The sequence below is a fragment of the Nicotiana tabacum genome, chromosome 22 (genome assembly GCF_000715075.1).
Source record: "Nicotiana tabacum cultivar K326 chromosome 22, ASM71507v2, whole genome shotgun sequence".
NCBI lineage: Eukaryota > Viridiplantae > Streptophyta > Magnoliopsida > Solanales > Solanaceae > Nicotiana > Nicotiana tabacum.
Genome location: NC_134101.1, coordinates 105,455,792 through 105,599,970, shown reverse-complemented (window position 1 = coordinate 105,599,970; position 144,179 = coordinate 105,455,792).

Genomic DNA, 144,179 nt, shown 5'->3' with positions numbered 1-144,179 from the left:
TCATAATATAGCCGTAGAACACAAAAGAAGTAGGAAACGGTGGAATAGAGCTATAACTCTTGAAACGACCGACTCATTACAAACGGCCACCGAATTTCTTCCATAAAAACATCAAAGGCCCAGATCAACGACCCAGATCTCTTCCCCTAAGCTTAACCTAGAGACGGCCTCCCAACCCCCCTACCCTAAATTCATTTCCCACTCACATAGCCGCCCCTTTTTCCCTTTCATTCTCTCTTTTCTCAACCTCCCAAGAACATCAATCACCAGACCTTGCACAAATTCATGTAATGTCATGAGATTTCCTAGTAAATCATCTCTCATGCCTCCCTATCCATGAATCCCATCACTATTTCCTCTTTCACTCATCAAATTTGAACCTCTAGAATCTGAACCCTAGGCTCAAAACATCACTCACCCGATTTCATCATTGTTCTTCAAATTGAACCTACACAATCACTCGCTTTCTCCCTAGGCTATGAAGCCGATTGTTTTCTTTCCATTTCACCGATGGAATTTTAAGACTCCCAAATTCAAAAACCTAAATCAAACAATGCAAGGTAAAATCCCCAGAAATATTTTATGTTCTGTTAAATCGGTGGCATGCATGGCCATTTTACGATGTTATCATACTTATTCTTTGTCCAGAGGTCAAGCAAAGCTACATATGGACATTGAGGCTTTTAGCCGATGGAATTTTCCTTCAATAGTGACTTTCCACTTCTCAGTTAAAATCACTATTGATTTCCCTCTGTTTTCTAAGATTTTCGCTTGATTATGCTCCCATCACTACCCTATTGTCCCTCTCCACTACTGAATTTTAATTTTGTTAAGCCTAAGGCATTGAATGCCACTATAAATAGTAGCCTTAACTATTCTCACATAACATACCAATGATATCTAAAAATCTGAAAGACTTAATAGCAAAAACAGTAGTGTTTAGAATTTTTATGATTGAAGCTAAGTGTTTGCTTGATTTCTGCTTCCTCTCTTTTCTTGGTTCTGAGTTACTGACTGGAGTATGAGTCTTGAACTTCTAAACAGCTAAACTAAGCTCTTTGTTTTGTTTGCTGCCCAAAAGGAGGTTAGTAAAACTTCAACCCTACCCTTCTTTATGTTGTTTGATTTACTAAGCATGACCTGTTCTGTTACTTCACTAAGTGATGTGTTACACCCCATGTTTTTGTACGTGAAAGTGCTCCATAAATAAATTAATGGAAGTTCGGTAATGAGATTATAAGTACTATGCTATTTGAAACAAGTGATGAGTAAATTCATGAAGGTGAGAGGGTAAGCAAATCGAAGAAAATTAATTTCGTCAAAGTTTGACATTTTGGGATAAAATATGGCCCGAGCTAAAATATCCGGTATTTATGGACTAGTACCATACAAGATACCACATGGCCATGATAGTAAGATGTACAAAGGTTATTAAAAGTGAGTAGTATTTTAAGTAGTTTGAGATAATTCCTAATTATGTGGGTAATTGGTTAATTATCGGGTAATGAGATATTACCTAATTAATTAATAAAATTATAAGATAAGATTAACCCCCCCCTCCCCCCAAAAAAAAAAGTGTGGCAACAAGTGTGGAAGGGATCAAAGCCCAATTATGTGACTCTTGAATCATTTTAATAGGTGGCATTAAGAGAGCCTTTTTGTGGCTTAGTCATAATATAAGTGGGTCCCACAAACCCACAAATATAAGACTTGATCTTCTTACCTCATTAAGAGCTGGTTTTATGTTATATGATGGAGCCTATTTCTAATTCACAAAATGGAAACTCCAACTGTACGGTAAAGCTGCAACAAAGTCATACAAGACTTTGATTAAATTCACAAAGAGAGATATTATATGGAGTTGAATGGCAACATGATTTGCTTAGAAAAATTCATACGAATTTATACTGCATAATAGCAATAGGATTTTGTGATTCTAAGACAGTACGGTGCAATCTTTCTCAAGAATATTATACGGATTTTCTCCTACTTCGATCCGTCGTTACATGTTTTCACAAAAGACGTATGTTATAGGAAATGTCAAGAGAATCGGTTCAGGTATGTTAATGCTATCCCTTCTTTCTTTTTGGCATGATCTATACAACATGAACTAAATGAGAAAATGCACAACTTCCATAAATGATTCTATTCATAGAAATACTAGAGATGCTTACGTTCTTGATTCCCCATGCGTCATATTATTCTATGATCTATTCATAGGTCTCAAAAATACATAAGCTGGTAATGTTTATTTCATGATATTAATCAGAGGTATAATGGTCTTATGACGTACCAAGAGATTTTATTAACGTATTTTATATGCATTTCATGTATTTATACACGCACATTAACCCATGACTAGATGGTATTACATATGCGTATATATATGTATATGGGATATGGGAAAGGTATGGCGTTATATACACACCACCACCTGATTAGCTGGTATACATTGACGATTTTGCCCACAGTAGTCGAGATGATATGATGGGATGCCCTCAAAGGCTTGATGATGTTATGAACACATGTACCTATGCACGACATGACATTCATATGCATATGCATGACACTACAAGTATTTCATGATTTACAGAGTTATCCAGACTTACAGGTTGAGTCATTTACTCAGTATTTCTTCTATGTCTTTTATGTACTTATTTATATGCCTTACATACTCGGTACATTATTCGTACTCACGTCCCTTTTGCCTGGGGTGTTGCGTTTCATTCCCCCAGGTCCCAATAGACATGTTGAGAGTCCTCTGAGTAGGCTATCAGCTCAGCGGAAGATGTTGGTGCGCTCCATTTGCTCCGAAGTTTCTTGTTTGGTTAGTATGATTTAGACATGTATTGTTTGGTATAGCGGGACTCTATCTCGACCTTCATAAAAATTATGTATTCTTAGAGGCTTGTAGACAGATGTCATGTACGTAAAAGATTGTATGGCCTTGTCGGCCTATGTTCAGTGTACGAGTGGTTATTTTGGTCTTATAGGCCTGTATGTCTTATGTATAAGTTGGTATCACAGGTTGTATTCTACTTATCTCATAGCGACCTTCCTGGTCAGTTATCTATAATAGTATGACATGAAAAGATACATTATGTTGGTACTCGGTTGAGTAAGGTACCGGGTGCCCGTCCTGGTCCACCAGGTTTGGGTCGTGACAAAAGTGGTATTAGAGTAGTTCTATCCCAGGGAGCCTACAAGCCATGTCTAGTAGACTCTTATTTATGGGTGTGTCGTGCACCACACTTATAAGCAGGAGGCTACAACGAATTTAGGACTGTCACTCTTTCTCCTTACTTTAGATCGTGTCATAGAACTCAATTTCCTAACTCTATCTTATTCATAATATGACGATGCCTACATCCAGAAAGATGGTTGGTAAGAGATATAGTTGTGGAAGAGTTGAGTCTGAGGCACTCAATTTTTGTATCATGCTTATGATGGATAAATTTGAGGTATTTAGCAGATCATGTGTGTACTAAGATGTGTAAGTTTCTTGATAAGTATCCCTAAGGCAAGAATGTCTATACACTCTTACGGTAAAAAACGAATAAGAGAATCAGAAGGTAGTCACAAGTTTCAGCAAGCAAAAGAAGCAAGGTGAAGAAGGGTACAAGATACCAGTTAATGAAGATTAACAGTATTTACAATTCAAGCAGAGAAATATAAGCATTTTGAGTTACCTTCAGTAGTAACAGAGGTATGTATAATTGGTCACACCCATTCTAGTTATGCCCTATGGGGGTTAACAGAAGTAGTATAAGAGGAGGATGGGATATCAGGATCTGACTGGGGTTAGAGTAACCCAAAATGATGGATGAATTGTTAGCGTCAGTTGACATTTCCGATGAATATTGCACATGTGCTAATACATCTCCTCATGAGACACCCAGATGGTACACTCCAAAGTAGTACAACTAGATATGAGTACTATAAAGATAGGCACTGGAAGCCTTGAAAAGATAAATGATACCTTAGTATGGATCTCGTCCCTAGTAAAGAAAGAATGTTAGGCAACTCGAAGAGCTAGTAGATAGAGCAAGGGGAGCTAAAAGCAAAAGAATGTCCAGTTGAAATTTTCAAAATAAAGTGCTAGATAGAAATGTTAGCAGGAAATGAGAAGAGAGTTAATAAAGCATTATGAGTAAGATATGATGCATGGAGTTTGGTCGCCTGTCCAAGTATGTCATTCACATGTTGCCCACAATGGAGGCCAGGGTGCGCCGGTTCGTTCAGGGTCTTAATCCTTTGACTATTAATGAGACTTCTATAGCTACTTTGAATTCTGACATGAATTATGGGAAGATGGTAGCATTTGCTCATGCCACAGAGAACCGTAAACTGAAGAACAGAATGGAGAGAGAGGGTAACAGCAAGGCCCGGTCTACGGGCAACATGGGAGAGTCACTAGGTGGGAGAAGATCAGCTTTCAGGGGAGGATCATCAGGGCTGTCCTAGTCTGTTGCATAGTCTTCAGCCAGTGCACCACTATCAAGGCCCAACCAGCAGTAGTAGTGGAGTCATTTCAGGACCAGTCAGGGCAACAGGGGATCCCACCAGCGGGGTCGGTTGGGATATAGATCCCAACAGCAGCAGAGGCCCTCGTGCCCCAAGTGCGGGAAGATGCACTCAGGGATTTGCTATCTGGAGCTACTCGTATGCTATGGATATGGGATGAGGGGTCATATTCAGAGGCATTGTCGTGTATCCCGCTAGGGAGCGGGTAGGGGCACAGCACAGCCAGCCAGTCCAGCAGCTACTACATCTTCAGCCCCCTCTCCAACTCAAGGTACCCTAGCACCCACATGGCATGAAGCAACTAGGGGTGGTGCGCAGAGTTTAGGAGGACCCAGTCGGTTCTATGCTATGAGTGGTTTACGGACCACAGAGGCTTCTCCAAATGTTGTTACAGGTATACTGACTGTCCAATCTCATTATGTGTATGCACTTATTGACCCCAGTTCCACCTTTTTCGATGTTACCCCTTTTGTTGCTATGGATTTGGGATAGAACCGGATCAGCTTCATGAGCCATTTTTGGTGTCTACTGCGGTTAATGAGTTAATTACGGCTGCTTGAGTTTATAGAGGTTGTGTTGTCATGGTGCGTGGTAGGGATACCATGGCCGATCATGTTGAATGGTTGAATTTGATGTAATAATGGGAATGTATTGGCTTTATTCATGCTTTGCCAAACTTGATTGTCGGACTAGAACTATGAGGCTTAAATTTGCTAATAAGCTCGTTGTTGAATGTAAGGGAGATAATGTAGTGCCTAAAGGCCGGTTTATTTCTTACCTTAAGGCCGCAAAGATGATCAAGAAGGGGTGTATCTATCATTTAGTTTGGGTTACAGACACCATTGCTGAGGCACCTAACCTTGAGTCTGTGCCAGTTGTGAATGAATTTCCGAATGTCTTTCTAGATGAGCTTCCTGGGATCCCACTAGATAGGGAGATTGGTTTTGGGGTCGATGTGATACCAGGCACGCAGCCTATTTCAATTCCACCTTACAGAATGGCACCGACAGAATTGAAAGAGCTAAAGGAACAACTGAAGGATTTGCTAGAAAAGGGTTTCATCCGGCTGAGTGTGTCACCGTGGGGTGTACGGGTCTTGTTTGTAAGGAAGAAAGATGGGTTGCTACGGATGTGTATTGACTGCCGGCAACTCAACAAGGTCATAATCAAGAATATATATCCTCTACCAAGAATAGATGACTTGTTTGATCAATTGCAAGGTGCTACGTGTTTCTCATAAATTGACTTCCGGTCTGGGTATCATCAATTGAAGATAAGGGAGCAGGATATTCTAAAAATAGCTTTCAGGACTCGGTATGAGCACTTTGAATTTCTGGTGATGTCTTTTGGGCTAACAAATGCCCCGGCAGCTTTCATGGATCTTATGAATCGAGTCTTCAAGCCTTTTCTAGACTCCTTTGTGATAGTGTTCATTGACGATATTCTTGTGTACTCCCGAAGTCGGGAGGACCATGCTGACCATCTTAGGGCAGTTCTGTATACACTTCAGCAACATCGATAGTATGCAAAATTTTCAAAATATGAGTTTTGGCTTGAATCTGTAGCGTTCTTTGGTCATGTCTCAAAAGATTGCAGTAGTGAAGAATTGGCCTATACCTACCACTCCAATAGAGATTCACAGTTTCTTAGGTTTGGTTGGGTACTACATGAGATTTGTTTAGGGGTTTTCTACTCTTGCCTTTCCATTGACTAAATTGACGCAGAAAGCAGTTAAATTCCAATGGTCCGATGCTTGTGAAAGGAGTTTCCAAGAATTGAAATCAAGATTGACTACAACACCAGTATTAGCCCTTCTAGAGGGTACAGAGGGATTTGTGGTATATTGCGATGCTTCAAGGATCAGGCTTGGGTGTGTTAATACAACACGACAAGGTTATAGCCTACACTTCTAGGCAACTCAAGAATCATGAAAAGAACTATCCAACCCATGACTTAGAGCTTGCGGCAGTGGTGTTTGCGCTAAAGATCTGGCGACATTATTTGTATGGGGTCCATATGGATGTATTTACGGATCACAAGAGCCTTCAATATATTTTCAAGCAGAAGGAGTTGAATCTGAGACAAAGAAGATGGCTAGAGTTACTCAAGGACTATGACATTGATATTCTCTATTACCCGGGGAAGGCTAATGTTGTGGCGGATGCTCTTAGTCGAAAATCCATGGGAAGTTTGTCTCATTTGGAGGCATATCAGAGGCCCTTAGCCCGGGAGGTTCACCACTTGGCTAGCTTGGGAGTTCGCCTCGCAGACTCTATTGAAGGAGGAGTGATTGTGCATAATAGGGATGAATCATCGCTTGTAGCAGAGGTGAAGGAGAAGCAATTCAACGATCCATTGTTAGCACGACTAGAAGAGGGGATTCATAAACACAAGACCACAACTTTTTCCTTTGGCATGGATGATGGTACCCTACAGTACCAAGGCCGTCTATGTGTTCCGGATATTGACAGTCTTCGGGAAAGGATCATGGCAGAAGCTCACACTTCCAGGTATTCTGTGCACCCAGGTTCTACGAAAATATATCATGATATCAAGGAAGTTTATTGGTGTAATAACATGAAAAAGGATGTGGCGAACTTTGGGGCAAAATGTCCGAAATGTCAGCAAGTGAAGGCCGAACATCAAAGACCTAGTGGATTGGCTCAAAGAATAGAAATTCCAATGTGGAAATGGGAGATGATCAACATGGATTTTGTGGTAGGGTTACCGCGCACTCCACACAAGTTAGACTCAATTTGGGTGAACGTGGATGGGCTCACCAAATAAGCGCACTTCTTACCAGTTAAATCTACCGACACAGCGGAACAATATGCTCAGTTATATATCAAAGAAATAGTCAAATTACATGGCACTCTAGTCTCAACCATTTTGGATTGAGGGGCTCAGTTCAAAGACAACTTTTGGAAGAAATTTCAGCAAGGTTTGGGTACGCAGGTAAATCTTAGCACAACTTTTCATCCTCAAACTGACGGGCAAGTAGAGTGGACTATTCAGACGCTTGAGGACATGTTGCGTGCTTGTACTCTTGATTTTAAAGGTAGCTGGGATGACCATTTGCCACTCATAGAATTTTCTTATAACAATAGCTTCCATGCTAGTATCCAGATGACACCGTTCAAGGTATTGTATGTAGGAGATGTAGGTTTCCCATTGGGCGGTTCGAGGTTGGAGAAGCGGAATTGATAGGGTCGGACCTTGTGCATCAGGCCATGGAGAAAGTCAAAATGATTAAGGAGAAGTTAAAAGCTGCTCAAAGTCGCCAAAAGTCGTATTCAGACGTTTGTCATAGAGATTTGGAGTTCAAAGAATATGATTGGGTATTTTTGAAGGTTTCCCCCATAAAGGGTATCATGCGGTTTGGAAAGAAAGGAAAATTGAGTCCGAGGTATGTTGGACCATACAAAATCATTCAGAGGATTGGTCAGGTGGCATACAAGCTCGAGCTGCCACCTGAGATGTTATTGGTACACCCAGTCTTCCATGTGTCTATATTGAAGAAGGTAGTGGGAGATCTATCCACTATTGTGCCAGTTGAAACTATCGAGGTTAATGAGGAACTGTCATATGAAGAAGTTCCAGTTGCCATTCTTGACAGGCAAGTCCGAAAATTGAAAAATAAGGAAATTGCCTCCGTAAAAGTGTTATGGCGGAACTAACAGGTTGAGAAATCCACTTGGGAAGCCGAGGAAGAAATGAGAAAGAAGTACCCACATCTCTTTGTATATCCATGTAATAGCTTTTTATGCATTTGGTCCCTATGAACTCTTATCTTTTGATTTGATCTATGTAAAACTATTCTGTCTTGGTTATATGTTGCCTATACGGCCTTGGTTAGTGTTGTAAAAGTTATGTCTATGGAACATGTATATGCTGTTAGGATATGTTTCTAGGGCCCTCTGACAAGTGGATAGGCCTAGTTACAAAGGAAACTCTGGCAAAATTTTTGGAAGATTTAGGGAGTTAGCCAAATTTGGGGATTGTTAATATGTTTCATGTTATGAAAGGCAGAGGTTGCATAAAATATTGATAATAAGTGAACCTTGATCCTCATTCAAGGATGAAGGATCTTAAGTGGGGGAGGATGTAAGGCCCCGTGAAAATTTCTAATCAAAAACCCGAATTCTCGTAGTGCCAAGTTAGGATGTTCGGACCCTTCGGATTGATCTGTGCATTAAAAGTTAAGGAATAATGCTTTCTAGAAAATTGCGTTTCTGCGAGCCATTATGCGATCGCATAATAGCTATGCGGACCGCATAATCGATGCAGAGTCAGACAGTTTGATGGTTAATTTGAGGTCAACTATGAGGTCAATTATGCGATCGCATAATCAATATGCGGGTTGCATAGTCATCGCATAATCCCCTTGGAATTTTTGTGAGAAGCAGTTCTGCGGTGCATTATGTCACCGCAGAATAGGCATGCGGACCACATTTTTGTCGCATACCCAGATAGTTTGTTCAGGTTTTGGGACCATTTTTGCGGTCTATTTTGCGGGCCGCTTGTCTATTATGCGATCGCAGATTGTGTCGGGGCTCCTATTTTCAAACTTTTAAACCCGACCCCATCCCATTAAAAACACCCATTATACCTCTTTTATGTTATTTTTACTGCAAATAGAGTGAGGGAGGGAGCTCTAGAGGGAGAAACTAACTCTCAAACCTTGCCAAATCTTTGAAGACTTTCAAGAAAAATTTGCTAGGCTTTCACCCCAAGAGGTAAGAACTTGAGCCCTAATCTCTGGTTTCGAAATTCCCATTAGAATGAGTAATTAGCTTGGGGGTTCATGGGTATAAGAATGAATTTTCTTGCATGCATAAAAGATAATAGGGTATGGGGAGGTTGTGAACTAAAAAGATAGCAATTGGGGTTTAAAATGGTAGAAATCTCTCACAAAAGGGGTCCTAAAATCATAGTGCACACTTAGTGCTTGTTAATTTACTTAAATGAGCTAGAATCTTAATCATGTCTCTAATTCTTGGTTCGATTGGTAATTTTTATAAAATAAATTGAAGTTGCTAAGGGTCCCGAAATGTTGTAAGAATTTAAAGAAAGCTCTATTGAGGTATGTATGGCTAAAACCCCCTCTTATTAGAAATTGAGCCTTGTTGGTATATATGCAAATGTTGTAAGACTGAAATTGGATTGATGAATTGATTGTTATTTCACATGAACTGGGTTTGCAACTGTATATACATGATAAGGGTGCCTCAATATGCTTAATATACTATTCTTTGCTAATTTAAAGATGTGTGAAGAATATAAACCATGTGTTGGAATGCCTAGACCTCAATGCCAGGATTTAAACTGAGATTGTCATGCCAACTATGTGAAATCTTGTCAATGTTTGCACTTGATTTGCTCTTGTTTGTGCTTGTTATCCTAAATTGCAATATTGGTATTGAAAGTGGATATGATGTGAAAATTTCGGCCCTAAGTGCCAATGAATTGACATGATATATGTGAAATAAAGATTCAAATGAGATGATTAATAAGAAAGGAACAACGCCTAAGCAAGGTGTCCTAGCCGATCGGGCAGTGATCGGACACCATGCTGCACACATGGTGGTAATGTGCTGATATTGAATTCCGGAAAGAGAAAATGAGATGGTGATTGAGGTATATGTCTCAAATGAGGCAACCTAGCCGGTCGGGTCATGATCGGACTCCGCTCAAGATAGTGGTGGTATTGTGAACAATGATGAACATATGAAATGCCCCAAACTAAAGTTATGGAAATCATGTGAAAGTGGTATGATTCTTTATTTGATTATATGGTGTTCGGTTAAATCTTTGATTGTCTCTTGTGATTTCCTTGTTCTTGTATAATAGTTCTTTCTAATAAGACAGTGTTTAGTTATACATACTAGTACTATTACATGCACTAACGCCCCTTTTACTGGGGGCGCTACATTTTTAAATGAATGTAGGTGGCTCCATAGCGGACAGTGCCGATCGCGTGTAGCATAGTATCCTCCTCTCATAGTCTTGGTGAGCCCCTTTTTCCTTCAAGGGGTTATGTTGCACATCCTTTGTTGTAAATTTCCACTTTTGAGGTATAGTCGGGGCCTTACTGCCGGCATTGTCATACTTGTCTTTTGTATCCTTAGAGGCTCTGTAGATGTTTGTGTGGATTATGTATGGTGTTGGATGGGTCTATGAACCAGGTTGTAATCTTAAACTCTTGTTTATCTAAATTGTAAATGTATGGAATCTTGGAACTTAACTACGGTTTAAGGTTGTGATATAGAATGAACTATCAATGATGCAGCCTCTCCTATTGTCTAAATAAGCGAAAGCATGTTTCCCCTAATCATATTAAGTTAAGTAGAAGGTGTTAACAAGGCTTGCTCAGTTGGGATCACTCGATTGAGCACCGGTCACGCCTCTCGGGGTTAGGGCATGACAAACTTGGTATCATAGATTAAGGTTTTAAAGTGTCCTAGGATGTCTCAAAGTCGTGCCTAGTAGAGTCCTTCTTATCGGTGTGTAGTCGACCACATCTATAAGTTGGAGGCTACTTGGGCATTTAGGAATAACACCCTTCGTTGATATTCTGGATCGTGCGGCAAAACTTGTTATGAAACAATTCCCCCTCTAACTAGTGCATTGTTCTATCTTTCAGTAGATGGCACCTAAGAAGAAAGCGAGAATTGGCCAAGAAGCCAATGCCATCTCAGGAGTGGCTGATGATTCACTACTTGATACTGCTGGTTGTTGATACCCAAAATTTCCCTATATATTTTCAATATGCAAAATACCTTCAAAATAGCATATGTATGTATATATATGCATTTCCAAGGGTTTTGTTATTTTTCCATATTTTTAAAGGTTTTTTAATTGATTTATTTCCCCCTTTTTATCCATAAAATCCCAATAATTATTTCCAAATTATTATTTTGATAATTCATCTATTGAATTTTTTTAATTATGCCAAAATATGACTAAATTAATTTTTACATTTTTTTAAAATTTCATTTAGTATTTTTAAATCTAAATTGCACATAATTGCAATATTAGCCATTTTAAGGTTTAATTATGTTTTATATTGATAAAATTGAGTCTTGTATTTTTATATTATTAATTATGTATTATAAATCATTTTATTACTTTGAATTTATATTCAGAAAAATATTTGCTATTTTTTATAATTTAAAAAGGGAAAAGTGGCTATTTAACTCGTAGCCACATTTGGCTTTCAATTATAACCAAATCAAGCCCCAATTCCCCAGACCAATTTCTAATTATAACCCGCCCCTGACCTAGTTAAATCTTACCCGACCCAGACCCCTTCTCATCCGGGCCATTGATCACATAGATCAAGGCCACCGTTCACCCTTACCTTTTTTAACCCAAACGACCACCCTAACCTAAATCGTTCTCACCAACCCGCCGCCCTTGATTTCCCTTCCTCTCCAATTCTCTCTGCAACTTCATCAAACCCTAGCCGCTGCCACCCAAATCCACCCTAATCCCCTTCAACCCCCACCTATTTCATGGATTCCCATGGCTGTTTGAGACGTGTACTTGTCTCCTACATCCCCCGGTGGCCCTCTTGTGTGATTTCATGGGCATATCTCGTAGATTTCTCGTCCAGTCCTTGCCCAACTTCTATCTATGGTCTTTTTCCAGCCATCCATGGTTGTTCGAGTCAGATCCACGGCTTTTACGGCTAAAACCGGTAACGATCTAATGTTTCTCGTCCTCTCTGGGTTCTCTGAAACTCTAGCTCTTGAGATCTTTTACTTTTTTTAAGATCTGTCTTAGATCTAGATGAATCCATGGGGTTTAACCGATCTTTTCTTCGTCTCTTTTATTTCTTTGAAAAAAAACTAGCTAAAATCCTCCGATCTTTTTAGATTTGTGATGGATTTATGGGATTCTTAAGGTTTTCACTTGTTTTCCTAAAAATATTTCTCCGATTTTGAACAGTTCCTTATTTTTTCAAACTAGGGTTTCAAAACCCTTTTTTGCAAAAAAAAAGTGATTTTTTTCTGATTACTGTGATTTTAGTATGTTTAAACGTTACATGAGTCTTTCCTTTTGGCTCGATTCATTTTTTGTCAAGAAACCCCAAAACTTCTGGGTTCGATTTGAAGTTTGAATTTGTTTGCAGTGTGTTTGCATGATTATTATGAACCTTTTGGGCTTTATGTGTGCTCTATATGCTCTTGTGCTTCTCGTTTTTATTTGTTCTTAAGGTTTCTTTGATTTTGTCCGAAACCGTGTTATTTATAGGTCCGACCATTTGTTTTACTGATTGCTCACACAATTTATGGTGATTCTATATGATCTCCTTATGTCTACACCTTTGATTCTATGTATTTTCCTTGTAACTCTATACTGATTTTCGAAAATTGCTTCCTTACTTCTGTGATACTTTCCTTGGATAGTACTAATTCCCTGTGATTTTTAATCTCCTCTGTGATTCTTTGAACTAATTTTCAAAATCAATTTGTAATCTACCTGTTTATGTGCCCAATATACTGTTATTATACTTTCCTTACTTGAAAATATTATGTACTTAGTCCCTATTACATGCACCATGCTTTTACTATTCCTATTATGGCAAAATCAGTCTTGCAAACAATTATTTTCCTTATTTGATGCAACTTGTACCCGCTTGAACTATGACTCCCTAATTAAAGGTAGTCCGGGCCTTTAAGTGATTCTAGTTTGTATTATTTCTATAATTATGATCAGTCAATACTTGTTTTCCACTTACTTTCAAAGCTATAAATACCCTAATGCTTTCATTAACAAGACATGAACAACTGAGTTCAAAAACACACACTTACACATTCCAACTCTCTTTCTTTCTCTACTACTTGTGCTACTTCCTTGTCTAGCCGGCTAAAAGCCAAGGCTGGACTTTGGAATTCTGATTACTTTATTTTCTCTGCACTTTGCTCCTTTAACTGGTATGTTCTTAATTTAAATTATGAAACTCAATTCTATGTGTTCCCTTGTTTGTCAATCTTTATCTCTTTCTACACTAACTTAATGGCTTATGATATTGAGTTGTATTGTTTGTTTATTGCTTTTCTCAGCGTGCTTAAAATTTTGTCCTCCTTTGTTCAAAATGTGATCAGCATATTTACTTGTTCCTATTTATGTCCTTCAACTAGCATGTCTATAATGTACCTAATTCATGACCAATTGTGTGTTTCTGATTTGGGTCCTCCATGTCCCCAACCCCTACTCCCCTGTTTGTAATTGCTGAAGCATGTAATTCTCGCTGAACTTGTTCCGTATGTGTTGTTGTTGCTCCTACCCCCTTTCCCTTTCAAAAACTATTTTATTAGGCAATTCTTCTGATGTTTTACAAACTCACTTCAAACATGTTGTTTCTAAAACTATTTTCCAACTCAACTCCTTTGAGTCTATGTCCAACACTCTCACATGCACTCTTAGATCATTAGGTTCTGCCCCTCTTGTGTGACCCTTGATTTGGGATCCTTGAGCTCCCTCTGAACCTGGACACATAAGAGCTGGCCCTTCCACACTGCACCTATTCTTGGTTATGCAATTTGGGATTGAGCGCTGCCCGGGATCCCTTGAGGTCCTTAAGGAACTCTGACACACCCAGACATGAGAAAGGCTTTGGAACAATATTGGATTTTGAGGTGGTTTACCAAATAACTCAGAGACGAAGTCAGGATCAGGCTTCCTATATTTGTAACTTCTTATTTTTGCATTTTCTTATGTAATTCCATCACATGGTCTGAAGAATTTGTAAACAAATATTGGGGTGGTTAGTGAAAAGGGATGGGGAACTATGCATGCTATAGTTAAAGGGTAGAAAACATGTTATTAGGTTTATATTCCAAGTTGTGCAATAGAAATCATGTTCATGACTCATACATTGCATTAGAAATCATGTTCTTAGGATTAATATTTCCTACTTCAGCATCCCATTCATTAATCCATGCTTCGTGTCCAATATTTAGAAATCCTACTTCTAGGACGAATAAATAAAAACTATTACTCATGAAGTCGTTTCTTAATAATTCTGCAACTCTTTCGCATATTTAGAAATCATGCCTTAGGAATTCTGCCATCTGCATGTGCATATTAGATATCATGTTCTAGGATCCTTTTTGCATATTGTTTAAAAAGCCTAGTTAATTATTGATTCATGAAAAGGTAGTAAGGTAATAGTTTTCACATTGTGAAGTTTCTGAATAACTGGTAAAAATCTCTGCAACTAGAACAACATATCTTAGGTAATAATAAGCTCCAAACTATCTTAGCAATTCTGAATAACTACTGAATACTGCTTACGCCTAGGCAAGCCTTAGGTAATGACTCAAATAAAACTGGAACTGCCTTTCTTTAATTATTGACTGTCACAACCAACAGGCAGGCCTGATTCGGACTTCTTTTCTGAGTCATGTGATAAATCTGGTTCTGACTTAAACACCCTGCTTTAGGATTCTAAATTCAGACCTTAATTGTGTATAAGTCGTGTTGCCTATGTACACTGTTTGCGGAGGTATAATTGAGCCTTCTATTTGCTTATATGTTTCCCCATATTTGCAGTCTTACATGTTTTTGTATGTCGCTTTAGCATTTTTTCCTTTAAACCTGAGGGTCTACCTAGAACCTCCTTCTTATAGGAATAGGAGTCCTAAAATTCCTCCGGGACTGATAAGAAGGGATGGGTAATAACATGCAATAGTGGTCGATACCAACCCTCGCTTTAATTACCTTCACGGGGTGGGATGGGTAGATATGGATATGATGATCGGTGCGCTAATACCACGTGTATCCCCTCTTCTGAGGACTATCACACCGGGTATTGCATTGATGTGATCTATATTACAAACAAACCTAGGACCCCTTTACATTTATAAGCATGCTTAGATTATAACTCTTTTTTTTCAAAACCCTGCTTTTATTAATTTTTTTCAGATGCATGTGCACTTAAATCCCCCATTATTTGAGCCCTACTTGCCTACTTGCTAATTACACAAATTTACAAAAAACTGTCTGGTCGGGAACCACACTAGTGGATCCTGAGGGGTGCCAAACACCTTCCCTTTAGGATAATTTCAAGCCCTTACCCTACCTCTGGTTATCAGATATAATTGTAGTTGAACCCTGTAGATGCCCTAACGCACCTTAAAAATCGTTAGGTGGCGACTCTTCAAAAACAAAATACCTAATTCCCCAAAGGAAATGAGTCATTACACCCCCATGAATGTCGAAACCCGGACTCCCTTCCGTGGAGGGAAAAAAGGGGGCGCGACAGCATGGCGACTCTGCTAGGGATATTTAGGCTTCTACCATTTCAGATTGTTCTAGTGAATTTGTACCCCTCCCTTATGTGCAATTACTTTTTTAATTCCTTTAATCGTTTAATTTCTTTTTCAAAAGAGAACAGACATATCTTCTTTGTTTCCTTCCTTTATTACTGCTTTAAATTATAAAACTGTTGTATTTATCCCTTTCTTAACGTGCAAATACATGTCAACATGTCTTTAATTATTGGATAATCATGCTCAACATCATACTCCACTCGTGCCAAACAAATACTAGACCAACACTTGATGAGTGGTAGCGCTCTTCCTATATCATTACCCCTAAATTCGAAAAGGCATATTTGTGCTAAAACTAGTCGATCAGCAGTGCAGTCGACAGTTCCGTGCCTTTCCTCTTGAGTTGTCCACTCAAGGGTACCAGTCTAAAACCCATAGAAACCTTACTCTGTTTATAATTGTGCATGCATCATGGTCAAACCTAGTCGGATAAGTTATGTTGTCCACGTAATGATCCTTTAAGAGAGCCTTGTCCAAAAGTCCACTGGGTTTCCTTAAACCCAAACGGGCATCATCACGTTCTGTGCATTTACTTGGAGAACTAAATGCTTCATGCTAATTGTTAATGATAAATAGTTGAGTCTGGTGGGGGTAGGGTCTAACCCTTTTGTTTTTCAGAAAAAAGAGGCACGAGGTCCCCGGTTTCGGTATGGTTAGCACGCCCCCACTCTTGTTGGACTAGTGGAGGAGTCTTCCATCAAATGACCAAATCAATGAATGAAAAGAGAGGGCCGCCAAAGCTAGCGAAAAGTTGGAATATCTGGAGTATAGTCTGATGTAATTGGAAGGAGAAGTGAGGAAGAGAGTCACCGACTGCTAGAAAGCCGAGGGAAACGAAAGAGAACACCTGGCAAAGGCATTTTTACTGGTGAACCTATGCAAACTAGAGGATTTGATCAACGAGAGCATTCAACCTGAGGAAGGTCCTTCTAGGACCAAATAGATAGGAATTTGCTTTTTCACTTTATGAATGTAATAAGGCCAATGGCCATTAGTGACTTTTATTTGTTGCTTATTTAGTGTCGTTTTTGGATTCGTCTATTTTTATCAATAAAATGAGAAATTTAGCATTCTAAGTTCTCTGAATCAATTTGTCGCTAGGCCTACCTCGGGCACAAATGAGGTTCCCAAATTAGGACGCGCTTTAAATTCCCGCACTATGTGTTTAAATATTGCAATACTTTTTATAATTCTCACTGACTTGATTACCTTTTTGTTTTTATTTTTGTTTTTATTTTAATATTCCCCTCCCCAAAGGTTATTTCGTGTACTATGGCATCATCATCTTATTTCACAAGATCTAGGGGCCCTCCACCCACTCCTTCTCTTAGTCCCATCAAAGGCAAGAACAAATGCAAAATGGAAGATTTGAACAACATTAGGAAGGAGAACACTGTTGAACGGGTTGAGGCCACTAATAGCCAGGGTATTCGGGTTCCTAACAAGAATGTGTCACAACTTGAACAAAAACTGATGAAATTCTAGGAAGAGCTCGATCAGGTTCGGAATCTGGCAAACCTGTCATTTGCCCTCAGCACCCCAGATATCAACTTCACCAACACTCAAAACCCTACACCTACTCAAAATATTCCAAAACAACAGAATCACCCCACACCTCACCATCACGCAGCTCCACCAAAGAATCAATGTAACACATCCCATACCCCAAACAACACTCCACTACTCATCCCAGAACCTCAAAACTCCACTAACGACCATTTTAACACCCATACACCAGGCCGCCATAACAATCCCATCTACGTGGAGACCATGCCACACTCCACCCAACCTATCTCAGGCACATCAGAGTTTGACGAAAAGGATCTACTTATCAGGATCCTGGCCGAGGAGCTTAAGAAATTGACCATCCGAATCCAGGGCATTGAAAGAAGCAAGGGAATTGAGGGGCTGAACTATGAGGATCTTTCCATACAGCCTGATGTCGAACTGCCCGAGGGGTACAAACCTCCTATGTTTGAGATGTTTGATGGTACGGGTGATCCAAGGTTCCATCTAAGGACATACTGCGACAAGCTGGTTGGAGTAGGGAAGGATGAAAGGATCCGCATGAAGCTGTTCATGAGGAGTTTGAAAGGAGTTGCATTATCCTGGTACATTAGCCAAGATCCTAAGAAGTGGTCAAGCTGGGTAGGTATGGCGTCTAACTTTATGGATAGATTCAGGTTTAATACAGAGAATGTACCAGATGTGTTCTATATATAGAATTTGAAGAAGTAGCCCACAGAATCATTTTGCGAGTATGCTACTCGCTAGAGGTCCAAAGCTGCTAAGGTTTGACCTGCCTTAGAAAAGGAGCAAATTAACAAGTTCTTCGTCCGTGCTCAGGACCCACAGTACTATGAGTGACTAATGATGATTGAGAACCACAAGTTTTCTGATATTATCAAATTGGGTGAAAGGATTGAAGAAGGTATCAAAAGTGGTATGGTTACACACTTCGAGGCCTTCCAAGCTACAAATAAGGCTTTACATTCTGCTGGTGTGTCCAAGAAAAGGGACGTATGGGCCGTGATAGTCGCACAGAGGACCAAATCTCCCCTTAAATACAAAACTTACCCAATACCTCCACTCACATACCAGCCAACTCTATATTACGAAGCACCCTCAACTTCATACCAAGCTCCACTATCAACTTATCAGTAACCTCCACCCCCTACATGTCAACCTACTTCACCCAGATACTCCCAACCCGCTCATATCTACCAAACCTATAACGCTCAACCATCTATTATCAATCATCCCCTACACGCTAAAATTTCCCTAGACCTCGACCTAATTTTGATCGCAGACCTCCAAAACAATATACAACCATCGCTGAACCAATCGACCAGCTATATGAAAGACTCAAAGCTGCTGGTTATGTCACCCCCATCCCTTTAGTGGGATAACCCAAACAAGTCCTGTGCATACCACTCCGACATGAAAAGGCACACCATCGATGAAAGCCGCTCCTTGAAAGACAAGGTAGTCTTTGATTGATAACATGATCATTATGGCAAAAGAACCTACTCCAAACGTCAGCAAAAACCCTCTGCCAGACCATAAGGGTTGAGGTATCCACATGATTGGAGAAGATGACTAGGATCCCGAGGGATCAATCAGGTTGATCGCAGAAGATGATGACCCAAAGAAACCAACAATCACTCTCAATCTGATCATACTCCATATCTAACTGTCTGAGAACGCTGAGGTGAATATGTTTGTACCACTTGCGTTTGAAGCAGCACCATCCGCAGAGACACCGACACCAATTGAGGTTGAATTTGTGTCTCCAGCAAATGCACCCGCACCATTTGAGGTTGCAGTTTTGCCACCCAAGGCACGTGCTCCGTTCGGAGTAAGGATAGCCGCACCGATCCCAGTGGCGATGTCAACCATGACACCATTCTATACAAATGATGTACCTTGGGACTATATAGCCAAGGCAAGTAGGAAAGGAAAGGTCAGGGTTGAAGAAACCGTTATAGCACAGGGCATGACAAGAACTGGTAGAGTCTATACCCCTGAACATCTAGCTAAATCAAGAAAACAGGCCTCCAATCGGCCACCCCTCATTGAGATAGGTCCGAACGATCTTTGGATGAAGATACAGGCCAAGGAGTACTTGGTTATCGACCAGTTAAACAAGATGCCAGCACAAATATCCATTCTCTCCTTGCTGCAAATGCTTTGCTAAAGGTGATAAGTAAGGCATACGTACCAAGCAATATCACTGGTGGGGAAATGGCTAACATGGTAGGGAATGTTCTGGAAAGCCATAAGATCACCTTTTATGAGGACGAACTGCCACCTGAAGGGTTGGGGAACAACAAAGCATTACACATCACTGCGCAATGCGAAGATTATTTCATCACCAGAATCTTGATCGATGGAAGTTCCAGTGTTAACATCTATCCGTTGGTAACACTCAAGAAGTTGGGTAAAGGGATGCATGAGATAAAAGATGGAGCAATCAATGTGAAAGCCTTCGATGGTTCCCAAAGGTCCACCATTGGTGAGTTTATTCTATGCTTACAGATGAGACCAACCTGGTTCGAGGTCGATTTCTAGGTAATAAATGTACCAGCATTTTACAACTTGTTGTTGGGATGACCATGGATTCATGCTGATGGGGTCGTAGCATCAATGCTACATCAGGCGGTAAAGTTTGAATGGAATCACCAGGAAGTGATCATTTACGGCGATGGCAGCAACCCTATATACAGTCTCCAGACCATTCCGGTGATCGAAAGAAGAAGGAAGCTGGGTGGAGAAACTTACCACCACATCGAACGGGTCAATGCTATCGACAAAGACAAATGGTGGGATAACAAAATTGAGAGTATACTAGATTGGAGTGGGTACGAACCTGGAAAGGGGCTCGGCAAGAACCTTTAAGGAATCTCTAAGCCCATAAAACTCAAGAAACATGGCACTACCTTCGGTTTGGGATATGAATACACCTGCGAAGAATTCAACAACTGGTCGCCACCATGGCGCAGTCCTTACTATCCACATCAGCAACCAATACAACAACTGGAGTAGACCTTCCAATAGGCCAACATTATTTATGGGTCAAATGAAGAAGAAGCACTTGCAGCGGTAAAGAATTTGTTCCTATGGGACAATGATATAGATTGTTGTGTTATTCTCGAGGAGGAGGAGGGCCATATAGGATGTGAGCAGAGGGGCCCATCTTAAGAATTGGACCATCAGGACAACTAAAGCCCGACGTGCCTCGGGGTAGCAAGGCTAAAACAAGCATTATCTATTGTTTTTACTAAATGATTTGCTTTTCGCATTTTCAATTCCCGCAATAAGATCATCAATGTTCAAATCAGTTATGCAATTTATCAAAAGCATTTTGACTTTTCTTATGAATAAACACTTATTACTATTGTTTTCTCTCATTAATTTACTCATACAACATTACTATTACTTGTCTTGCTGAACCAATGACTATGACATGCAATGAAACAACGTAACAAACGGATATTGATTCAAAAGAAGATGACATCCCTGACGAAATTGTCAAAGAAGTTGAGAACTTTGAGAACAGACCTAAGTCCAACCTAGACAAGACCAAAATTGTCAACCTGGGAGATGCAGAAAATGTCAAGGAAACACGAATCAGCGTTCACCTATCGCCATCAGAAAAGAAAGAATACATAGAATTTCTAAAGTAATATGAGGACATATTCGCCTGGTCGTATGATGACATGGCTGGTCTGAGTACGTCTATTGTGGCTCACAAACTACCAACCGATCCAACGTGTCCACCGGTAAAGTAAAAGCTCAGAAAGTTCAAACTTGATATGAGTTTGAAAATCAAGGAAGAAGTCACCAAGCAGGTCAAAGCTAAGGTTCTCGGGGTAGTAGAATACCCGACATGGTTAGCCAACATTGTGCCAGTTCCAAAGAAGGATGGGAAGGTTAGAGTCTATGTCGACTACCGGGATCTCAACCAGGCTAATCCGAAAGACGACTTCCCTTTGCCGAATATACACATCCTGATTGACAATTGCGACAAGCATGAACTGTAGTCATTTGTAGATTTCTTCACTGGTTATCACCAGATCTGGATGGATGAACAAGATGCTGAGAAAATAGCTTTATTTACGCCGTGGGGAATGTACTATTACAAGATGATGTCGTTCGGCCTAGAGAATGTAGGGGCCACCTATATGAGGTCCATGACTACCATTTTTCATGATATGATACACAAGGAGATAGAGGTATATGTGGATGATGTTATTATCAAATCCAAGAAGGCCACTGACCATATGGAAGATCTGAGGAAGTTCTTCAATAGATTGTGAAGATACAACCTGAAACTAAACCCCGCAAAGTGCGTATTTCAGGGTTCCTGCCGGGAAATTGCTTGGGTTTATTGTAAGCCGCCGAGGAATAGAACTGGATCCATTGAAAGTCAAAGCCATTCAAGAACTACCACCGCCAAAGAGCAAGAAGGATATGATGTGTTTCTTGGGAAGGCTCAACTACATCAGTCAATTCATAGCATAGTTTATGGTTATTTGTGAGCCAATCTTTAAGATGTTGAAGAAGGACGCCGCTACCAAATGAACTGATGATTGCCAAAGGGCCTTCGACAGAATCAAGGAGTACCTGTCAATACCACCAGTCTTAGTCCCCCCCGAGCCAGGTAGACCCTTATTACTCTACTTTGTAGTGTTAGATGGAGATTACTACTGCGTTCTAGGGCAGCATGATGAAACAGGGAGGAAGGAGCAAGCCATTTATTATCTCAGTAAGAAGTTCACCCCGTATGAGGCCCGATATTCTCTATTGGAATGCACCTGTTGTGCTCTGACTTCGGAAGCTCAGAAGCTGAGACATTACTTCTGTGCCTATACTACGTATCTCATATCAAGGATGGATCCTTTGAAGTACATCTTTCAGAAGCCCATGCCCACCGGCAAGCTAGCCAAGTGGCAAATCCTGTTGAGTGAGTTCGACATTGTTTATATAACTCAGAAGGCGGTCAAGGTACAGGCACTGGCAGATCACCTTGCTGAAAACCCAGTGGATGGAGGATATAAACCCCTGAAAATGTATTCTCCTGATAAAGAGGTATCATTTATAGAAGAAGACATTGTAGAATCCTATGACGGTTGGAGAATGTTCTTCGACGGAGCAGCAAACTTCAAAGGAGTTGGCATAGGAGCAGTCCTAGTATCAGATACCGGTTAGCATTATCCGGTATCTGCCAAACTCAAGTTCCTGTGCACCAACAATATGGCCAAGTATGAAGCCTGCATCTTAGGGCTCAAAATGGTCATTGACATGAACGTTCAAGAGCTGCTAGTAATTGGAGATTCAGACTTACTTATACATCAGGTACGGGAAGAATTGGGAACCAAGAACTCCAAGATACTCACGTATCTACATCGCGTACAAGAATTAAGAAAAAGGTTCACGAAGATGGAATTCTAACATGTTCCTAGAGTCCAGAATGAGTTCGCCGATGCATTGGCTACCCTATCATCTATGATACATCATCCAGACAAGAATTTAATTGATCCCATTCCAGTGATAATCCATAATCAGCCAGCTTACTGTGCCCATGTCGAAGAGGAAGCAGACGGAAAGCCTTGGTTCCATGACATCAAAGAATATTTGGCAAAAGGAGAGTACCCGGAGCTTGCGAATCCTACTCAAAAACCACACTTAGGAGATTGTCCAACTTCTTTCATAGAGGAGGAATCCTGTATAGGAGAACCCCCGATTTAGGACTATCAAGGTGTGTTGACGCAAAGGAAGCATCCAAGCTGCTAGAGGAAATTCATGCTGGGACCTGCGATCCACATATGAATAGTTTTGTCTTAGCAAAGAAGATATTCCGGGCTGGTTACTTTTGGATGACTATGGAAACAGACTGCATCCAGTATGTCCGAAAATGCCACCGCTGTTAGATACATGCAGACATGATAAAGGTACCTCCAAACGAACATAACACAACAAGCTCACTGTGGCTGTTCGCCGCTTGGGGAATGGACGTTATTGGACCAATCAAGCCTGTTGCTTCAAACGGACACAAGTTTATCCTAGTAGCCATCAACTATTTTACCAAATGGGTTGAATCAGCATCATACAAAGTAGTGACTATGAAAATCATGGCAGATTTTGTCCGTGACCGCATTGTTTGTCGATTCGGAATTCCAGAGTCAATCATTACTGATAATAGATCCAATCTCAATAGTGACTTGATGAAATATATGTGTGAAACTTTCAAGATCAAACACAAGAATTCCACAGCCTATAGGCCTCAAATGAATGGCGTTGTAGAAGTCACCAACAAGAATATTAAGAATATATTAAGGAAAATGATAGAAAAGCATAAACAATGGCACGAGAAGTTATCATTTTCTCTATTGGCGTATCACACCACAGTCCGCACATCAACCGGGGCAACCCCTATATGTTGGTTTATGGTACAAACGATGTCATTCCCGCTGAAGTAGAAATTCCTTCCCTAAGGATCATACAGGAAGTTGAGCTCGACGACGCAGAGTGGGTGAAAAGTTGTTATGAGCAACTAGCTTTTATAAATGGAAAGAGAATGAACGCAGTTTGCCATGGTCAACTCTATCATAACAGAATATCCAGAGCCTTCAACAAGAGAGTCAAGCCAAGACAATTCACACCGGGGTAGCTGGTGTTAAAGAAAATTTTTCTACATCAAGATGAAGCCAAAGGGAAGTTCTCTCCCAACTGGTAGGGTCCATACATGGTTCACCGGGTTCTGACAGGAGGAGCCCTCATACTTGTAGAAATGGACGGAGAAGTCTGGCCAAAGCCGATCAATTCAGATGCAGTCAAATGCTACTATGTGTAATCTTTATGCTTTTCTTATATGATGTAAATTGACGCCTGACCTGATTCCCATTTAAGAGAGGATACGTAGGCAGCCCTATTGGTTCAGTCACAATTCAATAAAATTTTCATTTCTCCCCGCAATTGGAAACTGGGCAGAATTTTGAGGAGGACCCTCAAAATTCCGAAGTAATTTCAGCCAATCGCCGCACGAGCAACAGTCAGAATCGTCAACCCATTAAACTGGGGCAGAATTTTAAGGAGGACTCTCAAAATTTCGTAGCAAGAGAGGTTGCAACGTCCCGAACCACGTCACAGTCGTTGGTTCATATAAAAGTTATTTTTAATTTATGTCATACTTTTACAAAAGCATGCATGTTTATTATTGAAACTGCCTTGTTTAGCAATGCTACCCCAATGGTACAGACGATGTCACTAGATCAAAGCTGAACGAGTCAAGCAAAGCCAGCAGGGGATACGAATTAACCTCCCCCTTTACATAACTCACGATTTTTCTGTGGATGCAGGCACATGGAACAAATATTGTTCAAGAAAATGATTCTCAAAACTGTTGTACTTGCAAACATTTGCTATAAGCATACACCAGTGATGTCTCGTATGTCACAATGCTCCCAGTAATCACAACGCCACAATATGCTATCAGCTAAGGAAACTCTACTGTCATTTGTTATTTTATTTCTTGCATAAGACTATCATTCTGCCTTCTGAGACTAAACGCAATCTCCATCTTAATTTTTGCATAAGGCTACAATTCTGCCTTCCGAGACTAAATGCTGTCTCCATCTGCATTTTTTGCATAAGGCTACCATTCTGCCTTCCGAGACTAAATGTTGTCTCCATCTGCATCTACTTTGCATAAGGCTACTATTCTGCCTTTAAATCTGCATAAGGCTACCATTCTGCCTTCTGAGACTAAATGATGTCTCCATGTGCATCTACATTGCATAAGGCTACTATTCTGTCTTCAAATCTGTATAAGGTTACCATTCTACGTTCCGAGACTAAACGATGTCTCCATCTGCATTTCTGCACCGCATAAGGCTACCATTCTGCCTTCCGAGGTTAAGCTATACCTCCATCTGTATTCACATCTTTGCATAAGGCTATCATTCTGCCTTCCAAGGCTAAGTTTTGCCTCTAGTTTACTTCGAAATTAAGTGCCATCTCAAGCACCATTTATTTATCTTTCTTACGGGCTAAGCTCTGCCCTTCAAATTGCAAGACTTTCTCTGTCTTGTCCACATCATACTAATACATCTTTCATGGGCTGAAATATTGCCAATTCATCCAAAGGCTTCATCGTTCAGAGGCACCATCTTCATAGCCCGAGAACACCATGTCATGGCCTGAGGATCTCTTTTAATCTTTTGCATATCATTATTCGAAGGCACCATCCTCAAAGATCGAGAGCATCATTTCATGGCCTACGAATCCTTTATCATACGCTTCATGGCCCAGGACATCATGGTCTAAAGATGTCAACCTAACCGTCCAAAGACAACTTTCATGGTCTGACAGGATTTTGCATCATGTTTAAATTTTTGCACATTATACGCTTGTATTGTTTCTAATTGTAGGTAAACCAGCAAGCAACTGACATCTCGGCAGGAGCGGTCCCACTCCGGTTCCCCCAAGCCATGTCAAACCTAACCACTCCTTTAAACCGTTTACTCACCTAGCCCTACATATTGCGTCTGTTCTTGAAAGGTCTTCAATGGTATACTCCGCTGATGGATCCTGAACTACATACGACCTGATTCATATAAAACCATGGATATATAGGCAGCTCAGAAGCCAGGGCATGGCCTAACCTCTTCAAACCATTTCTCTCGGTCAAAATTGGCCATCATTTCTTTACCTGAAAACTCTTTCATCCTTCCTGGGTAAAGAGGGGAAGCTGTTGATACCAAATTTTTCCCTATATATTTTCAATATGCAAAATACCTTCAAAATAGCATATATGCATATATAAGCATGTCCAAGGGTTTTATTATTTTTCCATATTTTAAAGGGTTTTTAATTGATTTATTTCCCCCTTTTTATCCATAAAATCCCAATAATGATTTCTTAAATTATTATTTTTATAATTCATCTATTGGATTTTTATATTTATGCCAAAATATGGCTAAAATAAGTTTTACATTTTTTACAATTTCATTTATTTTTTTAAAGCTAAATTGTACATAATTGCAATATTAGCCATTTTAAGGTTTAATTATGTTTTATATTCATAAAATTGAGTCTTGTATTTTTATATCTAGATGAATCCATGGGTTTTAGTCCCTATTCGAGTCAGATCCACGGCTTTTCGAGCTAAAACCGGTAACGATCTAATGTTTCTCGTCCTCTCTGGGTTCTCTGAAACTCTAGCTCTTGAGATCTTTTACTTTTTTTTAAGATCTGTCTTAGATCTAGATGAATCCATGGGTTTTAACCAATCTTTTCTTCGTCTCTTTTATGTCTTTGAAACTAAAATCCTCCGATCTTTTTAGATCTGTGATGGATCTATGGGATTCTTAAGGTTTTCACTTGTTTTCCTAAAAATGTTTCTACGATTTCAAACATTTCTCTATTTTATTTCAAACTAGGGTTTCAAAACCCTTTTTTTTCAAAAAAAAAAAACGATTTCTTTCTGATTACTGTGATTTTAGTATGTTTAAACATTACCTGAGTCTTTTCTTTTGGCTCAATTCATTTTTTGTCAAGAAACCCCGCTACTTCTGGGTTCGATTCGAAGTTTGAATTTGTTTGCAGTGTGTTTGCATGATTATTATGAACCTTCTGGGCTTTTTGTGTATTCTATATGCTCTTGTGCTTCTCGTTTTGATTTGTTCTTAAGATTTCTTTGATTTTGTCCGAAACAGTGTTATTTATAGGTCTGACCATTTGTTTCACTACTTGCTCAGACAATTTATGGTGATTCTATATGATCTCCTTATGTCTACACCTTTGATTCTATGTATTTTCCTGGTAACTCTATACTGATTTTTGAAAATTGCTTCCTTACTTCTGTGATACTTTCCTTGGATAGTACTGATTCCCTGTGATATTCAATCTCCTCCGTGATTCTTTGAACTATTTTTCAAAATCAATTTGTAATCTACCTGTTTATGTGCCCAATATACTGTTATTATACTTTCCTTACTTGAAAATATTCTGTACTTAGTCCCTATTACATGCACCATGCTTTTACTATTCCTATTATGGCAAAATCAGTCTTGCAAACAATTATTTTCCTTATTTGATGCAACTTGTACCCGCTTGAACTATGACTCCCTAATTAAAGGTAGTCCGGGTCTTTAAGTGATTCTAGTTTGTATTATTTCTATAATTATGATCAGTCAATACTTGTTTTCCACTTACTTTCAAAGCTATAAATACCGTAATGCTTTCATTAACAAGACACGAATAACTGATTTAAAAAACACACACTTACACATTCAAACTCTCTTTCTTTCTCTTCTACTTGTGCTACTGCCTTGTCTAGCCGTCTGAAAGCCAAGGACGAACTTTGGAATTCTGATTACTTTACTTTTTATGCACTTTGCTCCTTCAACTGGTATGTTCTTAATTTAAATTTTGAAACCCAACTCTATGTGTTCCCTTGTTTGTCAATCCTTATCTCTTTCTGCACTAACTTAATGACACATGCTGTTGAGTTGTATTGTTTGTTTATTGCTTTACTCAGAATGCTTAAAATTCTGCCCTCCTTTGTTCAAAATGTCATCGGCATATTTACTTGTTCCTGTTTATGTCCTTCAACTAGCATGTCTATAATGTACCTAATTCATGACTAATTGTGTGTTTCTGATTTGGGTCCTCCATGTCCCCAACCCCTACTCCCTTGTTTGTAATTGCTGAAGCATGTAATTCTCTCTGAACGCCTAGGCAAGCCTTAGGTAATGACTCAAATAAAATTAGAACTACCTTTGTTTAATTATCGGCTGTCACAACCAACAGGCAGGCCTGATTCAGACTTCTTTTCTGAGTCATGTGATAAATCTGTTTCTTACTTAAACACCCTGCTTTAGGATTCTAAATTCAGACCTTAACTTTGTATAAGTCGTGTTGCCTATGTGCACTGTTTGCGGAGGTATAACTGAGCCTTCTATTTGCTTATATGTTTCCCCCTAATTGTAGTCTTACATGTTTTTGTATGCCGCTTTAGCATTTTTGCCATTAAAGATGAGGGTTTGCCTAGAACCTCCTTCTTATAGGGATAGGAGTCCTAAAATTCCTCTAGTCCTACTTGTTGATTGTACAAATTCACAAAAAACTGTCTGGCCGGAAACCACACTAGTGGATCCTGAGGGGTGCGTAACACCTTCCCTTAAGATAATTTCAAGCCCTTACCCTACCTCTGGTTATTAGATATAGTTGTAGTTGAACCCTGTAGGTGCCCTAATGCACCTTAAATATTTTTAGGTGGTGACTCTTCAAAAACAAAATACCTAATTCCTAAAAGGAAATGAGTCATTACACCCCCATGAATGTCGAAACCCGGACTCCCTTCTGCGGAGGGAAAAGGGGGCGCGACATAGGCGAGGGTAGTCACCCTGCTATCACCCTGCTTGGTTCTTCTATTCTAGGGCAGACTACCCCAGTTCCTACACCAACGGAGGGTACCACGATCACTCCCATTGATACTCCTATTCCGCCTATGGCCCAGCTTTCGGTTCTAGTATTTCTGATGGGATCTTATGGGACCTATTCAGATGTTGACACAGCTAGTGGACTCTCAGTCCCAGAGGTCCAATATTGTGCCCAGTTCATCCAATCAACAAGGGGATTCCACCAGTTCCAGGGTGAATAGATTTCTTTAGTTAGACCCTCCAGTGTTTACGGGTGCCAATCCAGAAGACCCTCAGGATTTTATTGATGAGATGCACAAGACCCACAAAATTATGTGTGCAACTGAGACAGAGGGGGTAGAGTTAGCTGCCTATCGCCTAAAAGGGGTGGCCTATTCGTGGTTTGAGTTGTGGGAAGATTCTCGTGAGAAGGGAAGCCCTCTGGCGAGGTGGAGCGAGTTTGCCGATGCCTTTATAGACCATTTCCTGCCTGCTGAGACAAGGGCAGCCTGTGCAGTAGAGTTTGAGAATCTGAAGCAAGGTAGCAAAAGTGTGTAGGAGTACCACATGGAGTTTGCTCGCATGTCCAAGTACGTCATTCATATGTTGCCCATAATGGATGCCAGGGTGTGCCGGTTCATTTAGGGTATTAATCCTTTGACTATTAATGAGGCTTCTACAACTGCCTTGAATTCTGACATGAATTATGGAAATATGGTAGCATTTTCTCAGGCCATAGAGAACCGTAAACTGAAGAACAAAATAGAGAGAGGGGGTAACAGCAAGTCCCGGTCTACGGGCAACATGAGAGAGTCACTAGGTGGGGGAAGATCAGCTTTCAGGGGAGGATCATCAGGGCCGTCCCAGTATGTTGCATAGTCTTCAGCTAGTGCACCGCTATCAGGACCCAGCCAGCAGTAGTAGTGGATTTGTTTCAGGCCCGGTCAGGGTAACAGGGGATCTCACTAGTGGGGTCGGTCGGGAGATAGATCCCAGCAGTAGCAGAGGCCCCCGTGCCCTAGGTGTGGGAAGATACACTCAGGGATTTGCTATTTGGAGTTAGTCGTATGCTATGGATATAGGATGAGGGGTCATATTTAGAGGCATTGTCATGTATCCCGCCATGGAGTGGGTAGGGGCACAGCACAGCCATCCAGCCCAGCAACTGCTACATCTTCAACCCCCTCTCCAGCTCTAGGTACCCCAGCACTCGCAGGGCATGGACTAGCTAGGGGTGGTGTGCACAGTTTAGAAGGACCCAGTCGGTTCTATGCTATGAGTGGTCGCCAGACCGCAGAGGCTTATCTAAATGTTGTTACAGGTATTCTGACTGTCCAATCTCATGATGTGTATGCACTTATTGACCCCGGCTCCATCTTGTCCTATGTTACCCCTTTTGTTGCTATGGAATTTGGCATAGAATCGGATCAGCTTTATGAGCCATTTTCGGTGTCTACTACGGTTGGTGAGTCAATTACGACTGCTCGAGTTTATAGAGGTTATGTTGTCATGGTGCGTGGTAGGGATACCATGGCCGATCTTGTTGAATTAGGGATGGTTGATTTTGATGTAATAATGGGAAAGGATTGGCTTTATTCATGCTTTGCCAAACTTGATTGTCGGACTAGAACTATAAGGCTTGAATTTCCTGATAAGCCCATTGTTGAATGGAAGGGAGATAATGTAGTGCCTAAAGGTCTGTTTATTTCTTACCTTAAGGCTGCAAAGATGATCAAGAAGGGGTGTCTCTATCATTTAGTCCGGGTTACGGACACCAATGCTGAGGCGCCTAGCTTTGAGTCCGTGCCAGTTGTGAATGAATTTCCGGATGCCTTTCCAGATGAGCTCCCTGGGATCCCACTAGACAAGGAGATTGATTTTGGGATCGATGTGATGCCAGGCACGCAGCCTATATCAATTCCACCTTACAAAATGGCACCGTCAGAATTAAAAGAGATAAAGGAACAACTTAAGGATTTGCTAGAAAAGGGTTTCTTCCGGCCGAGTGTGTCACCGTGGGGCAGACCGGTCTTGTTTGTAAGGAAGAAAGATGTTTCGCTACGGATGTATATTGACTACCGGCTACTTAACAAGGTCACAATCAAGAATAAATATCCTCTACCAAGAATAGATGACTTGTTTGATCAATTGCAAGGTGATATGTGTTTCTCAAAAATTGACTTGCAGTTCGGGTATCACCAATTGAAGATAAGGGAGCAGGATATTCCAAAATAGCTTTTAGGACTCGATATGTGCACTTTGAATTTCTGGTGATGTCTTTTGGGATAACAAATGCCCTGGAAGCTTTCATGGATCTTATGAATCGAGTCTTCAAGCCTTTTCTAGACTCCTTTGTGATAGTGTTCATTGACGATAATCTTGTGTACTCCCAAAGTCGAGAAGACCATGCTGACCATCTCAGGGCAGTTTTGCAAACTCTTCAGCAACATCAATTGTATGTAGAATTTTCAAAATGTGAATTTTGGCTTGAATCTGTTGCGTTCTTGGGTCATGTCGTCTCCAGTGAAGGAATTATGGTTGATCCTCAAAAGATTGCAACAGTGAAGAATTGGACTAGACCTACCACTCCAACATAGATTCGCAGTTTCTTAAGTTTGGCTGGGTACTACAAGTGATTTGTGGAGGGTTTTCTAACTCTTGCCTCTCCATTGACTAAATTGACGCAGAAAGCAGTTAAATTCCAATGGTCCGATGTTTGTGAAAGGAGTTTCCAAGAATTGAAATCAAGATTGACTACAACACCGGTATTAGCCCTACGAAAGGGTACAGAGGGATTTTTGGTGTATTATGATGCTTCAAGGATCAGGCTTGGGTGTGTTACTGCAACACGACAAGGTTATAGGCTACGCTTCTAGGCAACTCAAGAATCATGAAAAGAACTATCCAACCCATGACTTAGAGATTGTGGCAGTGGTGTTTGCGCTAAAGATCTGGCGACATTATTTGTATAGGGTCCATGTGGATGTATTTATGGATCACAAGATCCTTAAATTTATTTTCAAGCAGAAGGAGTTGAATCTAAGCCAAAGAAGAAGGCTAGAGTTACTCAAGGACTATGACATTTATATTCTCTATCACCCGAAATAGGCTAATGTTGTGGCGGATGCTCTTAGTCAAAAATCTATGGGAAGTTTCGCTCATTTGGAGGCATATCAAAGGCCCTTGGCCCGGGAGGTTCATCACTTGGCTAGCTTGGGAGTTCGCCTCGCGGACTCTAACTAAGGAGGAGTGATTGTGTAGAATAGGGCTGAATCATCGCTTGTAGCGGAGGTGAAGGAGAAGCAATTCAACGATCCATTGTTAGCACAACTAAAAGAGGGGATTCATAAACACAAGACCACAGTTTTTTCCTTTGGCATAGATGATGGTATCCTACGGTACCAAGGCTGCCTATATGTTCCGGATATTGACGGTCTTCTAGAAAGGATCATGGTAAAAGCTCACACTTCCAGGTATCCCGTGCACCCAGGTTCTACAAAAATGTATCATGATCTCAAGGAAGTTTATTGGTGGAATAACATGAAAAAGGATGTGGCGGACTTTGTGGCAAAATGTCCGAACTATCAGCAAATGAGGGTCGAACATCAAAGACCCGATGGATTGGCTCAAAGCATAGAAATTCCAATGTGGAAATAGGATATGATCAACATGGATTTTGTGGTAGGGTTACCGCGCACTCTGCACAAGTTTGACTCAATTTGGGTGATCGTGGATCGACTCACGAAATCAGCGCATGTCTTTCCAGTTAAATCTATCAACACAGCAGAATAATATGCTCAGTTGTATATCAAAGAAATAGTCAGATTGCATGGCACTCCTGTCTCAATAATTTCGGATCGAGGGGCTCAGTTCAAAGCCAACTTTTGGAAGAAATTTCAGCAAGGTTTGGGTACGCAGGTAAATCTTAGCACAGCTTTTCATCCTCAAACCGACGGGCAAGCAGAGCGGACTATTCAGACGCTTGAGGACATGTTGCATGCTTGTACTCTTGATTTCAAAGGTAGCTGGGATGACCATTTGCCACTCATAGAATTTGCTTTTAACAATTGCTTCCATGCTAGTATCCAGATGGCACTGTTCGAGGGATTGTGTTGTAGGAGATGTAGGTCTCCCACTGGGTGGTTCGAGGTTAGAGAAGCGGAATTGATAGGGCCGTACCTTGTTCATCAGGCCATAGAGAAAGTCAAAATGATTAAGCAGAAGTTGAAAAGTGCTCAAAGTCGCCAAAAGTCGTATTAGGATGTTCGTCACAAAGATTTGGAGTTTAAAAAAGATGATTGGGTATTTTTGAAGGTTTCCTCCATGAAGGGTATCATGCGGTTTGGAAAGAAAGGGAAATTGAGTCCGAGGTATGTTGGACCGTACAGAATCATTCAGAAGATTGGTCAGGTGGCATTCAAGCTCGAGCTGCCACTCGAGATGTCATTGGTACACCCAGTATTCCGTGTGTCTATATTGAAGAAGGTAGTGGGAAATCCGTCCACTATTGTGCCAGTTGAATTTGTCGAGGTTAATGAGGAATTGTCATATTAAGAAGTTCCAGTTGCCATTCTTGACAGGCAAGTCCGGAAATTGAGAAATAAGGAAATTGCCTCCGTAAAAGTGTTACAGAACTAGCAGGTTGAGGAAGCCACTTGGGAAGCCGAGGAAGAAATGAGAAAGAAGTACCCACATCTGTTTGTATAGCCATGTAATATCTTTTTATGATTTGGTCACTATGAACTCTTATCTTTTGATTTGATCTATGTAAAACTATTCTGTCTTGGTTATATGTTGCCTATGCGGCCTTGGTTAGTGTACAAGTTATATTTTGTCTATGAAACGTGTATATGCTGTTAGGATATGTTTTTGGGGCCCTCTGACAGGTGGATAGGCCTAGTTATAAAGGAAACTCTGACGAAAGTTTTGGAAAATTTAGGGAGTTAGCCAAATTTGGGGACTGTTAATATGCTTCAGGTTGTGAAAGGTAGAGGTTGCATAAAAGATTGCTAATAAGTGAACCTTGATCCTCATTTGAGGACAAATGATCTTAAGTGGGGGAGGATGTAAGTCCCCATGAAAATTTCTACTCAAAACGCCGAAATCTCGTAGTGCCAAGTTAGGATCTTCGGACCCTTTGGATTGATCTGCGCATTAAAAGTTAAGGAATAATGCTTTCCAGAAAAGTGCGTTTCTGTGGGCCATTATGCGATCACATAATAGCTATGCGGACCGCATAATTGCCGCAGAGTCAGACAGTTTGAATGTTAATTTGAGGTCAACTATGCGGCCAATTATGCGATCGCATAATAAATATGTCGGCCGCATAGTCATTGCATAATCCCCTTGGAATTTTTGTGAGAAGCAGTTCGGTGGTGCATTATGCGACAGCAGAACAGGTATGCAGACCGCATTTCTGTCGCATACCCAGATAGTTTTTTCAGGTTTTGGGACCATTTTTGCGGTCCATTTTGCGGGCCGCATGTCCATTATGCGATCTCATATTATGTCGGGGCTCCTATTTTCTAACTTTTAAAACCCGACCCCATCCCATTAAAACCACCCATTAGACCTCTTTTATGTTATTTTTACTACAAATAGAGTGAGAGAGGGAGCTCTAGAGGGAGAAACTAACTCTCAAACCTTGCCAAATCTTTGAAGACTTTCAAGCAAAATTTTCTAGGCTTTCACCCCAAGAGGTAAGAACTTGAGCCCTAATCTTTGGTTTCGAAATTCTCATTAGAATGAGTAATTAGCTTGGGGTTCATGGGTATAAGAATGGATTTTCTTGCATGCATAAAAGATTATAGGGTATAGGGAGGTTGTGAACTAAAAAGATAGCAATTGGGGTATAAAATGGTAGAAATCTCTCACAAAAAGGGTCCTAAAATCACAATGCACACTTAGTGCTTATTAATTTACTTAAATGAGCTAGAATTTTAATCATGTCTCTAATTCTTGGTTCGATTGGTAATTTTTATAAAATAGATTGAAGTTGCTAAGGGTCCCAGAATTTTGTAAGAATTTAAAGAAAGCTCTATTGAGGTATGTATGGCTAAAACCCCCTCTTATTAGAAATTGAGCTTCGTTGGTATATACGCAAATGTGGTAAGACTGAAATTGGATTGATGAATTGATTGTTATTTCACATAAATTGGTTTTGCAACTGTATATACGTGATAGGGGTGCCTCAATATGCTTAATATACTATTCTTGCTAATTTAAAGATGTGTGAAGAATATAAACCATGTGTTGGAATGCCTAGACCTCAATGCCAGGATTTAAACTGAGATTGTCATGCCAACTATATGAAATCTTGTCTATGTTTGCACTTGATTTGCTCTTGTTTGTGCCTGTTATCCTAAATCGCAATATTGGTATTGAAAGTGGACATGATGTGAAAATTTTGACCCTAAGTGTCAATGATTTGACATGATATATGTGAAATAAAGATTCAAATGAGATGATTAATGAGAAAGGAACAACGCCTAGGTAAGGCGGCCTAGCCGATCGGGCCGTGATCGGACACCATGCTGCACACATGATGGTAATGTGATGATATTGAATTCCGAAAAAGGAAAATGAGATGGTGATTGATGTATATGTCTCAAATGAGGCAACCTAGCCGATCGGGTCGTGATCGTACTTCGCTCAAGACAGCGATGGTATTGTGAACAATGATGAACATATGAAATGCCCCAAACTAAAGTTATGGAAATCATGTGAAAGTGGTGTGATTCTTATTTGATTATATGGTGTTCTGTTAAAGCTTTGATTGTCTCTTGTGATTTCCTTGTTCTTGTATAATAGTTCTTTCTAATAAGATAGTTTTTAGTTATACATACTAGTACTATTCCATGGTACAAATGCCTCTTTTGCCGGGGGCGCTACATTTTTAAATAAATGTAGGTGGCTCCATAGCGGACAGTGCCGATGCGTGTAGCGGAGTATCCTCCTCTCATAGTCTTGTTGATCCCCTTTTCCTTCAAGTGGTTATGTTGCACATACTTTGTTGTAGATTTCCACTTTTGAGGTATAGCCTGAGCCTTGTTGCCGGCGTTGCCATACTTGTCTTTTGTATCCTTAAACGCTCTGTAGGCATTTGTGTGGATTATGTACGGGTGTTGGATGGGTCTATGAACCAGGTTGTAATCTTAAACTCTTGTTTCTCTAAATTGTAACTGTATGGAATCTTGGAACTTAACTACGATTTAAGGTTGTGATATAGAATGAACTATCAATGTTGAATGTTCAACCTCTCCTATTGTCTAAATAAGCGAAAGCACGTTTCCCCTAATCATATTGGGTTGAGTAGAAAGTGTTAACAAGGCTTGCTCAGTTGGGAGCACTTGATTGAGCGCCGGTCGAGCCTCCTGAGTATGGGCCGTGACAAGAATAATAGGAATCAATATGGAATGGTGTGGTATTAAGTCAGAATTAAGGGGTTCTAGTAATTATGGAATGGTAAAGGAAGAATGTGACAAAAAAATGAAAAAGGGACGAGACTGCACTTATTCAAAGCCTACAGATATTCTGCGATTCCATAACATTATGCAAACACGACGTCAAGGAAAGAAAGGAAGGGTCCCTGCCCCAGATGTTATTGATAGATAAGGAGTCAGTGCGAGACGAAGTTAAGACAAAGGAAAGAACCCAAGAAAGATTACGCGGAATATTTATATGAGAATGAGCCAACAAGTAGTCAGTAGTCAATAATTGACTTAGGAAGAGCCTAGTTATGGCTAAATAGGAAGTTACAAACGCGTTAGCAGATCGTGCAAGATAAACATAGTCAAACCCAATATGTGAATTCAGTCTTACAGATATGACATCGTGATCCTTGAGAAATATTCAGATAGGAGTTGGGATAGTAAAAGGTACCATATGAGTATTACAGAAATAAAAGAGAATGTCACTAGGAAGACAACCGAATTATTAGTTCAGAAACAACCCTACAATCACAAAGGCGTGGAGGTAAGTAACTACGGATAATTACAGGCAAGGAAGAACGTCAAAAATTCCATTGGGTATACAATGTAATAAGCTCGTATCTTTATAAGAGTCAGAGGGTCCTCCTTAAGTACTACAATGGGAGACTATCTGAGGAAATAATGAAGAAGGCTTCAACCTAAATATAGTAACTCGAAGGAGAAATGGTCATGTAAAAGCAGTCTCACAACAAATCGAAGGTAATATTCGAGACCATATGAGTTGAACAAAATTTTCGGCATGCGTGGGAACTAGGATAAGTTAAGTACGCACGCAACAAGGGGGCAGAAAGACCAGAAAAAGTAATGCATACGTTTAAAGAAAGATGAGATGGAAAGAAAGGAATTATTCGACCAATGATCCAGAGTTAGTACGTGATGGATATACTCAAGATTTTTGATTATTATCCATGCAACATATATATTGACAATCATACAGCCGTACAAGACTCTGGTATAAGTTAAAAGAAAGAATTGAGCCCAGGGCATAGACAAAGGATCAAGTTGTTAGAAGATTGTATCATGGATATTCTCTAACGCCCATGAAAAGATAAGGTAATGACTTATACCAGGAGCCGCAGATCGGAAGATAGCTTAAGCCTATATAAAGATTGATCAGAAGGAAGAGAAAGCTAAAGAGTTATACCAAATAAGTAAACCAAGAGTCTGATTATTGGACCCAGAAAATTATAGACTTCATGATTAAGAACATGGTAGAATCTCTCTTAATATCAGAGGTACAAGAGAGATAGTACAGTAGCTATATTCTATAACGACTCTATGATAGAGCCAGTTAGAAGAAGTACTAGCCTCATAAGAAGTCAGTATGAAGCTCCCACCGAATTGTGTATGCCCTAGAGGTGCAAGTATTATGATAGAGCTTCAAGTTGTGAACGTGAATTATACCTATGTGGAAGGGAGGTCAGGAAAGAGATAAAAGATATGATGCGAAATTTTAAGGTAAGTAAGGTAAAGGTGAACAATGTACGAGATACTCAAATGCATAAAGTTGTGAATAGTCCATACTTCAGATAAAAGTCTATAAGCACGGATATCCAATAACCGAGAATGATAGCGACGTCGTCGGTGGCATATCTTCCAGCCTATGGTTTCTAAGTACTGGGAGATCTAGTCAAGAGAGTAAAGAAGAGTTATAGACGATGTGATGTCTCGCTTGATGTTCCAAAATAACACAAGAAAATCTATGGTGCAAGCTAGTTGAAGGAAGGCTATGAATAGTATAAATAGATATGTATAGGTCCCAAGCTAAAGTATAGTAAAGCAACAAAGTTTTATGACATGTGTAAGAACGATAAAGGGCGAGTGAGAAGGTGACGAGAATGGATAAGTCCACGGGATTAAGCCCATGAAAACAAGAGAGCTAATGGTTTCTCTATGTTATAGAAAGTTCAGTATAGCCTGAATGAACTCAAAGGAGTCTAAGACTAATAATATCTAGAAAAAGATGGAATGATGCCCTAGTAGTGGAATGAGGGTGTGATTGTGGTAGATAAAGGATGACGTTTGGGCCTTCGACTAAGTAATGATTTGAAGAGGATTTCATGGATTGTACGGAATTTAAAAACGTAAGGTGAATCACATTAGGATGCTATAAAATACGATTATTGAAGTACAGTATCGCCCCTAAGTGGATAAGGAAAATTACTTCAAATATTCCTCGATACAGCATAAGCCCTAGTGGCAATGTATTATGTAAGAAGTTTCAAGTTATCAATGGAAGATTGTAGATCAACATAGAGGTGAATCGACAATGGATGGATAAAAGATACAAAGTACAAAATGATATTAGACCATCATTCTTAAGATGAACAGCAATGAAGAAGCGTTAAAAGACATAGCTTTATGCATATAGGATAAGCAACAAGAGTAACCTGGAGTTTGGTCACAGACCTCAGTAACAATGAATCAAAGTAAGAGTTATGGCATAGTATATGTATGCGGCAAAATCAGAGGGCTTAATTTCTTGCTATCAAAGTCGCTTCAAAAGAATATCTCGAGACCCCGAGGGCGTGGAGTTGCGACCGAGTCCCCTCCCTCGAGGCTCGTCGAGGCCCGACTCAAAGAAGACAAAGATTGAGGATGGAACAAAAAAGGGAATTCCCAAGGCACGCGGATAAGTATGACAGAACCGGCCTACCCAGAGCCTGTGTCGAGGCATCACGTCTAACCGTCCCATCTCCATGCTTTTACAATTAATGTATGTTGTACTATAACCAGATTCCCCTCCTATATAAAGGCAATTTACACCACTTTGTAAGGGGCTGCTGTTACTCCAACTATTCTACACAAGATCAATAATATCTCTCTCTCTCTTTTCTCTCTAACTCATCTACTCGAGGCTACTTTCTCCATTTCTTGCTTCCATACTTGTTCTTAATTTATTTCTCAATATTGGCCACTAGGAGCCTTGTTCAATTATTTTCTAACTATTATTCCCTTCCCAATTACCCCCGATAGCGTGAGCTCGAGCCATATATTAACCCCGAGGTCCCTCATCGACCAGTACGAAGCCCGGGCAGCAAGCCCCTCGGTTTGATTACTACCTCGTTTTAGCTTGTACCTCATCGTTGAACTTCATACTCCTAGCATCAACTGCTCTAACAACTAGCATAAAAAAAGATCACATATTTTTAGAGTCTCATTTACAAATTTAATTGTTGTTACCATTTTCACGGTAAACAGATTGGTGCCCACCGTGGGGCTAAAAATAATAGTGATTATTTTCTTGTTGGTTTCATAGCACAAACACAAGTTATCTTTCACACTTTTTCTTGTCCAAGATCTCTTGATTTCATGTCAAAATGTCTGGCTCGGTAAACGGGGTTAAGAACGACTACCTCAAAAATCACGGCGAAAATAGTGTGGTTGTTCAGTCACAGGCGCGCCACCGTAGAACCCTGATAATGCACTTGGACTGATCCCAGCAGACGCGAGTTCATAAGACGCACAACAGGTCGAAGAAACCTCACACACCACCAGGAGCATACGGCATGGCGACCGACGGGAAGGTCAAAAAGCCCCAGCCTTTTAGTCTTCATGTTATTTTTGAAATGTTGCAGGCACAACAGTTGGCCATTGCTCAGTTACAAAGCCATCAGAAGGCTCCCGGTACAGCAGCACCGGAAACAGCTCCCCCTGCCAAACATGTACCTGAGAGATCAAGCAATAATGGATCGATAGCCGATCCCGCCATTGTGAAAATTCTAGAGGACCTCACCAAAAGAATCGAGTCAGGCGAGAAAATGAGATCGGCCAATGATAAGAAGGTTGAATTCTACAACTCTAGGGTCGACCAGATCCCGGGTGCACCCTCGGTCCTCAAGGGTGTGGATTCGAAGAAATTCATACAAAGGTCGTTCCCCGAGGAAGCGGCCCCAAAGCCCATTCCGAAGAAGTTCAGAATGCCGAAAATCCCTAAGTACAATGGGATCACCAACCCTAATAAACACGTTACTGCCTACACCTGTGTGGTAAAAGGCAACGATATAAAGAATGATGAGATCGAGTCCGTATTGCTGAAAAAATTCGGGGAAACACTCTCGAAGGGGGCCATGATGTGGTATCACAACTTGGCTCCTAATTCCATAGATCCATTCGCTATGCTAGCAGACTCCTTCATAAAGGCTCATGCCGGAGCCATCAAGGTAGCGACAAGGAAGTCAGACATTTTCAAAATAAAGCAAGAGAGAACGAGATGCTGCGGGAATTCATCTTGCTTTCAAATGGAACTGATGGAGCTACTGCCATTCTCTGATAACTGGGAAATGCAGGCCTTCACCCAAGGCCTAAATGAATGAAGCTCAATGGCTTTGAAATAGCTGAAATAGAACCTGATTGAGTATCCAGTCGTGACCTAGTTGGATGTCCACAACTGGTACCAGTCAAAGATCAGGGCCGAGGATGACTAGTTGGGAGCCCCTTCGGGCTTAGTATACCCAAACAAGCTCCTGGAAAAGGAGTCAAAACCAAACAAAGAAAGGTATCAGCCATACCTCGAGGATAGGAGAAACGCCCCGAGGCACAACCTACCTCACAATGATCGGAGAATGGATTGAGGACAGGACCCTCAAGGGCTCATCAACCGAACCAGGTTGGATCGAAACATAGTGCCATCGGGTGCACCCCACCTATCAGAATACAACTTCAATGTCGATGTGTTAGACATCGTGTTTGCCATCAGTAAAATCAGAGACGCCAAGTGGCCTAAACTTATACAGCCAGATCCTTCGCAAAGGAATTATAACTTAGTATGCGAGTTTCACAACATGCACGGCCACAAGACCGAGGATTGTCATCAGCTACGGGAAGAGGTAGCTCAGCTGCTTAACAAAGGACATCTTCAGGAATTCCTCGGTGATCGAGCCAAAAATCAGTTTTGAGAAAGGGAGGCAACCAAGAAGAACGAGGCAAACGAGCCGCAACAAGTCATCCATATGATCATGGGGGGGCGACGATGCCCCGCAGGAACCCGTAATGAGAAGAACAAAAATATCCATCACCAGAGAAAAGCGAACTGGGGGATATATCCCTGAAGACGCCCTCACGTTCAGCGAAGAGGACACTGAGACCCTATCTCAACCCCACAACGACGCACTGGTAATCTCCTTCCTTGTAAATTCTTTTCAAATAAAACATGTACTTGTGGATCCAGGTAGCTCAGCTAATATTGTCAGGTTGAGGGTGATAGAGCAGCTCGAATTTCTCAACCAAATCATACCCGCCACTCGGGTCCTCAACGGATTCAACATGGAAAGCGAAACAACGAAAGGAGAAATCATCCTCCCGGTTACCGTGGCCGGTATGACCCAAGACACCAAATTCCATGTCATCGAAGGAGACATGAGGTATAACACCTTATTCGGGCGACCGTGGATACACTACATGAGATCAATACCATCCACCCTTCACTAGATGATAAAATTTCCAACAAAGGATGGGATTAAAACCGTCTATGGGAAACAGCATGTGGCGAGGGAAATGTTTGCAATACACGATGTGGTACCAACGTTCGTGCCTCTTCCCCCGAATAAACCAAAGGGCGAATCGGGCCTCACCCTCGGTCAAACCTGACAAAACAAAGTAAAGAACCATACATCATCTCTGCCTCAGGCAATTGAAACAAATCAGCCCTCACGATTGTAACAAATCAATTCTGAGGCATCGCCAGCATATCTCACTTCAAGGTACGACCATCTCCCTTTTTGTTTCGAATTTAGGACTAACCTTTGTGCAGGCACTCGACCGGAGCAGTCAGAATGCTAACACTGCCCGAAGACCTTGAGGCTCTAAAAACACATCTTTTGCACTCTTTTCCTTCGGCCGAGTTTTTGTCCCAAAAAGAAGGGTTTTACCGGCAAGATTTTTAACGAGGCAACGTCTGCGAGCTGCCTAAGGAAAACTCCGCAAATGCTTGAAACTTCTTTCTCAAACAACTTTGGACGATGAGGAGCATTCCCTCATATAGCTACCCCCTTGAAAAGTTCTTGAAACACCAAATGGGGTTCTTATGGGAAAGTAATATACCGGGCCAAACGGTCGAACAAACCATGTCCATATAGCCAGGCTCACGTCGGCAAACACGTGTACTATTGTACCGAGCAATCAAAGAATACCTTTTGTCAAATACACCTTCACAAAAGTAAGGTATGCCGAAAACGTCCCGAACACTCGGGGAATGATGCCAGCGATTCAACACTCAGTCGGCCTCTGGGTCAAAACTCTGAAATCACAAAACCTTCAGTTAAGGCAACGCGGAAATCGCCAAGCGTAACCAACGTCAAGAGTACCTTGAGTACTAGGAGACTATCGCCAGTCACCACGCACTTAATAACCCGAGGATGTAAGACCCGGAGCGAGCAAACTCGGTCTAGCAAAGGTCTATTCAACACAACAATGCGTATTCACGTCAAGTAATCAAAGAGTATCTTTCACCAAAAGCATCTCGTACGCCAAAAGAAAGTTCAGCATGCTCACGTCGGGGATCCCTCCACCAAGTACGTCCTGAAATACTCAGAGACTTAGCGTCAATAATTTGGCACCTGCACGACCTCAGGGTCAGAACTCCGAACTCATAAGGCTCCAACAAGGCAATTCTGAGCTCATGAGTAATGGCCTTCGAGCCTAATCAAACTCGATGACTTAGAAATTGCCATCAATCGGCATACACTGGAAAACCCGAGGTCGTAAGACCCCGAGCGGGAAGACTCGATTTAGCCAAATCTATTTTACATAGCAACAAAAACTGTAAGACCTCAACAAGCATGAAAATTTTGTAAGACCTTACTACAGGCATAAAACTCAATCCCGAAGTTTAGGCTATCTGTCGCATTTGTAAGACTCCCGAAAGGGTATACTCTCGATGTAGACGCCTAAAATATCATTCGGGATCAAAAATGGCTCCAGCCAAACACATATGACTATGATCAAAATGGCTGCACCAGCCAAATTAATGCGACTCGGGGATGCCTGACCATTGCTAACAAAATCATAGGCCATTACTTCGAATCTACTTCGAAAAGAACCGGTTAAAACAGACTACCTTCAACAGGCAAACAAGCTTCGACCATGTCAGCTCCAAATCACAAGGCTTTGAGCTACTCAGCCTACGAGCTAAACCTTCCGAGGTGCTCGAACATCACCGCTAATGATTTGAAATCGAGGTTCTTCCCGAACTGACGAGGGGTCGGGCAAAATTATTTCAGAAAGACCTTAACGAGAGGAAAACAAAGCCTACAATATGTCCACGGGCAAAAGCGTAAGGGCCATTGTTGCCAGCCAAACGAGCCTCAGGGCCGCACACCAAAAGGTCTCAACGACCAAAAGTGTAAGAGCCACTGCTGCCAGCTAATGAAAATTGAAAACTTGAGGATTAAAATGAGCTCGAGTCATAACCCGATCCGCAGACCGGATCCAAAATAGTTAACTATACATGCCCAAGGGCACAGCATAAGAGCCACCGTCGCCAACTTCACGAGCCTCAAGGCCGCATACCTAAAAAGGTCTCTTCGACCCAAGGCATATATAAGCCATTTTCGTCTGCCCGTGCGGGCACAAAAAACATTAGGGTCAATTAAGCTTGAGTCGCAACATGACTCGGTGACTAAACCCAAAATAGTTAAAATGCAAATGCCCAAGGGCAAGGCGTAAGAACAGTTATCGTCCTCCTATGCAGGCACAGGATATTGAAGGTCAAGTAATCTTAAGTCAAAGCCTGACTCGGAGACTAAACCCAAAACAGCTGGGCAAAGTACAAAAGCTCTAATGCCTACTCGTGCTAAAAATCGCACTTGACCGAGCATGAAAGAGCCTTCGAACCTGTCTAATGAGCTTCGGATCTGTAGGGCTCCCATCAAACACCCAAACCAGCCCGCCTGGCTGAAAGAAATGCAGAAAGTGATACAAAAGAGATAAAGCTTCAAGTTTTCTTTTATTCACATAAGCAAAAGTTGTGTTAGCTCCTTTTATTCAAGTTTTCACTACGAATGCAAATCCCATTTATCACCATCCTCCCTTAGCTCGGAGGCCGATGGCTCCTCCCCCTATCCGGAGGAACACAGCCTCGCCCCAAGGAACTGCTCGATGCCTGTAACGGCAAAGCCAGTACAAAAGAAAGAGGGAAATGTCATCTTAAACACACAACGACCATGTAAAAGCAGCATACCTGTATAACTTAGTGTTTCGTTTCCTACCTGCCCCGGGACACAGCTCGCCACCTACGCTCGTCGCATGTCGAATGGGTCGCCAACCTCCAAACCCAGCCGGGCAAATCGAGAACATCACCCAGTGTCCATGAAGCTGCTGTGGAAAAGGAGGAAACACAATTACTCAACTGGTTTTCGCTATAAGCAAGTCTAAGAAGGAACGGCACACTTCACTCACGTGCGTAATTCCATCTCTCAGGAAATGGCATGAGCCCCACAAGGATAATATCGGCCATCCGAACCCAGACGAATCGACTGACCCACTCTTAATCCTCATCTTCATCATCATCAACAACGAAGGGCATGGGCAAACGACACTGCAGGGTTAGTAGGCCTCGATGGTGGAAGGGCCGGTACAGCCTGACGAGGTGACTAAGCGTGAATTTAAGCCCAGCCTTCTCCGCAAAGAACCTCATCATCAGCACCACTCGCCAAAATGATGGATGTATCTATACCAAAGTGACCCGATATATCAGGTAGAAGTCAAGCACGAACCTATCAAGGGGGCTTAGTGCGAAAGGGTATAAGTATACGTTCAGAAATCCATCAGCGGAGTTTGTAATACTCTCATCCGAGGAAAGCGCCTGCAGCACTACCCCCTCGCCCCATCCGCAGTATCTCCTCACCATCTCCAAATGTTCTTCTCTTATCAAAGACATAGTCTTTAGAGTAAACCCCCGCGAATCTTGAGCACTGGAAAAGGAACGCTCTCCTCCCCGCCGGGCCGGCCCTGAAGTGGATGCCATGGCTATGGTAGAATTGGCAGACCGAAGCAGGGGCGTACACCAACACTTTTTCACTTAAGGAAACGAAGGACCCGATGCCAAGGCAAAAGGATATCTATCTAAACAATGAGATCTTTCAAAGAAGCAAGAGTCACCCCACATATATGTGGGAAGCAACAACGATTCGCCTATCCAGGGTAAGCCCCAAGAGGCCAACAACCTCGTTATAGATCCCAGGGTGGCACTCGACCCTAGAGACCTCCATCGATAAGAAGTTAGGCTTCAAGGAGCTAACTGCATCATCTCTAGTCTCGAGGCGGTGCCCGACCTTGAGGACCTCCACCAAAAAGAAGTCAGGCTTTGGAAAGCTTTTAGCGCCATCGTAGAGCTCAAGGTGGTATCCGATCTCGTGGTTTTCCTTTCTAAAAAGAAAAATAAACACTTCAAGCTCTGCCCACGAGGGCTCGACCGTAGAAAATCGCCCAAATACGAATAGCCCCTTCCTTAGAAGCCTGCCTACAACACCTCAAAAGGTTATCTACGCCAAGCTCAAAGTAAATGCTCTGAGTGCCCGAAGTCAATTTTCGCTTCGGTGCTCTATCTCTATGGGGATCAAGGGCCCTGATGATCCAGGTTTATCAGACCACTTCGGGCTTGATTCTGGGAATGACGATGACTTGGAAAGGAGCCATTTCTATCGACCAAAGGCTAGAAAAATATCGGCAATCGTCAACAGAGGCATACATTCAAAATCTCCGTGAAACGCACAAGAGTATGCGAGAACACGACAAAAATCAAAGGCAGAAGCAAAGGAAAACATTCAAAAGCCTTGGAGCGCACAAGAACATACAATAATAGGGCATGTATCAAAAATAGGAATCAAGGAAGAATCTCTATATTCATGAATATTCATGTACAACGGCCCTCGAGGGGCCCTCTCATATGATTACAAAAGCCTACAGAGGATCTCTACACAAAAATGGAGAAGCAAAAGGATGTACATTTGATGAAAACCCAAGAACCTAGTCTATTCTCGAAGGCCCGTCTCTGGTATCAACATGCTCGAGCGCCCCCACCCCCTCAAGCTTGCATCCTCGGAGGGAATTCCTTCGGCCACCATCTCTTCTAGGTTCCCAACTCAATCCCGCGGAAGGTTCTCGTCGAGGGAAAAGATGAAGAAGAGGAAAAGGAGGGGATGCAGAGAAGGCAAAGAAAAGAGACATAGCCCACCGAAGCCAAAGGTTGAAGGTTCGGCAGGCCCCAGCCTCAATGACCGGTGGTGCCATTTTATCCCTTGGGAAAGGAAAAACCCAAGGGATGATGTGTCACACCAGGTCTGGGTAGGAGAATGAGCAGTGGTTCATAGTCCAAATAACTGTCTACAAAAGGGGAGAATTGATTCCCTGTCTATCATCGTATCGGGCCAATAGGGACAGCGACAGCAGACGCAATAATAACTGCAGCAACAATAGAACAGCATAGTCGAGCTCTAGCAAAGGGCCCCGACACGGCCTATCGAAACAATGCCAAACGACCTTGAGGTTGTAGACTCCGAACATGGTGATCAACAATAGAGGAATATGATAAGAAGAAATGGGCGAGTGAGTAGATGAAGGTACTTGGATAGAAAAACAACGCCAGAGCACCCCCATTTATAAGGGGTAACGACACAGTCATTGAGGCTTTGGAAGATTGATCGGCGGATGCAATTACTGCTTTCTTGAAGAACCGAATCGACGGCGGTACTTTCACATTGGAGAACAGGAATCAATAGTACATTGGATGATGTCAAATACACAAGTCCATGGGACAACCCGGTTGTCACAAAAACTCGCGCTATGGTTGCATCATCAATATGACGTCACCGCATGAAACTCGTAGAGTCAAGTGTCAGAATCATTTCCCATCGTTTCATTCTAGGAAACGCGGAGAATATCTATATGCAGTGAAAATAAAGGGCTTAATTTCTTGCTATCAAAGCCGCTTCGGAAGAATATCTCGAGACCCTGAGGGCGTGGAGTTGCGACCGAGACCCTTCCCTCGGGGCTCGTCGAGGCTCGACTCAAAGAAGACGAAGATCGAGGCTAGAACAAAATGGGGAATTCCCAAGGCACGTGGCTAAGTCTGACAGAGCTGGCCTACCCAGATCCTGTGTCGAGGCATCACATCTAGCCGTCCCATCTCCATGCTTTTACAATTAATGTATGTTATACTATAACCGGATTCCCCTCCTATATAAAGGGAATTTACACCATTTTGTAAGGGTCTACTGTTGCTCCAATTATTCTACACAATATCAATAATATCTCTCTCTCTCTCTCTCTTTTCTGTCTAACACATCTGCTCGAGGCTACTTTTTCCATTTCTTGCTTCCATACTTCTTCATTTATTGCTCAATATTGGTGTTGATACCCAATTTTTCCCTCTATATTTTTAATATTCAAAATAATCTTAAAATAGCATATAGGTTCATATATAAGTATGTACCAAGGTTTTATTATTTTTTCTCTTAATTTTTAAAGATTTTAAAATTAATTTATTGCCTTATTTTATCAAGAAAAACCCAGTAATTATCCCCAAAATTATCATTTTGGATGATTCATTTATTGTATTCTCACATTTATAGTAAAATATAGCTAGCATAATTTTTGTATATTTTTACAAATTTATTTAGTATTTTTAAAGCTAAATTGCATATAATTGCAATATTGGCCTCTTTCAAAATCTAAATGTAATTATATTTATAAAATCGACTTCAGTATTTTTAATTTGATAATTATGTATTATTAATCATTTTAGTACCTTTAATTTATTTCCAAAAATTATTTTAATATTTGTTATAAAATAAATGAGGAGAAATGGCTATTTAAATGATAGCCCATGTTCATTTCAATTGTAGCGTGATTTGGCACCCCAATTGAACCCAATTTTTAAAGCCAATCACCCTGACCTAATCCCTATTTGAACCGACCCAAACCCAACCCTGTTAAACTGCCCCACCTACCCGATTAATCCAGGTCGTTGATCAAAATGATCAACGGCCACCAAACACCCTTTCCTTTTTTAATCCCGACCTACCCCCTAACCCTAACCATTTCACAACCCCAACCGCCTCTGAATCCCTTTCTCTCTCAATTCTCTCTCAACCCCCTCTCAAACCCTAGCCGTCTCCCTTTGCTTCAACCCTAAAATCGCCGGAATCCATGGTTTCCAAATCCATTAAAGGTATGTACCTGACTCCTATGATTCCTGCATGCTCGACTACTATGGTTTCAAGGTCTGACCTTGGAAAAGCTTGGCCCAGACTTCGTTTCATTCGAGTTCTATGGCTGTCTCCGACCTTGCTCCGGCCAGCCATGGCTATTCAAGTCTGATCTTGATTTCTCCTGCTTAGATCAATGACTTTCCAAGCCTTTCTCACCATCTAGGTTCTTCTGAAACCCTAACCTTCGAGGTTCCTCTGATTCTTTTAGATCCGTTGTAGATTTGTGTTCACTCTGAGCTTTTTAACGTTTTCTCAAAGTTTCTTTCAAAACTTTACCTTCAAAACCTTTACCGTTTCCGACTTAGGGTTCTATTAAGTCATTTCAAAGCTTTCCTGATTTTTAACGTGTTTTACTATGTTTCTTATGTTGACCTTCTATTGTGTTTCTTATGTTGATTCTTCTACCAGGTTTCTTATGTTGTTCTTCTATTGTGTTTCTTATGTTGATTCTTCTATTGTGTTTCTTATGTTGTTATTCTACTGTGTTTCAGGCATCCTATTAGTCCTGGTTCTTTCTTAAGGTTTCTGATTTTATTTTTCTTTGTTGATATATTTTTTTTTGCTTGATTCTCTTGTCTTTCATCTCTATACTCGATTGATGATGAAAACCCTAAAATTTGGGGGTTCATTCGAGTTTTGAGATTATTTGCTATGTGATTTGTTTGTTCCTTATCTCTGAACTTGTTTGGTTTCAAAACCATAATCTCTTTGGACCTATTCGAGTTTCTGAAGTTGTTTCATCTACTGCTCAACTGAGTTTCGAAATCTTTGTTTCAACTTCTATTGCTTCATGTGATTTTGATCTCCTGCTATCATTGAAACTCGACTGTATTTTCAGAAAGGTCTTTCTACTAGACCCTTTTGCATATTTCTGATACTCTCCCTTTTCTCTATTAACCTATGTGACTGTCATATGATTATTCTCTTTGTCATGAGTTCAGCCTCATATGCCTAATGTTATGCACTCTTTTATATACTAAATTTCCCTCTCAAAATAACCCTTTTATTGTGGACTGATTTCAAACATCTTTGTGTAATTCTGATTGCACTATTGTAATTGATTCTTTCCTTGTTGTATCGATTTCCCTGTTTCTTGGACCTATTTGAATACTATCCTTTGAACTTTCGACCCCTACCTTTTCTACTCAATTTGATTAATCCCCTTACCTTAATTACATTGGTATTGGATTCTTACAGACCTTTCCTTGATTAGAGTCTGGTGAACCTAGCCTCTATTACCTACTGTGTACTTGAGATACTTCTTTATTGGTCAATATTCAACCCTATGTGATTTCTTTCCTTATTTAGCACTTGCATGTTACCATTTGATTTTAACTCCTTAATTAAAGGAAGTTCTTATACTGATTGATTTTAATTGGTACACAGTTCCATAATTATTTTCTTGCCTTATTTCCTGTCCGTTTTCACACTATAAATACCTGGCTTTTCATTAACATAACACATACAGACACTCTTAGTTTTCTGAACTCACACTCACCTTCAAAAAGCATTCTCTCTTATTACTTGTATTGTGGCCTGCTTTCAAGTCCGGCTACTGGCTTTTATTGTACTTTGCCTATTTGAAACTTGTATGTTCTGATTAAGATTTTCAGTAATCACAACAATGTGTTTACTTAACACTTTTACCCTCTTATTTGTCTACTGCTTATGTATGGTTCAATACTTACTTTAGCACGCTGTAATTTCCTTTTGCCTGTCTTGTTATGAACCCCAAACCCCTGCCCCAATGTGTTTGATACTATGGTTTGCTTGAGGCATGATAGTACTGAATATTACTATCCATGACTCAAGCTTGATCCCCTTGGGATCCTAACCCCTATGATTCTTTGTTGTTGTAAGTTCTGGTGGGCTTATAGGCATGCCAGCATCTCCATTCCTGGGCATGTCCAAAGCTTACCCTTGCCAAGTATGGGCTCCCTGCAATCAGTTCCCTATCCCCAACCCCCTTTTGTGCAAAGTTATCAATTCTATAGCTATTTCCCAGTACCCTTTTCCCTTTTCTTTACTTCCCTAGTTCTTAAAGTTCTGTTTCTACACTTGCACTCTCTCTTAGACTTTAAGTTCTGGCCCCCTCTTGTGCTCCTTGCCTTGGGACCCCTTGAGCTCCCTCTGAACTTGGACACTTGAGGGCTGGTCCTTCCGCACTACACATGTTCCCATTCTGGTGATACAATTTGGGTGTGAGCACTGCCCGGAGTCCCATCGAGGCTCTTAGGGAACTCTAACACACTCAAATTGGAAAAAGGATTTGGATCAATGGTCTTTGAGTTGGTCTATCTTGTAACTCAGAGAAGAAGTTAGAATCAGGCTTCCTCTAGTTGTACTTTCATTTGTATTTTTTATATAAATTTATTCATTCTGGCTTGTAATAAGTTGTAATAAACATTTGGGGCTGGCTAGTGAAAAGGGGTATGTACCTATGCATGCAAATGGTAAAAATCATGCTTATAGGTTGTCCTAATTCTGCATATTCAATTACCATGCCTATAGGTTGTTAAAATTCTGCATATTCAATTACATATAGAAACCATACCTATAGGTTGTTCTAATTCTGCATATTCAATCACATATAGAAACCATGCCTATAGGATTGTTCTGAATTCTGCATATTCAATTGCATTTAGATACCATGTCTATAGGTTTTAAATAGCTTATGCATTTAGATACCACGTCTATAGGTTTCAAATAGTTCTGCACTTAGGTACCCTGTCTATAAAGGTTTAAAATCTGTAACGCCTAGAAAGCATGCCTATTGGAGTTTCTAAATGAATCTGATTTGCTTCACTCAATGTCAGATCTAAAATCAGTAATAATGGTTGTCATCATTTGCAGAATTTGTAATCAATTCATTTAAATTCTGCCTCTCTTTAATAATCTGAGTCCCTCACTTAACTAGTTTAGCAAGAATGCATATAGGACTCTAAATAATTCATTCCAAGTTTTACTAGCCCGTCACCTTCTGAATTGAGTAGATATTATTCTTATAGGACCCCTGTCCAAAGACCTAGGCTAGCTTTTGAGTAATTAAAGTGAATTTGCTTCTGTTAATAATTACAACCAGCAGGAAGGCCTGATTCGGACTTCTTATCTGAGTTACGTGATAAACTGAAACTGTCTCAACAACCTCTTTTCACTCGTCTTAAATACCTTTTAAACCAGACCTAAACAATATGTGTAAGTCATGCTAATTATATGCTTTCTTTGTTTAAGGAGGTATATCTGAGTCCCTGTTTGTTTATATTCTTTCCCCCAAAATGTGCAATATGTGTTTTGTATGTCGCCCTAGAGTTTTTACCTTTGAAACTACAAAATAAGACTAATATCCCTCCCTTTTTAGGATTAGTAGTCCTAAGTGCCTTCGGGACTGATAGGATTGGGACGAGTAATAGCATGCAATAAGTAATCGAGACCAATCCGCGCTTTAAATACCTTAATGGGGTGGAAAGGGTAGATATGGATATGATGATCACACGATAATGTCACGCGTAGCCCCTCATTGAGGAGTGATTACCGGACATTGTGTGGGGTGATCCATATTTTAAATAAACCTAGGACACCTCTCTTTATTCTTTATTTCTTTTCTTTTAGCATTCCAACTCTTTCTTTTAAAATCAGCTTGTTCTTTCAAACTTTGTTCACTTTCAAACCATCATGTGAAATCCCTTCTTATCTAAGCCTTATTTGCTTATATGTTAATTGCACCCAAATTCACAATAATTGTCTGGCCGAGAACCACACTAGTGAATTTTGAGGGGTGCCTAACACCTTCCCCTTAGAATAATTTCAAGCCCTTACCCTATCTCTTTTGGTGTCCTAATGCACCTTAAATCATTAGTGACTCTTCAAATGCAAACCCAATTCCCAAAAGGAATGAGTTGTCCCTCCAAATGTCATAAACCCGATTTTGCTCTAGAAAAAGGGGGCGCGACAGCGTGGCGACTCTGCTGGGGAATTTTCAGGCTTTTACCATTTCAGACTATTATTGTAAATTTATGTTTCTTTATGCGCAATTATCTATTTATCTCTTTCAAGCATTTAATTTTCTTTTCGATTGCAAAACTGACTTGCCTTTTTGTTTCTTTCCTTTATTACTTTCCTTTACTGCTTTCCTTTACTACCGCTTTAAGTTATGAAAACTGTTATATTTACTGCTTTCCTAACGTGCAAATACGTGACAACCTGCTTTAATTGTTGCATAATCATGCTCAACATTATATTCCACTTGTGCCAAACAAAATACCATAGCAATGCTTATAATGAGTGGTTGCGCTCTTCCGATATTATCACCCCCTAAATTCGGAAAAGGCGTATTTGCAGTAAAACTAGTCGATCAACGGTGTAGTCGATGGTTCCGTGCCTTTCCCCCTTGAGTTGTCCGCTCAAGGGTACCAGTCTAAAACCCTATAAAAACCTTACTCTATTTAACTGTGCATGAATCATGGTCAAACCTTGTCGGGTCAGTTATGTGGTTCACATAATGATCCTTTAAGATTGCCTTGTCCAAAGTCCACCGGGTTTCCCTGAACCTAAACGAACATCATCACGTTCTGTGCATTTATTTGGAGAACTAGATGTGTTTATGCTAATTGTTGATATTAAATAGTCAAGTATGGTGGACGTAAGGGCCTAACCCTTTTGTCTTGCAGAAATATGAGGCACGAAGTCCTCAGATTCGGCATGGTCACCAACATCCACCCAAAATTGCTAATCTGGTGGGAGGATCTTCACTCTAGTGATCAAACCCTTGTCCGAAAATATCTGGGAAATCTACCATCCCTTCTGGAAATCCAATCGAATAACAAGATCATAGAAGCTGCCACTTTATACTGGGATTGTGAGAGGTCCGTGTTTCGCTTCGGGGACATTGAAATGACGCCCTTGCTAGAAGAAATAAGAGGATTAGCCAGCCGGTATACCATGGGAAACACTAGGATTGTTAATGCCTGAGAACCATAAGGGCAGGGGTTTTCTCAAAATGATGGGTCTGAAGAAGAATCCAGAACTGACATGTCTGAAGGAATCTTATATCCCCTTCGACTATTTGTATGGGAGGTACGGTCACAGCAAGTCCTACCGTACCTATCCCGACGAATTTGCCATCACATCATCAAGGCATATTCACCGAAGGGTCTTTCTATTTATGTTTTGTTTCCTGGGGTTGATAGCGTTTCCAATGAAGAATGCAAGGATCCATACCAGGCTGGCTATGGTAACTAAAATTCTGATGGAGGGAACTGGTGGGCAACCTTTCAGCATTGTGCCCATGATTATTGATGAGATATACCGAACCTTGGAAAAGTGTCAACGAGGATCCAAACACTTCGAGGGCTGCAATTTGCTACTTCACCTCTGGCTCATGGAGCATCTCCAAAGGGGTGAATACCGACAGGAAATTCAGCGAAGAGACTGGGATGATCATATCGCTTTCCATCATCTGAAGCGAAGGAACTATATGCCCAACATGTTCGCCCAGCCAGAAGATGCCAGAGGATGGGTAGAGTTATTTGATGACCTTACCGAGGACCGGGTACAATGGATGTTTGAATGGTTCCCTACTGGAGAGTTCATCGCCCGATCAAGGGATGCATCGTTTCTGATATTAATCGGTCTGAGAGGAATCTACCCTTATGTCCCTCTCCGAGTTATGAGACAGGCTGGTAAGAAGCAGGTTATACCAAGGGTCGACAAGATGAGTCACTTCCGGGCTGACTTCCAAGCTGATGACAGTCCTTATAAGTGCCAAGCTCAGCATATGTGGCATTGCAAGATCATCATGCGGAGAGATACTATCGAGCCAGACACATATCACACTGGTTGCGCTCCCTACTGTTCAGGCTGGTTAGAATCTAATCACGATGGTCTGGGTCAGCCGGGACTTGTTAGGTGCCACGGGATCATAGATAAGAGGGTCGAGGCACAGATCAAATACAATTAACTGCACAAGAGGATCTGTGAATGTGAAAGCGAGCACCATGAGACACAAGAAGCCAACCAAAAGCTGATTGAGGAGTGGAAGGACATGGCTGTCAGTGCCAACAAGCGACTGGGATACTTGGAGCGAGGCAAAGTGGAGCTAGAAAGGAAGTTTCTTAAGAGGGTCGAGGACTGCCAAAATGCTAAAGGAAATGAAGGCAGACATCTAGCCCCGAGCCTACCTATTGCTGGGACTTCCCAAGCTGGGAAAGCTGTTCGACGGAGCCAAGGATGCTGAGTCTGGGGAAGGTCCTTGTAGGACCAAAATAGATAGAAGTTTTCTTTTTGCTTTATGAAATGTAATAAGGCCAATGGCCACTAGTGACTTTTATTTCTTGTTATTTAGTGTTAATTTGGGATTCGTCTATCTTTATCAATAAAATGAGGCATTTAGCATCCTAAGTTCTCCAAATCAATTTGTCGCTAGGCCTACTTCGGGCACAAAGAGGTTCCAAATTAGGACACACTTTACATTCCGCACTATGTGTTTAAATACTGCAACACTTTTTATAATCCTCACTAACTTGGTTACCTTTTGTTTTTATTTTTGTTTTTGTTTCATTATTCCCCTCCCCAAGGGTTATTTCGTGCACTCTGGCAACATCATCTTATTCCACGAGATCCAGGGGCCCTCCACCCACTCCTCCTCTTAGTCCTGTCAAAAACAAGAACAAAAGAAAGATGGAAGATGTGAACAACTCTAGAAAGGAGAACTCAATTGAACGGGAAGAGGTCGCTCATGGTCATGGTACTCTGGTTCCTAAGGAAAGTGCATCCCAGCTTGAACAAAAGCTGCTGAAATTCCAAGAAGAACTTGATCACGTTTGGAATCTGGCGAATCTGTCATTTTCCCTCACCACTCCCGATGTCAATTTCCCAAATGCTCAGAACCTCACACCTCCACAAAATATCCCAAAGCCACAAAACAATCCCACTCCTCACCACCACTGCAAACCCTACCATACTTCCAACAATACTCCGTTGCTCGTCCCAGAACCCTTGAACTCCACAAATGACCACTTTCACACCCATCACAACACCCCCATCTATGTGGAGACCATGCCACACTCCACCCAACCCATCTTAAATACACCCGAGTCTGATGATAAGACTCGCTCATCAGGAACCTGGCTGAAGAACTTAAGAAACTAACTAGCTGAATTCAAGGCGTCGAAGGAAGCAAGGGAATTGAGGATTTAAACTATGAAGATCTCTGCATACAACCAGATGTTGAGCTGCCGAAGGGGTACAAACCTCCGAAGTTCGAGATGTTTGACGGTACAGGTGATCCGAGGGTCTATTTGAGAGCATATTGTGACAACTAGTCGGAGTAGGGAAAGATGAAAGGATCCGCATGAAGCTTTTCATGAGGAGTCTAAAAAGAGATGCTCTATCTTGGTACATTAGCCGAGACCCGAAGAAATGGCCAAGCTGGGTGAGTATGGCGTCCGATTTCATGGACATGTTCAGGCTCAACACATAAAATGCGCCAGATGTGTTCTACATTCAGAACCTAAAGAAGAAACCCACAGAAATATTCCGCAGTATGCTACTCGCTGGAGATCCAAAGCTGCTAAAGTCAGCCCTGCCTTAGAGGAAGAACAGATGAACAAATTCTTCGTCCGGGCTCAGGATCCGCAGTATTACGAGCGGCTAATGTTGATTAAAAGCCATAAATTTTCTGACATCATCAAGCTGGGTGAGAGGATCGAAGAAGGCATCAAAAGTGGTATGGCCACGAACTTTGATGCCTTCCAAGCTACAAACAAGGCCTTACAGTCTGGTGGTGCGCCCAAGAAAAAGGACGTAGGGGCCGTAATGGTTGCACAGAGAACCAAATTTCCCATCAAATACCAAACCTATCTGATGCCTCCACTCACATATCAGCCTACACCAAATTACCAAGCACCCTCACCCTCTTGCCAAACTCCACCACCCACTTATCAATCACCTCCAGCTCCTACATATCAGCCTACTTCACCCAGATTCTCCCAACTCGCACCTGTTTACCAAGCCTACAATGCTCAACCATCCCACTATTAATCAACCCCTATACGCCAAAACTTTCCTAGACCTCGACCAAAATTTGACCGCGGACCTCCTAAATAGTATACAGCCATTGCCGAACCCATTGACCAGTTATACGGGAGACTCAAAGCCACTGGTTATGTCACCCCTATCCCTGCCATAAACCCTGATAACCCTTCTCAATGGATTAATCCAAACAAATCATGTGCATACCATTTCGGCATGAAAGGACACACCATCGACGAATGTCGTTCTCTGAAAGACAAGATCCAGACTTTAATTGATAACAAGATTATTATGGCAAAGGAACCTGCTCCAAATGTCCGCAACAACCCTCTGCTAGACCATAAGGGTGGAGGCATCCACATGATTGAAATCGATGATGATTGGGATCTCGAGGGATCAATCGGGTTGATTCTAGAAGGTGATGACCCAAAGAAGCCAATAGTTACTCTTAATCCGATCGTGATCCAGATTCAGCCATCTGGAGACACTGAGGTAAATATGTCTGTGACATTTGAGTTTGAAGACACCTCATCTGCAAAGACACCAGCGCCAATTGAGGTTGAATTCGTGACTCCAGCAAATGCACCTCCACCATTTGAAGTTACAGTTTTACCTCCTAAAGCACATGCTCCGTTCGGAGTAAAGATGTCCACACCGATCCCAGTGGCGATGTCCACCATGACACCATTCCATACCAAGGCTATACCATGGGACTATATAGCCTAAGCAAGAAGAAAAGGCAAGGGTAGGACCGAGAAAACTGTTGTCGCACAGGGTATGACAAGAACTGCTAGAGTTTATACCCCTAAACATCTAGCCGACTCAAGCAAGCAGACCTCCAATCGGCCTTCCATCACTGAAATGGGTCCAGATGATCTTTGGAGAAAGATATAGGCCAAAAAATACTCGATCATCGACCATTTGAACAAAACACCAGTGCAAATCTCCATACTTGCTTTGCTACAAAACTCAGAGGCACACAAGAATGCTCTGTTGAAGGTGCTGAGTGAAGCCTACATACCTAGCAACATTACTGGTGGAGAAATGGCTTACATGGTCGGACAGGTGTTGGAGAGTCACAAAATTACTTTTCATGAGGATGAGCTACCGCCTGAAGGGTTGGGGAACAACAAAGCACTGCACATCACTGTGCAATGCGAGGATTACTTTATCACTAGGATCCTGATTGATGGGGGTTCCAGCCTCAATATTTGTCTGCTGGTAATGCTCAAGAAGTTGGGTAAGGGACTGCATGAGATAAAGGATGGAGCCATCAACGTGAAAGCCTTCGACGGTTCCCAGAGGTCCACTATTGGGGAAATTAGTCTGTGTTTGCAAATGGGGCCAACTTGGTTCGATGTCGATTTCTAAGTGATAGACGTGTCGGTATCTTACAATCTACTGTTGGGACGGCCATAGATCCATGTCGTTGGGGCTGTAGCATCAATACTGCATCATGCAGTAAAGTTTGAATAAGTTTGAATGGAACCACCAGGAAGTGATCATTCACGGCGACAGTAGCAACCCCATATACAGTCGCCAGACCATTCCGTCAATCAAAGGGAGAAAGAAGCTAGATGGAGAGACTTACCATCACATTGAATGAGTAAATGCTATTGACAAAGACAAATGGTAGGACAACAATATCGGGAGTATACTGACTTGGTGTGGGTACGGACCTAGCAAGGGGGCTTGGCAAGAACCTCCAAGGAGTCACTAAGCCCATAAAACTCAAGAAACATGGCAACACTTTCGATCTGGGATATGAGTACATCTGGGAAGAATTCAACAACTGATCTCCACCATGGCACGGTCCTTACTATCCATTGGAGCAGCCAATACCACATTTGGAGCAAACATTCCAACCGGCCGATGTTATCTATGGGCCAGAAGAAGAGGAAGCACTGGCAGCTATGAAAAACTTGTTCTTAAAGGACAATGACATGTATTGTTGCGTTGTTCTCGAGGAGGAGGGGGAGGAAGGCCCTTCCATACAGGTCGTAAGTAGAGGAGCACGCCTCAATAACTGGACCATCAGGACAACCAGGGCCCAACGAACCTCGGGGTAGCAAGGCTAAAATAAGCACTATTTTGATTTGCTAAAAGATTTTTTATTTTTCGCATGTTTTCAATTCCTGCAATAACATCTCCAATGTTCAAAACAATTATTATACAATTTTATCAAAGCATTTTGACTTTTCTTATAAATCGACACTTATTACTATTGTTTTCTCTCATTACTTTACTTGTGCAGCATTACTATTGCTTATCTTGATGAACCAATGACTGTGACATGCAATGCGACAATGCAACAAACAGACGTAGATTTAGAGGAAGATGACTTACCAGAAGAGATTGTTAAGGAAGTTGAGAATTTTGAGAACAGACCTAAGTCCAACCTAGACGAGACCGAAGTTGTCAACCTGGGAGATGCAGAGGACGTCAAGGAAACACGAATTAGTGTTCACCTGTCGCCATCAGAAAAGAAAAAATACACAGAATTCCAGAAAGAGTAGGAGGACATATTTGCCTGGTCGTATGATGACATGAATGGGCTGAGTACATCCATTTTGGCTCACAAACTGCCAACCGATCCAATATGTCCGCCGGTAAAGCAAAAGCTCAGGAAATTCAAGCATGATATGAGTCTGAAAATCAAGGAAGAGGCCACTAAGCAGGTCAAAGCTAAAGATCTCAGGGTAGTAGAATACCCGACATGGTTAGCCAACATCATGCCAGTACCAAAGAAGGACAGGAAGGTCAGAGTTTGCGTCGAATACCAGGATCTCAACCGCCCCAGTCCGAAAGATGACTTCCCCTTGCCAAACATACACATCCTGATTGACAATTGTGCCAAGCATGAGTAGCAATCATTTGTAGATTGTTTCGCTGGGTATCATCAGATCTGGATGGGTGAAGAAGATGCTGAGAAAAGGGCTTTCATTACGCCGTGGGGAATGTACTGTTACAAGATGATGTCGTTTAGGTTAAAGAATGGAGGGGCCACCTACATAAGGGCCATGACTACCATTTTCCATGATATGATACACAAGGAGATAGAGGTGTACGTAGATGATGTTATTATCAAGTCCAAGAAAGCCACTAATCACATGGAAGATTTGAGAAAGTTTTCCAATAAATTGCGAAGGTACAACCTGAAATTGAATCCCACAAAATGTGCATTTGGGGTTCCTGCAAGAAAACTACTTGGGTTTATTCTGAGTCACCGAGGTATAGAACTAGATCTATCAAAGGTCAAAGCTATTCAAGAATTGTCACGCCAAAAAATAAGAAGAAAGTGATGAGTTTCTTGGGGAGACTCAATTACATCAGTCGGTTCATAGCACAGTCTACATTTATCTGTGAGTCAATCTTTAAGATGTTAAAGAAAGACGCCGCTACCAAATGGACTGATGACTGCCAAAAAGCTTTCGACGGAATCAAGGAATACCTGTCAACACCACCATTCTTGGTCCCGCCCGAGCCAGGTAGACCTCTATTACTCTACCTTGCAGTATTGGATGGAGCTTTCGATTGCGCTTTGGGGCAGGATGATGAAACAGGGAGGAAGGAGCAGGCCATTTATTATCTCAATAAGAAGTTCACCCCATACGAGGCCTGGTATTCTCTATTAGAACGCACATGTTGTGCTTTGACTTGGGTAGCTCAGAAGATGAGGCACTACTTCTGTGTTTGCACTACATATCTCATATCAAGGATGGATCCTTTGAAGCACATATTTTAGAAGCCCACACCCACTGGCAAGCTAGCCAAGTGGCAAATCCTTGACATTGTCTACGTGACTCATAAGGCAATCAAGGGACAAGCACTAGCAGATCACCTTGCTGAAAATCCCATAGACAGAGAATACAAACCCCTGAAAATGTATTTTCCTGATGAGGAGGTATCGTTCATAGGAGAAGACATTGCAGAATCCTATGACGGTTCGAGAATGTTTTTCGATGGAGCATCAAATTTCAAAGGAGTTGGCATAGGAGCAGTCCTAGTATCGGAAACCGGTCAACATTACCCGGTGTCTGCCAAACTCAGATTCTTTTGCACTAACAACATGGCCGAATACGAAGCTTGCATCTTAGGGCTCAAGATGGCCATTGACATGAACATTCAAGAATTGCTAGTGATTGGAGATTCAGACATGCTTATACATCAGGTACGAGAAGAATGGGCAACCAAGAACTCCAAGATACTCCCGTATCTGCATCATGTATAGGAATTGAGAAAGAGGTTTATAAAGAAGGAATTCCAACATGTTCCTAGATTCTAGAATGAGTTCGTTGATGCATTGGCTACCCTATCAACCATGATACAACATCCAGACAAGAACTTCATTGATCCCATTCCAGTAAAGATCCATGATCAGCCAGCTTATTGTGCTCATGTTGAGGAAGAATCAGATGGAAAACATTGGTTTCATGATATCAAGGAATATTTGACGAAAGGAGAATACCCAGAACTTGCAAATCCTACTTAGAAACGCACCCTTTGGAGGCTGTCCAACAATTTCTTTCACAACGGAGGGATCCTGTATAGGAGGACTCCTGATTTGGGGTTACTAAGGTGTGTCGACACAAAGGAAGCATCCAGACTACTAGAGGAAATTCACGATGGGACATGTGGTCCACATATAAATGGCTTTGTCTTAGCAAAGAAGATACTCCGAGCTGGTTACTTTTAGATGACTATGGAAACGGACTGCATCCAGTATGTACGGAAATGCCACCACTGCCAAATACATGCAGACACGATAAAGGTACCTCCAAATGAGCTTAATGCATCAAGCTCACCATGGCCTTTCACCGCTTGGGGAATAGATGTCATCGGACCAATCGAATCTGCCGCCTCCAATGGGCACAGGTTTATCCTAGTAGCAATTGACTATTTCACCAAATGGGTCGAAGCAGCATCTTACAGAGTAGTAACTAAGAAAGTCGTGGAAGACTTTGTTCGCGACCGCATCGTTTGTCGATTCAAGATTCCGGAGTTAATCATCACTGATAATGGTTCCAACCTCAACAGTGACTTGATGAAGGCCATATGTGAAACCTTCAATATCAGACACAAGAATTCTACAGCCTACAGACCTTAGATGAACAGAGCAGTAGAAGCTGCCAATAAGAATATTAAGAAGATATTGAGGAAAACGATAGAGAAGCATAAACAGTGGCACGAGAAGTTATCGTTTGTTTTACTGGGATATCGCACAATAGTCAGGACATCAACCGTGGCAACCCCCTATATGTTGGTTTACGGTATAGAGGCAGTCATTCCCGCCGAAGTGGAAATTCCCTCCCTTAGGATCATACAGGAAGCTAAACTCGACGATGTAGAGTGGGTGAAAAGTCGTTACGAGTAGCAAGCTCTTATCGATGGAAAGAGAATGAATGCAGTTTTCCATGGTCAACTTTATCAGAACAGAATGTCCAGAGCCTTCAACAAAAGAGTCAAGCAGAGACAATTCACACTGGGCAGCTAGTGTTAATGAAAATTTTTCTGCATCAAGATGAAGCCAAGGGGAAATTTTCTCCCAAATGGCAGGGTCCACACATGGTTCACCGGGTTCTGACAGGAGGAGCCCTCATACTCGCAGAAATGGACAGAGAAGTCTGGCCGAAGCCGATCAATTCAGATGCAGTCAAGCATTACTATGTGTAATCTTTATACTTTCCTCATATGATGTAAGTTAAACTATGCCTGACCTGATTCCCGTTTAAGAGGGGATATGTAGGCACAATTCAATAAAACTTTTATTTACCCCCGCAATAGGAAACTGGGGCAGAATTTTGAGGAGGACCCTCAAACTTTGGAAGTTAATTTCAGCCAAACATCGCTAGCAGCAGTCGGAAGCATCAATCCATTAAACTGGGGCAGAATTTTGAGGAGGACCCTCAAAATTTTGTAACAATAAGGGTTGCAATGTCTTGAACCATGTCGTAGTCGTTGGTTCATCTAAAGAAAACTATTCTTAATTATGTATTTATGTATGCCTTTACTAAATCATGCATGTTTATTTCCAAAATTTCCTTGTTTAGCAACACTACCCCAATGATACGTACAGTATCACCAGATCAAAGCCGAGCAGGTCAAGCATAGCAGCGGGGATACGAACTAACCTCCCCCCTTTACAAAACTCACGATTTTTATTCGGATTCAAGCACTTGAGTTGCAAAAACATCAAATATACTATACACTCACGAGACTCACGTTGCTCAGAAATACAACTCTCAGAACCGTTGCACTTACTCACAACTTCTATCCGCACGCAGTGTCCCCAGCAGACACAGTATCCCCAGCAGTTGCAATATCGCAATCCGTTATCAACTAAGAAAATTATATTATCATTTGCCCTTTTACTTCTTGAATAAGGCTATCATTCTGCCTTCCGAGGTTAAGCTCTACCTCCACCTGCATTTCTGCATTGCATAAGGCTACAATTCTGCCTTCCGAGGTTAAGCTCTACCTCCATCCGCATTTCTTGCATAGCATAAGGCTACCATTCTGCCTTCCGAGGTTAAGCTCTACCTCCATCCGCATTTCTTGCATTGCATAAGGCTACCATTCTGCCTTCCGAGACTAAGCTCTGTCTCCAACTGCATTTTTGCATTGCATAAGGCTACCATTCTGCCTTTCGAGACTAAGCTCTATCTCCATCTGCATTCTTGCATTGCATAAGGCTACCATTCTGCCTTCCGAGACTAAGCTTTATCTCCATCTGCATTATTGCATTGCATAAGGCTACCATTCTGCCTTCCGAGGTTAAGCTCTACCTCCATTTGCATTCTTGCATTGCATAAGGCTACCATTCTGCCTTTCGAGGTTAAGCTCTACCTCCATATGCATTTCTTGCATTGCATAAGGCTATCATTCTGCCTTCCGAGGTTAAGCTCTACCTCTATTTGCATTGGCTGAAAGATCACCACCTTATTTACATTCGCGTCGGCTGAAAGATCGCCACCTTATTTACATTTGCATCGGCTAAAAGATCGCCACCATATTTACATTCGCATCGGCTGAAAGACCGCCACCTTATTTACATCTGCATGGCTGAAAAATCGCCACCTTATTAACATCTGCATGGTTGAAAGATCGCCACCTACTGCATTGCATAGGCTGAAAGATTGCCAGACACTGCATCTCATGGGCTGAAAGATCGCCAAATTATCTGAAGGCATCATTGTTCGGAGGCACCATTCTCATAGCCCGAGAACACCATTTCATGGCCTGAGGATCCCTTTATCTTTTGCATAACATTATTCAAAGGCATCATAGTTTGGATGTATCATTCTCATAGCCCGAGAGCATCATTTCATGGCCTGCGAATCCTTTATTATACGCTTCATGGCCGAGGACATCATGGTCTAAGGACATCATCCTACCCGTCCAAACACAACTTTCAAGGTCCAACGGGAATTTGCACCATGTTTAAATTTACACACAATATATGCTTGTATCGCTTACTTGTAGGAAAACCAGCGGCCAATGGTCACCTCGTCAAGAGCGATCCCGCAGCCCTGTCGGGTTCCAAACCATTCACCCCAACCTGAATATTGCGTCCGTTCTTGAAAAGTCTCTGTCGGCATATTCCGCCGACGGATCTCGAACTACATACGGCCTGATTCCTGTAAAACCAGGGATATGTAACCAGATCAGATACCAGATTACAACCTAAGTCTCATCGAACCATTTCGTTTGGTCAAAATTGGCCATCATATCTTTACCCGACAACTCTTTCATCCTTCCCGGGTAAAGATGGGCAGTTGTTGATACCCAATTTTTCCTTGTATATTTTTAATATGCAAAATATTCTCAAAATAGCATGTAGGTGAATATATAAGTATGTCCCAAGGTTTTATTATTTTTTCTCTTAATTTTTAAAAAATTTTAAATCAATTTATTGCCTTATTTTATCAAGAAAACCCCAGTAATTATCCCCAAAATTATCATTTTGGATGATTCATTTATTGTATTCTTACATTTATATTAAAATATATCTTGCATAAGTTTTGCATATTTTTAGAAATTTATTTAGTATTTTTAAAGCTAAATTGCATATAATTGCAATATTGGCCTCTTTCAAAATCTAATTGTAATTATATTTATAAAATCGACTCCAATATTTTTAATTTAATAATTATGTATTATTAATCATTTTAGTACCTTTAATTTATTTCCAAAAATTATTTTAATATTGTTTATAAAAAAAATGAAGGAAAAATGGCTATTTAAATGATAGCCCATGTTTATTTCAATTGTAGCCTGCTTTGGCACCCTAATTGAACCCAATTTTAAACCCAATTACCCTGACCCAATCTCTATTTGAACCGACCCAAACCCAACCATGTTAAACCGCCCCACTTACTCAATTAATCTAGGTCGTTGATCAAAATGATCAACGACCACCAAATACCCTTTCCTTTTTAATCCTGACCTACCCCCTAACCCTAACCATTTCACAACCCCAGCCGCCTCTGAATCCCTATCTCTCTCAATTCTCTCTCAACCCCCTCTCAAACCCGAGCCGCCTCCTTTCGCTTCCACCCTAAAATCGCCGGAATCCATGGTTGCCAAAGCTATTAAAGGCATGTACCTACCTCCTACGACTCTTACATGCTCAACTACTATGGTTACAATGTCATACCTTGAAGAAGCTTGGCCCAGACTTCGTTTCATTCGAGTTCTATGGTTGTCTCCGACCTTGTTCCGGCCAGCCATGGCTATTCAAGCCTGATCTTGACTTCTCCTACTTAGATCAATGACTTTCCAAGCCTTTCTCACTATCTGGGTTCTTCCGAAACCCTAACCTTCGAGGTTCCTCTGATTCTTTTAGATCTGTTATAGATTTGTGTTCTCTCTGAGCTTTTAAATGTTTTCTCAAAGTTTCTTTCAAAACTTTACCTTCAAAACCTTTACCGTTTCCGACTTAGGGTTCTGTTAAGTCATTTCAAAGCTTTTCTAATTTTTAACGTGTTCTACTATGTTTCTTATCTTGACCTTCTACTGTATATCTTATATTGATTCTTCTACCGGGTTTCTTATGTTGTTCTTCTACTGTGTTTCTTATGTTGATTCTTCTACTGTGTTTCTTTATGTTAAAAGTCTTGGTTCTTTCTTAACAACAACAACAACCCAGTATAATCCCACAAGTGGGGTCTGGGGAGGGTAATATGTACGCATACCTTACCCCTACCTCGAGGGGTAGAGAGGCTATTTCCAGGAGACCCTCGGCTCAACACAGCGACAAGAGACGATATATTAGTACTATCAATAGACTCATAATAAAATAACATAAAATAACATAGCATAACATAAAATAAAAATACCAGCAATATAAGAAATATAGGAAGTACGAAAAAGATGGAAGATATAATAATATCCAGCAGATAAAGCCCTGCATCAGTAGCAGACCAATGGCATCCTAAGACTAACTCCTAACTGGCTAGTCTCACTCTAGTGCGCTGTAGAAATACTCACAACTTCCCCCTAGCTTACAACCTTAATGCTCGACCTCCACAATTCCCTGTCAAGGGCCATGTCCTCAGTAATCCTAAGTTGCGCCATGTCCTGCCTGATCACCTCTCCCCAATACTTCTTAGGTTTCCCTATACCTCTCCCCGTGCCCACCACAGCCAGTCGTTCACACCTCCTCACCGGTGTCTCAGTGCTCTTCCTCTGAATGTGCCCGAACCATCTGAGTCTTGCTTCCCGCATCTTATCCTCCAAGGGGGCCACGCCCACCTTTTCTCGAATATCTTTATTCCTAATCTTATCCATCCTTCTATGCCCACGCATCCACCTCAACATCCTCATCTTTTCTACTTTCATCTTTTGGATGTGTGATTTCTTAACCGGCCAACACTCGTCCCATACAACATGGCAGGCCTAACCACTGCTCTATAAAACTTACCTTTTAGTAACGTTGGCACTTTCTTGTCACACAGGACTCCCGACGCTAACCTCCACTTCATCCACCCCACCCCTATACGGTGTGTGACATCCTCGTCGATCTCCCCGATCCCCTGAATAACTGACCCAAGGTACTTGAAACTACTCCTCTTAGGAATGACTTAAGAGTCAAGCCTCACTTCCACTCCCGTCTCCATCGGCTCGGCCCCAAATTTGCACTCGAGGTATTCCGTCTTCGTCCTGCTCAACCTGAAGCCTTTAGACTCAAGGGATTGTCTCCCAACCTCTAGCCTCTCGTTGATGCCGCCTTGTGTCTCATCAATTAGAACTATGTCATCAACAAATAGCATGCACTATGGCACATCTCCTTGAATATGATTAGTTAATGCATCCATCACCAGGGCAAATAGGAAAGGGCTGAACGCAGACCCTTGGTGTAACCTCGTAACAACCGGAAAGTGCTCGGAGTCGCCTTCTACTGTCCTAACCCGAGTCTTAGACCCATCATACAAGTCTTTAATCACCCTAATGTAGGTTGTCGGGACCCCTTTAACCTCTAAGCAGCTCTATAAGACCTCCTTAGGAACTCTGTCGTACGCTTTCTCTAGATTAATAAACATCATGTGGAGATCCTTCTTCTTATCCCTGTATTGTTCTACTATCCTCCTAATAAGGTGGATAGCTTCTGTGGTAGATCACCCCGGCATGAACCCGAACTGGTTGTCTGAAATAGACACTGTCTTTCGCACTCTCATTTCTACCACTCTCTCCCAGACTTTCATGGTATGACTCAATAATTTGATACCCCTATAGTTGTTCCAGCTCTGGATATCACCTTTGTTTTTATACAATGGAGCCATTGTACTCCACCTCCACTCTTCAGGCATCCTATTAGTCCTGGTTCTTTCTTAAGGTTTCTGATTTTATTTTTCTTTGTTGATATATTTTTTTTTGCTTGATTCTCTTGTCTTTCATCTCTATACTCGATTGATGATGAAAACCCTAAAATTTGGGGTTCATTCGAGTTTTGAGACTATTTGCTATGTGATTTGTTTGTTCCTCATCTCTGAACATGTTTGGTTTCAAAACCCTAATCTCTTTGGATATATTCGAGTTTCTGAAGTTGTTTCATCTACTGCTCGACTGAGTTTCGAAATCTTTTTTTCAACTTCTGTTGCTTCATGTGATTTTGATCTCCTGCTATCATTGAAACTCGACTGTATTTTCAGAAAGGTCTTTCTACTGGACCCTTTTGCGTGTTTCTAATACTCTCTGTTTTCTCCATTAACCTATGTGACTGTCATGTGATTATTCTCTTTGTCATGAGTTCAGCCTCGCATGCCTAATGTTATGCACTGTTTTATATGCTAAATTTCCCTCTCAAAATAACCCTTTAATTGTGGACTGATTTCAAACATCTTTGTGTAATTCTGATTGCACTCTTGTAATTGATTCTTTCCTTCTTGTATCGATTTCCCTATTTCTTGGACCTATTTGAATACTTTCCTTTGAACTTTCGACCCCTACCTTTTCTACTCAATTTGATTAATCCCCTTACGTTGATTACATTGGTATTGGATTCTTACAGACCTTTCCATGATTAGAATCTGGTGAACCTAGCCTTTAGTACCTACTGTGTACTTAAGATACTTCCTTATTGGTCAATATTTAGCCCTATGTGATTTCTTTCCTTATTTAGCACTTGCAAGTTACAGTTTGATTTTAACTCTTTAATTAAAGGAAGTTCTTATACTGATTGATTTTAATTGGTATACAGTTCCATAATTATTTTCTTGCCTTATTTTTCTACCTATTTTCACACTATAATACCTGGATTTTCATTAACACAACACACACAGACACTCTTAATTTTCTGAACCCACACACACCTTCAAAAAGCATTCTCTCTTGTTACTTGTATTGTGGCCTGCTTTCAAGTCCGGCTACTGGCTTTTATTGTACTTTGCCACTTTGAAACTGGTATGTTCTAATTAAGATTTTCAGCAATCACAACAATGTGTTTACTTAACACTTTTACCCTCTTGTCTGTCTACTGCTTATGTATGGTTCAAAACTTACTTTAGCACACTGTAATTTCCTTTTGCCTGTCCTATTATGAACTCCAAACCCCTGCCCTAATGTGTTTGATACTATGGTTTGCTTGAGGCATGACAGTACTGAATATTACTATCCATGACTCAAGCTTGATCCCCCTGGGATCCTAACCCCTATGATTCTTTGTTGTTGTATGTTTTGGTAGGCTTATAGGCATGCCAGCATCTCCATTGTTGTGCATGCCCAAAGCTTACCCTTTCCAAGCATGGGCTCTCTGCAATCAGTTCCCAATCTCCGACCCCCTTTTGTGCAAAGTTATCAATTCTATAGTTATTTCCTAGTACCATTTTCCCTTTTCTTTACTTCCCTAGTTCTTAAAGTTCTGTTTCTACACTTACACTCTCTCTTAGACTTTAAGTTCTGCCCCTCTCTTGTGATCCTTGCCTTGGGACCCCTTGAGCTCCCTCTGAACTTGGACACTTGAGGGCTGGCCCTTCCACACTGCACGTGTTCCCATTCTGGTGATACAATTTGGGTGTGAGCACTGCCCGAAGTCCCATTGCGGCTCTTAGGGAACTCTGACACACTCAAATTGGAAAAAGGCTTTGGATCAATGGTCTTTGAGTTGGTCTATCTTGTAACTCAGAGAGGAAGAAAGAATCAGGCTTCTTCTAGTTGTACTTTCATTTGTATTTTTGAAGTAATTTTATTCATTCTGGCTTGTAATAAGTTGTAATAAACATTTGGGGCTGCCTAGTGAAAAGGGGTGGATAAATATGCATGCAAAGGGTAGAAATCAAGCCTATAGGTTGTTCTAATTCTGCATATTCAATTACCATGCCTATAGGTTGTTATAATTCTGCATATTCAATTACATATAGAAACTATGCCTATAGGTTGTTCTAAATTCAATCACATATAGAACTACGCCTATAGGATCGTTCTAAATTTTGCATATTCAACTGTATTTAGATACCATGTCTATAGGTTTTAAACAGCTTTTGCATTTAGATACCATGTCTATAGGTTTCAAACAGTTTTGCACTTAGGTACCCCGTCTATAAAGGTTTAAAATTTGTAACACCTAGAAAGCATGCCTATAGGAGTTTCTAAATGAATCTGATTCACTTCACTTAATGTCAGATCTAAAATCAGTAATACTGTCATCATTTGCAGAACTTGTAATCAATTCGTTTAAATTATGCCTCTCTTTAATAATCTGAGTCCCTCACTTAACTAGTTTAGCAAGTATGCATATAAGACTCTAAATAATTCATTCCAAGTTTTACTAGCTCGTCACCTTCTAAATTCAGTAGATATCATGCCTATAGGACCCCTGTCCAAACACCTAGGCAAGCTTTAGAGTAATTAAACTAAATCTGCTTCTGTTAATAATTACAACCAGCAGGCATGCCTGATTTGGACTTCTTATTTGAGTTACGTGATAAACTAAAACTGTCTCAACAACCTCTTTTCAGTCGTCTTTAATACCTTTTAAATCAGACCTAAATAGTATGTGTAAGTCATGCTAATTGTATGTTTTCTTTGTTTAAGGAGGTATATCGGAGTCCCTGTTTGTTTATATGCTTTCCCCCAAAAAGTGCAATATGTGTTTTGTATGTCGCCCTAGAGTTTTTACCTTTGAAACTACAAAATAAGCCTAATATCCCTCACTTTTTTAGGATTAGTAGTCCTAAGTGCCTTCGGGACTGATAGGATTGGGATGGGTAATAGCATGCAATAAGTAATCGAGACTAATCCGCGCTTTAAATACCTTAACGGGGTGGGAAGGGTAGATATGGATATGATGACCACGCCATAATGTCACGTGTAGCCCCTCATTGAGGAGTGATTAACGGACATTGTGTGGGGTGATCCATATTTTTAATAAACCTAGGACCCCTCTCTTTATTCTTTATTTCTTTTCTTTTAACATTCCAACTCTTTCTTTTAAAATCAGCTTGTTCTTTCAAACTTTGTTCACTTTCAAACCATCATGTGAAATCCCCTCTTATCTGAGCCTTATTTTCTTATATGTTAATTGCACCCAAATTCACAATAATTGTCTGGCCGGGAACCACACTAGTGGATTTTGAGGGGTGACTAACACCTTCCCCTTAGAATAATTTCAAGCCCTTACCCTATCTCTGGTTATTAAAATCAATCTCTTTTGGTGTCTTAATGCACCTTAAATCATTAGGTGGCGACTCTTCAAATGCAAACCCAATTCCCAAAAGGAATGAGTTGTCCTTCCAAATGTCATAAACCCGATTTCGCTCTAGAAAAAGGGGGCGCGACAATTGGCCACTAAGAGCCTTGTTCAATTATTTTCTAACTATTATCCCCTTCCTAATTACCCTGATAGCTTGAGCTTGAGCTGGATATTGACTCTCCCCTCGGTTTGATTACTACCTCGTTTTAGCTTGTATCTCATCCTTGAACTTTATACTCCTAGCATCAACTACTCTAACAACTAGAATAAAAATAGAACACATATTTTTAGAGTCTCATTTACAAATTTAATTGTTGTTACTACTTCCACTATAAACAGTATGGCCTACTTAGATGTAGTAAAGCTAATGACGCCCAGAGGAACAACTTGACATAATATTTAATATATTCATAAAGTGAGGCCTAGAGATTGGCTAAGAGATGGAGGAAAGGGGAGAGAAGCATCGCATAGGCCCACATACAAAATTAGAATTATACAGACTGCATGATAGAAGGTAGCAACAGTTACGAGATTAAAAGGATTTCGATTACAAGTCGTGGTGCGAGAAAGAGGCTTAAAGGGGGACTGCCCTGGCCTTTGGATTTATTGAAAGAATAGTTGTCTGAATGGAAAGGAGAATATTAGAGTATTCGCAAGAGCTATGGGTTATGAGAACGAATGTTCCAAAGGGGGCAATGATGTTACACCCCATGTTTTCATACGTGAAAGTGCACTATAAATAAATTAATAGAAGTTAGGGAATGAGATTATTGTAAGATTATAAGTATTATGCTATTTCAAACAAGTGATGAGTAAATTCGTGAGGGTGAGAGGGTAAGCAAATCGAAGAAAATGAATTTCATCGAAGTTTACATTTTGGGATAAAATATGGCCCGAGCTAAAATACCTGGTATTTATGGACTAGTACCATACAAGGTACCACATGACCATGATAGTAAGGTGTACAAAGGGTATTAAAAGTGAGTAGTATTTTATGTAGTTTGAGATAATTCTTAATTATGTGGGTAATTGGTTAATTATCGGGTAACGGAATATTACATAATTAATTAATAAAATTATAAGAAAAGATTAAACCCCTCCCCCCCTTCCCAAAAAAACGTGGCAGCAAGTGTGGAAGGGCTCAAAGCCCAATTATATGACTCTGAATCATTTTAAAAGGTGGCATTAAGAGAGCCTTTTTGTGGCTTAGTCATAATATAAGTGGGGCCCGCAAACCCACAAATATAAGACTTGATCTTCTTACTTCATTAAGAGTTGGTGTTATGTTATATGATGGAGCCTATTTCTAATTCACAAAATGAAAACTCCAACTGTACGGGTAAAGCTTCAACAAAGTCATACAAGACTTTGATTAAATTCACAAAGAGAGATATCATATGGAGTTGAATGGCAATGTGATTTGCTTAGAAAAATTCATATGAAGTTATACTGCATAATAGCAATGGGATTTTGGCGATTCTAAAAGAGTACGTTGTAATCTTTCTCAAGAATATCATACGGATTTTCTCCTACTTCAATCCACTGTTACGTGTTTCCGCAAAAGACGTATGTTAGAGGAAATGTCAAGAGAATCGGTTCAGGTATGTTAAGGCTATCCCTTCTTTTTTTTTGGCATGATCTATTTGACACGAATGAAACAAGAAAATGCACAACTTCCATAAATGACTCTATTCATAGAAATATTAGATATGTTTTTGTTCTTGATTCCCCATGCATCGTATTATTCTATCATATCTGTTCATGGGTCTCAAAAATATGTAAGTTGGTAAAGTTTATTTCATGATATTAATCAGGGGCATAATGGTCTTATGACGTACCAAGAGATTTTATTAACATATTTTATATGCATTTCATGCATTTATACATGCACATTGACCCATGACCAGATGGCATTATATACGCATATATATATATGTATATATATGTATATGGGATATGGAAAAGGTTACGGCATTATACACGCAAAAGGTTATGGCATTATATACGCACCACCACCTGATCAGCTGGTATACATTGATGATTTTGCCTACAGTGGCCGAGATGATATGATGGGATGCCCTCAGAGGCTTGATGATGTTATGAACACATGTATCTATGCACGACATGACATTCATATGCATATGCATGACACTATAAGTATTTCATAATTTACAGAGTTATCCAGACTTACAGGTTGAGTCATTTACTCTATATTTCTTCCATGTCTTTTATGTACTTATTTATGTGCCTTACATACTCGGTACATTATTCGTACTGACGTCCCTTTTGCCTTGGGACGCTGCATTTCATGCCTGCAGGTCCCGATAGACAGGTCGAGAGTCCTCCAAATAGGCTATCAGCTCAGCGGAAGATGTTGGTGCGCTCTATTTGCTCCGGAGTTGCTTGTTTCGTTAGTATGATTTAGACATGTATTGTTTGGTATGGCGGGACTCTATCCCGACCTTCATAAAAATTATGTATTCTTAGAGGCTTGTAGACAGATGTCATGTACATAAAATATTGTATGGCCTTGTCAGCCTATGTTCAGTGTACGAGTGGTTATTTTGGTCTTATATGCCCGTATTTCTTATGTATAAGTTGGTATCACATGTTGTATTCTACTTATCTCATGGCAGCCTTCCGGCTCAGTTATGTATGATAGTATGACTTGAAAAGATACGTTATATTGGTTCTCAGTTGAGTAAAGTACCGGGTACCCGTCGTGGCCCACCTGGTTTGGGTCGTGACATGATGTTAGTGATAATATGCTATGGCTGACTGTTTTCATGTGTTGTTACTGAAATATGGTTGATAAGTTTATCTTGGAATCATTAGTTCCATAAATTGTTTATTAGAACTATGTATTGATCCTAATGAGTATATGGTGACTTACACCTACTGTTAAGCATTTTAAAAAATAGCCTAAGAACTCTTAAACTATCCTGATAGTTAGTTTCAGACCTCTTTGATGTTTGATTAAAACTACCATGACTGTTATACTAATGTGCCTTGGTTATTATTTGCATTTTATAATGATTCACCTGATAATTTAGACAAGTGAATATGAACTTGCTTAGTGATAAAAGTAAGACTGTCATCTTGGTTTTGCAATAACAGTTCATGACATTGAACCCATCTTTTCTTTCTGGTCTGCTTTGTGACTTTTGTTAATTCTTATAAGGTTTTTGATTCTCTGATAAACCTCATGACTATTTGATCATACTATATAAGCATATCCTAAGCTAATTCATGTATCATCTTTTTATGTATTCTTATGATTACCATGCACATAACTGAAGCTATGAGGTTTAGTTAAGAATATGTCCATTCCATTTGTTGTGCTGAAGTATAGACATTAAGTTTCACTATAACTGAATATCCCACAATTGATTTTCCTAACAAGATCCCTAATGTTATCACTGCCCTTTTTTCTGGAATTCCTGAAGTGACACTATTAGCTTGATTCTATGATGATAACAATCTATTTATTTTTGAAATGATATGACCCCTGCTAAATGTCCCCTGTGGGAGTTCTATTGAATACCCTTCACACATCTTGATCTCCAATACTTATGTTTGTCTTTCATAATCATGTATATTTCCACATTATCCTTAAAACTTCACTAAGCTCACTTAAATAAACTAGGCCTAACTTGTAAACCTGAGGTGAATCTTCTATTGTTACTGTTTTTGTATAATAGCATGTGTTGTTCTCTAATGAGATTAGTATGAAATTAAAAGCTTTTATAAGGAAATGATCATGCCAGTTGTTTTAGAATGAGAGAGGGTTGTTAGCCTAAGGCTCTGTTAATACTCTTTGGAAGTTCTAATTGAAGTTGTTAATCTGTAACTCTGTTAATACTCTTTAGAAGTTCTAATTGAAGATGTTAATTTATAAATTTGTTAATACTTCTTAGAAAGTTTCAATTGTAGTTTTTAATCTGTATCCCTCTTAATACTCTTTAGAAGTTTAATTGAAGCTGTTAATCTATATCTTTTTTAATACTCTTTAGAAGTTTCAATTGAAGCTATTAACTTGTATGCATGCTAGAAGTTAAGACTTAAATTATAATCAATCTTTGATTAATCTAATTGAAAGCTTCCAAGAGAATGCATTTGTGTCCAAAGACTCTATAGGTTTGAATCATGCATTTATTTTACTCTTAAGACATGTGATTTAAGGTGTTTGGGTTTCTAGTAGTAACCTGATTATGCTTTTGTCTCTGTGTGCTTAAAGTTGATTTCTTTTGAGCATACCTATCATGTTACATTATTCACAGTGAGTCATATACTTATGTTTAGATTATGGTTACACTAGTGTGATTGGCTGCCTTATGATCCTGTAGTATTTTGTATTAGATGTTATGAGATATGCATACCCATATGGTGTGGATCACTATGGTATGGGGATCTACATTGAGTGTCTCATTGGCACCTAAACCTTTAGGGAAGAACGAGTGTGAGTTGTTAGAGGTATCTGAGAGTAGAGTTTAGCTCTTGGTTGGGTTATTCTCCCTGACACAAGGTATCTGAGAGTAGAGTTTAGCTCTTGGTTGGGTTATTCTCCCTGACACAAGCACTGCCCTTAGCCTTGAGACCTTTGGGAACTTTGAAGTATTAAGGAACCAAAGAATGCCTTGGCCTTGAATGGAATTCTACCCTTAGCCTCTAATCCATTGTCATTTATTACTCCTTTTAGGTTTAGTGTTTAATGACAACAAAAGGCTCTCATTGTGAATCACTTTATCATTTGTGGCTCTGTACTAGTTTTATATTTGGATTACTATTGATTGTTGTAATTAGTCTTAGGAACATAGTAGTTTATCTCATGTGTAATTATGCATATTGAATATAATATCTGATGACTTTATTTTCTTTTCATGATCATGTATTACTTTTGGGCCTACCGAGTTCTCAAAAAACTCAGGCCCAAATCCTGCATCTGCATATTTTTTAGTCTGAAGTTTGCTGCTATCCATTCTCGCTATTTGCTGGGCCTGCCTCTTTTCAGGCCCAAACTAGAGTCAAGTACATAAAATTCTCTACTACTTTATTCACGCTTATTATTGTTTTACACATGTATGTAACACTTACCATATTTGATTGAATGCTTTATCATATATTTTTGAATCATATGGATAATCTAGGCAAGCCTCTAAAGACATAGGACTAAACAAAGAAGTGTTAGACTTAGTAGTAGATAGCTATAATTCGTTAATCACATATACTGTTATACTATTAATCTCTATTAATAATTTTATGAAGTCTTTTGGAACCAAAATAAATTTAGCAAAGGATGACAATCTTCTCTTTCAAAACTAGAAACAAAATCTGAAAATTGGCCTTCTAAAATCAAGTTTTTTAAAAAATTTAACAAGTGTCGCTGCCAAGTTAAAAGGCTTCCAACTATTTCTTCTAAGTAAAATGAGATTTGAAAACTAAGGTATATCTTAAACCTACTTCTTTACAATACCTTTACTTCAACAGATGTTATATAAGTAACCATATTTATTCAAAGACAAAGTGATTTATAACTTAGCAGTATCTCACAAAGTTTTATAAACACAAACATTATGTACATACTTCAAAACTCTTTCAATCATACATATGCAAACAATTTCTTAAAAGCTTTTATAAATCTATATCCTTTGTAAGACTACATATCCTCTTCTAAAGTAATAAGTTCTAAATTAGATATACAATACACCATATTTTTAGCGCTAGATAAGCAGAGTATAGAGAACTAATCCTTTAAATCTACTCTAAGTCCTATGGAGCTACCTCGGGTAGATTTTAAGGGGTGCCTAACACCTTCCCCTTAGAAGAACAAGAACCCTTACCCAAAATCTCACCGGTTAGCAGACTAATAGAGAATTGATCTTAGTAATTAAATAGGTACCCTAGTATACCTTTAAATATTAGGTGGCGACTTTCTTTATCATCGACAGGGAAACCGGTAGTTGAATTTTGTTTTGACTCATGTAAAATAGGGTGCAACAACATGGCGACTCTACTGGGGAAACCCCACATAGTTTCTGACCTTAGCAGACTTAGACTTGACATAGAATTTAGGATTATTTGTACACTGTGTTAATTGTGTTTAATTTGCAAATGTATGCTTACCTGCCTTACTTGCTCGTTATGTACTTACCAGCTTATTTTAAACTGTTATTGCTAACATCACAAGCTGTTACTGCTTTATATATACTATCGTCACACTCTTTCCTATTGAGTCTTGGCCATACACTATCACACACAATGACACGCGAGGGTTGTCTTTTACACCCCTCCAAACCTTCTTTCAAAATTCTTTAGTTTCAGAGAATGGCTTTGTAAGGTTAATTGATATAACTTCTCTCAGTATTCAGTCCAATTCAAAAATAGGAAACACTCTACTCTAACAAATAGAAGTCATGTTGCATAAACCTTAGGTGAGTCGGTCCTTGGCATCGACACACAGTTAGAAAAGCCTCCCTAATGTCAATGGGTCATGCACCTAATGACATAACCTTTGTAGAAGGACGAATCAGTAATGATTAGACACTTAAGATCCGAAGCAAACACTTATCAAACCCCCTTTTCTCTACCCTATTCAGAAATGGAATTCAACAAAAACATCCCCAAGATCAATATGGTGATGGGAGCACCACACAAGCTAAAGCAATTGTAGAAGAATATCTTCCAAGAGCATGGAGACGAAATCAGGACACACTTAGGAGCACTGACTGCCTTGCTAAACATCCGAGCTGACAAGGTGCTTACCCGTTTCTGATAGAGTTTTGGGACACGGCCAAAGTAGTATTCAAGTTTGCTGATTGTGAGTTGGTGCCGATGTTGATTGTGGCATAAATCAATCAGGCTCTCGGCCTCACAAAATCATGAATCAGTAACAACATATTGCGGTATGCAGCCTGATCCCATAAATATCCTTATAGGAACAGGACCTCGGCCTTGCTCAGTCATAACCTCTCAAGCCACTCGGGCTACCAGTAAAAACAAGGTGCTCAGCCCAAAATAACATTTTTATATGCATAAAAATGTGTAATAAAGACCGAGTTTATGAAATCAGTAACATAGCATGACTGAGTATAGATCTTAAATAAAAAGCAGTGAGAGGATAATAAGAAAAAACCACTAAGGTCCAAACAGGTTTGGCACAAGGCCCAAATATGGCATTCAACCCAAGTTATAGAAATTCTTTCTAAATCACATAAGTATCATATAGTTTCAGTCAAATACGCAACTTTATAATTGCTACAGGATGGACCAAGTCACAATCCCCAATGGTGCACGCCCACACGCTCGTCACCTAGCATGTGTGTCACCTCAAAATAGTAAAACAATGTGAAATTCGGGGTTTCATACCCTCAGGACTAGATTTACAATCATTACTTACCTCAAACCGGTCAAACCCCTACTCCGCGATGCTCTTTCCCCTCGACTCAGCCTCCAATCGCTATGAATCTTGTCCAACCATAACAACACCATCAATATACGCTAATGGGATGAATTCCACAAGGAAAACTATCAAATTAGGCACAAATCCCGAAATCCGGCCCTTGGGCCCACGTCTCGAAATCCGACAAAATTACAAAACTTGAAAGCCCATTCACTCACGAGTCCATACATATGAAATTTATCAAAATCCGACCTTATTTTGTCACTCAAATCCTCAAAAATCCACTCTCCAATTTCAAGACCGAAATTCCCAAATTTCTAGCTCAACTTCTCAATTAGATGATGAATAAAATCATAGATTCATAAAATTTAAACCATTATAGGTTAGAATCACTTACCCCAACGTTGCTCCTTCAAATCCCTTAAAAATCGCCTCTCCCCCGAGTTCCTCAAGCCCAAATCGAAAAATGGAGAACAAAATCTCGAGTTGGGGTTTCTGCCCAGCAAAATCTCACATGCGGTCACATTTCCGCTTCTGCCGCACCTGGAAAATTTCCCTCGTAGGTGCACAACTCACTTACTGCACCATATCCACATCTGCGGCCCCTAAATCGCACATGTGACCTCGCAGATGCGGCCAATCTTTCGCATCTGCGGTCCAGCCCTAGATTTCCGTATATGCAGTCCTCCTAACGCATATGCGGCCTCGCACCTACGATTCCCACTTCGCAAGTGCGGAAACATCAGAAGCAACAACTTCAATTGCATTATTCCTCATCCAAACTCTCCGTTAACCATCCGAAATCATCCCGAGGCCTCGGTACCTCAACCAATATTACCAACAATTCATATATAAACATACGAACATAGTCGAACCTTTGGATTACTTAAAACAACATCAAAATACCAAATCACCTTCGGATTCAAGCCTAAGAACTTCTAAATTTCCATATTCCACAAACGATGCCGAAACCTATCATACTTCGTCCGAATGACCTCAAATTTTGCACACACATCACAAATGACATTATGAACCTATTCCGACTGCCAGAATTACATTCCGACCCCGACATCAAAATTTCCATTGCCAGCCGAGAAATGCCAAATTTCCAATTTTGTCAATACAAGCATAAATCTACCACCTCCAAATCGCATTTCGGACGCGCTCCCAAGTCCAAAATCTCCAAAGGAGCTAACCAAATCATAAAAATCTAAATCCGAGATCGAACACTAAAAAGTCAAAACTTGGTCAAATCTTTCAAATTTAAATCTTCAAGCTGAGAATTGTTCTTCCAGATCTATTCCGATTATACTAAAAACACAACCACCGATTTAGATAAGTCATAATACATCATACGGAGCTAGTCATGCCCGAGAACTGGCGAGCGAAATGCAAATGCTCAAAATGACCGGTCGGGTCGTTTCATCCTCCCCCACTTAAATATACGTTCGTCCTCAAACGTGTCCAAAGTTGTCCCAAAGCTGACAAATCGCCATGAATCCTCACCATGCACATACCCGGGGGTGATCCCATGTCACCCTATCCCATAAACCTTAGAACCAAATTTCCACTTCTAAAATTGTCTATAAGATCAAAATCTCACATCGATACACTGTATAAGTCTGAACAAGTTGTATCAGACCATATCTGTAACCCAAGATGTAATCACCTGATATACCACATAACTCAAACACTCGTAGTGATAACTTCTACTCAAAACAGCTGCTCAAACAACCCAATATCGGTAATAAACCTCTTATCAAACAAGGCCTCATTCCAACACATTCGTATAATGCCAATGATGAAAGAAAACACGTAGAAATCATAACCATTCCTCAGATCAACCAGTCATGGAGTTCCCTCTCTTTCTGCAAGGGCTATAATAAATTTCTAAGCCGAACTTAGATATTATCCTTCCAACATTCTGAAATCGAATCTGACAGTATTCATTTTAGGTCTAGTGACCTCATCTCATCCAACACAACTACCCTGGTGACATGATACATTGATACAATCTAAAGCCTCAACTCGTGCAATCTGCGCACCAATAAGAAACAATCCAACTGTGCTCAAATCATGGAAAATGACTCAAATGAGAGAATTGTACCGTAAGCTCATTTGTGCCACCACAACACGATGCTAAAAACCCATTATACACCGTGGAACCAGAACACCCGAATCTAACTCGAAAGATCAAATCTCCACATAACTTCATTGCAATGCGCGACCCTTTCCAAACACTGGTCCACATGAATCACCTCAAGTCACGATGCTCAAAATCATCAACCACGTGCAATTTGATGTCCAGTACCAAAAGTGAATCACTAAACCCACGGAAAAGCAAATGACGCAATGCCATACCAGTCCTAAAGAACATATCCAATGCGCAATAAATCATGCAACACCCAAATACCCGTCTCACTCATACTCCGTTATAAAGCCCAAATAGAACAATATCATTTGTGCATAAAATCAATGAATCACAACTCCTCACAACACGGAAAGGTAACTCATAGATCACTTCAGAACACGAATAATCTCAATGGCAATCGATCGTCACATTCCTCAACAATAGCTATTTGGAGTCAACAAAGCCGACTTGATGCAGAACACACATCTGTATTGGCCCACCAATGAACCCCTTATCAAGGAGTTCCTGAAGCTGCTCTTTCAACTTCTTTAACTCCACCACGATACTGTGGAATAGAAATGGGATGGGTGCTCGGCACTAAATCAATAACCCTGTCTGGCGGCATGCCCGGCAGGTCCACAGAAAACACATCCAAAAACTCCCTCACCACCGGAACTGAATTAATGGTAGGAGTCTCTGCACTGACATCCCTCACGAAGGACAAATAAGAAAGACAACCCTTCCCAACCGTCTGCTGGGCCTTCAAAAATGAAATCACTCTACTGGGAACATAATCCATTGAACCTCGCCACTCAATCTGTGGCATCCCTGACATAGCCAACATCACCATCTTAGCGTAATAGTCCAGAATAGAATGACATGGAGAGAATCAATCCAAACCCAATATCACATCAAAAATCTACCATACTAAGCAACAAAAGATCCACTCGGGTCTCCAAACCCCCAATAGTCACTACACAAGACCGATATACGCAGTCCACAACCACGACATAACTTGTTTATGAGAACTTCCAGTCTCCAAATCCATAAAGCACCTAAATCACTATATATGATCCCAACTCCACCACTCGTACATCTAACGCATTTCTGATACTCGATCATTCCATGAGAGATACTCCCAAAATTCTTCTGTGCCACCAAGCAACCTCGAATATCAACAGTCGATCAAACAAGAGAGTGTCACCATACTAATGAAGTATCCTTAACTCAAACACATTGCCCTTTCTGAAATGTATACCCTCATCAAGCCACACCAATTAGTAATATCATTTACCTAGTCATTTAAAGTTGTCCATGCTGCCTAAGAATTTATATCCTTCCTTTCAGAACTGAATTGTGACCTTACACATGCAAATCTCAACCTTACACAACATACTGCATATGCCATGCCATCTTATGATAAATATGAGAACTTCATAATCCATTCCGAGCCACAAACAACTACATACTCAACTAGCCAAGAACCTTCCATTTGATCCCATCTAGAAGAAAATCACGATACATCACATGTTCCTCATGCCAGTAGAAAATATACATCCCTAACCATGGTAGGAACTATCAAACACTCTCTGAATCCCATTTGCACAAAACCAAACCGCCACGACTGAATCCTTCTAACTCAACCAAGCTACGCAGGTCACCAAAAACCCAAGAGCATTACCACGAAACACCTGTAGAAACTCATTACCTCATAAGCGCCCAAAGAACTAATCATATCCCTTACCATGCCGATCTAACCTACTACCAGGTTATCCTATTTATCCAAGTTCCTTCTGAATTACCTTCAAATTGATACTTTCCCCTCGCTATAATACTATAATCATCAACCCCGACTCACCACGTGAGACCCAAGCATAAAACCACACAGTCTAAGGCTCATAATCTGCTGAACACTCTCTTAAATATCCCCAAAAGTACCATATTAAAAATACTTACCTTGAAGAGACTTCCTGCGAATCTAAAGTCATTACCTTAACCTTCTTGATACTGATATGTAGAATCCATAATGATATAGAAATGCCACAAGTGTTGACACCATCCACTGTAAACCTCAACTTCTAGCCAAATAAACATCCAGAAGATCTCCAATCACTACATGTAAATCTTGAATCCTTTAAAACCATTCTCAGGAGTCATCCACTCTACTCAAGTTTCAATTAAATTGATCAAACGAATCGAACGACATGTGCCACATTAGTACAGCAACACCTAAGGAAGTAACCCATCCTTCTAAGCAGCCGAGTGATATCCTACTCCATACGCGTTACATTCCTTACAATAACAACTAATTCATCCAATGTTTCTCACATACCCACAAAAGCATAACACAACCCATATCCAAAATTTCTTTACTCGAGTCATCCTCGATCTCAACCTCTGTAAGTCACAACTGATTTGCTAGTATACCTCAAACTGAAACTAATACGACACTTAGCCGCATAATCAACTTATCAATAGCAAACTCCCCCACTTGGTTCAATGCCCTAGGTCAAAACACACACAGAAACTCATAATGACCATACTTTATTACTGCCATAATACTATAGCGAGAGTAAACTAAATCCTTCATAAGCTCGTGCAACACAAACTATCTAGTACTTCAAATCATCTGCAAATCTCGCATTCACTCTCTTAACAGACAAGCCCACTCTCATAAGCGATCCAAACTCAAACTACAGCACATCTAATTCACTTGTAAAAGGGGACTTCCAACAAACAACATAGGGATCACACACCCTCAGGACACCCCGAAGAAGATAACCCACCTGCTTCGCCTCAAACTAGCATCATTTTATACCCTTTTGTCATCATAAACATCATGCAATCACTTAATCTTCAAGAGCCTGAACTCATACCATGACATGAAATATACTTCACTCCCCAACTAAACAACATGAAAAGATCTTTCTACACACCTATAACTCGGGGCTATACATCAAATCAAGATGGAAATCAAACACCAAATAGTTCTTTCTACCCTCAAGCAGACCCTTCTCGTCACATTCAAATAATATGAACACATCTAGCAGTCATATTATACTCATCACGTAGCTATCCAGCCACAAACCCCACTGGTAAGGAAACTACCAGACATATAAATCTAAAAGCATGTGCTCACACAATCAACACCTCAATGCTCAAGCTACAGTCAAGACCCAGTCTCAAGTCCTCCAGATTGTCCCACCATCAACATTTTGAAATAACATCTCGCATTTCATCCATGGAATCACAAGCCGTTAATGTATAGTTGATACCGAGCGCTCATGTGCGCATACAAACGTGTGGAATGAATTCAAAGAGTCACATTTCAAGCTGAATCAATGTCGCACGATAATAATTCAAGAATGTCGGATTTCCTAAAGGTTCTGCAGCCTCTCGAAGATAGGTACAGACGTCGTCGTACCAATCCACGAGACTCTACTAAACCTGCTCATGAATCATGAGACCAATGTAACTTAGGCTCTGATACCAACTTGTCACGGCCCAAATCTACCATGTCGTGATGGCGCCTATCGTGGTACTAGGCAAGCCGACACACTAACAAAACCAATCAATATATTCATTCTGAAGATAAAATCAAAGTTATTTAACAATAAACCTTCATAAAGTGATTAAATCAAAACAACAGTGCGGAAAGAAAGCCCAACATCGGGGTGTCACCAGTCATGAACATCTACAAAGGACTGTCTGATAACACTAAGATATATACAGACTGGAAAACAACTAATAACAGTCTATAGGAAGACAAGAGGGAGAAGAGCAGGGTTGCAATTGTCGTGCAGCTACCTTACTAACTCCAACAAATCCGCGATGGACGAAAACCCAAAGTAATATGAGTACACTGACTTAGTAAGTCATAAAAGTAAATAAAGATTGAGTAGTAGTGACAAGCAATAAAACATATATAATTCATATCATAGAATCTCAATAGAACAAAACAAGCTTTTAAATCAGTATATGAATCAAATCATCTCGTTTAAAAATCCGATTATCGGCAAAAATCATTTGATGATGTGTAAAAACCATTTCAAACATCTTTCAGTAGTTTTCAAATGGGGTGATAAAACAGTGAGTAAAAATGATGAAAACATAGCCAGCCCCTCGGGCAAAAACTCACTCGTATATAGCCCCTCGGGCAACATAAATCATAAACAACCCCTTGGGCAACATAAATCATAAACAGCCCCTCTGGCAATCATCATTGTCACTCATATACAATCCTCTCGGGCATATCTCACAATCACTCGTAAACAGCCCCTCGAGCATAACATGAGTCAAGAATCTCTGGGCTGCTAGCCCTCATCACTCACTCTCATTGGGTACCCGCACTCACTGGGGGTGTACAGACTCCGGGGGGCTCCTACAGCCCAAGCGCTATAACAAGCCACCTTGTGGCATAAATCAATCAGGCACTGGGCCTCATAACAAGCCATCTCGTGGCATAAATCAATCAGGCCCTCGGCGTCACAAAATCATGAATCAGTAACAACATGCTACGGCGTGTAGCCCGATCCCATAAATATCCTCACAAGAACAGGCCCTCGGCCTCATTCAGTCATAACCATTCAAACCACTCGGGCTATCAGTAAAAATAGGGTGCTCAGCCAAAATAACATTTTTTATATGCATCAAAACGAGTAATAAAAACTGAGTTTATGAAATCAGTAACATAGCATGACTGAGTATAGATCTTAGAACAAAAACGGTAAGAGGATAATAAGAAAAGACCTCTAATGTCCAAATAGCTTTGGCACAATGCCCAAATATGGCATTCAGCCCAAGTTATAGAAATTATTTCTAAATCACATAAGTATCATATAGTTTCAGTCAAATACGCAACTTTATAGTTGCTATGGGACGGACCAAGTCACAATCCCTAATGATGCATGCCCACAAGCTTGTCACCTAGCATGTGTGTCACCTCAAAATAGTAAAATAATGTGAAATTTGGGGTTTCATACCCTCAGGACTAGATTTACAATTATTACTTACCTCAAGCCGGTCAAATCCCTACTCCGCGATGCTCTTGCCCCTAGACTCAGCCTCCAATCACTCCGAATCTAGTCACACCCATAACAATACCATCAATATATGCTAATGGACTGAATTCCACAAGGAAAACTATCAAATTAGGCACAAATCCCAAAATCCTTCCAAATCCAGCTCTCGGTCCCACGTCTCGAAATCCAACAAAATTACAAAACATGAAAGCTCATTTACTCACGAGTCCATACATATGAAATTTATCAAAATCTGACCTCATTTGGTCACTCAAATCATCAAAAATTCGCTCTCCATTTTCAAGCCCTAAATTCCCAAATTTCTAGCTCAATTTCTCAACTAGATGATGAATAAAATCATAGATTCATGAAATTTTAACCATTATAGGTTAGAATCACTTACCCCAATGTTGTTCCTTCAAATCCCTTGAAAAATCGCCTCTCCCCCGAGTTCCTCAAGCCCGATATCGAAAAATGGAGAACAAAACCTAGAGCTGGGGTTTACTGCCCAGCAAAACTGCACCTGCGGTCACATTTTTGCTTATGCCGCACCTGCGGAATTTCCCTCGCAGGTGCGGAACTCACTTACTGCACCATATCCGCATATGCGACCCCTAAATTGCACTTGCGACCTCGCAGATACGGACAATACTTTGCATCTGTGGTCCAGCCCTGGCCTTCCATTTCCGCATTTGCGGTCCTCCTAGCGCACTTGCGGCCTTGCACTTGCGCTTCCCACTCCGCAAGTGCAGAAACATCAGAAGCAGCAGCTTCAGATGCATTAATCCTCATCCAAACTCTCTGTTAACCATCCAAAATCATCCTGAGGCCCTCGGGACCTCAACCAATATTACCAACAAGTCATATATCATTATACGAACATTGTCGAACCTTCAGAACACTCAAAACAACATCAAAATACCAAATAACCCTCGAATTCAAGCCTGAGAGCTTCTAAATTTCCATATTCCATAAACGGTGCCGAAACCTATCATACTTCTTCCGAATGACTTCAAATTTTGCACGTACGTCACAAATGACACTATGAACCTATTCCAACTCCCCAAACTCCATTCCGACCCCAACATCAAAATTTCCACTACCGACCGAAAAATACCAAATTTTCAATTCCGCCAATTCAAGCCTAAATCTACCACGAGCCTCTAAATTGCATTCTGGACGCACTCCCAAGTCCAAAATCGCCGAACAGAGCTAGCCAAATCATAAAAAATCCAAATCCGAGATTGAACACTAAAAAGTCAAAACTTGGTCAAAATAAAGCTTTAAGCTGAGAATTGTTCTTTCGGATTTATTCCGATTATTCTGAAAACCACAACCGCCGATTTACATAAGTCATAATACATCATTCAGAGCTAGTCATACCCGAGAACTAGCGAGCGAAGTGCAAATGCTCAAAATGACCGGTCGGGTCGTTACATATGTATGTATGTATATATATATATATATATATATATATATATATATATATATATATATATATATATATATATATATGTATATGTATATGTATATGTATATGTATATATATATATATATATATATATATATATAGTGTGTGTGTATATACATATATATATATATATATATATATATATATATATGTAGATATGCTCGTAATAAAGGGAATAGGGACTCGGGAACTGCGAAGTAGATCCATGAAGTGCAGCTCACCCTAAGTCTTCGTGAGATCTCCTAGCCCAATCGGGAAGCTCTATTAAGACCAACCTCAGAATTTGCACAAAAATATGTGTAGAAAAATATTATAAGTACACCACAGTCGATACCCAATAAGCATCAAGTCTAACCTCGAAGAAGTAGTGGTGAGGCTAGATGTTTCGGAATACTGACCACCAACAACAACAACAGCCTAGTATAATCACATAAGTGGGGTTTGGAGAGGGTAGTGTGTCTGCAGACCTTACCCCTACCCTGAGCTTCTGAGTACTTACCATACATATATAATAATAGAATAAGAACTAAAATAGTGATTAATTTTATGAATATTAGGAACCACAAATATCAACAGTTGAAAGGCTTCAAGCGTTCTTTCTAGTATAGAAATAACCCTATCACTTCTTAGATACAATAATGAAAGATGATAAGCTATAATAACGGAGCAAGGACTCCCAATTACCATAAAAGGAAATCAAGTAACAATTTGCAATGAAATAAATACTTCAAATCAAATCAATAATAAGAAAACATGCTCAACCGGTACAAGATCTGTTTACCGTGAAAATGGTAACAACAATTAAATTTGTAAATGGGATTCTAAAAATATGTGATCTATTCCCGAGCTAGTTGTTAGAGCAGTCGATGCTAAGAAAGTGAAGCTTAACGATGAAATGCGAGCTAAAACAAGACAGTAATCAAACTGAAGGGGCTTATTGCCCGGATGCAAAGCCGGTCGATAAGGACCTCGGGGTCGGGACTCAAATCGAGCTCGAGCTATCGGGGGAAACCGGGAATAGGATAAAAATTAAGTATACGATCAAGCAAGGCTCTTTACGTCCAAAGTTAAGCAATATAGCATGAAATAAGTAAGAAGACAATAGATGTTAAAGCGGCCTCGAGCCAATGAGAACGAACAAAATAGGAGAAAGAGACAGAGAGATATTATTGCTTTAGTGGAGAAATGGAGCAACATCAGCCCTTTACAAAGTGGTATGGGTTGCCCTTATATAGGCGAGGGAATACGGTATGGTACAAATACGTGGAGATTAAACACAAAGTACGAAGATGGGATAGTTTGACAGGATGCCTCAACATAGGCTCTGGACAGGCCAAGCCTGTTAGATGTAGCCATGTGCCTTGGGGGCTTCCTTCTTCATCCTGACTTCAGTCTTCGTTTCCTCCGAGTCGGGCTCCGACGAGCCTTGAGGTCGGAAATTTGGTCGTGGCCTCCTGCCCTCGAGGTCCCAAGGCATGCTTCTGAAATGTCCCAATAGTGAGAAATCGAGTCTTCTAATTTTGCCGTATACAGATAGTCTTCGCGTTTCTCATAACTAAGAGATGGGAAATGATTCTGACACTTTACTCCTTGAGCTTGTTTTGGCGATGCCATATCGATGTTGCGACTTCTCGCGTGAGTTTTGCGGTAATTGGACATCCACGGGATCGTGCTTTTCAACTTCATTCATTGCACTCCTAATTATCGTTTTTCAAGATTAAGGTATCGACGTTGGTTCGATTTTCCATGGATGCATTAACTGCGTCCGTCGGTCAACCTTCCAAAGCCTAGATGATCGTGACGTAATCCTCTATAATGGGGGTGCCTTGGCATTGCTCTTCCTATCTCAGTGCTTCTGTTGGCTCACTTGCCTTTCCCTTCTTATCATCTTCTTTCACCCCTAAACATCATGCTAGGGGCTCATGACCTTAAGTCCGTTTGGAGAAGTTTCCTTAGACTGTGTTGTGGCCTTCTACCGGGGCTTCCCTTCGTCGAACATAAACATGTTGTTCCGCTATTGTTGCAGTCATCGGTATGCTGGCTCTTGCTACTGCTGCTGGGCCGAGGTGATGATGGACGGGTAGTCGGTTTCTCCCTTATGTAGATAGTTATTCGGATTATGCACCGCTGCTCATTCTCCTACCCAGGCCTGGTGCGGCACTTCGTCCCTAGGGCTTTTACAATTTGTAACGACCCCTCGAGGGCTGCTTGTATACAAACTTTTATGAATAAGAATATACCTCGTTGATTTCTGTTTTCCTTACTTTTGTATGCTTTTGTACCCTATAAGGCACTTTAGATGCTTTCTTTTATTTGTTGGCCGCTGATATCAGGCTTGGGCGTGGGCGTCTATCCCGGTCTTCTGCTGATCAGCATGGCTCTCTTCCAAACCCATCGTCGTACTTCGGACCAATGTTGGATCGATCTGATAGGTCCGGGCTATCGAGGCCCTCCGAGTTGTATGGAGATCATGCGTCGATTTCTGGGGCCTTCGGGAATGCTACCCTGGATGAAGGTCATCTTTGGGTATCCAGGGGTCCCTATTAATCTTGATGTAGATAGCCCTTTTGGAATGTATAGGATATACTTCTGCTGAGGAGTTTGCCTGTATTCGGGCGCTTCCCCAGACCTTCGTGGAGCTTTTGCGATCGGAGCTTCCTGTGTTTATTCCTCTTTTTAGAAAGAGGGGATCACGAGACCAGGTACTCGCCTTGCATCAAATGTTGGCGCTTAAGGCTTTCCGATGTCCGACTTCTTTGGACTGGGGGTTCTTGACGTAGAGTGTTATCTTGAACTCGGAGATAATACGAATGGCCCTTCGAATCTTGACTTCTCGTCGAAGGATGCTTTATGAATTAGGTATTGACCCATTGATCTATATCGAGGATGTTGGCTTCCCGGGGCTTGCCTCGGGCAGGCGAGCCATCGCTGCTTCTCGTATATATATGGGGCGGCTACAGCTTTTTCGCAAAACTTCACTATTTTTAGACAGCCGCCTTTCTGCTTTGGCATGGGGTACTTCATCTCTTTAGGTGCAAAAGATGTTGGTGTGCGCCCTTGCTTTGACCTATTAGTTTCACCATAGTCATGGAAACCATTTTGGGGCCGATCTGGAAGGGGACGGGGGGTGCTGCTCCTGGTGCTCAGGAACCGAGGGAGTTTACTCTGGAGATGGTATCCTTGATAAGAGGGGAACACTTGGAGATGGCGAGGAGATACTACAGGTGGAGCGAGGGGATAACACTGTAGGTGCTTTCCCCAGATGAGGGCATTACAGACTCCACCAATGGATTCTTGAGCGTATACCTATACCCTTTCACATTTGGACCCCCTGATAGGGTTGTGCTTGATTTTTGCTTGAAGTATCGGGTTACCCTGGCACAGATTCATCCATCGTTTTGGTGAACGACGTTGATGATGAGGTTCTTCGTGAAGAAGGTCGGGCTTGAATTCACGCTTGATCACCTTGTCGAGCTATATCGGCCCTTCCATCATCGGGCCCTGCTAACTCTGAGGTGTTGTTCGTCCATGCCCTTTGCTATTGATGACGAAGAAAGTGGGGATCTAGAGTGGGCCAGTTGGTTTATCCGGGTCCAGATGACCGACATTATCCCTGTGGAGTTTTTGCCACAACCAGAAGGATGGAATTATGCACGCGAGTGAGGCATTTGGGCTTTTTTAGGTTTTACCTATAGCGAAAATCAGCTGAGTAATAATGTTGTCTCCCTTGTTGCAGTAACTTCATGGACACCGGGTGAAGTCCATGATCTGCCTGGCTGGGTCCGGAAGCTGGTGACCCATTCGTCCTGCGATGAGCACAGGTGGCGAGCTGTACTTTGTACCGGATGGGGAGCATAGTACCAAGGTATGTGTGTATGCTACCTTTGCCTTGCCTTCGCAGACCCGAGGTAATATTTTCCCATTCCATTTCTGCTGGATTCGTCGTTTGCAGATATCGGGCGGTTCCTTGGGATGAGGCACCCGCAGTGTGACAGAGCCTTTAGTGGTGCTGGTCGGGCTCACATTTCTGAGAAAGGGGCGTCGCCTAGGTCTGCTGCTCCCAGAGTGCCTGATCCCCGGCCGGTGGTTCCATTGAGCGAATACGTCGTGCCCGAGGTTGGTTCTTCTAGGGCCGCAGGGGCATGATCAATAGGAGTGTGTTCGAACTTCGAGAAAGTCTGTCGGCTTCACTTTGTGGTGAGTTTATGTATAGTTTCCCTGTGCCCCGAGTCCTCCTCCCTCTATTGAACCTTCCTTGTGCAGGCCTGTGATAGGCTTAGGTCTGAGCTGCTCCGTCAAGGGGCCAAGCTTCAGAAAATTCTGGATGAGGGCGAATCCCTTAGGTTCCTTAGCGATGAGAAGGAAGTTTAGCTACACCAATGGCGACATGAGGCGTACCAGAGCTCAAACTATGAGAGCTATTTGATGAAGCAGGTAACTTCCTATATTACGTGCTTCGCTCCTTTCTAACCTTAAGGCTATACCCTTTTGTTGTATCAGTTGCAGAGGAAGGCGGAGGACTTGGAGTACCTCAAAGGCAACGTCAACCATGTCAGAGTTGCATGAGGGGAGCTAAAACCTCAAGTGCAGGCTCGAACTTTGGATAAGATGAGTGCCTTGGCTAAGGTTCCTGCCTTCGAGGTCCAACTCCGCTTGACTCATGACAACGCCAAAGTTCAAGCAGATATGATTGGGAAACTTGAATCTGATCTCTTGAAGGTCAGAGTTGAGATAATTGATGTCCGGGTAGAAGCGGCACTAAGCCGAACCAAGGCTAAATGTGATAAGGCGATTCATATGAAGGATGCTGCTGGTGCCCAAGCTGAGCTGAAGCGAGTCCTTGACCGGGGGAAGAGGATCGAGGAATATGTTCGTTGTAGATCCTGAAGAGAGGTACTCGAGGAGGTCAGTGCAAGAGGTTTCATCCTCTCGGGGGAATTGGCTCGATCAAGGGCGGATGAGTGTGACGCTCTATCATTTCTTATTGACGTTGCGGAGAGTGAACTCGACAAGCTGTAGCCCTTTAGCATAGAGTGTAGACTTTGCTATTTTGTCGCTCCAGACTTTGCCATTTTGTCGCTTTAGACTTTGCCATTTTGTCGCTTTGGACGTTGCCATTTTGTCGCTTTGTCTCTGATATACGTAGGGCATGCTTGTAGATGGAAAATGCACTTTTTTGTGCATGTAATATATAAGAAGAAACTTGAAGCTTTATTTCTCCTGTACCTTTTTTTTGTTGTTGCTTTCGATCGGGCCGGCTGGTTTTGGTGTATGGCAAGGTCCTCATAGGCCCGGAACGGATCGGACAGACCCCGGGGGCTCTTAAGTGCGATCCTTGGTGCGAGCAGGTGCTGGGGCCTTCGTGCTTGGCCCGGTTGTTTAGGCTTAGTCTCTGAGTCGGGCTCCGGCTCAAGCCTTCTTGTCCTCAAAATTTTTATGCCCGTGCGGGCAGGTAGCAATCATTTTTATCTCTTTCCCTTGGGCATTTTCCATTCCAACTGTTTTGGGTCCAGTCTTCAAGTCGCATTGTGACTCGAGGTTCAATTGACCCTCAAGCTCTTTCCTGCCAGCATGGACGGATGATGACGGCCCTTTGTGCTCTGGGTCGAAGTGACCTTACGGGTGCATGGCCCGGATGTTTACTTGGCCGGTGATAGTGGCACTTATGCCATGCCCTTAGGCATATTGTAGTTTTTGGGTCCAGTTTCCGAGTCGCGTTGTGATTCGAGCTGTAATCGACCCTTAAATTTCCTTGATTTCCCAGCCAGTGACAGTGGTTCTTATGATGTGCTCTTAGGTGTATTGTAGTTTTCAGGTCCAGTTTCCGAGTCGCGTTGCGATTCGAGCTTTAACCGACCCTTAAATTTCCTCGATTTTCTGGCCGGCGATAGTGGCACTTATGCCATTTGGTCGTTGAGACCTTTTAGTATGTGGCCTAAAGGCTTGCATAGTTAACTATTTTGGATCCGGTCTCCAAATCGGGTTACAATTCGAGCTCATTTTAATCCTCAAGTTGTCAAAATTTTTTAGCTGGCGACAATGGCTCTTACATTGTTTTGTCGTAGAGACCTTTCAATATGAGGCCCGTAGGCTTGCTTAGCTGGTGACAATGGATCTTATGCTATTTTTGCTCATGGGCTTTTTTCTAGGCTTTGTTTCCGTTTGTTAAGGTCTTTTTAGAGTATTTTTGCCTGACCCGTCGTCGGTTCCAAATGAACCTCAATTTTAAGTCATTGTCGGCGATATTTCGAGCACCTCATAAGGTTCATAGCTCGAAGGTCGAGTAGATCGACGCTCTTGTGGTTTGGAGCCGACGTGGTCGGAGCTCGTTTTTGCCTGTTGAGGGAAGCCTGTTTTAACCGGTTCTTTCCAAAGTATATTCAAAGTAGTGGCCTGCGATTTTTAGCGACAGTCAGCCGTCCCGGAGTCACGTTATTTTGGTTGTATCATCCATTTTGACCGTAGTCATGTGCGTTTAGCTGTAGCCATTAGGCATCTACACCGAGGGTATGTCCTTTAAGGATTCTTACAAATGCGATGTATAGCCTAAACTTCGGGGTTTTCATGTCTGTTGAGGTCTTACAGTTTGTCATGCCTATTGAGGTCTTATAGTTTGTCATGCCTATTGAGGTTTTATAGTTTGTATGATGTAGAATAGATCTAGTTATGTTGAGTTTGCCCACTAAGGGTCTTACAGTTTCAAATTTTCCAATGCTCGGCGATTGGCGACAGTCTCTTAGTCATCGAGTTTTTTTAAGCTTGAAGGCTGCTTCTCGTAAACTCGGAGTTGCAATGTGAGGGCTTTGTGAGCTCGGGGTTCCGACCCTGGGGCCGTGTGGGCGTTGAACTGTTTAAGTCTCCGAGTATCTTGGGACGTATTCAGCGGAGAGGCCTTTGCTGCGAATATGCCGAAATAGCCTTTTTCGAAGTACGAAATGCCTAAAAGATATTATTTATTGTTTGGCGTAAATATAGGCTGTAAATACATGTCGTCTCGTTGTTGTTGACTTGGCCCATGTGGGTGCGGCTCCTCTGATCATCTGATCCATTTACATTATTACGTTTTGAAACTTAGCCTGCCTTTTATTGGCCCTTCCGAGGGAACGGTATCCTTAAGGGAAGGCCATCGCACTTCGTCTGACTGTAGAAAAAAGGCCCACAATTTCGTCGGGTCCTCTTCTGGGGGGTATGTTGCTCTACTAATAATCTTGTTGGCGGGACCCTCTTTAGGTTGGAAGTCGGGTCGAGGGAAGAGAGCACGGCGGGCCACACAGAGGCCTTAGATTTCCGAGTGGAGTTAGAACTTATGAATGCCTTGGCTGACTGCGTGCATATAGGTTAGCAAAAGAAAAGAAACAATAAGGGAGCGGAGTACTTCTTCCCTGCTGCGGGATGTGTAGGCGACATTTCGAGGTTTGGTATGTTTCTGCTATTTCGAGGCGTGAGCCCTTAATACAGCCTTCTGTTGTGTTCAACCATGCTTGGCCGAAGATGTGGTTCTGCTCACCCTTTGATCCCTTCGAGGATGGAGGTATTGATGCCAGCGATGGGTCATATGGTGAGGGATTTCCTCTCGTCGCGTGTAGCTCCTTGTCGAATACTTTAGTCCCACCTCTGTCATAGAGTTTCATCCCTTTGGCGGAGTGTGGTCGAAGTTGCCTCCGAGCGTTGTGCCCATTGTCATTTAAATGAAACGTCCGTGTTTTTCAAGCTCGGCATTCTAGCCCGAGCTCAGGCGGGTTGTATAGAGGGAACGGCATTCCTGATTGTTGTGGCGATCGGCGTCTGGAATCCATCAAGGATTCGAGGTATGGGAGTGATTTTGTTCGTTAGTCCGAACTGCCCCATTGGCTTTGGCCTGATATCGTCGGTATAATTGATCGAACCATCTGCACTCATGAACACATGTTTTATTTGAAATAGGTCAAATGAGGGAGGGGTTTCCAATCACGTTAATACGAGGCCGAGGCGAAGTCTTGGCGTCCCTTTCCTTGGATGCAAGAGAGTCCTTTGGGTATATTCCCCGGACCCGTCTTTCCTTGGCGATGAGCCCTTTCACTCTGCATTTTATGGATCTTTGAAGGGTGTCGCCGCCCCTTTACGGTCGTGGCAATACGTCGTCGCTTGTCAGCTTCATTTTTCCTGATCTTCTTCGAATCGAGTGTCTTCCAGGGGGAATTCCCCTCGCCGCTTGAAAGTTGGTCGTAAGGGAGGCTTCAAGCAATTCGTAGAGTTTCCCCTTTAGGCAGCTTCGCATATGTTGCCTCATTAAAAACTTGCCGGTAAAAACCCTTCTTTTTTGGGATAAAAACCCGGTCGAAGGAAAAGAGTGCAACGGGCGCGCTTTTGGGGGTCTCAAGGCCTCCTGATAGTATTAGCATTCTAGTATCTCCGGTCGAGTGCCTGCACGAGGGTTAGTTCTTAATCTGAAATGAAACAAAAGGAATGGATGTACCTTGAAACGAGATATGCTTGTGGCACCTTGAGATTGGCTTATTATGACCGCCCGAGGGCAGACATGCGATGCAGATTTCTACTTCGTGTTGTCAAACCCAACCGGGGTTGAGACCTGATTCGCCCACTGGCTTATTCGGGAGAGGGGGTATGGGCGCTGATAACACGTCGTGTATTGCAAACATTTCCCTTGCTGCGTGTTGTTCCCCATAGATGGTTTTGACCCCATCCTCTGTCGGAATTTTATCATCTGGTGGAGGGTGGATGGTACTGCTCTCATGCAGTGTATCCACGGTCGCCCAAATAAGGCGTTATACCTTATATCTCCCTCGATGACATGGAATTTGGTGTCTTGGGTTGTGCCGGTCACGGTAATCGGAAGTACGATTTCTCTTTTCGTTGTTTCGCTCGCCATGTTGAACCCATTGAGGACCCGAGTAGAGGGCATGATCCGTTCGAGTAGTTTAAGTTGTTCTATTACCCTCGACCTGATAATATTGGCCGAGCTACCTGGATCCACGAGTACATGTTTTATATGAAAAGAATTTACAAGAACGGAGATTACCAGGTCATCATTGTGGGGTTAAGATAGGGCCTCGGTATCTTCTTCGCTGAACGTGAGGGCGTCTTCGAGGATATATCCCCGAGTCTGTTTTTCCCTAGTGATGGATATTTTTGTTCTCTTCATCACGGGTTCCTGTGGGGCATCGGCGCCCCCCATGATCATGTGGATGACATGTTGTGGTTCATTTGCCTCATTCTTCTTGGTTGCCTCCCTGTCTCGAAACTGATTTTTGGCCCGATCGCTAAGGAATTCCCGAAGGTGCCCTTTGTTGAGTAGTCGGGCCACTTCTTCTCGTAGTTGATGGCAATCCTCAATCCTGTGACTGTGTGTATTGTGGAACTCACACACTAAGTTGTAATTTCTCTATGAAGGGTTCGACTGTATTGGTTTGGGCCACTTGGCGTCCCTGATTTTGCCAATAGCGAACACGATGTCTGATATGTCAACGCTAAAGTTGTATTCTGATAAGTGGGGCACATTTGTCGGCACCATGTTCCGATCGAACCTGGTTCTATTGATGATCCCCCAAGGATCCTGTCCTCGATCTATCCTCCGATCGTTGCGGGGTAGGTTGTGCCTCGGGGTGTTCCTTCTATCTTCAAGGTATGGTTGGTACCTTTCTTTGCTTGGTTTCGACTCTTTTGCCAGGAATCTGTTTGGGTATACTGAGCTTGAAGGGGCTCCTAGCTAGTCATCCTCGGCCTTGATCTTTGACTGGTATCGGTTGTGAATGTCTGACCAGGTCACGGCCGGATACTCGATTAGACTCTGCTTCAACTATTTTGAAGCCATCGAGCTTCGTTCGTTCAGGCCTTGGGTGAAGGCCTGCACTACCCAGTCGTCGGAGACTGGTGGCAGCTTCATCTGTTCCATATGGAAGCAGGATACGAATTCTCGCAATATCTCGTTCTCTCTCTGCTTGATTTTGAAAATGTCAGATTTCCTCATTTCTACCTTGATGGCTCCGACATGTACTTTTATGAAGGAGTCTGATAGCATGGCGAACAAATCTATGGAGTTGGGAGACAAGTTATGGTACCACATCATGGCCCCCTTTGAAAGCGTTTCTCCGAATTTTTTAAGCAACACGGACTCGATCTCATCATTCTTTATGTCGTTGCATTTTACTGTGCAGGTGTAAGCAGTGACATGTTCGTTAGGGTCGGAGGTGTCGTTGTACTTGGGGAGTTCCGACATTCTGAATTTTTTCGGGATAGGCTTCGAGGCTGCTTCCTCGGGGAACGACCTCTGAATGAACTTCTTTGAATCCAAACCTTTGAGGACCGGGGGCGCACCTGGATCTTATCGACCCTGGAGTTGTAGGTCTCGACTTTTTTGTCATTGGCTGCAATCATTCTCTCACCTGATTCGATCCTTTTGGTGAGTTCCTCGAGCATTTTCACTGCGGTGGGGTCGGTTACCGATCCGTCATTACTTGATCTCTTGAGTACCAGCTCGGCGTAAGGAGGTGTCTCCGGCGCTACTGCATTGGGAGTCTCCAGGCGACTTTGCAGGTGAGCGATAGCCAACTGATGTGCCTGTAAAATTTCAAAAATAACATGAAGATTAACTTCCTGTTCTACCCGGGCCAGGGTTTTTTGAGCTTCATGTCGGTCAATGTGTTGTATGTTGTCATCGGTGCATGAGGCTTCATCGACCTGTTGCGCGCCTTGCAAGCTCGCGTCCGCTTGAATCGATCCAAATGCGTTATCGGGGTCCAGGGGTGTCGTGCCAACCTCTGGAGCAGCCATATTGTTCTCGTCGTGGTTTTTGGGGTAGTCGTTCTCGGTTTCGCTTACCGAGCCAGACATTAACCTGAAATCAAAAGATCTTGGGCAAGAAAAAGTGTGAAAGATAATGTGCGTTTGTGTGACGAAACTAGCAAGAAAATAATCACTATTATTTTTAGCCCCATGGTGGGCGCCAAACTGTTTACCGTAAAAATGGTAACAACAATTAAATTTGTATATGGGATTCTAAAAATACGTGATCTATTCCCGAGCTAGTTGCTAGAGCAGTTGATGCTAAGAACGTGAAGTTTAGCGATGAAATGCGAGCTAAAACAAGACAGTAATCAAATCGAAAGGGACTGTTGCCCAGATGCAAAGACGGTCGATAAGGACCTCGGGGTCGGGACTCGAATCAAGCTCGAACTATCGGGGGCAACCGGGAATAGGATAACAATTAAGGATACGATTAAGCAAGGCTCTTTACGACCAAAGTTGCGCAATATAGCATGAAATAAGTAAGAAGACAATAGATGTTAAAGTGGCCTCGAGCCAGTGAGAACGAACAAAATAAGAGAAAGAGAGAGAGAGAGAGAGAGAGAGAGAGAGTGGAGAAATAGAGCAACATCAGCCCTTTACAAAGTGGTATGGGTTCCCCTTATATAGGCGAGGGTACACGGTATGGTACAAATATGTGGAGATTAAACAGAAATTATGGAGATGGGATGGTTTGACGTGATGCCTCAGCGTAGGCTCTGGATAGACCGGGCCTGTCAGACGTAGCCATGTGCCTTGGGGCCTTCCCCCTCCGTCCTGGCTTCGATCTTTGTTTCCTCCGAGTCGGGCTCCAACAAGCCCCGAGGTTGGGAACTTGGTCACGGCCTCCCGCCCTCAGGGTCCCGAGGCATGCTTCCGAAATGTCCCGACAGTGAGAAATCGAGTTTTTTGATTTCGCCGCATACAAGATCCATATACCACGATAGACAATCCATGTATCACATAACCCGATACAAATTCATGTATAGACAATCCATGTATGGACCATGCTCACAGGGCCCAAAATAATATGGGTTATCACCTAACTCCGGAGGGATGAATCCAAATCCAATTGCGAAAGGGTATAATAGTATCCCTCGTAAATCAATATCCGATCATTAATCCAATGTACCAAAACTGTATCTCACTCGCACGGTTAGCCTTCGTGCCAAATTCCTCAATCCGATTCATGTATTCATTAATCAAAATGTATGTATATGTCCAAGAACTTTTTATAACAGGTGCACAAGGACTTAATAAATATCATACGGATATGTGCTCATAAAATATCTATGTGACTACAGATAATTATGCATTTTAACATATCAAGGTTAAGTTCTCATGCCTTCACAATTAATCACTAGCCTAGGCATGATTTCTAACATGAATAGGAGAGCAAATGTAGTCATATAAGCCAAATAAATCATGAATTAAAAGAGCACATAGTCAAATGAAGCATGAAATATTCCAATCTCTACCCTCGGTCATGATATAAACTCGAGAAATGCATATATGCTTACCACCACGTATATACCTATCCCCAATACCTTAAAAACATAGCAAATGAGTAAAATACTAGGGGTTTTCCTCTTAACAAGGTTAACCAAGAGACCTACCTCTACTCAGTAGTCTCTAATCTCCCAAAATAGCCTTTCCTCTCAAATCAACCTTCGAACGAGCCGAATCTAGTCAATACTACTCAATAATGTCAAACAAAGCCATAGGAATCAATCCCAAATGATAAAGATTGAGCCTTTAATCAATCGCACAAAATCAACCAAAAAGTCAACCTAGGCCCGCCTCCAAAACCCGACAAAATTCACTAATCCCGAACATCTATTCCAATACAAGTCCAAATATATAAGTTTTATCCAAAATCGATTCCAAATCTGGGTTCAAATCTCCATTTTTCACTTTAGAAAAGTTTTTCCAAAACCACTAATTTTTATCTTTTAGATTCACCCATCAAATGCAAAAATCAAATGTGGAATCATGAATAATAATTAAATCCGAGTCAAGAACACCTACCCTAATCCAAGTGGTGAAAATCACCTCAACAATTGCCTAAATTCGAGCTCTCAATCTCAAAATATAATAAATGAGAAAGTCTAGAAAAAAGAAATCTTCGAGCACTGCCCACTTAAACCCTTTGCTAACGCGGCACATACCTCACGTTCGCGAAGCAAAAAATAACTGCCAAAACAAAACCTCCTTTACGAACGCGATAGGGGCATTGCGAATGAGAAGACCAAAGGCTCCCTCCTTTCACGAACGCGTCCAATAGCCTCGCAAACGCGAAGGCCTATTTCCCAATACCACTCCCTTATTCATGAACGCGGCTGCCTTCCGCAAATGTAACTCCCAAATTTCTTTATTGCGAATGCGATGCTTCCATGCAAACGTGAAGGACATCAGACACTAGCAAAAATCTAATGTCCAAAACTCATGGAAATGGTCTGAAGCACACCCGAAGCCCTCAGGACCCCTTCCAATCATACCAACCAATCCCAGAACATAACACGGAACTACTCAAGGTCTCAAATCCAACAAAGTAACATCAAAACTACAAAGTGCGCCTCAATTCAAGCCTAATGAACTAATCAAACTTCCAACTTCCAAACTCATGTCGAACTACATCTAACCACCTTGGTATGACCTTAAATTTTTCACACAAGTCTAAATCATATAATGGACGCATTCCGATTCCCGAAACCACAATACGAACCCGATAAATCCAAATCAACCTCCGGTCAAACCTACGAACCTTCCAAGCCTTTAAAGTTTCAACTTTCTCTAAATAGAACCAAATCAACCTAGGAACCTCAAATCCAAATCTGGACATATGCCTAACTCGACAATCACCATACAAACCTATTAGAACCATAAAATTACCATTCTGATGGCATTTACACATAAGTCAAATCTCGGTCAACTCTTACAACTTAAGCTTCTAACCTTGGAACTAAGTATTCCAATTTGTTCCAAAACTTCTCCAAAACCAAACCAACCATCCTCGCAAGTCATAAAACAACAAAGAAGCATACGGGAAGTATCAAATAGGAAATGGGTCTCAAATACACAAAATGGCCATCTGAGTCGTTACAAGGGAGTTTTGGACATTTAGTTTTTTTAGTCACATGTACCCTCCCTGTTATGAACACAAGTTCAATGCGTTAAAGCCTAAGAGTGTTGATACTCAATTTTTCCCTTATATTTTATAACGTATTCTATATACTATAAAAATATCATTTTGCACTATTACCCAATTTATAAAAGTATTTTCCATAATTTTTAAAGCTTTAAAATTAATTTTCTTGCATTTAAATTATTTAAATACTTATTAATTATCCCTTCAAATTATTTTTCGGTGACTTGATCACCCAAATTCATTATGTGTGCCTACATGCATATTTTATAATATTTTACTTTATTTTATATAGTTACATTTGTATTTTTGTGTTATTTACATATTTTTTGCAATAATAGACTATAATTTTTTATTAATCGCATTTTATTATTTTATTTAGAGTTAAAATAAGTTTTTATGTGTTTACAACCTTCAGCTATTATTTTAAAATATTTATTTACTTAAATAATTTTTTTACACTTATTTAGCTATTTTTGTTAATTTATTTTTCGTTAATCTCTTTATTTTTAAAGTTGGCCCAAACCAGGCCATTTTTCAGACCAAATTGGCAGCCCAGACACCTCACCTTAGCCTAATAACTTCCCAGCCCAAACCAAATGACCCTCTATTGAAAAACCCGGTCGCGACCCATTAAACAAACCTGCCCCGCTTAACTTTTAACCCTGACCATTGATCTCTCAAGATCAACGATCCATAATTACCCTACCCCTTTAATTAACAAAACCCCCCAAAAACTTACACATTTATCCTAAGATGCCGCCCCCCTAATGCTCCTTATCCTTCTCTTCTCCCCTTCTATAAAACCCTAGCAGTCGCTTCCCTTATCCTCTCCAACTCCGACCTTAATATGGAATCCCTCCATGATTTTCCTTCCATATATGCTCTATCTCTTTGTTACTTAAATTATTATAGAATCACCTAGTACTTGCCTATTTTTGGCAAGTACCGAGACTTGAATCAAGAACAATCGTACACAATATTCAAGATCTAGACAACATTTTGTCTATATACATTCATGGCAAGGTTATGGGTCCGATTTACCAAGATCTTTAGCCAATTTTTAATTCCGGTCAAACTAAAGTTTTCCTGATTTTTCTCCTAATCGAATTTTAAATCGATTTTCCAAGCTATTCTTTCCTTTGTTATGTTTGATTGATTGTTTTTCCTTGGTTTGTTTGTTTAATTTTGCTACTATATAAACCCTTCCCTAATCCCCCTAAATCGACCCTTAATCACTGTTATTCTCTCACTCTTTCTATACTATTTTGCAACTCTTGATTGTAGCCGGCTGAAAGCCAAGGCCACCAGAATTCTCTCTATTGACCTTCCTAGTGCGAGCACTGCTCGGAGCTCATTTGAATCTCATGTGAACTCTGACGCACTAGGTTTAGGGTCTTGTTTATCTCTCGTTACTGCCGATACTCAAGTTGTTTTTCTCCTTTATTTTCTTGTTAGACCTATAAGCTAGTAAATGTTTAGACCCTCGCAATTATGTTTCTCCTCTATTAGTCACACTTCTGGACATATATGTTATGTGAATTCTTCTAAATCAGTATGAAATTATGTCATCTCTGCTTATGGTTCTGTTAGTTTTTAAAGTTGTCTTGTTGCTCCATGATTTTCTAGCCTTAGACCCTGTCTAAAACTCTAAGATTGATGTATGCCCTCGATTTCAAACTCTGTAGAGTTTTGCCTAGCCTAATAAGCTCGTGTATGCTTGAATGCTTATGCATGTTGTTGTCTCGGGATCATCTCTCTAATTACTTCAAAATCTTTATAATAAGTTAGCCAATGCCCAGATTTTATTACCTCTTGTTGAGTTATATGTGTAAAACTTATGGCCGATTCATGAATCATATGACTTCTAAGTGCCAATACTACCGGAACCAACAAATAAACATGACAGGCTTTCCTGCTACTTGTGTGCTCCCTGACTTGCTCAACACCTTATATTCCTCAATGTTGCCTAAAGCTTCTAGTTGAAATTCAATAAGTGTTGCTTCTTCTATTAGGCATGGTCAACTAGCATAAGACCTGGAGTCTGGTTGTCCTAGTAACCTTAAATTGATATGTTTTCTCACATACCATGGGATTTTGGGTTTTGGAGTCTTTGTGTTATGACTAATACCTAGCATGTTAGGTTCCTCATGATCAGGCTACTTGTTGTATTGTTTATGATCATATTAGGCTCCCATGTTAGAGATTTTTGTGAGAAAATTTTTATCCTCCTTCATTGTGACTCTACTAGACTTTTATGATCAGGACTATTGTGTTTAAAGTCTCTTTTAGGCTGATATGCACATGCTTCACTTTGAAACTCTACTTGGAATGGTTTGCTATCTTACAGTGCTTAATCTTATTACTGTGAACCTATTCTTCTTGGAAAACATAGCCTGAACTTGCCTCTTATGTGTTTTGTGTGCCTTTTAATTTAGCATGATCCTGTTTATGTGTCTTGGCTAGAGTTGTTGATGGCTACAGATCTAGGAACTAAGTGTTTAAGTTGATCCATGAGTATCTGATCACTTGTATAGATAAATCTTACATACATTTGGGTAAGCAAGTTATTCATTGGGCCTGGGATTAGGCCACGTGTTTTGTTGGACCTTGGAACTGGAATTGGGTGCACTATAGTTGTCTTGTGAGCTTGTAGTTTGGGCCTGTTGTTTATTCGAAGTATAAGGCTATTGAAGGCCTAGGGATACCCCTAGGTTACTGTTGTAATGGGCCTATAATTACTTTAGTGGGATTATATTTGTTCCAGTCAGTATTTTGTTAGATTCAAGTCTGTATTATTTCATTCTTGGGCCTGTAATAATTTGTAATAACAACAGCTAGGGATTAGTGAAAAGTGGGGGCCGGAACACTTTAATCCTTGCATAAAAGGGTAACAAAATATGCCTATAGGATCTAAGTGCTTTACTTGCTCAACATGCTCTATTTACATGTGTTGTTAAATAGCATGCCTATAGGATCTAAATGTTTCATTTGCTACTTGCTCAACATGATCTATTTCTATGTGTCGTTAGGCAGCATGCTATAGGATCTCGTTTGAGTAATCAAGCACTATTTACGTTGATAGTTCTTGCAATTAAGTGGCTCACTTAGAAAGCATGGCTATAATACTAATGAAACAAACATGTGCTTAAAACAACTTCATTTCTCAAAATCTTACCGCCTAAGGAATCATGCCTATAGGACTTCAAGGTGTTTAAATTAAGATTGTTGCTACTGCTACCCTTATTATACTGCTGCCTAGATGATATGCCTATGGAAAAAAATTAAATCGGCGTATGTTCTCAATTACTTTGTTGCCCGAATGTTATTATCTAGATACCATGCCTATAGGACCTCGTTACTCATTTAGAAATAATGTTTATAGGATCAAAGATAAAATAACTATGTATTTTCAAGTCACCTAGAGATTATGCCTATAGAGATCTAATAAATCATTTGTTAAAATCATCAGTTTGTAGGGTATTGTGTTAACTCTTGAATCAATCAACCACATATAATCATGCCTATAAGTCTTGCGCCATTCAACACTGCTCTGATTTCAAGTATGCCTACCTACAGCTGTTCACTTCATAATTTGTGATGCCATAAGCTCATGATAGTTTGCATGCATTTGTGCTTAAGTGAGGAGGCCAAGTCGACCCTTTAATTGTTAATTATGTGCAGTCCTATTTGTTTTGATTGTGAGCCTTGTTTTTTTCATTTTTGAGCATCTTAAGTATAGAACCACCAAAGTAGTAGGTCCAAAGCCTCCTGGACCATAGGCATGGGACAGGTAATGCACGCATAATACGCGATTTAGAATTGAACTAGAACGCTTTAGGTAAACAACCTTAAGATAGTAATTGGGTATCAGGAGATAATAGTATGTCTCCGCTTAATAATATGATCAACCCTTACCTTTAAGAGAGTTGCGAAGTATTATTTATGTTGCACGAGGTCATCCTTTAAGAAAAAAAACTTAGGACCCCCCCCCCCCCAATATATGGTTACTATTTGTACACTTGTTTATTCGAAGTTAGATCAAACTAGGTTGTACCATGTAATCCTCAAAAGATTGTACCAATCACTTATCCACTTCTTTCATATGTGCAATCTCTTTTAATGTTTTTTCACATTGTAATTGGATACTTGGACTCCCTATGTTTCTTCAACTTATATGATCACAAAGGACAATTATAATTCAATAATCCCACTTCGCATAAAATTTGGTCGGGACCCATAGTGGTGGAACCCGAAGAGTGCCTAACACTTTCTCGTTGAGATAATTCGAGCCCTTACCTGATCTTTGGTGACATGGACTAGTTAAAACATAGTTATTTGCAAATAGGTTACCTAACATGCCTTAAAAATCGTTAGATGGTGACTCTTCTCTTTTAATACCCATTTAAAAGAGTTGTTACATGACAAAACCTACTTTCGCGAGAAAACGAGGCGCGACAGCACTACGACTCTACTAGGATATACTTAGGCTCTTACCATAATGATTTTTTTGCTTGTTTAGATTAATGGATTATTTGAATTCTTTCATGAACATTCCCCTTCCTATTTCTCTTATTTGCTTAAAATTGCTATATCATGTGTCACCCATCCCTATCTCTCCTATTTGCTTCATTTAATTATGTTCTCGAACTTTTCATAAGCTGTGCTAACTTCTCTCCTTTGCCTTTCCTTTTTTCCTTCTTTCTTTTGTTTATCTTTACTGCACTATTTACTATTCTTATGTGCTTTTATCATGCAAAATATCTAGCAACGTATCACTATTTTTTGCACAAAACATGCTTTCAACATCATATTCCACTCATGCCTATTATCAACATAGCGGCGCTTGATGAGTGCCCGCCATTTCCTTAAAAACACCCTTTTAAACTAGAAAGGCTTATTAGCGGTAGACTAGTCGATCAGCGATGCAGTTGATGGCCTCGTGCCTTTCCCTCTCAAGTCGTCCACTTGAGAGTATCTATCTAGACACTTCTAGAAACCCCACTCCGATTTAAAATGTACATGTATCATGTTAAACTTAGTATGGATTGAAACATCATTGACACATTAATCCTCTTAGATAAACCTTGTCCAAAGTCCAAAGGAATTTCCACAATCTCCAAGGATGCAATCATGTTATGTGCATCACAAGGAGAAAACATGCCAACGTGTTAACCGTTATTGCATAAATAGTCGAATCTAGAGGGGGAAGGGCTAACTTTTATTTGTTTGAAGAAAAGGAAGCACGAAATTCCCAGGTTTGGCATGGTCCAGAATATCCCACCGCTGCTGATTGATTGGTGGAATGACCTTGCACCATGTGACAGAAACCACGTAAGAAGAGTGTTGGGTAACTTGTCGTCTTTGCTGAACATTCGACTGAATAGAGAATTAATTGAGGTAGCCACTATGTTGTGGGATAAAATGAGAGTTGTCTTCCAATTTGGCAATATAGAAATAACTCCTCTTCTTAAAAAGATAGGGGGTTTGCCAAACTGCCGTGGGAAGGGTCTATTAGTGCCGAATAATCGCACTACATAGGGTTTTCTAAAAATGCAAGGGTTCAAGAAGAGCGACGAATTAGTTTGCTTGAAGAAATCCTACATCCCTTTTGAGTTTCTCTATGAGTGGCATGGGCGCAACAAGTCATACTGCTTGCATCACAAGGAGTTAGCTATTACCTCTTTGGGATGGGTCCACCGCTAAGTTTATGTCTTCATAGTCTGATTCTTGGGTTTGCTAATCTTCCCAATGCAAGGAGGGAAAAATCACACCCGCTTGGACATGGTCACCAGGACCGTGATGGAAGGTATTGAAGGGCAGAAATACATCATCATCCCTATGATACTGGTTGAGATATACCGAGCCTTGGATCGGTGCAAGCATGGGTTTGGACACTTTGAGGGTTGCAATCTTCTACTACATGTTTGGCTGCTAGAGCATTTTCAAAGGGGAAATTATTGCCAGGAGATCTTGCATAGACCACTAAATGACTATATCACCAGTCATCATCCAAAGAAGATGGCATTTGCTTCAAATAGGTTTGCAAAGCATGGGAATATGGAAGGTTGGGTATGTTTCTTCAGTAATCTGACAGACGAACAAGTGCATTGGATGTTCGAGTGGTTTCCTAGTAGAGATTTCATCATCAAGTCCAAAGGGACCACTCACTTGGTGTTGATTGGGTTGCGTGGCATCTACCCTTACACTCCTATAAGGGTAATGAGACAGGCTGGGAGGAAGTAAGTTATACCTCGGGTTTCCAATATGGTTCAGTATAAAGTAGACTTCAAAAGAGATGTTATTCCATTCAAATTCGATGCCCATCACATGTCGAACCAAATGATCATTGTAGATGGGGAGACTATTGAACTAGAAAAGAACCAAAAGATCATTCGCATTAATGGAATGAGACAAGGTTGGCATAAATTTCTCCAAGTCTATGTATCTCTTAGGCCTACCTCGGGCACAATGAAGTCCCCAAATTAGGAGTCGAATTATTGCGTAACCTTTTATGTTACTTGCTTAAATATTGCAAACACTCTTTCATTTTGTCTTACTGACTTGGTTGCCTTTTATTTCCCATTCCCATATATTGGTTTATAAATTCTGGCATCATCAGCATACCACACTAGATCCACAAGTCCTCCACCTAGCGACCCCAAAAGCAAAAGCAAAGGCAAAGGCAAGATGGACGATTTGAGTGGTATTTGAAAAGACAACACTACTATAGCAGAGAATGTCAAGACTTTAGATGGAAGAAGTACGCCATGATAAAATGAGTTGGTTCTGCTGTTAGAGAAGAAAATCTTGGAGCTACAAGGTGAGCTTCAGCAAGTCTGAAATCTCGCATGCCTCTCCCTTACCCTGAATGTCCCCAATATCAACCACCATAATGCCGCCACCCAGATCCAAACGCCACTCCAAAACACACAAAACCAAAATCCAGCGCCCTTAGCTCTACAAAATCCTCCGGCAACACACCAATATCATAACCCCACACCCCCTCAAAACCTTAACCCTCAACCGTCACACACCCCTCAAAAACACCAATATCACACAACCCAGTATCCCCAAACAACCACCCATCATACCCCTCAGAACATGCCACAACCTACCCTTGATATACCTTAGATCTCTATCAATGATCACCCATATACTCAAGTCCCAGGAATGCACCAAGGCAACTCGATATATGTGAAGACTCTACTGCAAACACCGCAAAAAACACTATACATACCCGAACCAACCAAGAAGGACCTGATCATCCGAAATATGGCTGAAGAGTTAAAGAAGTTGACAGGAAGAGTCTAGAGCGTTGAGGGTGAAAAAGGTGTTGAAGGTTTGAATTATGAAGACTTGTGTATCCAGCCAAACGTGGAACTACCGAAGGGTTACAAACCTCCTAAGTTTGAGATGATCAATGTCATTGGTGATCCTAAGGTGCATTTAAAAACCTACTGCGATAAGCTTGTAGGAGTGGGCAAGAATGAGCAAATTCGCATGAAGTTGTTCATGCGAAGTCTCACCGGGGATGTTTTATCCTAGTACATTAGTCTGAATCAAAAGAAGTGGGCGGGCCGGGTAATCATGGCATCCGATTTCATGGATCGATTCAGGCTCAACATAGAAAATGCACCAAACATTTTCTATATCCAGAACCTTGAGAAGAAGCCAACAAAAACCTTTCGTGAGTATGCTACTCGCTGGAGATCAGAGGCTGCTAAGGTGAGGTCGCCACTAAAAGAGGAATAAATGAATAAGTTCTTTATCAGAGCTCAGGATCAACAGTATTATGAAAGATTGATAGTCATAGAGAATCACAAGTTCTCTAACATCATCAAGCTAGGAGAAAGAATAGAAGAGGGAATCAAGAGCGGTATGGTAACTAATTTTGAGGCTTTGCAAGCCACAAATAAAGCCTTACAGCCCGGAGGTATTTCAAAGAAGAAAGAAGTGGGTGTCGTGTTGGTAGCCCATGGCCCTAAGTCTCTTTTGGCAGGGGTGCTACATCTTTAAATGGATACAGGTGATTCCATAGCAAGCGATGTTGATCAGCGATAGTAGTACACCCTCTTCCCAGCAGACTTAGTGAGCCGCACTTCATCCTGGGGTCATATATTGTATCTTTTGTTCATATTATTACCACGTTTTGAGGTATAACAAGAGCCTTGTTGCCAACACTATGTTGTGTTTTGAGTCATTTATTCCACTTTAAACTATGAAGGTGTGTGTAATTTTGAGTTATTAACTAATGAAGAAACTAATGAAAATGACTTGGTATTGTATACATGATCTCCTTATTATCTAATTAATGGGAATATGTCTTCTCTTTATTAATGAGTGTGTTTGGGTAGAAAGAATCTAATAGGCTTGCTCAGCTGGGTTCACTCAGTTGAGCGCCGATCGCGCTCCCCGAGTTTGGAGCGTGACACATGACTGTCTATATAGCCCAAAACCGGGTGTCACAATTATCACAAACATCTATCAAGAGTCAGAATATAAATTGAATAACACTGCCTGGCTGAAGGAAATAGATAGACTAAATAGATAAGTAGGGAGGGGGACTCCATGTGCTATGGATCGGTCAAGTAAAACAGCTCACCACGAACTCTCCTTTAGATCTCCTACCACTAATACCAACCTCTAAACCTGCACAAAATATGCACAAGTGTAGTATGAGTACAAATTAGGGCACCTAGTAAGTAGCAAGTCTATCCTCGAAAGTAGTAGTGAGGGGTCGACATCGACACTCGCTATAAATTCAATAATTATGTGAAAACATAATAATACACAGAGTAAAACATGGTATTTACAAATAAGTACAAAAGTTCTGTACAGTCCATATAGAGTTTAGGCATGCTTTAAAAAAAATGAGATCAAATAAGACATCAACACCTTAATTCTCACCTCAAGACATGATACATGTCAACAACACTTATGTCAATACACCGCATGTGTCAAAACATATAAATGCATACTTAGGATCCCTTTCTCAACAACTCCATGTGCCTTACACATGTCCCGTGTCCCACAAGCTCCAAAAGAATCCTAGGTGCCTACGCTTACAGGGCCCAAGGTAATATGGGTAATCACTTGACTCTAGAGGGACGAATCCATATTCAAGTGTTGATCATTTTACTTTAGTTATCAATACCTAATAATCAATATTCTCAAAGTGTCCGTAGTGCCAAAATTATCAACTTTCCTCAATAACCAACTCTCCACTCATGCATACATGTATGAAAACAATATATTAACAAAGCACCAGACAATAACAACAAGAATATGGATAAAAGCTCATATGTCTAGAAGATGGCTAAGGATAATCATATAAATCAATTTGTCGCAATGGCTCAATAAACTATTTAAGCGTGCATGGTCTAATTATATTATTTAACAAGAGTCAATTGATCCATATGACCACCAAATCAAGGAGCAAATAAGACAAGTACATGGAAAAACAACCCTTTATACCCAAATCAACAAGTCATAACCTTAAACATGCTCCTAAATCATATTTACAAATTATCATGTAGTCATGGAATGAATTCAAACATGGATAACGACTACACATAATACAAACAAAGCGCAATTCAAGTCAACAACACCAAATATGGCCAAAACCTAGCTACGTATACGCTCGTCACCTTGCATACACGTGGCTCCTAAATCGAGCAACAAGTAGAAAATAGATCACCTATGGGGAGAATTTCCTCTTACAAAGATATACAACTGACTTACCTACCCCCAATAATAGCTTCAACCTTCCAAAATAGACTTTCCTGTCAAATCAACTTTAAATGACTCGAATCTAGTAAAAAACAACTCACTAATGCAAATAAAGACATAGTAATCATCCCAAAAAAATAAAGTTTTAATCTTTAATCAAATCTCCAAAAGTCAACAAAAGTCAACCCGAGCCCACATGGTCAAAACTCAAGTCAAGGGGTAGATCCCGACTACCCATAACCCAGGAGTCTAAATATGTTACTAGACTCCAAATCCAATTCCAAATCGACCCTCAAATACCCAAAAATTCACTCTTGTAAGTTGTAGACAAAAAGCCCAATTCACCTTGAAATTCTAAGTTTTAGGTGAATAATTCAATGGTGGATCGAGATTTTAAGCCAAATTTAAGGGAAAATTTCTTACCTCCACAATAGTAGTGAATTTGCCCTACAAACTTTCCACCTCTCAAAGTCTAGGGTTCAAAATATGAAAGAATGGATAAACTCGCATAATTACAACTTAAAATAGTCAACCTAGCGATATGAATCATGCTCGTGACATACCCTTCGCGATCACAAAGGCCAAAAAATCCTCCAGCTACTGCTCCACCTCGCGAATGCAATGCCTACTCAACCAAGCCTACACGAACGTGAACTATCATGACCCAAATCTCTCAACATGTCGTGATGGCGCCTATCACATTACTAGGCAAGACGACAAAATAACTACGCATTTTAAATTAAAAAACATGATTTAATAAGTTCAATAGTGAAATCTCATAAATAACCAATAATAATATCTGCGACTCAGCTACAACAATCCCTAAAATATTGGTGTCACCGAATATATGAGATACTAAGTGCCAACACGGTCTAAATCTCTAATACAATTGTCTGGAAAATAGAACACTACTGAATGACTGAAATAAAGGAGAGTCGAGGTCTGCGGGCGTCATAGCAGCTACCTCAATAGACTCCGATCAGATACTGCACCAAATCTAACAATTGCCATTTCCACATGTACTTGGATCTACACACAAAGTGTAGAGTATAGTATGAGTACAATAAACCCAATGTACTCAATAAGTAATAGGACAAACCTTAGGCTGAAAGCATTGACGGGATTAAAAAAAATACAGTCTGAATCAAGATAATAACAGTATAGATATAACAGGGAGAATGATAGTAATAACTTAGAGAAATTCCATAATCAGTTCGTACACAGTACAGAAATGTAGACATGCTTTCGAGTTCAACAATTCAAGCTCAACACTAATAAAATATGCCTAGTACGGCTAGCATGAGGAATGTTACATCTCTATGACTATATGTCAAATATGCATGTCAAATGTAATGCATCACAGTGATACTCCCAGGTACTCATGTTCTCAGAGTACTCAATCTGACTGTCGCAACTCCCAATCATCACACACAATCACTCAAAATTGTATGGTACCTATGCTCATTGCTAGTATGTCAAACTCCGGAGGGGCGGATCCTACCCAAGTGCTAATATAAAGCAGATATGGCATGTTGCGGCGTGCACTCCGATCTCATTATAATAGATAAATCCGATAAGGCCTACTGTGGAGTGCATCCCGATCTCACAATAATGATATATATAAATCCAATATGTCATACTGCAGCGTGCAACCCGATCCACAATATCACTCACAACACGCCTCTCAAGCACTAACTTAGTCATCAATCTCTCCAGTCTCACGGGCTCACATATCTCATACAACTCATCCCAAACAATGATAACATGATATAATAGTAAATGATAACAAAGACTGAGATATGATATACATATGAATGAATATGAGTAATACATAATTACAATTTAAGCAAATAACTCGATAGCAGAAATGACCTCAATGGGTCCCAACAGAATAAGCATATTTTCTAAACATGATTTCTAACATGGATCACAGCTCAATTACTCTAACACGCAGGAATTTCATGGATAGAAATAAGATTAGATAACTATACAGTATAACCAAATCAACCGAGTCACAATTACCATGATGCACGCCTACACGCCCGTCACCTACCATGTGTGTCACCTCAACACCAACCACATAACACGTATTTCAGGGATTCATACCCTCAGTACCAAGGTTAGAAGTGTTACTTACCTCAAAGCGCGCAGCTTAATGCTCCAACAAACCCTTGCCCCGCGAATCGACCTTCGAAAGACTCGAATTTAGTCACAAACAACTTAATATAATCAAAATAAGCTATGGGAATCGATACCGTATGATAAAGTTGAGTTCTTTAACCGAATTGAAAAAGTCAACCCCCAAACCACGTCTCAGAACCCAATAGAATTCACAATCCAAACGCTCATTCAATAACGAATCCAACCATATCACAATCATCCAATTCTGACCACAAATCGGTCCTCAAATCCCCAAATCTTACCCTCCAATCCTTAGTCCAAAATCCCCAAAATTCCACCTTAAAACATACAATCTAGGTGTAGAAATCAATGGGTATTCAATATTATTGGACAAAAGTAATAAAAAATAACTTACCTCTTTATTTATTGTGAAATCTCCCTAAACAATAACCCCTAAGTGAGCTCCCTAAGTCCAAATATGAAATTTTACTCTAACCCACGATTTGGGATTTTAAATAGTCTGCCTAGTGGTTACACTACGCGATCACGGCATTTCCCACGCGATTGCGAAGAACAAAATCTTCAAGAAGCCAAAAACCTCATACGCGCCCACACTCCCAGGGTCATGAATGCGTTGATTAACTTCCCAAAGATACGCAATCGCTGACAGCCTCACGCGATCCCACTGAACAATGCGTGGAAATCCCAAGCCTTCTCTTCCTTCTTCGCGAATGCGTCTCCTCCCACGCTATCGTGTAGCACAACTCTCTCAAGGATTTGCTATCGTAGACAAAATCTTGCGAACGCACAGAGAATATTCCCCACATGTGAGGCTTAACCCTACGCGATCGCGTTCCTCCTTCCGCAATCACAAAAAAGGAGACCAGATACCAGAAAAATCATCATCTCCATAAAGCCAAACTCAATCCGAATCAATCTGAATCTTACCCGAGCCCCCCAGGACCCCATCCAAACATACCAAACAAGATCAAACGATCTTGGTTGAAGCCTCAAATAAGATCAAACAACATCGAAAACACAAATCGTACTCCAATTCAAACCTAATGAACTATTAAACTTCCAACTTCTAAAACCAATACCAAAACACACCAAGCCAACTCCGACTGACCTCAAATTTTGCACACAAGTCACAAATAATACAACGGATGTATTAATACTTCCAAAACAAAAATCCAAGCCCAGTAACAACAAAGCCAACTCTCGGTCAAACTTCTCAACTTTCCAAACATTCAATGTTCCAACTATCACCAATTCAAGCTAAAACGACCTACGGACTTAAAAATCAAAATCTGATTCCTTGTTAATACCCAATTTTTCCCATAATATTTTTAAAACTATGCATGGGCATCAATTAGTATTTTTCATACTATTTCTGCATTTTAAAATATTTTAATTAATTTCTCCTAGTATTTTATTTATAAAACAATCATTGATTGCATCACAAATATTTTTATAATAATTTTTCTAGCTTAATTTATTATTTGCATTAGTACTAAGTTTCAATTATTGCATAAATAGCCACATTTATATTTTTAGAATGCAATTGCAATTACTTTGCAATTATAGCCTATGCATGTATTGTTACATTAATTTACCGAAAAATAGCCTTTTATATTTTTAAAATATTAAGTAATTATTTTAAAACATTTCAAGGTATGAAAATTATTTTTTATAGTTTATTAACTATTTGTTTTAAATTGTTTTAACAATTAAATATGTATTTAACAAATAGCCCTTTTTGTTATTTTGAGCCTATCCTAATTAAATGCCCAAATTCAATCTCACACCAGTCCAAAATCTACCCAGGTCTAAATCCCATCTGACCCTAACCAAATTTAAGCCTACCTGGCCCAATACCCTAGCCAATCCTGGTCATTGATCATTTTGATCAACGGTCCAGATTTTCCCTTACCATAATTAAACTAACTTATACCCCCCAAACCCTAATCATTTCCCACCCCTTCCATGTCGTCATCTGTTCCCCTCCTCTCTCAAATGCTCTCTACCTAAATCTTAATCTTCAAACGTCGTCACTCACCTAATGCCCTCCTATGGTGGTTCTTCACCACCTCAGGCCTCTAATGGCCTCCTACTTGCTATGGTGTCTCCATTTCTTGGATCCTTGAAGAGATCCTCAAGGGACCTAGGGGGTCTATTTACACCTTGGGTTTTTTATTGGTTTCAAGCTATTTAAATTGATCTTGAGTAAGATCTTTCTCATTTTTCGTCTTGGATCCATGGTTTCCTAAGTGTGTGCATACCTATGTTGCTTTCCAAAAAAAACCCTAATTTTTACCCTTTGATCTTCTCAGATCTGTCCAGATCTGAGATGAATCGAACCCATTTCACATGTTTTCACGAAAGTCTTATGGTTTTTAATTGATTCTCCGTTTTTCCTAAAAACTAGGGTTTACTGAACTCACTTTTTCAAAGACTTTCTAATTTTCAAGTGTTTAATCATGGTTCTTAAGTGCTGCTGACTAGTTCGTGTTAATATCATTCGAACCTTAGTCCATTTATGTTAAAACCCCAATTTCTTACATTTTTTGCTCCAATTTTGAGTCTTCCCGTGTTACCTGTTACCTTGTTTATTTCTGTGCTTTGACTTTCATGATTTTTCTTAGTCTAATTCAGTATCATGTGAATTTTACCCTAGTTCATCTCTACTAGGGTTTTTGAGTCGATCTCTTGGTTAATTTATGTGTGTTTATGAAGTTTTGTTCAGCCTACTCATCTATTTGTGGAAAACTAGTATTTTTCCCTCTCTTTAAATCATTATTATTTTGGATTTCGATTTACTGATTTGCTTGGTCAAAAATTATGTGTTGATTCATGATTTATTCCCTTTTTTACGACTTTAATTATTCTTATTACCTTATTTCATGTGATGTTACTAATTCCTCATGATTATTTCCTTAATTAAACTCCTGCTTGTTTACCTCTTTACTTAGGTTTGATTTGATTTTCTTTCCTTAAGTAATTCATGTCCTTTAACCGTTGAGTTGTCCTTAATTAAAGGAAGACTACGCTAATTTCGTGTGTGATTGATTTTGTAATTTCCCTAATTGCTGAGATTTGATTTCTTTTACCCTATTCTTCTCCACTCCTAAATTGATATATATACTCTCCTCTACTCTCAGTTCAATGCATGAACATTGATTCAGAAAATACTCTCACACTCTTAAAAGTTCTCTCTCTCTATATATATATTCTTCTCTATTACTTGCAATCCTCACTGACCTAGCCGGCTGTAAGCCAAGGCTAGCTATTTGCACCATATCTGCTCTATACTCTGTATTCTCTCTCCTTAACTGGTATGTCCTAATTTAACTCAAATTTCAAAACTATGTGTTTCTTTGTTGTTTCGATCCATTTGTTCTGACTTCTAATCATGTTTATTGTTTACTGACATGTTTCTCAATGTGTAACCAGCATGCCTAGATCACACTGCCTAACTACTATCTCACTTAGCATATTAGAGTTTATGCTGTTAGAATCTATGACTAGTTTATTTACCCACAATGATTTGCTTACTGTTTTGTCTAGCATGCCCAATCCTGTCTTGTGATAATTGCAGGCATCTTGTTTGCTTATTAGCATGTCCAAACTACATTGCTTTTTTACTGTCTCACCCAGCATGTCTAAACTCTGCTTGTTCTATATGTGATTAGTATCTCTAAACTATGAATGTTTATGTAGTGCTTGCCTAGTTTGTTCATTTAAGTCCTGTCTACTCTACATTATGAGATCCTGCTAAGTCATCTAGCCCTTCAAAGTAACTCTAGTTGTGTGTTTGGTCATGTCCAAGGTCTGTGTGTTCTCAACATGTCTTTGCTGTAATCTTTGTAACTAACTTATCAATTCTACAAATTCTTGAGAAGTTTGTGCATCTGTATGCTTATACACTAGGGTGTATTCTATGTGTCCCCAACCCCTCTCTCCATGTGTGGAATCTATTTGCCCAAAGTGTTTCTGAAGATGTTTGTTCTGTAACTTGGGTTCTGATGTCAAAATGTTTTTCATGTTCTTCTTAAGCTGTTTTACCACCAAGCTAGCCTTGGTTTTCAGAAAATCTTTTCGCTTCTTAGAATCCTCTCTATATTGCTTTAAGAACTTTTTTAAATCATGTCAAGCATTCTCACTTATTCTTAGGTTATTAAGTCATGCCCCTCTGGTATGTGTACTGCTTAGAGGTCCCTGACATCTCTCTGAACTCTGGCATATCAGGGCTAGCACTTCCACACTACACATAAATCAGTCCTTATTTGAGAAAGGTCTAGGTGTGGGCACTGCCCGGGATCCTAGAGGTCATTAAGGAAATCTGACACACCTGAACATGAAATTGGCTATGAAACCTTTAAGCATTTGAGACCACTGAAGGCCTGGTACATCAGGATTTGCTTTGGGCCTACTTCAGTCTCCCTATAGCTTAATTTATATTTTATTTATGTAATTTTTATTCGATCATTGGTTTGTAAGAATTAATTGTAAACAGATATTGGGTTGACTAGTGAAAAGGGAGGGTAGTTATATAGTATTGTAGATAAAGCTGGGTAGATAACATGCCTATAGTGTTCACTTTGGTTCAAATGTGTTTGTTAGATAACATGCCTATGGGGTTTGCTTTGGCCGAAATGTATTTGCTAGATACCCTGCCTATAGGGTTTGCTTTGGTTGAAATGAGTTCTGCCTCCTTTACTTTACATGATTAGATGTCATGCCTATAGGGAATAAAATAACTAAGGTTAAGTTTGTGTTATAGCATATATTCAAGTCTGTCTCTTTAGAAATCATGCATGTGGGTTTAATTGGTTGTCACACTGGATCAGCCAGTATGTGTATCTAATAAATAATAGTTTTACTTATTTGAGATAGAATTCATATCCATAGGGTATTACCATGTGCATTAAGTGCTAAAACTGGAACATCATACAGTATCTTGTTAAATGTCACTAGAAAGCATGCCTTAGGATAAAAGAACTTCAAACTGTTTCCCAGAATCGTGACTACATATATGCATTTAGGTATGCCTTAGGGCGTTCAAATTGTAAAACCAGTTCTGTTTATGTGTGAAATTATCGAGGCTTAACAGGCCATAAAATCAGTAGGCAAACTGGTAGGATTCTGCCACTTTCTTTATGCATATCCTGAATCTGTAACATTCATCTAGATATCATGTGCTTAGGATTTCTGAACTTCTTTTGAAAAATTTGTGTTTTAGACGTGCTGTTTGATTGCTTATATACATACGGAGGTAAATATGAGCCTTCTAACTATTTGTCCCTATTTTCTTGTCCTACGTGTTATTTGCCTGTCGCCTAGATTTTTACCTTTTAAAAACCTTAGGTTGTCTAGAACTGTCCAGATTTAGAGGTCCTAAATTCCTCCAGAACCATAAGGAAAGGAAGGGTAGCAGCACGCTTAGATGTCATTAATTAAACTTGCTTATAACCACTAAGGGAGGGTAATGGGTAGTAAAATGATATGATGGCCTCCGTGTTAATGTCACGTGTAGCCCCTCTTATTGAGGAGTGATTACCGGGCATTGCATGGGTATGATCCTATAGGCTAATCAACTTAGGACTTTCCTTTCCTAACTCCCCTATGTGTTTAAATTCTATAAACTTCCTTTTCTTTACATATACATGTGCAAGCTATTCAAACCTCTCCCTTACTGTCATTACCTGAATCGTGCATGTACTTAGAATGTGAAAACATGCCTTTATTTGCAAATATGTGTTGAAAATTGTTTACTTGTTAAAATAACTAATTCACATAGTTTAGGTTCGGTCGGGACCCACCGTTGTGGACCGCGAAGGGTGCCTAACACCTTCCCCTCAAGGTTATTTCGAACCCTTACCCTAATCTCTGGTAATGCAAACTCGTTACATGAGTTAATCTCTCTAGGTGCCCTAACGTACCATAATATGTTAGGTGGCAACTCTTCAAATACCCAATTCCCAAAAGAAAATGAGTTATTCCCCCATGAATGTCGAAACCCGGACTTCCCCGCAAAAGGAGAAAAGGGGGCGCAACACTCCTAAATCCAAAATTACCATACGAAGCTATGGGAACTCTCAAAACTCCATTCCAGAGTCGTTTACTACTAAGTCAACATCTAGTCAACTCCTTCAACTTAGGCTTACATTCTTCGGACTAAATGTCCCAATTCATTCCAAAGCATCTCGGGAACCAAACCAACCACCCCGGCAAGTCACATACCTACAATTGAACATAGAATAAGAAATAAATAGGGGAATGGGGCTACAATACTCGAAACAACCGGCTAGATCATTACATTCTCCCTCTCTTAAACAAACGTTCATCCTCAAACGGGTCTAGAATCATATTTGGAGTCTCAAATAGGTGGAGATAGTTGCTCCACATCTCCCGCTCAGTTTCCCAAGTAGCCTCATCGGCTCGCTGACCACTCCACTGTAATTGTATATAAAATAAAATAGTACTAAATACCTGAAAGGAAGGAGAGTCGAGGTCAGCAGGCGTCATAGCAGCTACCTCAATAGTCTTCGAGCAAATACTGCACCAAATCTAGAAACTATTGTATCTTGATGTACCTGTATCTACACAAAATGTGTATAGTGTAGTATGAGTACAACCAACCCAATGTACTCAATAAGTAGCATGACTAACCTTGAACTGAAAGCATTGACAATCTTAGAAAGATACAGTCCGAATCCAGATAATAATACTACAGATATAATAGGGAAATGATAGTAATTGTAAGGCCCCTAAAATTTTTTGCTCAAAACCCGAGATATCGTAGTGCCAAGTTAGGAATATGTGTTAGAAATTCGTAAAATTCTTCGCGGCGAGCTTGCTCTCCGCGGTTCGGACCCTTTGGATTGATCTGTGCATTAAAAGGTTAAGGAAAATGTTTTTCAGAAGGGTGCATTTCTGCGACCCATTATGCGACCTCATAACAGCAAAGCAGGCCGCATATATGCCGCAAAGTGAGACAATATGTTGGATAATTTTGAGGTCAACTATGCGGCCAATTATGCGATCGCATAATCAATATGCGGGCCACATAGTCATCGCATAATCTCCTTGAAATTTTGCGAGCGGCAATTCTGCGGTGCATTATGCGACCGTAGAATAGGTATGCGGACCGCATTCTTGTCGCATACCTGGGCAGTTTGTTTATGTTTTGGGAGCCATTTCGCGGTCCCTTTTGCGGGCGGCATGTCAATTATGCGATCGCAGATCTGTTCCGGGGCTCCAAATTTCTAATTTTCTGACCCGACCCCATGTCGATATATTATATGCTACCCTTCATTTTAGGCCTATTTCCTGATGCATTTAGAGAGAGAGAGAGAGAGAGAGGGTCCTAGAGGGAGAAAGGGTTCTTCATCAACATCCTAGAGGGAGAAGGGGGTTCTTCATCAACATTTCTCCTAAGATCTTGCTTAAACCTTGAAGATTTGTCAAGAAAGGCACCTAGGTCTTCTTCCTAAAAGGTAAGGTTCTATAACCCAAGCTCTTAATTACTAGATATAACTAGGATAGACCATTAGAAGGGTAATCCATGAGGATGGGAGTGGATATCTTGCATGCATGAGTTCCTAAAGTATTTGGTGAGGTTTTGAGCTAAGGATGGTATGAGGGATGGTAGGATCTTTCATAAATGGTTTTAAAAGAATAATGCACACTTAGTGTTTGAAAATATGCTCAAATTATCTAGAACTATGATCACCTCTCTAAGTTGTGCTTCGATTTGTCATGTTCCTAAGAGATTGACATTGCTAAGAATCTAGGTGTATAGTAGGACTTAAGGAAAGCTCAATCGAGGTATGTAGGCTAAACTTTCTCTCTCTGAAGTGAATTCCATATTGTTTTGTAAGTTTAAGTGTGGTTTGTTTACCAAGATGGTATAGCCTTGAGTCACATTTTAAATGAAGGTTAGTATATTAATCGGGTGAGAAGTATTCGATCTGTTTAATGCTCCTAGTTGCTCTTATGTGTACTAAATGCCTTGGTTGAATGTGCCTATTTGTTGATAATCTGTAAAGATGTTTGGAAATGAATCGAATGAGAAAATGTGAAGCAAATTATAAAATAAGTCTCGACTCAACTCTTATGAACTAACTTCATAAATAGAATGGCCTAAAGCCTTGTACCTGAACTATGCCCTTAAGTGGCTGTTTTATATAATGCTTTGCCTTATAAATACATTCAATGTAATGCTAGTCCTTACACATTCCGATGTTGAAATTGTGCATTTGTCATGATGGAAAAAGGGGTAATTCAAGGATAATTGAGGTGATTGCTAGCTTATAATTTCAATGTCTATTTCAATTGTTGGTTGGCATGTTCCTCTTTGGGAAGAATTCTTTGTGTTTGATGATTCTATTACTATTGACTCAAAAATATATGATTCCCGGAATATTCGGTACATTGATATTAGTTGGTGATCCTTGGAAATAAAGGAGATGGAAAATGTGGAAAACCAAATGCGGCATCCGTGCCATGAAAAGATGAACCTTGTGAAAGGCCCAAATGGCCAAAGAAATATTGTTATCGAGAGAGATTGAGGACATTGATAAAAACTATAAAATGTGAGAGGTATTGAGGTAATCATGGTTGTGTTTATGATATATTTGTATACTTGTATCTATACTACAATTGTGTACAATATCAAATCAAATCAAAAATGTTTTGGGAGTATCATTAGCAAAACCGAGGAAGGGTGGGTCATAAGGCTCACACCTGAAACTACGCGTGCCAGTGTAGGGATGGATCGTGGTTATTCCACCTTAATTGGGATGAACCTGGTAACATTTGTAAATTGGTAAGCGTCATATGGGGGAAGGAAGCCTAGCCGATCGGGCCGTGATCGGATGTCATGCCGCACACATGGTGGTATTGTGCTGGGAATCAAAAACTGGAAATTCAAAACTGGAAATTGTGATCGTGGTACATATCTCCAAAGGGATGACCTAGCCGATCGGGTCGTGATCAGATTCCATGCTAACAAAGACGATAGTAAAACTCATATCGGTGCTAATGATCTCCCAACCAAAAATTATATATATTATTTTCGTAAACTAGAAGACTTACATGTTTCAAATTGGATGTTAATGTATTGTTGATTTTGACTTACTGTTTTGTGGTTTCTTTGCTTGTATGGTTATTCTATTCTGAAAGATGACTTTTAGCCTTACATACTAGTGCTATTTTACGGCGCTAACGTCCCTTTTGTCGGGGGCGCTGTATCGTTTAATGATACAGGTGGTTCTACAGCGAGCGGCATCGGCCAGTGATAGTAGAGTACTCTCTTCCCAGCGGTCTTGGTGAGCCCCACTCCATCCCGGGATCATGTCATGTATCTTTTGTTCAGGTTCTCATCACGTTTTGAGGTATATCCGGAGACTTGTTACCGGCATTTCCCTATTACTCTTCTATTGTATTTAGAGGCTTCGTAGACTATTTGTGGGTGGTGGTTGATGTTGGGATTCCAGAATAGAAAAGTCGGTACTTGATAAGCATGTTTTTCATCAAACTTGTAATATTTTGTAAACTATGAATGAAGTCATTAATGGAAATGTAATGAAAGTTGCTAATGGAAGATTGCTTACTGTTTTGATAAGATAGGATAACATTCCCTCTTTGTTCATGAAATAGCTTGGGTAGAAAGAAATCTAATAGGCTTGCTCAGTCGGGTTTACTCGGTTGAGCGCCGGTCGCGTTCTATGGTTTTGGGGCGTGACAGTAATAACTCAAAGAAATTCCATAATCAGTTCGTACACAGTGCATAAATGTAGACATGCTTTCGAGTGTAATAATTTAAGATCAACACGGATAAAATATACCTAGTACAGCTAGCATGAGGAATGTTACATCTCTATGACTACATGTCAAATGTAATGCATCATAGTGATACTCCCAGGTACTCACGCTCTCAGAGTACTCAATCTGACTGCCTCAACTCTCACTTATCACACACAATCAGTCAGTATGGTACCTACACTCACTAATGGTATGTCAGACTCCTGAGAGGTGGATCCTGCCCAAGGGCTAATATAAAGCCAGTATGGCCTACTGCAGCGTGTAGTCCGATTTCATAATAATAGATAAAGCCTATAAGGTCTACTGTGGCATGCATCCCGATCTCATAATAATATATATCCAATATGGCATGTTACAGTGTGTAGCCCGATCCACAATATCACTCATAACATGGCTCTCAGGCACCAACTCAGTCATCAATCTCTCCAGTCTCACGAGCTCACATATCTCATACCACTCAGTCCAAACAATGATAACATGATGTAACAGTACATTATAACAGAGACTTAGATATGATATACAAATGAATGAATATGAGTGAGTACATAATTGCCATTTAAGCAAATAACTCAATAGCAGAAATAACCTCAACGGATCCCAATAGAATAAGCATATAGCCTAAACATGATTTCTAACATGGATCACAGCTCAATTACTCTAACATGCAGTAATTTCATCGATAGAAACAAGATTAGATAACTACACAGTACCACAGAATCAACCGAGTCACAATTATCGTAGTTCACGCACACACGCCTATTTCCTAGCATGTGTGTCACCTCAACACCAACCGCATAACACGTATTTCAGGGATTCATACCTTCAGTACCAAGTTTAAGAGTGTTACTTACCTCAAATTGCGGAGTTCAATACTCCAACAAACTCTTGCCTCACGAATCGGCCTCAGAATGACTCGAATCTAGTCACAAACAACTTAATATAATTAAAACAAGCTATAGGAATCGATCCCATACGATAAAGTTAAGTTCTTTAACTGAATTCAAAAAGTCAACCCAAAACATCAACCCCCAGCCCACGACTCGGAACCCAAAAAATTTCACAAATCCGAATACCCATTCAATAACTAGTCCAACCATACAAAAATCATCCAATTTCGACCACAAATCGACCCTCAAACCCCCCCCCCCAAATCTTACTCTCCAATCCCTAGTCCAAAATCCCCCAAATTCCACCTTAAAAACACACAATCTAGGTGTAGAAACCAATGGGTATTCAATATTAATGGACAAAAGTGATCAAAAATAACTTACCTCTTTATTTGTATTGAAATCCCCCTCAAAAATCGCCCCTAAGCGAGCTCCCCAATTCCAAATATGAAATTTTACTCTAACTCGCGATTTGGGATTTTAAATAGTCTGACTAGTGGTTACACTACACGATCGCAGCATTTCCCAGGCGATCGCGAAGAACAAAATCTTCAGAAGCCAAAAACCTCCTACGCGATCGCACTCCCAGGGTCGCGAACGCGGTGACTAACCTTCCAAAGATACGCGATCTCGGCTAGATTCGCATAATCATTTATAACAACGTGTTTGACTCCCAGGCCTCCTCTTCCTTCATCGCGGATGCGGCACCCTCAAAACTCAATTTCGGAGTCGTTTACTCAAAAGTCAATATCCGATCAACTCTTTCAACTTAGGTTTTCAAACTTAGGACTAAGTATTCCAATTCATTCTAAAGCATCCACGAAACCAAACCACCCACCCTGACAAGTTACATAACCACAATTGAACATATAATAAGCAATAAATAGGGGAACGGGGCTACAATACTCAAAATGACCGGACAGGTCGTTACACGAACTCACCCTCATAAATGCAAAGGCTAACTTTCCCCAGCCAGGGCACGCCTCTAGGCGAATGCAGGACCATCTACATGAATGCAAAGGTAGAACTCCCGCCTGACTCCACTTAATTGTGAATGTGATCGTTCTTATGCGATCGCGACTCCTCCTGCCAGTCCACTACATGAACACGAATGCAATTAATAAAACATACTTGCTAGCCTCCCTTCTCTGTGATCGTGAGACTCAGCTCTACGATCCCAAAGCACAACCTCACATAAGAAAACCAGCAACCTCACATTATGTATAGTGTGATTTCCTTTCATTGTTTTGTGGCATGACCCAAAATCCCAACCAAAGGGTAGTTACGGTGCCTAACACTCAACACTCAACCATAATAAGAGACGCAAACTAACATATAACAGCATGATGTAATAAATGAGAGTAAAAGCTCTGCAATACATAATGAGCCTATACCAAAACAACCTTTAAATAGCCTCCCAAGACTGGTGTCATTGAGTATATGAGCTTCGAAAGAATTACTAAATACAACATCAGAAATGAAAATAACTCTATCTGATACAATAAATAGTAAAAATGATAGGGAAGGTGACTCCAGAGTTTGAGAACGAGAGTGCAACACTACTCAAGTCTCCTACGAAGTCCAAGCTTGTCATCTCTCTTAATACCGCTAGGATCAATGCCAGAATCTACACAATAAGTACAATAGTGTAGTATGACTACAACCAACCCAATGTACTCAAAAGTGTCGATCCTAACCCCGACTAGGTAGTAACGAGGCTAAGATACGACACCTACCATATAAACCTTTGCAGTTAAATAACAAGAGATATAGCAAGTAAGATAACAAGAGAAATGACAAGTAAGATAGCAAGTAATATAACAAGAGAAATAATGATGAAATAACAAGAGTAATAGCAAGAAGAAATACGAGTAATAGGAAAGAATCAACAATGGAAAATAACAACCATATCTTCTCAAATAACACAATCAACCTTTCACAGCAACTCAAACCCGAGAGAATGAAATGATATCCATGAAATAACATAGCCAAGTCCTCAAATCCGCATAATAAAAGCAAGGAGTAAGAGATAACGAATCAAATAGCATGCAACACCCTTTGTGAATTAATCTCTCATCCTCACTAGCACGGGAACACCCTTCATGCAATAATAATAGAAATGTCAAGAAGCACAAAAATACTTTTTGTGAAATAGCAATAATATCAAAAGGCACGAAAAGACCCTCTGTGACTAATCACTCTTCCTCACAAGCATGAAAACACCCTTCGCGCACTTCACTCTTCCTTACTGAGCGCATATATATATAGTCACGACCCAAACCGACGGGCCCCGATGGGCACCCGATGCCTTACCCAACCAAGTACCAATGTAACATATCTTTCTTATCACACCATCATGGGTAAATGGGCCAGAAGGGCCGTCATGAGATAACCAGGATAAAACATAAGGGAATACTAGACATAGGACGACCCAACATGGTATAGAAACTTATACATGTGACATACAAGCCTATAAGGCCAACATGATCACTTGTACACTCAAAACATAGGCTGACAAGGCCATACAAGTATCCATATATCTGACATCTGTCTACAAGCCTTTAAGAGTACATAAACATCATAAAGGTTGAGATAGGGCCCCGCTATACCAATCAATACATGTCCAAATCATCTGACCAAATAGGCAACTCCGGAGCAAGTGGAGTGCATCAATACCTTCCGTTAAGTTGATATCCTACTAGGATGACTGTCAACCTATCTAAGAGATGTCAGTACAAAAAAAGTACCGAGTATGTAAGGCATGAAAGCAATATATAAAAGAGAGGAAAGAAACATGGAGTAAAGAACTCAACCTGTAAGTCTGAACAACTCTGTGAATCATGACATTTATAATGTCATGCATATACATATAAATGTCATATCATGCATAGGTATATGCGTATATAACATTATCAAGCCTCTGAGGGCAACCCATCATATCATCTCGGCCTCTATGGGTGAAATCATCAACGTATACCAGCTGATCAGGTGGTTATGCGTATATAACTCCATAACCTTTCCCCATACCCCATATACATATAATATACACGTATATAATGCCATCTTGTCATGGGTCAATGTACATGTATAAATGAATGTAATGCATAATGAAGTAAATCAATAAGATCTCTTGGAATGTCATAAGATCATTATACTTTCGGATGAACTTTATCAACTTACGTATTTTTTGAGACCCAGGAATAGATGGTATAATAATATGACACATGAGGAATCAAGAACATAGGTAGCCTTAGTACTTTTAAGAATATAGTCACTTGCGAAAGTTGCGTGTTTGCTCGTTTTGTTGTATCATATGGATCATGCCAAAAGGAAAGAAGGGATAGCCTTAACATACCTTAACTATGTTTAGTCCTTAATACCTTCCAAGCAATTCATCAAATAACTAAACTCAATCTACCATAGCATAAGGAGATTCAAAACCAGTGTTGAGTAAAGGCTAAGTCCGCAACTTAAACTAGTAGCTCATTTATTTAAATTTAGGCAGCATCCCTCTATAACAAGGGCCTCCTCCAATACCATATACCAATAGCAAAAACCAGAGAAAACTAGCAACATATAAATATCAATAACAAGACACCATATAGTAACAACAAGTCACAACTACTTCACGACGAGCGGCAAGCTCCGATTGGAATCCGTATACCCCATATCACCCCTTATAGACTTCTTACTTTAACTTAACAGTATCATTAACATAATAATGAAGTCATTCATCAATGATTTCAGCCTTATATATATATATATATATATATATATATATATATATATATATATATATATATATATATATATATATATATTATTTATTACAAAGAAAACAATCCACAACTCCAACTATCCTCAATTAGCAACTTTATTCACTAGTTCATGTCTAGTCCATCCATTTAACTTAATCAACATCAATATAACCTTAATCACATGCAAGAAAACCATATAAATACCTCCTATAGTAGTTTTAAGTCAAAATCCAAGTTATATTTAGCTGACAACAACCCTCAATGGCAACACAACACCATAGAAGTGACTTAAGCTAATCCAAGTATTATCTTGTAGTTTATCATCCTAACAACTTAATCAACATACAACAAAGCTTAAGCACAATTAGTAGGCTGTTATACTCACCTTAGCCAGTAGCAAGAACTTGAAATTTCAGCCAAACACAGCCCACAACTATCCTCAATGACAATACAAACTCAAAGAGGCGTTGTTCTTTGCTAGAACTAACTTTTGATGTTGAAATATAGTGTAATCACTTTATAATCACTTCAAACCCTTATGGTATCTATTTAGGAGGGTTAGAAGAAGTTTGGAGATGAATTTGACTCGAAAATGAGCAGAAAATAGGCGTCTAAATCATTTTTAAAGTGAAGTAGGTCGACCACTGCCTAAGTGGGTCCCATAGGAGCTGCTTGCGCAGTCTTGCAAAAATGTGAATATCTCTCTACTCCAATGTCATATCGACAAACGATTTAATGCATTGGAAATTAGACTCGTAGACCTTCAATTTGGTATGTATATAATCCCTTAATTCTAAGTGTATTGGGGAAAAAGCTCAGCTACATTTGACCTAATTTTCAGCACATTATGAATGTAACTTGTGTGACCTTTGCCAAATTTTATTCCACAACTTGTTTGACTTTAAACGTAGCACACGACTATCATACGACTAGAATAACTCATAACATAATCTCCTTATCATGTTAAGAACCCTAGTCTCACCCCAAAGTATATGTTATAACATTCCAAACTTGTCGATTTTCGACGAAACTTATTTTCTTCAATTGGTTTAGCTTCTAAGCTTTCCAACCCTCTTGGTACTTGTTATTCATGATCTTAAATATTTGTAACCTCCAAGGTAACATGATTAACTTACTTTATATGCTTCTAAATATAATCTCCTCTCACATACGAAAAGTGATTAAATATAACACACCACATGAAAGATAACCATCACTTTTGTACCAATAGCCAAGCCAACATTTCAAGAATCATAATGTCCAAATGTCTCAGCAAAACCAGAATATGGATATTAGCATGATTAAGAATAAGCAAGCAAAATTCATGAATCATTTATAGCATATAAGAAATAATACATGAAGCAATAAGTCATGAATAAGGCTAACTCCACCCACTTGTTTAACCCATGGCAAACACATATACACTCGTCACCTTCCATATATGTGACCCCCAAAATATAAAGCAAGTAACAAATAGACCCAACTACAACCTAATTCCCTTAAATCAAGGTTAACAAAGACACTTACATCTTTCAGGAACAAGTCAACCTTCCAATATCGCATTTCCATTAGCACAAGGCTTTAAATAACTCGAATCTAGTCAAATACTACTCAAATAAGTCAAAACAAGCTTTAAAAATTATCCTAGTATAAAAAGGTTTGATCTTTACAATATTAAGAAAAGTCAACCCATACCTACTTGGCCGAAATCCATAATCAAAACAAAATTTGGATTACCCATTCATCCCCGAGTCCAAACATGTGATTTATTTCGAGATTCAATCTCAAATCAAGGTCTAAATCTTTAAAATTTAAAATCTTAAGTTGCTACCCAAAAACCCTATTTCTACTCTATGAAATCGCTAATTCAAGAGTGAAAATATGTGAGGAATAATAAAATTAATCAAAAATATGTTAAAATTACTAACCTATTAAGTTGGAAAGAAAATCCTCTCAAACATTGCCTCCTTGCGTAGTCTAGGTCAAAAAATTAAAAGAAAATGAGCTATTCCGGAAATCCCTTTTTTTTACCAACTATAGATATCGCAATTGTGAACTCTTATTCGCAATTTCGTAGCTCACAAATGCAAATCAGTGGTCACAAACCTCAGCCTCAGAAGTTGCAAATGCAAAACTCGCTTTGCAATTGCGAGCATTGCAAATGCGATCCCAGTGGTTGAAAATTGCAAATCTGACCTCATTCCCACACTTGTTAAATTCAAGGTATAGTTTGCATATGGAAACCTCGCATTTGCGAGTAGCTCATTGCAATTGCGATGACTACAGCACCAGCAACCTCAAGTCTTACCAAAACAGCTTGAAACCAATTTGAAATTTACCTGAGCCCTCATAACCCCATAAAAACATTTAAATATGTATATAAACCTCATACAAACTCACCTGTAAGCTCAAATCATCAAAAATTACAAATCAACCATAAAAACTCAAGAATCTCAATTTGCATAACTCAAAATTTAAACTTTCAATTGTAACGACCCGACCGGTGGTTTGCTTTCTAGAATGTCATTCCTCTAAATAAGACTCCCCATATGTGCTTTAACTGTTTTATGACTTTCGGGGATGGTTGGTTCGAGTTTGAAAGGATTCGGGTTGAAATCAGAACATTTGGTTCCTTAATATTGGCTAAAAGGACTAAGTTTGACTTGGGTCAACATTTCTAGTAAACAACCTATAAATTTAGATTTGATGGTTCTAATAGATTTGTATAATGATTTTATACTTGGGCGTATGTTCGGATCGGGTTTTGGATGATCCGGGAGTGTTTTGGCGCTTAATAGTGAAAGTTGGCACATTAAAGGTTTTAGAGTTCTTTAAATTTGGTTGAAGTAGGATTTGGTGTTATCGAGGTTTGTTTGAATTTCGAGCCTGGAAATAGTTCCATAGTGTAATTGAATACTTACACACAAAATTTAGGGCCATTCTGAGTAGTCTAAGTATGATTCGGCACATTCGGAGCAAATTGGAAACTTGAAGTTCATATTTTGATTCAATTTGGTTTTGGGATGTGATTCTTAGTTTCGTTCTTGTTTTACGCGTTTTGAGAGTTCGAGCAGGACCGTATTATGTTAATGGACTTATGGGTGCATTTGAACGGGGTCCCGAGTGGCTATGGTATGTTTCAGACCGCCCGGAGTTAAGTTGAAACGCCAGATTTTCTATTCTGGTTTCCTTCTTCGCGAACGGTGAAGGACCCTTGCATTCTTGATGAAGGATATGGGGGACTGGACTTTTTTCTCTCCGCATTCACGAAGAAGGGGACGCGTTCGTGAAGCTTTAGGACCTGTGGTCTTCGTGTTTGCGATTGTCTTGCCGCATTCGTGTAGAAGGATTTTGGGTCGGGGGTCTATGGGCCATTGCTCTTCGCGTTCATGAAGGGCTGGTCACATCCACGATGCTTGGGATGGCTTGGACTTCGCGAATACGTGGATCCTGTCGCGTTTACAAAGAGGAGCATTTGGGCCTGGGCAGGAATTGCCTTCGCGAACGCGAGGCCCTTTTTACATTCGTGAAGAAGGGGCAGTTGGGTAGAGACTTTATTAAAAACGTGACTTAGACTATTTTGGCTCATTTATTTTATCTCTCGAGCGATTTTGGAGCTCTTTGAAGAGGGCTTTTTACCTATCTATTGGAGATAAGTAATTTCTATCCAATGTAAGTTAAATACATAGATTATGGGTAGATTTTAACATGTAAAATTGTGAAAATTATGTGTTTAGCTGAAAACCCTAAGTTTTGATAAGAATGAGATTTAAACACGAAAATGATTATGGAATTGGGTGAAAATTATATATTTGAGTTCGAGAGGTTATGGGTAACATTTATCTTTGAAAATTTCCGGAATTTAGGCACGTGGGCTCAGGGATGAATTTTAGGAATCTTTCAATTAGGGTTGGGTAATCACTATAATAGTTAGAATATGAACTTTTGAATATGTATTAATTAATTTACACAATATTTTACTAGTTTCAGATTGTTCGGCACCGAATTGAGGCTTTAGAGTGAATTTGAGGTCGGAAAGCGAGCTTTGAGGCAAGGTAAGTTTCTTGCCTAACCTTGTAAGAGGAAATTTACCCCATAGGTGAGTTAAATTAATATTTACTTCTAATTGTGGGGGCTACGTGTGCATGAGGTGACGAGAGTCCATGCGTAGCTACTAATTATGCTTATGTCTAGGTAGTTTAGGACCCAAATCATGAAATACTTGTAATTTTTGCACCCTACTCGTTACTTAAAGTGCCTAAATTATATTGGAACTTGATAAAGAAATTGTAAAAGATCGAATCTCACGTACTTGAGTTTTGGCATGTTACTTGATCGTTAATAGAAATTGTGCTTTTGTGTATATTAGCCTTGTAATAACTTTTAAATCGGATGGTTATAAAATAACCTCTCTTCTTGTGGAGCGGACCGAACACCTCAGCAGTAGAATAGATGCATCTATGGTTCGTGCCGCACAACCCTCGGTAGTGTACACATTATTCTGGATCATGTCGTACGACCTCGGCATAAATCGTGCTTAATAATACTCGGAGTCTAATTATACTTGATATTATTTTGTGGCTTGTGAGGTTGTAATTATTAAATGACAGAAACTGACTTGGAATTTACTATTTGTGAAAGAAGATTTATTCACTACTTGTTATTGAGTTATTATTATTATTGCTTATCTAGAATTTCTGTATTTATATTGTTAGCCCATAGTGAGTGTCGATGTCGACCCCTCGTCACTACTTTTTCGAGGTTAGAATAGATACTTACTGGGTACATGTTGTATATATACTCACGCTACACTTCTGCACTAACCATGCAGTATATTAGGCAGGTGCATCTGGCAGTCATACCGGCATGCACCCCTCCCGAGGCCTAGTGGTGAGCTGCTTCCTGACCATTCTGCAGCACCTAGAGTCTCTCTTTTGTATTTATTTTCTGTCCACTTTATCTCATACAGTACTTAGAGTTTTGTATATTCTACTAGTTGCTCGTACACTTGTGACACCAGGTCTTGGTACACTCACTAGTAGACTTTATGGTTTTGGAGTAATCATTTCATTACATTTGCTCACTTAGTGGTCTTCGTTTTATTTTATTAATTTTTTTACTCCATATTTTTTTAACAAAATGGAATTTGGACTACATAGCAATTTATTAAAAAGGGAAATTTTATATTTAATTCACTGTTGGCTTGCCTAGAGATAATGTTGGGCTCCATCATGCCCTATAGAAGAAATTGAGTCGTGACAACATGGTATCAGAGCACTAGATTCATGTAGGACTCATAAGTTATGAGCAGGCCTAATAGAGTCTTGTAGATTGGTGCAGAGTCATCTGTACTTATCCTCGAGAGGCTATATGGTGTTAGGAAACTGCACTTTCTTCATCTCCTATCGTGAAGTTGATGTTGTGCTAAGTATCTTTAGTTATTCTCTCACAGATGGTGAGAACGCACGTGGCAGATGTACCCGATCATGGAGGAGCTCCTCCCCATATTGCTAGAGGCCGATGGAGGGCTCAAGCCCGTGGTAAAGGATGAGGATGTCCCAGAGTTGCTCCAGCTATTCCACCAATGGATCCAGTAGAGGATCCTATTATTGAGGAGCAGGGCAAGGTGCCTGCAGTGGAGCCAGCCCCAACGGATTTCATGTCCGTGAGGTTTCTAGGAGATCATGGGTCGTATGGTGCGGTTCATGGATTCTATGACTCAGGCTGGTTGATTTCCAGTGGATCCAGCCACATCTGAGGCGATAGGGGGAGCATAGACCCCTACCACTCAAGCTCCAAGGCATGTAGCTGCCATATATCAGACCCCGGGTGCACTATCCATTGGCGGAGCTCAGCTAGTTGCAACAACTTTACCTGAGCCTAGACCAGCTGCGGCCAGCGAGCCGCAGAAACTATTGGACAGATGGACCAGGCTTCATCCTCCTATCTTTGGAGGTGACCGACATGAGGACCCCCAGGACTTCATTGATCGGTGCAAGGACAGACTGCACAACATGAGGATAGTGGAGTCCCACGGGGTGGATTTTACTACTTTCTAGCTGGGAGCAGGGCCCGTAGGTAGTGGCAATCATATTTCCTCGGTAGACGAGCAGACTCTCCTCCCATGACTTGGGACTGGTTCACCCATAATTTTTTGGATAGGTATATTCTGCCCTCTCAGAGGGAAAATTTGCGGTTTCAGTTCGAGCAGCTCCAGTAGGGTCAAATGTTGGTGACCGACTATGAGGCGAGATTCTCTGAGTTGTCTCGCCATACACTAATGATACTTCCTACCAATGTAGAGAGAGTGTGGAGGTTTGTTACAGGTTTGCATACGGCTACTCAGGCCACTATGGCCCGAGAGGTTGAGATGGGGACTTCTTACGAGCTAGTTATGGAGATAGCTCGGAGGATCGAGGGTGTACGTCAGCGTAACCGAGAGTAGGTGATAAGGGATAAGCAGTTTCAATATTCTGGAGAGTTCAGAGGTGCCCAAGATTGGGACAAAGGGTCAGTTTCTGAGGGGTCAGTCTAGCAGGCCCACATATCCACCACCGTTACCTCCTCGGGGTGTTTCGGTGTGACCTTATTTCAGTGCCATGCTAGAGAGTTCCTGTAATGACCCAGCCAGTTGTTTTAAGAATTAATGCCCTGATCCCCTAGTAATTGCTTTCCCCATGTTTGTTCTGCTGTTTCGGAGAGTTTTGGGACACTTAAGCTCTAAATGAGAGCTTAAGTTTTGGAGATTTGACCGTAGTCGGAACAGTATGAATACAGCCTCGAAATAGAATTTTGATGGTTTCGTTAGCTCCATTAGGTGATTTCGGGTTAACGAGCATGTTCGGATGGTGTTTTGGAGGTCCGCAGCTAATTTAGGCTTGAAATGCCAAAAGTCAAATTTTGAAGTTTTTGGTTCGATAGTGAGATTTTGATCCGAGGGTCAGAATGCAATTCCGAAAGTTGGAATAGCTCTGTAGTGTTAAATGTGATGTGTGTGCAAAATTTCAGGTCATTCGGACGAGGTCTGATAGACTTTTTGAGCGAAAGCGTAAATTGACAGTTTTTGGAGTTCTTAGGCTTGAATCCATGGTTAATTCGATGTTTCGATGTTGTTTTAGATGTTTTGAGGATTGGTATAAGTTTGCATGGTGGTATAGGACTTGTTCATATTTTTGGTTGAGTTCCCGGGGGCCTCGGGGTGATTTTGGAGGGTTGTCGGAAGAATTGGAAGTGGTTTGAAGTAGCTGAAGCTGCTGATCTCTGTCATAACCGCACTTGTTGTTGGGTCCCGCAGGTGCGAAGCCGTAGAAGCAGCAGAGTCATCGCAGAAGCGGAAAGGGTAGATGCCAGCAGGGACCGCAGAAGCGGGAGCTTACCGTAGAAGCGGTACCGCATCTGTGTAAGGGTAACCGCATGTGCGGAAGCTGGGCTTTAAGTGAAATGTCGCAGATGCGACCATGTCCTCACAGAAGTGGGACCGCAGGTGCGGTCCCAGAGCCGCAGAAGCGGATTAACTGGGTAGAACATATAAATAGTTGCTTTCGCAAAACATGAGTTATTTTTACCTCTTTTCAAATGGGAAGAAGCCTTGGGGAGCATTTTCAAGGGTGATTTTCAGAGGACTTCATTGGGGTAAGGTCTTTGGTCCCTAAACTCGTTATTGGAGTGATTTTTTATCATTATAAGCATTAAAGTTTAAGGAAAATCATTAGGGCTTGATTAATTAGAGACCTTTGAGTGATGATTTGAGGGACCATTTAAGGTCTGATTTTGGTACTTTTGGTATGACTGAACTTGTGAGAGTGTGAGGTTACTGAAAATGTAAATTTTACCCTATTCCGAGACGTGGGCCCGAGGGGCATTTTGGTCATTTTACCTAATTTTGCGTATTAGCTCAGAATTTAATTGTAGAATAAGTTACTTGAAGTGTTATTTACATTATGCAATTGAATTGAATAGATTTGGGCCATTCGAAGTCGAGTACTCATGGCAAGAGCATGGTATCGGGTTGATTTTGAGCTGGTTCGAAGTAAGTGGCTTACCTAACCTTGTGTGGGGGACCTTCCCCTTAGGATTTGGTATTACAGTTAATTTAAATGCCTTGTACGTGAGGTGACGAGTGCGTACTTGTGCTAATTGTTGGAAAATCCGGTTTTCATTAAGTAATTACTAGTATGTTTCCTTTCCTGTTTATATTACTTGTACTTTAAGCCTGTTGTTAGCTTAGAAAAGCATGTTTAATTGCTTTATTGCTTAACTGCCTTAGTTGTATTATGTAAAGCATGATAGGTTAGAATTACATGTTTTACTTGGTATGAAATTGAGCTTAAATTGAGTATTCTTTGGTGTTGTTGTGGTGTATTTTACTTTGGGACTACGGGACGGCATCCCGGGAGATCCCCGATACGTATTTATGATTTGAGCTGAGGTGAGGGATACCGAGAGATCCCTAGCACGTATATTGACTATATTAAGAGATCTTCGAGATACCAAGAGATCCTCGGGATACCAAGAGATCCCTAGCATATATTGAGGATACCAAGAGATCCTCAGGACACTGAGACATCCCCCGATTATTATCCTTGTGAAGAGTGGTATGTCATTGTGATTGTTTTTGCCTCTGTTTCAGTTATTGAATTCCTTATTTTCTTGTATTAAATTCTTATTTTTAGCTTCCAACTGTACTGTTTATCTTATTCTATCATACCTTATATTTTTATTTTATCTCAGTAGGGCCCTGACCTTCCTCATCACTACCCGATCGAGGTTAGGCTTGGCACTTACTGTGTATCGTTGTGGTGTACTCATGCCCTTTCTGTGCATGTTTTTCATGTGTAGATCCAGGTACCTCCACTCAGACTTATCACACTTGAGACGAGGCGGTCATAGAGACCCCGAGGTATATCTGCCGCGTCTGCAGACCAAAGAGTCCCTTTCTACTCCCCCTTTTGTCTTAGCCCTTCAGTACTTTGTGTCTTTGTTAGATATTTTGGAGTTAGATGTTTATAGACTTTCAAAGGCTTGTGATTATGAGATTCCGGGTTTTGGGAAAATGTTATTAGCTTTCAAGAGTTGTATTGTATATGTCGAGCGGCATTTTAAATACTGTTTCATTCAGTTATTTTGGTTTTGATTATTTCTTCCGCAAAATTGCTTATTTTCTGCATTTGTTAGGGTTACCTAGTCGTAGAGACTAGGTGCCATCACTACAACTCACGGAGAGAAAACTGGGGTCGTGACAAGTTGGTATCAGAGCTCTAGTTTCATAGGAGTCATGAATCACATGCCGGTTTATTTGAGTCTCGCTGATCAGTACGGAGACGTCTGTACTTATCTAGGAGAGGCTATGTAACTGTTAGGAAAATTCCACTTCATTTGATTTCCCTGTCGTGCGAGATTTTGATGTCACAATTCTAAACTTTTGTCTTCTTTTCTCTCACAGATGGTGAGGACACGTGCTACCCGAGATGACTAGGCACCCGCGCCCCCTACTGCAGCCGTCAGAGGCTGGGGCCGAGGTAGAGGTTGAGGACTCGCACATGGTGCAGCCAGAGCACCCGCACGAGCTACCTTCGAGGTACCACTAGCAGTTCCAGCCGGAGTCCAAGCACCTAATACGCCTACTGCTACTACTACTCCAGCTCTTCAGGAGACTCTTGCGCAGTTCATGAGCATGTACACCACTTTGGCTCAGGCAGGGCTGCTTCCACTTGCTGCAGCCACATCTCAGGACGGGGGAGGAGCACAGACTCCCGCCGCCCGTACTCTTGAGCAGCAAGTGCATGTTGATCAGGTCCTAGAGATTATTCCTGTACATCATGTAGCCCCAGGTCAGCCCGAGGACAGGGCAGCGGTTTCAGAGGATGAGGAGCGGAGGCTTGAGAGGTTTAAGAAGTATGATCCTCTTGTATTCAGTGGGTTAGCATCAGATGATGATTTGGGATTTCTGAAGTAGTGTCACCATATCCTCTGCACTATGGGTATATCAGGATCGAGTAGGGTTTCTTTCACTGCTTTCCAGCTTCGAGGAGCCGCCTATGAGTGGTGGCACACCTATGAGTTAGATAGTCCGGATGAGGTAGCTTCATTGACTTGGACTCGGTTTTCAGATATGTTCTAAGGGAGTTTGTTCCTTAGAGCTTTAGGGACGCATGGCGCACAGAGTTTGAGCATTTGTGCTAGGGTGTTATGACTGTCTCGGAGTATGTTGTCCATTACACCAGTTTGGCTAGACATGCCCCAACTTGGTTTCTACTGTTTGCGAGAGGGTTCGCCAATTTATTGAGGGGCTTATTCCCAACATCAGGTCTAGCATGGCTCGTGAGTTGGAGATGGATATTTCTTATCAGCGGGTGGTGAGCATTGCTAGGAGGATTGAGGGTATGCATGCTATAGAGAGAGGAGAGGGAGGCCAAGAGGTCTCGAGAGTCAGGCCATTATTCTGGTTCCCGTGCCCCAGCTGCAGGTCGTCATGGTAGGGGTTATATGAGTCTCCCTATTCATTTAGCTCTTCTAGAAGCCAGTGGTATTCCAGCTCCTCCTAGGTCTCAGGAGCCTAATTATGCGCCACTGGTTTCTAGGAAGCCTCCTGCGCGGGGTGCTTTCAGAGGTCAGTCCAGCAGACCTGGCCCGAGCTAGTCACAGTCATCACATCCTCCCAGAGCTTGTTTTGAGTGTGGTGACACACACCATGTGGTGAGGGATTGCCCTAGACTTGGGAGGAGTGCGCCTCCACAGACTTCTCAGCCACAGCATGCCCAGCAAAGTTCTCAGGCTATGGTTACAGCTCTAGTTGCTACCCTACCTGCTCAGCCACCTATAGGTGGAGGCCGGGGAGGTAGAGATCGCCCTAGAAGGAGAGGCCAGGCCCGATACTATGCCCTGCCTGCCCGTATCGAGGTTGTTGCCTCTGATTGTGTCATCCAGGTATTATATTGGTTTGTCACAAAGATGCATCGGTTCAATTCGATCCAGGCTCCACTTACTTTTATGTGTCCTCTTATTTTGCTCCACATTTGGGTGTACCTCGGAATTGTTTGAGTTCCTCTGTTTATGTTTCTACTCCTATGGGAGATTCTCTTATTGTGGACCGCGTTTATCGGTCGTGTTTGGTTGCTCTTAGTGTTTTTGAGACCCGAGCCGATTTATTGTTACTCAACATGGTAGATTTTGATATTATCTTAGTCATGGACTAGTTGTCACCCCATTATGCTATTCTTGATTATCACGCCAAAATCGTGACGTTAGCTATGCCAGGTGCACCGTGTGTTGAGTGGAGGGGTACCTTAGATCACACTCCCAGTAGAGTTATTTCTTTCCTTAAGGCTCACCGAATGGTTGAGAAGGGGTGCGACGCTTATTTAGCTTATGTGAGAGATGTCAGTATTGATACCCCTTCAGTTGATTCAGTCCCAATAGTACAGGATTTTCTTGATGTGTTTCCGGTTGATCTTTCGGGCATGCCGCCTGAAAGAAACATTGATTTTGGCATTGATCTGTTGCCGGGCACTCAGCCCATTTCTATTCCTCCGTATCCTATGGCTCCTCCTGAGTTGAATGAGTTGAAGGATCAGTTACAGGAATTGCTTGATAAGGGTTTTATTAGGCCTAGTGTATCACATTGGGGTGCTCCTGTCTTGTTTGTAAAGAAAAAGGATGGTTCTATGCGTATGTGTATTGATTATCGCTAGTTGAACAAAGTTACAGTGAAGAACTGTTATCATTTGCCTCGTATTGATGATCTGTTTGACGAGCTTCAGGGCGCACGGGTGTTTTCTAAGATTGACTTGCACTCAGGTTACCATCAGTTGAAGATTCGGGAGCTAGATATCCCGAAAACTGCTTTTAGGACTCGGTATGGTCATTACGATTTCCTTGTTATGTCATTTGGACTGACCAATGCCCCAGCAGCCTTTATGTATTTGATGCACAGTGTGTTCCGGCCGTATCTTGACTCGTTCGTCATTGTCTTTATTGATTATATTCTGGTGTATTTCGGGAGTTAGAAAGATCATAAGTAGCACCTGAGGACAGTGCTTTAGACCTTGAGAGAAAAGAAGTTATATGCTAAGTTCTCGAAGTGTGAGTTTTGGTTGGATTTCGTGGCATTCTTAGGCCACATTATGTCGAGTGAGGGTATTTAGGTAGATCCGAAGAAAGTAGAGGTAGTGCAGAGTTGGCCCAGACCATCCTTAGCTATAGAGATCCGCAGTTTTCTTGGCTTGGTGGGTTATTACCGTCATTTTGTTGAGGGGTTTTCATCGATTGCAGCCCCTATGATCAGGTTGACCCAGAAAGGTGCTCCGTTTCAGTGAACGGAAGAGTGTGAGGCGAGCTTTCAGAAGCTCAAGACAGCTTTGATTACAGCCCCAGTTTTAATATTGCCTACAGGTTCGAGGTCTTGCACTATCTATTGTGATGCTTCGAGGATTGGCCTTGGAGCGGTTTTAATGCAGGACGGTAGGATGATTGCCTAAACGTCCAGACAGTTGAAGGTTCACGAGAAAAATTATCCTGTCCACGACCTTGAGTTAGCTGCCATTGTTCACGCCCTGAAGATCTGGCATCATTATTTGTACGGGGTTCCTTGTGAGATTTATACCGATCATCGGAGCATGCAGTACATGTTCAAGCAAAAGGATCTAAACTTGTGCCATAGGAGGTGGTTAGAGTTGCTGAAGGACTATGATATCACTATTTAGTACCACCCGAGCAAGGCCAATGTGGTGGCCAATGTCTTGAGTGGCTGGGCAGAGAGTTTGGGGAGTTTGGCTTATTTACCAGCATCGAAGAGGCCTATGGCGATGGATGTTCAGGCCTTAGCCAGCCAGTTTGTAAGATTGGATCTTTTGGAGTCCAGTTGGGTTCTAGATTTCGTGGTTTCTCGGTCTTCCTTATTTGATCGTATCAGGAAGCGTCAGTATGATGACCCTCATTTGCCTGTCCTCAAGGACAAGGTTCAGCATGGTGATGCCAGAGATGTGACCATTGGTGATGATGGGGTATTGAGGATGCAGGGTCGGATTTGTGTACCCAATGTTGATGGGCTTCGGGAGTTGATTCTTGAGCAGGCCCATAGTTTGCGGTATTCCATTCATCCGGGTACCGCGAAGATGTATCAGGGTTTGAGACAGCGCTATTGGTGGAGGCGAATGAAGAAAGATATATTTGGATTTGTAGCTCGGTGCCTCAATTGTCAGTAGGTGAAGTATGAGCAACAGAGACCGGGTGGGTTGCTTCAGCAGATAGAGGTTCCGGAGTGGAAGTGGGAGCAAGTCACTATGGACTTTGTAGTTGGGCTCCCATGTACTTTGAGAAAGTTTGATGTTATTTGGGTGATTGTGGATTGACTGACCAAGTCCGCGCACTTCTTTCCTATGTGTACTACTTATTCTTCGGAGCGGTTGGCGGAGATTTATATCCGAGAGATTGTTTGTCTGCATGGTATTCTAGTTTCCATCATTTCAGATAGAGGTACCCAGTTCACATCACGATTCTGGAGGGCTATTAAGCATGAGTTGGGTACTCGGGTGGAGTTAAGTACAGCATTTCACCCTCATACGGACGGACAATTTGAGCACACTATTCAGATTCTTTAGGATATGCTTTGTGCATGTATGATTGAGTTTGGAGGGTCTTGGGATCAGTTCTTTCCATTGGCGGAGTTTGCCTACAACAACAACTATCAGTCCACCATTCAGATGGCACTGTACGATGCTTTATATGGTAGGTGGTGTAGATCCACGGTGGGTTGGTTTGAGCCGGGTGAGGCCAGATTATTGGGCACAGACTTGGTTCAGGATGCTTTGGAGAAGGTTAAGGTGATTCAGGATAGACTCCGTACAGCCCAGTCCAGACAGAAGAGTTACATGGACCGGAAGGTTCGTGATGTTTCCTATATGGTCGGAGAGCACGTTCTCCTTCGGGTTTCGCCTATGAAGGGCATTATGAGATTTGGGAAGAAGAGGAAGTTGAGTCCAAGGTTTATCGGCCCTTTTGAGATATAGAGGCATGTTGGGGTGGTTGCTTATGAGCTTGTCTTACCTCCCAGCTTGGTAGGAGTTCATCCGGTATTCATGTTTCCATGCTCTGGAGGTATCACGGTGATCCGTCGCACGTGTTGGATTTCAGTTCAGTCCAATTGAACAAGGATCTATCTTATGTTGAGGAACCAGTGGCAATATCGGACAGGCAGGTTAGAAAGATGAGGTCAAAGAATATTGCATTAGTGAAGGTTTAGTGGCGGGGTCAGCCGGTCGAGGAGGTGACCTGAGAGACCGAGTAGTATATGCGCAGCCGTTACCCTCATCTTTTCACTACTTCAGGTATGTCTCTATGCTTGTTCGAGGACGAACGAAAGTTTAAGTGTGGGAGGATGTAACGACCCGGCCGGTCATTTTAAGAAATAAGGCCCCGATCCCCAATTAACTGATTTCCCGTGTTTGTTCTGCTATTGTTAGTTGCCGGGGGAAATTATTGGGAGTTTCCGAGAGTTTTGGGACACTTAGTCCCTAAATGAGAGCTTAAGTTTTGGAGATTTGACTGTAGTCGGAACAGTGTGAAGATGGCCTCGGAATGGAATTCTGATGGTTCCATTAGCTCCGTTGGGTGATTTAGGGTTTATGAGCGTGTTCGGATGGTTTTTTGGAGGTCCGTAGCTAATTTAGGCTTGAAATGCTGAAAGTCAAATTTTGAAGTTTCTGGTTCGATAGTGAGATTTTGATCCGAGGGTCGGAATGGAATTTTGGAAGATAGAATAGCTCTGTAGTGTTGAATGTAACGTGTGTGCAAAATTTTAGGTCATTCGGACGAGGTTTGATAGACTTTTAGATCAAAAGCATAAATTGAGAGTTTTTGGAGTTCTTAGGCTTGAATCCATGGTTAATTCGATGTTTCGATGCTATTTTACGTGTTTTGAGGATTGGTATAAGTTTGGATGGTGGTATAGGACTTGTTCGTATTTTTGGTTGAGGTACCAGGGGCCTCGGGGTGATTTTGGAGGGTTGTCGGAAGAATTGGAAGTGGTTTGAAGCAGCTGAAGCTGCTGATCTCTGTCTTAACCGCACCTGTTGTTGGGTCCCGCAGGTGCGGAGCCGCAGAAGCGGCAAAGTCATCACAGAAGCGGAAAGGGGAGATGCCAGCAGTGATCGCAGAAGCGGCACCGCATCTGCGTAAGGGTAACCGCAGGTGCGGAAGCTAGGCTTTAAGTGAAATGTCGCAGATGCGACCATGTCCTCGCTGAAGCGAGACTATAGGTGTGGTCCCAGAGCCGCAGAAGCGGATTAACTGGCCAAAACATATAAATAGTTGCCTTCGCGAAACATGAGTTATTTTCACCTCTTTTCAAACGGGAAGAAGCCTTGAGGAGCATTTTCAAGGGAGGTTTTCAGAGGAATTCATTGGGGTAAGGTCTTTGGTCCCTAAACTCTTTGTTGGAGTGATTTTTATCATTATAAGCATTAACGTTTAAGTAAAATCATTGATAATTTGGGGGTTAGGGCTTGATTAATTAGAGACCTTTGAGTGATGATTTGAGGGACCATTTGAGGTCCGATTTAGGTACTTTTGGTATGAGTGAACTCATCAGAGTGTGAGGATTCTGGAAATATAAATTTTACCCGATTCCGAGACGTGGGCCCGAGACGCGTTTTGGTCATTTTACCTAATTTTGTGTATTAGCTCAGAATTTAATTGTAGAATCAGTTAATTGAAGTGTTATTTACATTATGCAATTGAATTGAATAGATTTTAGCCATTTGGAGTCGAGTACTCGTGGCAAGAGCATGGTTTCGGGTTAATTTTGAGCTGGTTCAAGGTAAGTGGCTTGCCTAACCTTGTGGGGGGACCTTCCCCTTAGGATTTGGTATTATTGTTAATTGAAATGCCTTGTACGTGAGGTGCCGAGTGCGTACTTGTGCTAATTGTTGGAAAATCCGATTTTTATTAAGTAATTACTAGTATGTTTCCTTTCCTGTTTATATTATTTGTACTTTAAGCCTGTTGTTGGCTTAGAAAAGCATGTTTAATTGACTTATTTGCTTTATTGTGTAACTACCTTAGTTGTATAATGTTAAGCATGATAGGTTAGAATTACCTGTTTTATTTGGTACGAAATTGAGCTTAAATTGAGTATTTTTTGGTGTTGTTGCTGTGTGTTTTACTTTGGGACTATGGGACGGCTTCCCAGGAGATCCCCTGCACGTATTTATGATTTGAGCTGAGGTGCGGGATACCGAGAGATCCCTGGCACGTATATTGAGGATACCAATAGATCTTTGGGATACCAAGAGATCCCTAGCATATATTGAGGATACCAAGAGATCCTCGGGTTACCAAGAGATCCCTAGCATATATTGAGGGTACTAAGAGATCCTCGGGATACTGAGACATCCCCCGGTTATTATCCTTATGAAGAGTGGTATGTCCTTGTGATTGTTTTTGCCTCTGTTTCAGTTATTGAATTCCTTATTTTCTTGTATTAAATTCTTGTTGTTAGCTTTCAACTGTACTGCTTATCTTATTCTGTCATACCTTATATTTTTATTTTATCTCAGTAGGGCCCTGACCTTCCTTGTCACTACCCGACCGAGGTTAGGCTTGGCACTTACTGAGTACCGTTGTGGTGTACTCATGCCCTTTCTATGCATGTTTGTCATGTGCAAATCCAGGTACCTCCACTCAGACTTATCACGCTTGAGACAAGGCAGTTATAGAGACTCTGAGGTGTATCTGTCGCGTCCACAGACCGAAGAGTCCCTTTCTACTCCCCATTTTGTCTTAGCCCTTCAGTACTTTGTGTCTTTGTTAGATATTCTGGAGTTAGATGTTTATATACTTTTAAAGGTTTGTGATCATGAAATTCCGGGTTTTGGGAAAATGTTCTTAGCATTCGAGAGTTGTATTGTATATGTCGAGCGGCATTTTAAATACTGTTTCATTCGGTTATTTTGGTTTTGATTATTTCTTTCGCAAAATAGCTTATTTTCTGCATTTTTAGGTTTACCTAGTCGTAGAGACTAGGTGCCGTCACGACAGCTCACGGAGGGTGAACTGGGGTCGTGATAGTTCCTACCGACCACCTGCTAATCAAGGTTCCAGTGGGTATTCAAGCATCAGGGTCAGACTTTAGGCCGCATTCCACCTTATCTAGAGGTTGTTTTGAGTGCGTGGATCTTAGTCATGTGCAGGGGTTTTACCCCAG